The sequence below is a fragment of the Astyanax mexicanus genome, chromosome 18 (genome assembly GCF_023375975.1).
Source record: "Astyanax mexicanus isolate ESR-SI-001 chromosome 18, AstMex3_surface, whole genome shotgun sequence".
Taxonomy (NCBI): Eukaryota; Metazoa; Chordata; class Actinopteri; order Characiformes; family Acestrorhamphidae; genus Astyanax; species Astyanax mexicanus.
In genome coordinates this window covers 26,761,287-26,883,182 of record NC_064425.1, presented here as the reverse complement: position 1 = coordinate 26,883,182, position 121,896 = coordinate 26,761,287, and the positions used below count along the sequence as shown (strand labels likewise).

The 121,896-nt window shown below is 37.2% G+C and overlaps 4 protein-coding genes across 6 annotated transcripts; 3 read left to right on the top strand and 1 right to left on the bottom strand.

Annotated features, from left to right (window-relative positions):
- Positions 1-1,776: 1,776 nt before the first annotated feature.
- On the top strand, positions 1,777-3,033 carry LOC103041320 (gastrula zinc finger protein XlCGF7.1-like). The gene is made up of 2 exons (XM_049467439.1): positions 1,777-2,022; positions 2,503-3,033. Exons 1-2 carry the CDS (start codon positions 1,777-1,779, stop codon positions 3,031-3,033), a joined length of 777 nt encoding a protein of 258 aa, XP_049323396.1.
- A 2,523-nt stretch (positions 3,034-5,556) lies between these two features.
- sh3bp5la (SH3-binding domain protein 5-like, a) lies at positions 5,557-13,302 on the top strand. Of its 2 annotated transcripts, XM_007238803.4 has the most exons (6): positions 5,558-6,286; positions 8,029-8,091; positions 8,314-8,442; positions 8,626-8,784; positions 9,114-9,287; positions 9,973-13,302. In XM_007238803.4, the coding sequence occupies exons 1-6, from the start codon at positions 6,017-6,019 to the stop codon at positions 10,567-10,569; spliced, it is 1,392 nt and encodes a 463-aa protein (XP_007238865.3). In that variant the 5' UTR covers positions 5,558-6,016; the 3' UTR covers positions 10,570-13,302. The 2 variants fall into 2 exon arrangements, with proteins under 2 accessions (XP_049323228.1, XP_007238865.3); XM_049467271.1 differs by lacking the exon at positions 8,029-8,091 and having other exon boundaries at positions 5,557-6,286.
- A 2,849-nt stretch (positions 13,303-16,151) lies between these two features.
- gabbr1a (gamma-aminobutyric acid (GABA) B receptor, 1a) lies at positions 16,152-98,507 on the top strand. 2 transcript variants are annotated; one of them, XM_007238804.4, is made up of 24 exons: positions 16,152-16,527; positions 23,930-24,016; positions 26,658-26,722; positions 26,846-26,984; positions 30,519-30,704; positions 32,855-32,872; positions 45,168-45,328; positions 60,091-60,225; positions 62,198-62,368; positions 65,724-65,825; positions 66,409-66,474; positions 68,423-68,614; positions 69,519-69,764; positions 70,382-70,445; positions 70,946-71,023; positions 80,450-80,600; positions 83,697-83,829; positions 84,019-84,135; positions 87,797-87,904; positions 88,786-88,879; positions 89,879-90,006; positions 92,385-92,513; positions 93,262-93,405; positions 94,307-98,507. In XM_007238804.4, exons 2-24 carry the CDS (start codon positions 23,938-23,940, stop codon positions 94,574-94,576), a joined length of 2,976 nt encoding a protein of 991 aa, XP_007238866.3. In that variant the 5' UTR covers positions 16,152-16,527; positions 23,930-23,937; the 3' UTR covers positions 94,577-98,507. The 2 variants fall into 2 exon arrangements, with proteins under 2 accessions (XP_007238866.3, XP_022534575.2); XM_022678854.2 differs by lacking the exons at positions 16,152-16,527; positions 23,930-24,016; positions 26,658-26,722; positions 26,846-26,984; positions 32,855-32,872 and having other exon boundaries at positions 30,586-30,704.
- A 1,214-nt stretch (positions 98,508-99,721) lies between these two features.
- Positions 99,722-102,752, bottom strand: tnfb (tumor necrosis factor b (TNF superfamily, member 2)). Its single transcript, XM_015602872.3, has 4 exons — positions 102,291-102,752; positions 102,082-102,157; positions 101,783-101,845; positions 99,722-100,712 (listed from the first exon to the last, which is right to left on the bottom strand). The coding sequence occupies exons 1-4, from the start codon at positions 102,462-102,464 to the stop codon at positions 100,282-100,284; spliced, it is 744 nt and encodes a 247-aa protein (XP_015458358.2). The 5' UTR covers positions 102,465-102,752; the 3' UTR covers positions 99,722-100,281.
- Positions 102,753-121,896: the final 19,144 nt, after the last annotated feature.

Below are 121,896 nucleotides of genomic sequence, written 5' to 3'. Positions count from 1 at the left end.
AGTGCTTTTTATAAATGGGTCTGAAATTGATTTGAATGTCTGTCTTAAAGTTCATGCAACAGCTGATCAGGAAGTTAAATAAATCATAATTGCAAACTACTTTTTATATTAAATAATACAGCATAATAGTCTTAGATTTTATTATAGTGTGGTTGATGATGGGGAAGAACAGATTTGCACGCTGTTTTTTCTGCACCAAATTGTAATGTTAGAGAAAACAAGTCATAGTAAAACATGGTAGTACAAACCGCATCCAAAAATAATACTATTTGAAAAATATTTAAATGTTTGGAAAACCTAATTAAATTTGCACAGTGCCCCCCTTTTCCCAAACATGGTAAGTTTTTGAAATCATGTATATGGTTAGAAATCTGCTTCTGTGGTTCAGAAGGGAGTAGATTTGGTCTGTGGAGTATAGGTCTACCTACATGTACTGCATGTGAGTGTAGGCATCTCAGCATTTTGCTGATTAGGAAGTGCAGAGGTTTCTGGTTCCAGCGAATGGTTAAAACATAATCTTCAAAACTGCTGAGAAAATCTCAAGCCATTGATTTTAACTGAACAGATTTTGCCTAAATATATCTTAATTCTAATGTATTACGTCACAAATCAACTATGTATGCGTTTGCATAATCTACAAGTAATACTGTAATTGTAATAAATACAAATGAAAATATAGGTAAAACATAAAATATTATATTAAAATACTTCCAACAAACGTGAAAATAGTGATGATAATTATAATAGCACAACCCATAACACAAGGGACAGCACAGCAACATCGCGGCTATAACTGGCTCTCCGTGTCAGGTGTCCCGGTGGGACCAGCCCTACAGCCCAGACTGACGTTTTAGGGCTGCTGTGTATTCCAGCCATCGTCTAAAAATAATTTTGAAATGTCTGAAGCTACGAAATCATTATACATCAAATTAATCAATATATCTATTAAATTAAAACTTTTGTTAGACTTCTAATTCCATATTCGATTTTTGTACAAGTGATCTTTTAAGAATAACAAAGATTAAATATAAAAGTAAAGTTTGCTTGTATAATAAAAATATAACATTATATTTCAACTTTTACTAATTAAAACATTTAATTTAAATTAAACATTAGTAGTTATTTTAAAGCATTCAATAAAATATTTAACGTGATGTGTTAACTAATATTAAAAAAGTGTACTTGTCCTCTCTATCTATTTTTTTTATCCCTTTCACTTTATTTTTCACGAACATTTTCACAGAGTCGTATGTTTAGATATTTGGCATTAGAATTTTTTTTTCATCCAGTACATTTCCATATGTGAAGAATTAATAAAGTGAGCTGTGAATCAATTGTCAGCTATCTGTCAGTTCCAAATTTTTACTGGTGCATTTCAGTGGGTATCCCTGACCAATATCTTTAAAAGAATGTTGTTCAATGTGTAAAAGCCTTTCTTTTTAACAAATAAAGAGCTGTGTAAGACTGCTAAACTGAAAAAGTCAGGAAACACCAGTATGTAAAGCGATCGTAAAATCTTAGCTCAAGGGATGGCTTGGGAGTACCCGCACCTGTATAAATTGTGAAGTTTCATCTTGTAAGTGAGGTTGAACACAGGCCAGAGTTTAAAGGAGATGGGATATTGTACTTTGCTTTGAAGATTGATTTTAATAATTGATTTTAAATGTCTTCTACTGTTTTTTTTTGTCTTCCAGAAATGAATGTCCTGGTACAAGCCTTATCTTCCTCCTAGACTCCTGCAGGAAGAATGTATTGTAGACATCATATGTGAGAATAATGTCCCAAGAAAGTTCTGGCTCTTCAGAGATGTCCTCCGATGCTCTAAACATTAAGTTGCCTGGTAAACGAGGTCAGAAAAGCTCCAACAAGGAGAGCAGTCACCTGTGCTTGGAGTGCGGGAAAAGCTTTTCCCAAAAGAGCAACCTTGTGGTACACCAGAGGATTCACACGGGAGAGAAGCCATATTCCTGCTTGGAGTGCGGGAAGAGCTTCACTAGGCAGGGTGGTCTGCAGCTACACCAGGTAATTCACACAGGATTGAAGCCGTATTGCTGTTCACACTGTGGGAAGAGTTTCCGAGACAGGGGTAACCTCAAGTCACACCAGCGTGTTCATGCCTAAGAGAAGCCATTTAAGTGCTCAGAGTGTGACAAGTGTTTTAGCCAGCTGTGTTTCCTCCAGTTGCACCAGCACACTCATACTGGAGAGAGGCCATACGTCTGCTCTGAGTGCAGCAAAAGCTTTAAGAACATGAGCACCCTCAAAATACATCAGCGCATTCATACTGGAGAGAAGCCGTACCAGTGTTCGGATTGCGGGAGGTGCTATCGGCATCTGCGTTGCCTCCAGCTGCACCAGCGCACTCACACTGGTGAAAGGCCGTATGTCTGCTCGAACTGCAGCAAGAGCTTTAAGAACATGAGCTCCCTCAAAACACACCAGCGCATTCACACCGGAGAGAAGCTGTATCAGTGCTCAGAGTGCGGAAAGACTTTCTATCAGCTGAGCAATCTCCAGAACCACCGGCGCATCCACACGGGAGAGAAGCCCTACAAATGCCTGGAGTGTGGGAAGACTTTCCACCAGCAAGGCAATCTCCAACACCACATGCGCACCCACACTGGTGAGAGGCCGTACATTTGTTTGGAGTGTGGGAAGACTTACACTCAACAGAGTCACTTTTACATACACCTGCGCAATCATACTGGGGAGAGGCCATACATCTGCCTAGAGTGTGGAATGAGTTTCACTACCCGAAGCACCCTCAACAGTCACAGTATCATCCACACAGGAGAGAGGCCACACTGTTGCTCAGAGTGTGGCAAAAGCTTTACTCGACAGAGCGACCTGAACTTGCACATGCACATTCACACAGGAGAGAAGCCATACCGCTGCTCATACTGTGGACAGGGTTTCCGACAAGGAAGCTCCCTCAAGGCACACCAACGCATTCACACGGGAGAGAAGCCATACTGCTGCCTGGAGTGTGGCAAGAGCTTCAGTCGACCTGGTCCCCTTAAAGTGCACCAATGAATACACTCCTGAGAAAAGCCGTACACCTGCCCGGGGTGTGGAAACAGTTTCAGTCAGCTTGGTCAGCTTAGAGTACATCAGCGTGTTTACACCGGACAGAAGCCGTACTACTGCTCAGAGTGCGGGAAGAGCTTAGGTTTTCCAACGCCTTCAAGAAACATTCTTGCACCATGAGGGCAGCAAAAGCGTTGACTTTGAATGATGTACAGTTGTTAACACACACCCGCTTCCTGAGTGTGTCTTCTGAAATAAATGGTAATGAGAGGTGTTGTTCCTTCTCAGGCATAGGCCACCATGTTGCATAATTAATTCTATATCACAAACACTACCACAAGTCATTCCAAATGTAAACAGCACTGAAGTGCTTCAGTGTTTGGAACACAGAAAGAGCTTCAGGCTTTCTGAAGATGGGATTGTTCTAAGGCGCTCAGTAAATTTCTGCATAGTACTGTGATAGAATGCCACCTGTACAACAAGCCCAGTCATGAAGTTTCCTCACTACTAAATATTCCACAGTCAACTGTCAGTGGTATTATAACAAAGTGGAAGAGACTGGGAACAACATCAACTCTTTCTGTCAATGTAAAATAAGTGTGATCAGCAGATGCTGAGGTGCATAATGTGCAGAGGTTGCCAACTTTCTAGAGTCAATTGTATAGAGCTTCAAACTTCATATGGCCTGTAGATTAGCAATGTAGTGCACTTATATTATGAAGTAAGCAAAAACTTGACCATCAATGGTTCAATTCATCTTTGAAATACAATATAAAAACACTGACTGGTAAAAAAATGTCACACATCCTAATATTTCCTTAACCCACTTTTAGCTTTAATTGTGGCATGCTTTTGCTGTGGCATTGTTTAAATAAGCTTTTTCAATGTCACAAGATTTATTTAAATCCAGTGTTGAATTCATTTTTCACTATGATCTTGTATTGATGATGGTAGAGTCTGACCGCTGCACAAAGTCTTCTTCAGCAGATCCCAAGATTCTCAATGGGGTTAATGTCTGGACTCTGTGGTGAACAATCCATGTGTAAAAATGATGATCTCATGCTCCCTGAATCATTTTTTCACAATTCCAGTCTGATGAATCCTGGCATTAAATTTTGAGGGGTGTGTTCTAGGTGCTCCAGTGGCTACGTCTGGCACTCTGTGTGTCGTGGGTCTGGGCTCTATCGTGCCTATCGTTTTGGTGGCAGTGGTGGCTCAGCCGTTAGAACACTGCCACTGTTTGGCAAGGCCTTAAGCAAGATCTTTAACCTTCTCTGCTCACAAGATGATGGCACATGTCTTCACTATATTACTCACAAGTAAGTAAACAAACATTGAAAGCATTCATGTTTTAATAATGTAACTATGCTGTGTTTCACAATGTGTTTTGTGTTGCACTTCCTGTAATAAAATACTACATTCCTATGTTGTCTTTGTGTAAAGAATGCTTCTATATGCTCTAAAACCAATAACCCTATTTCTTAAAATAGGCCTTGGTGGTAGTTTATGTGGGCCAAAATGTAAGTGCAGATTTTCACTGGAACTGTAAATTTGGCCAAAAAGTGACCAAGCAAATATGTAAATTGATTGACTGCAGTAAATAATTATTTATTGAGAGGTGGCTAGGTACCTCATCTCATTTATCATGAAATTTGTGTAACGCAGAAAACTCATCCACAGTCAAGTTATCATCTTTAGAACATCTTTAAAAGTCATATACTGCCTTGCCAAGGTTTTTAATAACCACTGATAATGTATAATAATACACATAGAGCTCTGGAAAAACATAATAGACCAGTTTCTTTGATTTTACCAAATTGAAAACCTCTGGAATATAATTAAGAGGAAGATAGATGATCACAACCCACCAAACCAAGCTAAACTGCTTGAAGTTTTGTACCAGGAGTGGCATTAAGGTATTCAAAAGCAGCGTGTAAGACTGGTGGAAAAGAACATACCAAGATGCATAAAAACTGGGATTAAAAAACAGGTATTCCACCAAAAATTGATTTCTGAACTCTTTTATGAAGTTTATTAATATAAACTTGTTTTCTTTGCATTATTTGAAGTCTAAAAGCTCTGCATCTTTTTTCGTTATTTCATTCAATTCTCATTTTATGCAAATAAATGCTCTAAACAACAATATTTTTTTTTGGAATTTAGGCAAAATGTCGTCAGTAGAATATAGAATAAAACAACAATGTTTATTTTACTCAAACATATACCTATAAATGGCAAAATCAGAGGAACTGATTTAGAAACTGAAGTGGTCTCTTATAAGATTCCAGAGCTGTATATCGAGTGATCTTGCTTTTGAGATTAAGAGGATAGTCAATAAGGAACAGTTTCGAACAAAGTACATTGTACTATTAATATTTCCAATTTTCTCATACTTTTTTTAATGATTCCCCACATCGCCGCTTTTGGAAATCAAAAAGTCATTCTGCTCTAAAACCCTGATTGGCTGATATATTTAAAAGGGGCGTGTCGAACCGAAAAGTTTCAGTGACGCATGAGGTACGCAACGACTAGCTACAGAAAGCGATATGCTCCTGTATTTACCATAACAGAGCGGTCTGTAGCTTAGCGTACTAGCTGGCTCGCTAGTGTTGGAGTGTTGAGATATTCTAAGAAAACGAGTTAATTATGTATTTATTTTAGTCATTGATAAATAGGGTTTTATGGGTATTTATGGGGAAGAATAAGTTTGACTAGTCGGGTTAGCGTTAGCTAGGTTAGGTTAGCTACAATCCAGTCCCTAACTTAGGCTAACGCTAACAGTTAGCTAATGGAGGCTGTATGGGGGTGAGGGTCTGTTTACAGTAGTGAGAATAAATGTAGTCATTTATTCAGGTGTTTAAGACAGCGGCAGCCGAATAATTCACATAAACACTGTAATTGACTGAGTTAGCTAGCTAGCTAGCCAGCTAGTAAGTTAGATAGCTTTCTAGAAGAGCTAGTTATATAGCTAGTTAATAGTTATCTTTCCATGGCAGCCTGTGAGGACTCTGGGCGGACGGGCTTGCGGGAAAGTCCAGCTGGGTCTGTCGGTCTTGAGAAGCTGGAAATTCGTGAAGGTACCCTCAGGGAAGTTACGAAAAATGGTGAATTTCAGTGTAAAGACAGAGACGTCGATGGTGAATCTGAGAACACTGGGGACAATGAGAATTGTGATGAAGAAGTGGAACAGCAAGAAGAAGATGGTGAGAAAGGGATCCAAAGAAAAGCAGCTGATGAAGAGCTGGATCCTCGGATACAGGTAACCCCAGCTCACCAGGGCTGAAACTAATGACGTTTGGGTAGTCAACTAATTTGATAATCATTTAATCGATTTATCAACAAGTATTTCGCTTTAAAATGAACGAATAAGCCAAATAAGATATGGACTCTTGAATACAGGTAGCGTTAGCCAGTAGGGCTACAGTTAACTTTTATTTTAGTAGTCTCAACTAATCTGATGATTATACTTATTTGCTGGCTTAGTCAACTAATATTTCTGCCATTCCCAGCATAGTAAAATAGTACAATAAAAGGAACAGCTGAATTTAGGATTTAACTGGCCTTTAAATGCTCAGATGTTTAAATGTGAAACGTTTTATATTTAGTATATTAAAGTAGTAAAGATGAGGGGTACCGTACAGTTCATTCATTGTTTTTGATGTTGTATTTTTTCCTACATGGTAAATTATTCCTGTTATCTAGACTATGAGGAAACACATAATGAATCATGTTGTAAACTCAAAATTGTTAAACATACAAAAATACTAATTTAGGTGCTGTTATCTTGTGGTTTTTAAGGCTGATGAACAAAGGTACCTCTTGGTCTTCCTTTCCTGGGGCGGTCCTGATGAGAGCCAGTTTCATTATAAAGTTTTTGGTCGTCTTTGTAACTGCACTTGAAGATACTTTCAAAGTTTACCTTAATTTAGGTGTTTGTAATATTAATAAGTGTAACCACAATATAAATTAAATAAATAATTTAAGCACTTCTTTGCAAGTAGTCTTTAACATGAAAATAGCAGTTATTCAACAATGAATTTTTGAGTTGATAGTTTTTTTTATAACCAGTATTGTCGATTATGATGACTTATCATTGCAGCCTTATAATTATAATCTATTTGGATAATTAGCTATCTAATATGACCGTAAACCGCAAAGCTAGCTAGTTAGCTAACCCTGCTGTCTTTTTTTGTCTATTTAAAATTTTGTGGAATTGCGCTGCTACTATACACCACTGTTTCTCAGTTCTGCTAATTACAGGTCAATATTGAGTTCAAAGTTTGTGTTAAATGTGCATGGCAGAGGACCTTTAGAGTTTACCAGTGAGAAACACTGCTAAACAATATTTTCCCAGTTCCCAGACACACCTTCTTTAGTAAATTAATCTGCTACATGAGTGTCCAATTCACTTTTCTGCTCCAACAGACGTACAAAATCTAGCAAATAACAGGTGATATAAATCATGCATACTTAAGCAGAAAAAGCATCAAAGAGTGCAGAAATCAAACCCTCCCGGACAGCGGTATAGGAGCTTAATTTCAGCCAAAGCCAAACATAAACTATAGGAATGTCAGGTTCCTTAGCATTTTCATCCAGTGCTTTTGGAATAATTTGGATGGACTCATTTAATATCAGTACCTGGCCTCACTAATAATCATTTTATCAAATCTCATATTTGTTCCAGCATTTATTATAAAGTCTTCTCAGAAGTACAGAGAAAATACATAATTCCTTTAGGCACTCGATTTTGGACAAACATCAGTTGATTAAATGGCTATCATTTTTGGACCTGTTTGAAATATAACTAGTTTGCAGAATCAGATTTAGTCTAATAGTTGACTAAAAAGAGTTTCTTTTTGCAGTGAACTTTGGGTTAGTAGTTTATTTTACTGGTCACATTCCGATCTTGCTAAGATTATTTAACAAGCAGAACACTGGAGATCTATCAAGGAGATAAGTTCTTTATTTATGTACGTGACTGAAACTCTTGTGCTCACCCAGGAGGAACTAGAGCACCTGAATGAAGCCAGTGAGGAGATAAACCAGCTTGAGTTGCAACTTGATGTAAGTCAAACATTCCAGTGTGCTAGTTTAAGGAGTATCAAGTGTCATGGACACACACAGTGAATTCATTTTAAAACGTACTGAAGAGATGGTTTAAGCTGCATGTGTGTAATGCACTGTTAGATCCAATACTGTGTCATAAGATTTGTTATCATTTCTTTTAAATGATAAATCACATTCTTTTTTTTTTATTTTTTTATTCTTATTATTTTTCTTCCCTAGGAAGCACGGTCAAGCTACAGGAAAATTCTTACTGATTCAGCCAGAAAGCTAAATACACATAGCTCCCAACTGGGCACCTCCATTGAGAAGGCCAGACCTTATTATGAAGCACGGAGATTAGCTAAAGAGGTATTTATACTATTATGCATGTTCCTTTGCAACAAAATGTTTATAAAGTATAAGGAAGCATTGTATAAGGGTAACCACTATATCATGTTATGTAATGCTTGATCTTGCTATGCCTTAATCTGTAGCCAGCTCCTAGTTGGACCTGTCTTCTAAGTCTTGGTGGTTTTATTTTGCACCTCTTAGGCTCAGCAGGAGACCCAGAAGGCAGCACTTAGCTACGAGAGGGCTGTTTCCATGCACACGGCTGCCCGGGAGATGGTGTACGTGGCCGAGCAGGGCCTTGCAGCAGACAAGACTCTGGATCAGACCTGGCAAGAAATGCTCAATCATGCCACTGCAAAGGTATCTGCCCTATAAACTACTCTACTCTTTTGAGCAACTTAGTGCAGCTTTGTTTAGACATTGATCTTTTTTTTTGTTTTTGTTGCTGTTTTTTTTCTTTGTGGTTTCCAGGCCATCTCCAAATGTATTTTTCTCTTTAAAAAGACTCCTTTAATAGACTGTGAAAAAGAATAGATACATTGCTGAAATATTCCTGGCTTTAAGGCATGTAATGAGCCCTGCTAAACCAAACTGTCCCAGAAAAGTTTGTTGTGTTGGTATTGTTTTCAGATATGCCAGTTGAACATTGAGACAGTAAGATGATACCCTGGTTGTTTTTTCACTGTCAGGTGAACGAGGCAGAGGAGGAGCGACTGCGGAGTGAGCGAGAGCACATGCGTGTCACTCAGCTGTGCCAGGCAGCTGAAGCTCGAGTGCAGACCCTGCAGAAGTCTCTCAAGAGGGCCATTATCAAATCTAAGCCTTATTTTGAGCTCAAGGCTCAGTTCAACTGTATCCTGGAGGTCAGTTTGTTTACATTCAGCTCTATGTGGCATGCATTCAGGCAACAGATGTGCAGTGTGATATGGTGAGATAAGAGAGATAAAATTTTATTGTCTACTGGATTCACAGTGACGTTTGTGTTTTATGTCTATGAAGGCACAGGCTTGTCCTACTTTCTACTTTCTTAAAACCACTTTGTGTAAAGATTAGTTTAAGTGATCTCCTCACTATCACAAACAGGCCAAGTCAGAAAGCCATTAAAACATAAGTTTGTATGTACCATAAAAAAACCCTAACCAAACAGGCAAAAAAAAAATACAATCATTTTACTTCTCACACAAAAGGAAAAGGTTTCATAAATTTCACAACCTCATTCAGGACCTGACATTTTGAGTGCGTTTACATAACTATTTAGATTTCTGTGACACGTTTTGAAATTATTTTTGTCACACATTTTTTGGGTTATTGCTGTTAATACTTTCCCCTATGTGTTTATGTGCTGTCCCCTTACAACATACTACTGCATGTATAGTCATGCGAGTCTTCACTGTCCCTGGAAACAAAAAAAAAACTCAGCACCCTGAGCAGGTCATACTGAGGAAAAATGCTGTGTTCAGTGTTAAATAAAAAAGTTGTCAATTAATTAAGGTAAAACGTTCAGTTAATTATGATATTGATTTCATTGATCTTGTCCAATTTTTGCAGGAGCACAAATTGAAGGTCACTGAGTTAGAAAATCGTGTGACTGAAGTTAAGAAAAGCTACTCGATCACTTTACGCCGCCTGGAGAAAATCAGTGAGGAGATTCATGCCCAGAGGGGAGTGGACTATTCCGAGGAAGGATCTAGAAAAGCATTTGATGCACGAAGTCCTCCTGTTGGAGCAGAAGCTGTCAGTAGTACAAGGTCTGAAGAAAGACTCTGTGTAGTCCACACCAAGTCAAATGATTGGGTGGATGGCAAGGAAGGTGTGACTAATAAGTGGGTGGAGATGCGTAAGGAATCCTGTTGGTGGGAGAGAGACAAGGAATTACCGGCAAGTGGGGAGGTAGCAGGTTCAGACTCCACCTCAGTCGTTAGCTTTAAAACTATTGCCTCTGACTTGGAAAAGTGTGATTCTATTGAGCACCTGGGCCACATGAGCGACACTGTCAGTCTCTCCGGAGAGGAGGAGGAGAAAGGGAAAGCAAGGGATTCAGAGAAGGAGAGAATTAAACAAAGAATGGACAAAAAGCTGGACATTTCAGGGAAGGAGAAACAGGAGCAGTTTCTCAAACAGCATCAGAGGAGTGTGAGTTTGTGAGTGGGAGTTGTCTGTATTGATACTTGTGTTTCAGTTGTGTTGAAGCAGATCACGTTGCCACATTTGCAGCATGATGTCATTCACCCCAGGTCTAAATCCCTGTCTAAGGCTGCTCTGAGTAGTACAGGATACTACGGCACGATTCTTGACTTGAAACTACAGTAGATCAGAATTTACATCAAATTACATTAAAAATGTTAAAGTAGACTTCCAGTACAGCATTTGTTTTTGGTAATTCACAGTAGTTAAGCAGTGGTATCAATCGCTATCACATCCCCACATACGTGATAGTATTAGCATAATATGGGACACAGTTCAGACTGTGATGGAGGACATTGGTTAGGTTGAGAAGATTGGTTTTGTTTTTTATTTAAGCATTTGAGAAGGAATCAAACCCATCACATGTGTAAAGCACAGGAAAATGCTGTAATAATTATGTTAATGAGTTTCAATAATACAGTTCTAAACAATTATTTTAAAGCTTATTCTGAAACCTGTGTTTTTTTTTTATTTTGCAGTTTTATTTCAGTTCAGGTCTATTGTATTGGCATTATAGTAATATTGGGTTGTACAATACAACAATACACTGTTTGACAGGGGTGTAACGGTGTATGCGTTCATACCAAATCACCACAGCAATATTGGACACACAGGGTGCAGTATTAATATTGTAACATGTTCCACAAGTTCAATGACTTTTGGTAAAACTCCCTGTATATTATCACAATGTGTATTACAGAAAAAAATACTTCAATGTCAGTCCAGCCCAGTACTAAAACAACCCTGCTATAAAAAAAAAAACAACAACTCGGGACCAGTAATAATTACACTATATGGTTAAGTACTAAAAGGACAATAAGCAAAAACACAAGGCAAGGTGCATAGACTATAAGTACAATAAACAATAAATACAATGCAGTAAATAACACTGCCATCAGTTAATATACGGAATCTGCTGTTAACTTGAATGTATGGAACTGTTTTCTGGTAATTTGAGCAATATAGAATGCAGACTTTGGGGTGAATGACAGCATCCTTTAGATGGGGTTAAAAGTGATATTTAAAATGATATGCTTGAAATTTGGACAGTGAATTTGTCTTGAATCTCTTTAATCTGACAATTTAATTGAAGAATTTTCATTTATCTGCTGAAGTTGTTTTGAATCATTTATTGAACCAGTGCTTAAATTTACCTTGTTGCCTTTTTACTTGTGTATATTTTATAAATATATTTAAATGTGTGCAAGCTAGCACGTGTACATGAACACATTCACTATATACTCAACTTGCATATATACTGACATATATATTGAAAAAAATATTAATGATAGATTTTAAACTGACTGTGGCAGTCACACTGATTTGCATAAGCTGTATTTTTGTATTAAATTATCAGCTATGTTCTCGTTGATGTGCTAACAGTGCAATTAGGCATGTTTGACATTGAAAAACCTGCAAAATATTATGCTTATGATTGCAAATTAAGATTGACTGGTGTAGGTGAACACTTTCAGTGACAACTCAGTAATTAGCTGCCAGCAAACTCAATTTACACCTCCTTAACCCCAACAAGCTGGGTGTCATATGAGTTGCATGAAGCTGATATTTATGACATGCTTGGTGTTTTAATTGACTTTTTAAGGAAGATCTATTGTTTTCTTATAATGTGTTCATTTTTCATTTCCCATTATTTTGTTAACCCCCTGTTTACGCCCAGTTCATAATTTATGCAATGGAAGCAGACTTGTTTTCACTGACAATGATTAAAAAAAAAGCTTTACAAGCACTAGTATTACACTAGATTTTTGGAATGAAATGCTCAAATCTTAATGCATATTTCTTTTTTTCTGAATTGAAATGAAGGACGTGCCATTTAGAAGCATGAACAAATACATTTTTGTGTGAAAAAAATTGTAATCATGTAGTCATAAATAAATATTCAGACTTTCTCACATTACAGTCATATTCATATTAATGATTATTACTGAATATTATTGCTGGTCTTGCCTGGTTTCAGAACATGCTTCTCTTACTGCTATTACAGTTCTTACAATGTCAGCCTTATGTGATGACTCTCTTATTTGCTCTATTTGCATAAGAATTATTAGAAGATGAACTTTTATTTTTTGGTTTACTGTCAGTGGAGTGTCATAGGCTTAGATTGCAAGCAGAATTGGTACTTGACAGAATTAAGCATGTATTAAGACACCACAGTGTGCATTCATGCGGTCAAGCTCTACATTAGGTGAAAAGCATTGTTTTGGCTGCATTTTCATTATTATTATTATTATTATTATTATTATTATTATTACAGTCACTTGATTTATATCTAATATTTTATTATAGTATTTAGTAGATGATTGTTGTTTTCAGCTGACAAAAAGGCAATGTTGATGTACTTTGCTTTGTACTATTTATATTTGTATATTAATCCTAATTTAAATGCTGTTATGAATTATGAATCAACTGACTATGGAAAATACAGTTTTGATTGGTAAATTCTATAATTAAGCCTGTCATAGTTGTATATTTTGGAACTGACTGTCTATATGCCCGATTTCTGTCCTTGTTTTGTAATGCAATGTTTTTTATACATGTTTTCTTTGCTTTCTTTTATTTAGAAAGCCTTTTTCTCTTTTCTGTAACAGAATTGAAGATTGTTCTTAATGAAGATGTGCATGAATGTTGCTTATGCATTGTCTGATTGAAGAATAAATTACTTGGCTGTGTAAACTGGTGTTTGTTGGTGAACTTTGGTTTGTTTTAATGTTTTAGGGCTAGGGCAGCTTGTTTGCATAGTCATCCTCTTTGGTTTCTGAGATACATTTTGCGTAATGTGCATTGACCTGTCACAAAGATACCTACTGAAAACAGGCTAGGTCCCAAACCACACACTACCACACTAAATAGTGTGTTTAATATTAATAAAGGTTTAAGTAGTTTTTTTGAAACACTTTTTAAAAATGAAGGTTATATGTTTAAGGGTTTTTTTTATCTTTTATCTTTTTGTATCCACCCTTGGTTGAAGCTCAAGCAGCCATCATCGTTGGAGGTACTTACAACCCTGAGCAAAGAACTGTACCTGATATCTTATATTTATCAAAATGGGTGAATTGATTAACACTTATCTTCTTGATCTTCATAGATTATGACCTCTTTGTTTCCTCCTTGTGTCCATTTAGTGCATTAAAGGCATTGACTCTACAAGACATGCCCCTTCAATGATTGGAGGACCGTGATGATGTTCAAGATGAGTCTCCAAAGTTCTCAAATCTCAATCTGATCAAGCAACTGTGGAATGTGTTCGATAAGAGATAGTCCATGAAGGCCTCATCTTTTGAGCTACAGGCCTTAAAGGATGTGCTGTTTATCTCATGGTGCCCGATACAACAGAACACCTTCAGAGGTATTAAGTCCATGCCTTAACAGGTTGGATCTCTTTTTGTGGCATTAGCAGAATCCATGCAATAGTAGGCAAATGGTTTTGATGTTAAGATTGATTGACCTATGCATTGTATCTAGATTAAACTTTGCCACCTTTATCTCTCAGCATGCCTGCCTTTCCAGAAAACCCATTCAGCATTTTTTTATGGCCCACAGCGAGAAATAGAGGCCGCGGTTTGTTTTACGCTGTTAAGACGTCCTGTCCCAGGACTGGCTGTGTATCTGAATGATGAGTACAATGACAAAGCCTCATTTATCTTTCACTTACCACTCCCTCTGTCTCTCTCCAGACTGGAGCTCTTACCATGTATGAGATTAAAGATTAAACTGCGAATGAGAAATCATGCTGAGGCACAAGAAACCTCATACTCCAGATATGTTCTTTGTTCACTGAAAAGAAATGACAATAGAACTTAACCATCTAGAGGGGCATTAAAGGTGCATAAGCAGGTGCAAGCAGTTGGGGAACTTCTGTTTTGAGGTTATAATTAGAAATACTTTATTATAAAATAAATATTTAAGTATTAAATATTGACAGCCTCCAAAATTGTAGGAAACACAAAAAAAATATGATGGCTTTTTAAGAATTAGCAATGTTTTAGGGGGATAGTTTTAGGATATAGTTGAGCAGTAGAAGCAACCAACAACAATACTAATTCAACATTTTGAAACTAATGATTGAAAATACAGTTAACAGTGTAACATTTTAACAGCCACAAATTGTAGAGCTTTTCTAGCTAGTTTTATAGACAATCTATTTTGCTGGCTAAAATGCAGACTAAAAAAACTCAATCATAAGACTAAACACCTATGCAATATGACCTATTGCCTTTTGAATATTAAGTATTATAGTATACTATTTAATATGAAGTGTTATAGTAAAAAATATTAACATTTGCCAGCCCTGAATCGTTGAAATTAATTAAGTGAAGGTAGCGGACATGTTATAAAGCTATTAAAAATTGTTAGGCATAAAAAATAACTTAAGTCACTGTCTTGACATAAGCCATTATCCTAAAGGGGTAGGGTCAAATGATCTGATCAGCTGACAGTGTATTGCAATTTCACCATAGGTGGTCATGCAGCATCGTGAAGAGACAATTTAAGCAAAAAAAAGTAAATTTTGGCAAATATTTTTTATTACAGCATTACAGCAAAAAATAATTTATTTAATCTTGTCAACATCAATATTTTTTACTATTTACTGATTTGGCCTCGCTATTTTAAAACATTTAAAACATTTCTTTTTTGTGTAATTTTGTACACACAAACACATCCACACACGTGCATATTATTTGTATGTATTTAAAATGTATTAGTGGTTGAGTTGAGTTAAGTAGTGTTAGAGAATCCTTGGATACTTTTTTCTTGAAAAAAGGAAACTATTTATTGTGTCCTTGTGATGGTAATGACAAATGCTGATAGTAATTACAGGTTACTTAAGATATATAAAAGAAAAAGTAATAACCCGGGCCTAAATCTTTTTCGGTTGTTTTTTTGGCCAGGAGCTAGTTTAGGAGCTAGCCTCCTCCCAGCATGGGGTATATGTTTTTTTTTCTGTATGTCAAAGCAGGTCTTCAGCTGCATTTTTATTTTTTATCAGGGCAATTAATTAATACACTTTTTTTTTGGCAATTTATTATGCGTGAAATCTGAATGATGTGTATGTAATTCCTAAAACCGCTGGAGTTCCCCTTTAAATGAGTGAGTGAGTTAGGACTTCTCTCACTGACTCAGAGCGAGAAAAACGAGAACAACGTGACACTTCATCAGGAATGAGCTGAATCTTCTACTATCCTCAATTATTCATCAGCCGAGTATAAATAGACGAGGTGCACAGGAGGATGAAGGAGAAGAAGGGAAGGGCGGAGAGTGGAGGGGTGGAGGAGTGGAGGGGAATAAAAAAAAGAGGACCATTCGTCAAAACATGTTTTTTTTTATCCAGGTTATATCTGATATAGCGGAGTTTTTGGGGGGTCATTTCTCTAGCAGACTGAAATAGAAACATTTTCTGTGCGTATTTTCCTTTTATTATTTCAATATATAGCTAGATATTTATTTATATATTTACACACTTTACGTAGTGTACGTTTACGGCCCCTGGCGTGACGTCACCGGCGGGAGCGCGCGCGCAGAAGTAGAGAGGGAGGAGGGAGGAAGAGAGAGGAGGAAGAGGAGCGATGGATGGGGAGTGTAGTGTGGACTGTGTGTGTGTGTTTTCTGTGTAGCGGGTTTGTATCGTAGCTGTGTGTTTAGATGTGTGTGATTGGTGGTGATTTGTGGCCCACAGCAATATGACCTAGCTCCTGTTTATACTGGGGTAAGCCATTCATTTCCTATAGCCGCCTATGCAGCCTGTCTTTGGACTTGCACTAATCTGAACAGCAGGGAGGAGGACGGGCATCAGTGGAGTATGATGTGAAGATCTGCTACCCCGACCTCAGCGTTTTATTTGCCCTCCTGAAGTGGATGGTGAAGGACGTTCCTCCCTCGGGCCCTTTCTTTCCTATATCTGTGAGTAGATCAGTTCGTTGGTGCTCCAGCTGCCCCTGCTGAAGCTGCTGTTGTTGTGTTTATGTGTGTATATGCTATGCTATGCTTCTCTGTGTGTGTGTGTGTGTGTGTGTAGTGTCGGTTGTCCCGTCTGGCAGGTTGGTGTTGGTGCAGCAAAGAAGCAGCTCAGCTCATTTGTTTTGTATCTGGCAACCCACTGAGTTGTTTATGACAGTGGTAAGTGCACATATTGTGTAAAAGGAAAAAAAAGAGTCCACCATCCCTTTAGCAGCAGATCCTGGCTTGACCTGCACTGACCTTAAATCTGGTAATGCTCTTTCTAGAAACTTCACGTAAGGCCTAGTGTCTAGTATTATGTTTCAATATACGGTATTCATGATAATGTAATCTAATATGGTAATTTCTGACTTTATATTATAACTTTATATAATTCTGAGATTATGTAATAGCTTGTCATTTTGGAAATGTTGAGTAGTGTGAGGAGTGCTTATGTGCCAACAACAATATATAGCTACACTACTGTGTAATAACATAGACACGTATCTGTGCAGTGAGTGGTTATTTGCTCTGTAAAATATAAACTTTTTTAGTAGTCCAGTAGCAGTCATATATGGCTCAGATAAATTGCTTTTTTACACTGCCCGGCCAAAGAAATGTCGCCACCTGGATTTAACTAAGTAAATGATCTCGTGATGCTGCAGTCGTCAGGTTTAGGTTCAGCAACAGTATGTGCTGAAAGAATGAGGTCAGCTGACTACCTGAATATACTGAATATAGACCAGGTTATTCCATCAATGGATTTTTTCTTCCCTGAGGGCACGGCCATATTCCAAGATGACAATGCCAGGATTCATTAGGGCTGGAATTGTGAAAGAGTGATTCAGGGAGCGTGAGATCATCATTTTCACACATGGATTGAGAGAGTTCACCACAGAGTCCAAACCTTAATCTCATTGAGAATCTTTGGGATGTGCTGAGAAGGCTTTGCGCAGAGGTCAGACTTTACCGAGATTTTAGTAAAAATTTAATGCAACACTGGACTGAAATATAAAAAGATTTTGTGACATTGCAGAGACTTATCGAAACAATGCCAAAGTGAATGCGAACCACAATTAAGGCTAAAGGTGGTCTAATGAAATATTAGAGTGTGTGACCTTTTTTTTGGACAGGCAGTGTACTTTCTCATCTTTGCAATGACTTTGTTACTGCACTTCACCTGTCAGACATCCCAATCTCATCTTCTCTGCTAAAACTGAAAGACATTGCCGTGTGGGACGGCCAGACCTATTCCTGTACCAGTTTTCCAAGAGGGTTTCGAATGTGTATGTAAACTGATAATAAAGTGTTGCCTCTCTGGACTTGTGAGGTGTTAGCTGGTGTGAGTGAGGTTGAACAGTTGCTAGCATGTTTGTGGCAAGGTGACGTGAAATATCAGAGTTGCAGTGAGGCCTGATAATACCTAGTTATTATAGTGCCAGATGGATGGGACATTTCATTTCTAAAGTTGGTTGCTTTTACTTTTCACTTTTCTGTCGTGTGTTGTGTACACGTCATTAAAGAGTATACATCATTAAAGGCGTTACCACCCACAGGTTTATTCTGTATGAAATTATGGACATAATGTAAAGAATGACTGACTGATCATTTATTATTATTCATCATTATGTCAAAAACCAAAAATGGGGTTAAAAACAATCGAATTACAGTAACAAAAGTCTGACGTGCCAGAGTGGGCTGATTTCTACACTGACAGTACCTCCAATACTAATATTTGTATTTGTGAATAGGTCTTCACTGGAAAAACTCATGAAGACAGGGCAACACGGACAACCACTGTTGGACACAGATGGCGTTTGGCCTCCGCCTTGAACACACATACACACACTAGCGATCACACACACAGTGATATAGTGAGCAAACAACCTCAGAAAGGTTGGCAGACATCGTTAAAGCACCCTGGGAGCAAGCAGTCAGGCATTTGAATAAATAAATATAAAGGATATAAATGATAAAGGCTCAACAGTAGTAGTTTGTGGTACCTGGGTATTAAACCAGCAACCTTTTCATCAGTAGCATGGTGCCAAGCCAGTAAGCACCGATATGACATTATTGTGGATTTAAATTGGCCCATTAATGCAGACACTGTTATCCAGTTATCCAAAATGTGAGTAACTGTTGAAAAGACTGCTGTCTTCTTTTAAGTGAATCTCATTTTAGAAAGCTATGTAATGCAGGCTAAGTTTACTCCATGTTACTTCATGTTACTCCATGTCTCTCCTTGTATCTACCACTTAGCTACATGGGCTCCAAATAGGTTTTAAAGAATCTCTGCAAGATATCTATCTATACAAGCAAACAAAGAAACCTGTAAATGTAGCATTTTTTTGTTAAAATTTACAATATCCAATGTAATGTCTTAGTATAATTATAATAATTTATAAAATTTCCCTTTAAATATCTTAAGTCCACCTTCCAAAGGTCTTAACAATGCCACACATATTTTTTGTGCATTGGATTTCACAGATTTCTCAATTTGCTTTTGGCGACCTTACTGTAGTAGGGAAGCTGTACAAATTGGGGGTTAGATAACCCAAGTTATGCACTGGTTCTTATTTTCAGTGTACAGACACAAACTTACTGTAAAGTCTGTAACCTAATATAGGTATTGTTTTTTTTTTTGCCGTTATATTGTTACAAAAGTTGATATAGTTTTGGCTCTTGTGTTTTGTGGTATTTAAAAGTCTAGATAATATTACCAATCCACTTTAAATGGTGCTGCAGTTACATTCTGTCACCTAATACAGCTGTATGATTTAAGTTGAAACGGGAAAATTCAAACCAGTGAGTTCATTATCACTGTAAAATCATGGTGGACAATAACAAATAAATGTAGGATCAACCCCGTGAGTTGCTGAACTTCTCTGCTATATATAATATATATATTTTTTTAATTTATGCTCTTAAAGGACCTCCCATTTTGTAGGGGGACAAGTCAACCACTTCCTCCATGTTTCAAGGGGAATGATGACATTTGAAAAAAGGGTAGGGACTACAAATGAGAAATAGAATTGAGCTGCAAAACGTGAAGCAAAATTCTACAAAGATGCTAAACAAAAGTCTGCCAATCGTTGTTTTTTCATCATCCTTAAAAGACATATTAACTCTCGGTCCAGTTGGCCCGTCAGGATGTTCTTACTGGAGAATGTTAGTTGATGATGGAAAAAGATCAAAAAGATTGTATCAAATAAATGTGCTGAATGTGTTTTTTCCTCTGCAGTCTCCATCTGCGTCTCACACACAATAAACGAACACACACACACACACAAACTGTGTTGCCCCACGAGGTGCAGTGAATTCCCCAATAAGAGGCCTGTCAGATGCTGGTGTTGTCTCTGTCCATGGTGCTGGGGGAAAAATGCCTTCTCTCTTTACACTGCCTTGCTTTCACCTACAAACAAGATTTTTTAACATTTTTAAATCATTATTTATATCTTTCCTTTTTATCTGTTATTATTTTAATTATTTTATATATGTTTTATATAAGTTTTTTTTTTGCTCTTTAGGACCTGCATTACAGCAACAGGGTTACCTCAGGGAACAGCTTGGGAGCACCCACACCTTTATACATTCTGAGGTGTTATCTTGTGAATAAGGATGAACACTTGCCAGCTTGCTCATGGCAAAGCGACTTAAATTAACAGAGTTGGAGCAAGGCCAGATAATGGGTGCCAGATGGATGAGATGTTCCATTTCTGAAATTGTGCAGGCATTTATTATTCCTTGAGCGTCTTAAAAATATGTCACAAATAGATAGATAGATAGATAGATACTTTATTTATCCCGAAGGAAATTTAGGCATCCAGCAGCAACAACACAATACAATAAGAAACATACTCAGACAAATCAAAACACAAGAATAGAAAATATATAAGGCTATAAAAAAAAAAAAAAAACTAACTATACAAGGTAAGGATCTATCTGTAAACGGAGCAGTGCAGTAGATGTTGCTAATGGTCATAAATAATTAAATAATTAACAGAGTAAAGTGCAATGACATCGATTACAAAAGTGACTGATGTGACATAGAAATATAATATAATATGGAAATACCACCCAGAGTGGACAATAAAGTGAATGGGTGGTAATGATCGTGACTTGCTGCTTCTGGTTAGAATTGTCCATGCGAACAGACCTGCAACTCTGGCATAAATCACATCTATATTGATTGCAGGAGACCCCACATGCATGTCCTACAGGTCATTGCAACATTCTTCAGATTGTATGGGATATGGCAAAAGTTACAGGTACTATACTGATACTATATCAGTGTATTTTTGCTTTGCTTTATTCTTTACTTCACTTCGGTTTTCCCTTCTCACCTGTTCACTTACACAGCAAATTAAATCGCAGCTGGATTTCTGCTTACAAATCACCTACAAGGTTGTAACAGCTTAAATTAATGCAAGTAGCTCGCACTGCTCAGGCACTTTAGGTAAACAGATCTAATAATGGGGCGGTGTTTGTGCCTTAACAAGACAGCTGGAGTGGTTTCCCACAGAGCTGCAGTGTTGTGGACATGGAGCCGCCACAGGATGAGCTTTTTAAACTTTAACCAGTCTCCTGTGATCCTCACCTCAGTGTGTGAATCACCCACTGCTATCCTGGAGTGCTCTAATGTCCTTAATATATCTCTCGCTCTTTCAGTCTCTCACTCTTTTTCTCACTCGTACTCACACACTCGCACTCTCTACCTGTCTCTCTACTACCAGTTTGGCAGGTTGCCTGCTGTCTTTGTATTTATTTTGATCTCAGTGGGGAGAATGTCTCTGCCTGAACAGATGCCAGTAGAGTAAAAATCGTAAAATTGCACTTTTCTTTAATAAAACACTTTATTGGAATATTAAAATGGAATAAAAATATAAATAACATTGATACAAAAATACTGGATTTTTATCTCTTTAATCATTAAAGCATCTCCTAAGCTGTTCTAGTGGGAATCTAGTATTATTTAATAGGGCTGTGTATAAGGCCGCACGATATATCGTTTAAGCATCGTCATCGCGATGTACGCATATGCAATAGTCACATCGCAGGATGTACAATGTCACTCAGGGCAATTAAATCAAACTCGCCATGTTGCAATGTTTTGAATTTTGACACAAGAAGTAGATACACAGCACTGTCTCTGTGTCTGTGTAAGTGACAGGCTGCTGCTGCCTGAGAAGCACGAGGGGGAGGGAGAGCGCAAGAGGAGGGGGGCAGAAAGAAACACAAGGTAGCCCCATGGCCTCCATCCACATGGCTGAACACGTGCTTGTAAACGCACGTGTTGAAAGCTGTGCATGTCAGTCCAGCACAGTTTTGCAGAGATATTTCCAGTAACAGCTAAATTTACGCTTTTAATCCCAGAAAAATGCTTTTATTTACCTTTTAAAAAGCTATTTAAATGGCTGAAACACTGAAAAATAGAATTAATTTACTACAAACTTACTGTAAATGAACATGCATTTGAATTTAAACATGCATCCAGCTTAATTGTGCTTTTCTGCTACAGCTTTGGTTTGTCTTACTGCGTAGACCCAACTAATCGATTATTAATTTAGTTGCCAGTTGTTTTAATTATCAATTTAAATTTATTTAATCGTTTAGTTTTTGCAGCCCTAATGTAAATCTGACAGTCAATGCTCCGAAATGTTTTTACCTTGACTTTCATTAAAAGTTGATTCTTTTGCCTTCCTCTGAAAATACTAGTTTTTGGTTTGACAGTGACAGAATAAATATACATACAGATGAATGTGTGTGTGTCTGTGTGCGTATGTGTGTGCTGGCGCACGTTTAGCCTCACTTTCAGTGTGACGTTAACCCTGTAGCCTGTGCAGTCTATATTTTACCCACAAATGACTGGTAATAGTATATCATTAATGTGCGTAAAGGCTCTTACGGTAGGAAGTGCAGCTCAATTGCCGTTTCCATATCTGTGTGTGTGTTTATGGTTAGGCGTATATGGTACACTTATGTTTGACCTATTCCTAGCAGCTTTCCCTCTATATACAGTTAAGTGGTGGAGAAAGTGCTCATGAAAACTTTACCTTATAGGAGGGGGAGTCGAGCAGATGGGGCGAGGTTAGAGATGACTGGCACGGCCAAATGAATCTTTATGTGGCAATATTAACTGTCAAGACTGTCAAAATTGTCCTGTGTAATTTAGTCAGATTTAATACTATACGTTAATATGCTGGCTCTGTCAATTATATTGTCTTAGTTGTTAAAACTACCGTATTTTTCGCAGTATAAGGAATACCGCATAATAAGGCTCACTATCAATAAACATCTAATTTCTTGTCTTTTTTCATACATAAGGTGCGCCTGAGTATAAAGCACTAGTAAAAAAACAAGGGTGTCACCATGTATTCCCTCTAATTCAGCAGGTCTTGCTGCTATTAAAAAAAATGAATAAATCGAATGAACCCTAGATGTTAATGTATCAGATTTGTGTGAGTAAAGAGCTTCCTTTTATTTTCTGTAAGCTTAGATTTCCAGATTTCCACTATATCTGGGTGCAGCAGTATTATTATTAGCATTATTATTAAACGCTAGCGCTAACTGAGGAACCTTGAGAGGAACCCTGAACGTTCCAGTATGCCAGGGCGATGTTAGCTAGTGGTTTGTCCCACGTAGCTTGTTTTAACACAGTAAAAGCAGCAGGCTACAGGCCGTTATACTGGCCTCTGAACGGGGAAAAATCTACTGCTTAGCACGGTTAGCAGGTAATGCTAATGCTGCTCCAGCAGTGCTAGCCGGAGTTAGCAGCAGAGTTACAGGCCGATAATACTCACCTCTGAATGGCAAAAGAGCTAGTGCTTAGCGCAGTGAGCGGCTAATGGAGAAAAACTTAACTGAAACTCCTGTATAACTCTGTACTTCAGCAGAGTGGCTTTACTGCACCTTACAACCTGACTAGTAAAATTCATATATAATGCGCAGTGGATTATAAGGTGCACTGATGATTTTTTTGGGAAAATTAAAGGATTTTAAGTGTGCCTTATATATAAAATACGGTAGGCTAAAAAAAAAAAAAGGCCTCCACTGTCATTGTGATCCAAGGGTTGCTCATTTGAAGCCCTGATTATGATCCTTCTCCATCAGCAGTCGAGTCCAAGAGAGCAAAAATTATGGAGAAAATGGGATATAATTCTAAATAAAATATATAATAAAAAAGATGTAAAAGTATGTGCATTACAGTGGATTATAAATAGACATTTTTAAACTGAGCAATCATTACGACTGTAGTGTGAAAGAGCTAATGTACTGTAAATTGTTAGTGTGGTGGTATTGTTGATATACTTGACTGAACTGTAATTGTTATTTTTAACCCGCTTTTTTCTCTCTCGTCCTTTATTAGATGCAGAAATGGCGCAGCTGTTGTTTCTTTTAATTTTCAACATGCTTCCCACTCTTGTTGCATCCATACATAATTCAACAACCGGAGGTAATGTGTGTGTCTGTGCATGCGTGAGTGTGTGTATATGCATGCATGCGTATGAGAGAGAGGGAGAGTGAGATGTGATGCAATACCATAGAGAGATGTTCAACAGTATCCTCTTCCTGACATGCAAAGTGGTCGGCCGCAGTCGCTCAGTACGAGTAAAGCGAATGATTGTTTTGCATTCAGAAAGTGCTTTATGCATTACTGCAGTACTGTGTGTTAAGCTAGCACAGAGATGATCATTTTATATTTATGTCTGTATATAACATGCACTTTACATAAAAAAGTCCCATTTAAGTCTCTTATCTTATGTCTCATGTAATGCTTTTTTGTAGCATATTAAATAGCATGTTTATATATAATAAAGGACAAAACAAATCAATTTTAAGTTCTAGTTAATCTAATAATGTATCAGGATCTTGTGCATTTGTCAAGTAGTTGTGGGCCTTTAAACAAGACTGGCAACTGAGTCTAACACTGAATGTAAATCTAAATTTGCCACCATTTAGCTAATAAAAGAAAACCCATAGGGTTAAAGCAGCATTGTGTAGCATAATTTAACTTAAACATCAGTCAGATCGTGAGAGGTTTTGAAAAAGAAAACCATTCAACATAAAGACAGGGCATCAGGTCCGGAGGTTCTAATATGAGGTTTCTGTCCCACCAGCTCCTCCACAGATGCGGGTTGCCAGATTGACACACAGTGGGAAGTGATAACAAGTCTTACTCTGCAGCTGATTAGTTTATATATACATTTCACTGCCAAAAATTCCCGTCTCTTCATCACTGGTGTTGGTGGTAAATCACCTAGCTTTGGTTAGCGACCTTACTGAAGCTCAGTGATTACCTGTTTACCAGAAAAATAGGCAGCTTGCCAGTTTTCCATGTCTTCAGCATACTGTTTGTGTGCTGTTTTCTATACCAGGCAACCTGGGTTGTGGAAATGGGACTGGATTAAATGGCGGTGGGCAGATTTGGAAACTAAATCCAGTGCAGATTTCTGTGATGTACCACACAGTTCAAATAAGAAAATACTGGCTGAAGCTCTGCTGTCAAGAGCTGCCAGTGCATATACTTAGCATGCTTCCTTAATATCTGATGATACATCCTGATCATATTATGAATTACTACATAAAATATAATCCTCAATGATCCTTTAGGAACAGAACAAATAAAAAAAAGCATTTAGCTAATGATATGAGTTAAAGGAAGGCGTTACTATATACCCCTGTATATGATGCTAGATTTGCTAGATAGATGTTGCTTCTGACCCTGAATGACATGCACTTATCTACTAATCATTAACAACAACACAGATAAAATGTATCTGCTTTTACTGTTCTTAGCTGTAAATAACAGTGTATTATAAAGTGTCTGAAACAAAGAGAGAGTTGGAAGCAGGTGTGTGATTACCTCACACGCTGTGAGCTTTTATTAGCTGTTGGATACATTTGCTGTTAATGGTATGCAAAAATAGTGAAATAGTGCATCAAATATATGCTTCAAATATGGTGTCCTGTACATTATTTTAAAATCTTAATTCTGTATTTATCCTTTATAAGCAGTAACAGGGTGCTTTATTTGTTGTCCTTCAAAGAAAACATGACATTTTGTTTTTTAATAATAATTCTCTTAAATAAGGGTGGAACGATTTATTGATATTGCGATATATTGTTTAGTTTTGATCTTATTGTATATTTATTGAAACATAGGCATTCTAAACTTCTCGCCCTCCAATTTGATTTACTAAAGTGACTGCTTCATTAAGAAACATTGTGGTGCTAATCAAATGAATAGGGTAAACCTGTAGTGAATAATATTAGTTGTGAAATTCTGTGAAACTGTCACTAATAAATCAATAATCCTTGGTATTTGCTTATTTAGGAGTATTTTATCTACTTTACTATCACAGATGCTGTGATGTGTGTGTGTGTGTGTGTGTGTGTATCTGTAGTATAGCAGGATTGCAGTATCGTGATGTCATAGTTATCATGGGCAAAGTATTGTACTAATATCGAATTGTGAAATGCCCTGTGATTCCCCACCCCACTTCTTAAATAAATAAGACCACAATAGTAAACATGAAAGATGTAACATCAGAAAACTTGAAAATAAATATATGTGTTAAGGCTGTACATTTTAATGCAGCTTTAAAAAGTGGTATATTAGAAAAAAATTATTATTATTGTTTTGGGGGTTTATATGACCTGATATCGACTGTAGGTCTCATCTGGCACTTCTCCAGTAGATGAAGTATACCTGTGAACACATAATGTATGATTCTGCAGAATTGTGTTGTGTCCCAGGGGAACTAGGCTGACTGTAGGTAGTGTGCTACAGCAGTGTTAATCTCCAGCATTACAACACAGTACATGTACAGCATTACATCGATAATTACTGATAATTATTGAAATTAGATTTTGTTCACTAAATAAAATAGTTTATATAGACAATAGGATACACAGTAAAAATACAAGAATGTTATAATTATAGTTTACAATTTCTAATAACCTTGAGTCTGATAATTCATACACTTTTGGGTTACAAGTGTTCCATTTTATTGTAAAGATTTTGTGTTCACATATTATGTACACATTGTTTTTCTGTTTTTCCTCTGTTTTTTTATTTTGTTATTTTTTTTCAGGCTGTGCCATCATTCGCCCCCCTAGGGATGGCGGGATCCGGTACAGAGGACTGACTCAGGAGCAGGTAGAGTTGGTGCAGTGCATTAGACTGACAGCTCTACGCTGCCGCATTAGCCCGGAGAGCTCATCATTACATAACAAAGAAATCTCTGGCTCTTTTCCCCTCTCTCCCTCTGTTTTTCTGCAGATCCGCAGTGTGCAGATTTTGCCTGTAGACTACGAGATCGAGTACATCTGTCGGGGCAGCAGGGTGATTGTGGGCCCAAAGGTCCGCAAGTGTCTCTCGAACGGCACCTGGACCGATCTGGACCTGCAGAGCCGATGCTGTAAGTTCTCCCTCTGCTCCTTTACTGCCCTCTGCTGATTATAATCATTCAGACTGTTTGACTGGATGTCTTAAGTCTTCCAATCATCAACAGAAATATTTGCACCCTTCACTTCTCTTAGAGCATTGTTTCAGTTACAAATGCTTTGCTTATTAACTTATATCTTTTGTTTGTATAGAAATGAAGTCTGGAAATGAGCTGAACAAAATAAATGGCACTTTATGGACACTATAGAAATATTGGGACACCTACACATTATACTCACAGGAGCTTTTATGACCTTCCATTCTACAGCCCAATTCCAAAAAGGTTGGGATGCAATGATTAGCAAATTTCATAGATTCTCACAAATTTGATTTACTGCATTTTTCGCACTATAAGACACACCTAAAATCCTTCCTTTTTCCCAGAAATACAGAAATGTATTAATTCTTCCAGTCATGTTGTAAGAAGCAGTAAAGCCACTCCGCTGAAGTTCAGCATTATACAGGAGTTTCAGTGAAGTTTCTCCAGCACAGAGGCTGTAGTAGTATTAGCATTAGCCGCTAAGCATTAGCTCTTTTGCCGTTCAGAGGTGAGTATATCCACCTGTAGCCTGTGCATTTACCGTGTTAAAACAAGCTACATGGGATAAACCAATAGCAAATATCGCACTGGCTGACTGGAACACTCAGGGTTTCTCTGTGTAGTGCTGTCGGGTGACATTTACTAGCGCTAATTACGGCTAGGGCTAACCACAGCTGCTAATGCTAATGCTGCTGAACCCAGTTTTAATGGAAATCTGAAAATCTAAGATTACTGAGAAAAACGGAAGCACATTACTCACCCAAATAAACTGTTTTCAGTAGAGAAATCTGTTTCGATTAACATCCAGTGCTCATTTGACTTTAAAAGAAAATTTAGAATTAGTTTTTTTTTTTACTCATATTAGCTTACTTAACCCCCCAAACATCACACAACAGCAAGACCTGCTGAGTTAGAAGGAAAACACTTCTGTTCCTTACTAGTGTTGCATAATGCGCCTTATAATGCGATGCGCCTTATGTATGAAAATAGACCAAAAAATTGACATTCATTGATAGTGCGCCTTAAAATCTAGTGTGAAAAATATGGCACAGTAAAACATAAGTACATATCAGATATCAGTGTGACATTTTACCATTTCATAAAAAAACAGTGTTAACAACATTTAGAAATTAATAGAAAGTAAAAAAGGGCAACAAAAGGCGGGAAAAGAAACACAACAGCTGCAACAGGACAGTTTGCATCTACCTCAGGAACATCTTAAAATGTTTAAACACTTTCAGAAAACTGTTCCTCAATAAAGAATTTCATATACAGTACATAACAGCATCAAAACTGGAGAAATACCTGTGAGCAATGGACAAGACTGACAGTCAGTATTGCTCAGGGTACTGGTGATCTTCTGGCCCTCAGGTGGCACGGCATTATAACAGGCATGATTCTGTACTCAAAACACTTTCAGAATCACTGTCTGTGAACACAGTTGCAGTTGTAACTTCTAAACACTTCCACTTCTACATCATAGTACCACATACAGCTGTAGGGAATACATTTCACCAACTGACTTGTTACAGCAGTGGCATCTTATTGCAGGACCACGCTGGAAATCAGTGAATTAAGTCTGATGATTTCTTTTTTACTAAGTTGTCATTAATCATTTGCCTGAATGCATTTTGCTTACACAGCTGTCTAAGTGTCATCACGCTCAAAATGTAAAACGTATATTTTACTTCAGTATAAAGCCTATATTGCTTGCAAGGCTTGGGTTCTTTGGTAAAGCAGTTATATGATACATTAGACTGATAATGAGTATTGGATCGGATTGGTGTAGGTTCGAAATACAGTTAGACAGTCACAAGTATATAGCCTACCAAAATGTAGATTTCGTTTTTTAATAGGAATAAAACGTTTATGGAGAAGTTGTCTCACCATACTTGCCGTAATATTTCTGAGATTTTAAGTTATTGAAGCTGAAATTTGTGAATAGACTTTGTCAAACATTGGATATAATTTGTCCTGGTACAAAATGTTTAGTCTGCTGGCTGGAACTTTATAAAAGAAACAACTGTTTTTTGTGAGGGCAAGCAGGAGCTGGGTAAAATCTTGCAGGCAGGCTGGGTTGAGAGCAGAGCAAAAATCCATATTTCACATTAATTGATTACAAAACTAAATATGGAAACTGGTGATGTTATCATTACATTATCCTGCATTTAGCTTCGAATAAATATATAGCTCATTTCCTGGCACCATGGAATTCTTGAAAGCTAAAATTAGTAAGAGTATTGGGTCTCAGTTTCAGACATTCTAACTGCAAATGCTTCAGATTTAATCATAGTCAGTAGCTGAAATTGCACCAGAACAAGTGAATGTGGGTGAAAAAAACACAAGCTGTAGTTCTAGGTAAAGCCCTGCCTGAATCTTTCATTTGATGTTACGTAACAGGGATTTGTGCAGTGAAACTGGAGCACTTTGAAGTTTGTTGGTTTGTGCTTTGTGACTGTTATACACATTGTACTTAATGTTCGATACATTGAATTGAACTAATAATCGTAATAAAATCAGCTGAGTACAGAAGTGTATTATTTTATTTATTGTATTGTGAAGAACACTTTACTTATCATTATTACTGGGTAGGTTAATGTTACCTGAAAAAGGGAAACAGTCCTTTTTGTTTTTCATTTTATCAACTGCTTATGAAGCTCTATTAGGGCCAGTTTCCCAAACAGGGATTAAAATAGTCATCATAAGCCATATCCGGACGGAATTAGTTTCTCAGGGGGACGTCTGTGAAAAATATTTCACACTTATCCTCAGTTATAAGACTCTTGCATCCGGACTGCAGTTGAAAAAACGGGAGAACCAGTGAGTTTTTTGGCTTTCTTGGTCACGACATTGTGTTCAGTAGCTCCTCCATTTCCAATCGCTGTTGTGTTTACGTGGATCTCCGTAGAAACATGCCCGAAGTGTAATTACGGTGCGTAGCAGTGAACAAATAGCTATTTTATTAAACGTGAGGTGACGAAACTCAGAGATGTGCGTCCGGATGGCATTAAAATTACCGGAGGACCACGGAGTTCAGCAAAAAATATTATGTAAATCAGCCTGTAATTTTCTCAGAAGACGTCTGAGAGAAAAACACATACATGGTTGTTCCAGACGGGAATAAAATGAACTCAAGACCACCTAAGAAACTTAAGTCTGGATAGGGCTATATAATATTTTTAATTTCAATGTAAAATCCCAATTCAGTATGCTGTGTGTCATCAAAAATTATATCTAATCCCTGTGTGAAAAACTGCCCTTATAGTATTGTCCAGATCAGATTTCATTAGAGCTAGAATAAGGTTTTAAATTAAATACAAAGACAGTGAAAGAGCACTTAGTAATGGGTTAATGACCTGTGAACATGCTGTTAATGTTATATGGAGGGCCTCTGCCAGCTGAACCTGCATAATGCTTCCTTCCTGAACGGCAAAGCGGATGTACTAAAAGCATCTCTGTACTCCACAGTGCTGCTGTGTCCACGAGTCTGGACGTCTTTGGAGAATGGTAGAGTGGCGGTGCTGCCCCCTGGACCTCCAGTGGAGGGCACTATACTGCATTATACCTGTCATGCTGGATTCCTGCTGGAGGGCAGAAACATCTCCCATTGCACCAAACTCGGCAAATGGGACTCACCCAAACCACTGTGTGTCTGTGAGTAATCATGTTTATGCAATAAACACACACACACACACCACACAAACACAAACTCACTAATACACTAAGTTATCAGTCTATTATATATGCCTCTATAACTTGCACCTATGTTTACTGGCATTTTTATCACTTCAGCCTTACATTTAGTTGAACTTCCATAGATTTAGAGTATCTTTATTTTTAATAGTATATTTTATTGCTCAAATAAAAATAATCTGTTTACATTCCAAAGCCACAATATTGGGCCTTCAGCCATGAATAGCATTTCAATACAACAGAATGAACAATTGAACATAAACAAAAAGAACATCTTGGTGGGTGGAGATCTTAGAAAAACTTTTTTCTACAGCTTGGAGGGATAAAAATTACACATATTAACATTATGTATATACAGGTGTTGGACAATGAAACTGAAACACCTGTCATTTTAGTAGTGTGGGAGGTTTCATGGCTAAATTGGAGCAGCCTGGTGGCCAATCTTCATTAATTGCACCAGTAAGAGCAGAGTGTGAAGGTTCAATTAGCAGGGTAAGAGCCCAGTTTTGCTCAAAATATTGCAATGCGCACAACATTATGGGTGACATACCAGAGTTCAAAAGAGGACAAATTGTTGGTGCACGTCTTGCTGGTGCATCTGTGATGTATCAAGAGCCACGGTATCCAGGGTAATGTCAGCATACCACCAAAAAGAACCAACCACATCCAACAGGATTAACTGTGGACGCAAGAGGAAGCTGTCTGAAAGGGATTTCGGGTGCTAACCCGGATTGTATTAAAAAAAACATAAAACCACTGCTGCCCAAATCACGGCAGAATTCAATGTGCACCTCAACTCTCCTGTTTCCACCAGAACTGTCCGTCAGGACAATAAATTATTGTGGTCTAAAACCAGGTGTTTCAGTTTCATTGTCCAGTGCCTGTAGTTACATGTATACATGCCTATGTACATATAGACACGTGTACACGTATACACCTGTCTGCACACGCATAGACACTTATATACATAAATACATATACATAAGCACAAAATAACAGGCTATAATATCAGTTCCAGGTATGTTATCAATGGTTTCCATCGGTGGTTAGGTTTCGCTTTGCTGTTATTTTCTCCATAATATAAACCTTCACCAGTCTTTCTTTCCGTTGATGTACAGTGGGGGGTAAAGGTTATCTTGCCCATTCTTTTCACATTTTTTGGCCTCCTATCACATTAATCTTCAGAATTGTATTATTTTGAGTGGGGGATAATTCTCAGCACACTCTTAATCCCAGTGCGGTGTAGTGTGTGGGTACGAGGTATGTGTATCTAGTTCATAGAACAAGAAAATCATAGCTAGATGCCAGAAAATTCCTGACTGATGTCTCCAGTCAAATTAATACCAAATTAATAACCACTACACTGTCCACTGTGGGTGTTAATGCCTTCTGTGACATCTGGCACCCACTATCAAGTCTCAGCCCAATTCTGGTAGTTCAAGCAGCCGTGCAGTGAGCATGCTAGACAGATGTGGGCATTTCTAAGCCATCCCCTACTCTAACACCTCATGATCAGTTTACATACTGCATCCCATTTTGGCATGTTTGTGCCATAACTCCAGGAATTTACCCAAACTGACAGTTTAGCAAACACTGTTTTTTTTTAAAAAATTTTTTATTCTTATATCTTTATAGGTTGTGATAACATTAATCCTAAACCAAGTCTTATTTCTTTCATTTAATTTTCAAGTATAATGTTGTAATTCCACGTTTTACATAATCAATTGATTTACATTCGGTATCAACAGTTTGCACATTTGACTTTTTCCTTATTGTTTCAATGGTAAATAGCAGCAAAAGGATAAAAAAAAGATAACAATAATAAAACAATTAATTAAATGTCATAACCTGATGCCTCCTCTTGTGGCTTAAAATTTAGAATGTCCGTTCTGTGTCCTAATAATTAATAACCAAATCAACGTCTATTTGTTACACAGTCATACACCTTACAGCTCATAGGAAAATGCTTTGATAAAAAAAAAAGAAAAAGATTTGGATTAATACAGAAAAAGATGAGACAATAGGAGTGATCACTCTCTGTTTCTATGAATTATGCCTTTAGTTCTTAAACTTAAATTATGTTTGCTCTGTTTGCTTCTGCTCTCCATCAGATGACAGGAATTATACAGGTAAGACCTGGGATTTAAAAAAATATATATTACCATCCAGAATGTGGCAGAATTATTATGTATTCCATTTTGGGGTTTTTAAGTACCACGGGAAAATAGATAAATCAGATTTTGAATAGCCAATTTATATTCAGTCTAATCTGTAGTTGGATGTGATTTATATGTTGTTATAATCTTGTGCTGTGTGTGCTGATACAGATACAGGCTACATTAAAAGAGTTGAAGTCATCAAGTTATTCAAGCTTTGAGGCCTTGGTTTTCATATGTGCATGTCATGCTGCTGTTGTCCACAAGAGGGCTGTCTTGTACTATGAATTAGACTAGAATGGGCCTAGAAAAATGCTGGATTTATTTTAGGTTTTATTCATTAAGGATATTTAAACATCTGAACATATTTTTGTCAATGACATAAAATGACCTTGAAAACAACAATTATATATTTTATCACAATACATTCTGTCATAATATATTGTCAAAACATAAATTGCTATTTTAAAAAGATATAGAGTTGAGCCTTCTGTCTGTACTCTGTGCTGATTTTTTTCTGTATCTGTGTGGAAGAAAGCTTAAGAATGCAGCAGGCATTGAGCAGTACCATTGGAAATTCTAGGGGCAGTGTAGCCAATATTTTAAAAGATACTTGATCACTACTAAATGTACACAATAAAAGAAATGCTGGCAGAAAAGAAAACTTATGGTGGAACTTTTAATACAATTTACAGCCTTTTTTACCTTGTTTTTTTGTATCAGTAAGCCATAATTATCACGACCTTCTCCACTTTCGTCTGCTTATTGTTGTTTAAAATAATTCTGAACTGAGTTGGATGTATTGCTTTGTATTTATGTATGTATTGCATGTTTTGCATTCATGCCAGCATAAAGAGCACATAGAAGCATGTGGGCAATGATGGATACATCGTTTAATACAGGTGTATTTATTTTTAGATGAATGAAGTATGGTTTAACATTTACAGTAAATTATTATGGATAATAATGGCAACCCTGGTCTTCAGTATTATTTTTTGTGATATTATTTCAAATTCAGATTAGACAGCTCTAATTTATTTTTCATTAATTTTTGCAAATAGGCCTGCCATGGTAATTACTTTATCAATGTATTGTGTTATCAACAATATATCTATTGTTGTATTAGTGTACACAATGAATACATTTCACTAATATTTTTGCCACAAGGTCACAATGACCTTTGCATTGAAAACAGCACCCACATACACACTGAGTGATTTGTGGTAGGGGCAGAAAAAAGTATACTCTCTCAAACTGTTATCAATTAAAGGTTTATTGTCCTTTATTGTACTACATAGTCTAATTAAAACAGTTATCGTGACAGGCCTATTTATATGTATCTTAAATTGCATTTAAACCATTTAATCATGTGTCATTAGCAGGCCTTTTTTATATGAGGATTTACTGTTTTGAAAAAAAAAGAAAAAAGAAATCACACTTTTGATGGGTGGGAAAATGTGTTGCATACTGATTTAACATGTTCCTTCTATGCAGTCATCAAAATCTTTACAGCCCACTTAAAACGTTTAATGCACACAGGCAATGGAAGTCCTCAGCATCGTCGCCAGAATGCTCCAGAAAGGCCCTTTTGGGCTAATACTTAATCCATCAATCCATTTATCTATCCACCCATCTACATCCAGCCATCCATCCATCTATATCCATCTAAATTTATCCATCCTTCAATCCATCCATCTCCCAGTCTATCAATAAATCCATCCTGTCACTGTACATGCTGTTTTTCCCCTCCTTCCTGACCCCCCACATGCTCATCCCACCATTAACTCACACTGAGGGATCGCTGCATATTTACTGTAGTGCAGTCTCAGCAGGGTGAGGATTAACTCTGTGGCCTGTGTGTGTGTGTGTGTGTGTGTGTGTGTGTGTGTTCATGCAATGTAGGCACACTCATATACATGCTATGCATGCGTGCATACATATATTTCCATGTATGTGTGTTTTGTGTGGCTGTAATTTGTGAATGTGCTAGACCAACCAAACCAACTCTTCAATGCTGCAGTGAGCAGCACACAGGTCGTTGATCATAATCACTGAATATGCCACTGAACAACTGCTGTTACTGCTGAATTTCTGCATTATGGGATGGCCAGAGGCGACACTACACCACAAAAAATAAGTGTGCAGTCAGGGAAGCTTAAAATGTCAAAGGAAATGATCAGGAGATTCGAATTGATTAGATTCGAATCCTGTTCATGTAGCTTTCCATTGGCTACCGGAGCCCTGAGAGAGCACAGTTGGCCTTGCTGGGTGGGTAGATGATGCTCTTTCCCCACATCACTCCAAAGGGTGATGTTGATCAGCACAAGGCGTCTGTGAGCTGCGCTTTCCTCCGAGCGCGCTTTAATGCTACTCAGCAATTCTGCATCAGCAGCAGTTAGAAAAGAGTCGGTGGCTGAATTCAAATGTATCGGAGGAGGCATGTGCTAGTCTTCACCCTCTTGGTGTGTTGGGGCATCACTAGTGATAGGGGGAGTCCTAATGAGTGAGTTGGGTAATTGACAGTGTAAATTGGGGAGAAAATGGGAAAAAAAAGCCCAAAAAAAAGTTAAAGAAACTGATTAACTGATTTAATTGTCTTCTCCCTACATTATGCCCACAATTTTGTGTTTGAAATTAGTTTAACTGGTCTTCCTAAAAGTGTAGTGGTGGAGGGTGAATAATCATATTGTGTAAAATGTTTTCTCTGTGACTCCTCCCCTCCAGTTTGCTCACTGCTTATTCACAGCTGCAGGTCACACAATCCTCTAAAACATGACACCCCCTTAAAAGGAAGGCCTTTGACTATAGACTGCTGATCTTTTGCTGGGATTTAAAATGAGGATCTCATCACGCTTAAAGCTGAGTAAGCAGTTAGACTGTAGGGCCACTCCAGAGTTGTGAAATTACACAAGGACATGAAGCACAGCTCTGAGTACATTAACCTTTATTAGACACAGAAAAGCTCTAGACACAACTGTCTAGGCAAGACTATCTGCATGTTTGTCAAGTGACGGGATTATAAGTGCACTTTCTGTCAACATATAACTCTAGAGTCAGCAGTCTGAGAACAGGAGGGTCCCCCCCCATGTGGAAGGGGGATTTCTGATGTACTGATGGAGAAAAACAGTAAACAATGGGGTGGTTTAAGGGGGGATAGATATTTGTGTTAACGTTTTTTGAGGCTCTATATAAAATGTATTGAGATGTACTGAAATGCATAATTTAAAAATCTGAGGTAACTTAAAAACAATCAGTAATCAGTTACTTTTTATAACAAAATTGTCCTGACTTTGTTTTAGAGTGTATTTCCAATGTATTGTAATCAGTGGTTTTATTTTCAAATAGAGATGCAACTAATGATTATTTTGGTTTTTTTTTTTTTATTAAATTTTGGCAAATTTTTCTGCAATGCACTACATTAATTTAAAATGAAAGAAACAACTAAACATTGGATTCAAATATTTTTTGATTTCTCAAAAGATGTTTAGGCTAGGTTCACATTACCAGGCTGAAGTGACTCAAATTAGATTTTTTTGCTCAATGTGGCTCAGATCTGATTTTTTCATGGCTGTGTGAACGTGTCACTTTTATATGTGGTCCTAAATCGGATACATATCCAATCCTTGGACATGCAACATGAATGTGAATGGTTAAACTGGAATTAATACGTTTTAATACTAACAGATACAGCTCACTTACATTTGTGAATGTGAACCGTCAGGATAGCCAAATCCGATCTGAGCAAAAAATCGGATTCCAGCAATGTGGCTTGTAATGTGAACGTAGTCTAAATGTGGAAAGTACTAAAATTAAGTGAGTAAATAAGTAATTATGTTGTGTTTGAGCACTTTTGGAGACACAGACCAAGTTGAGGTGTAAACTGGGTGAGTGAGCCATTACCCCTCTCCCACTTCGTTTCTGTCCCCATCACTTTATGTAGTGTGTTGCTGTTACAATGAACAGTTAGTTGACTTTTAAATTTGGAGCAGACAGGTTTTCATAATCAATATGGTTGATTTCTTGTTTATCTTCTTTATAAACATCCAGAATTATGTAGAATCAATCTTAAAGCTTGATTTTACACATATGTACATGTGTATACCCTAATTATAACTAGATTCCAGTTTCTGCAAAAACTGCGAGTGTGATTGCAGTGCTGATTCATGGCTGGTTGCTATGATATTGCTAAGGGGTTGCTAAGGTGTTGCTAAGCGGTTGCTAAGGTGTTACTATGGTATCTGTGGTGGTTGCTGTGGTGTTGGTGAGTGGTTGCTAAGGTGTTGCTAAGGTATATATGGTGGTTGCTGTGGTGTTGGTGAGTGGTTGCTAAGGTGTTGCTAAGGTATATATGGTGGATGCTAGGTGGTTGCTAAGGTATCTGTGGTGGTTGCTATGGTGTTGCTAAGTGGTTGCAAAGGTGTTGCTATGGTATCCGTATCTGTTGCTAAGGTGTTTCTAGGTGGTTGCTATGATGTTGCTAGGTGGTTGCTAAGGTGTTGCTATGGCACCTGTAGATGTTGCTATGGTGTTGCTCTGGTGTTGTTAGGTGGTTGCTCTGGTGTTGCTAAGCAGTTGCTAAGTGTTTGCTAATGTTTTAGTAAGTGGTTGCTAGGTAATGTATTTGCATTACTAAGATTAAAATGTGCTGTGCAACACATGGCATGACTATGGCCGCTAGGTTGCTTTGGCCGTGCGGGGTACCCAAACTTCTGAAAAAAAAAAGTTGCTTTATCCAATAGCTGCTCCATACACACACAACACTGGAGCGCTATGAATGCCTGTAGACAAGAACTGCCAAAAGAATAGGACTCTCTTGAGCAGATAAACTTTAACAAACTGTGCATGGGCTTAAGCTGGAATGATGGTGCTCCATTTAACACAGTTAAACACAGTTTAACACAGTTTACATCATTTAACATTCTGACATCACTAAAGCTCTCATCACTGAATGCAGGTAAATCCTCACAGCAGTGCAAATCCAACATCTAATGTAAAGCCTTCAGTGTACAGTAGACACTACTGTCCAGTTACTCCAACAAAAGTGAGATAAAGTCTTATTTAATACCCTTGATCCCGGTAATAAACAGTGAATAAACTGCTATCCCAGTACTTTTGTCCATATAGTGTGTGTATATATATATATATATATATATATAGACTTGTTCCCTGTTTGCTGACAGACATGGAGGTAGTTAAGCTGACACACTCATATGTCTGTAATTATCTCGCCTCATGGTAGGTGTCACCCGGTGATCTTTCATTAAATATCAACTAAAGATCAGGAGTAAATAATTCATGAGTGGCATGTGGAGAGACTGGAATTAAACTCACACTGAGAGTGGGGGAGGGGGGGTGGAGAGAGAGAGAGAGATGGAGAGTTAGAGGGAGAGGTGGAACACCAAATGTCACAGGAAGAGAGAGCATGGGTGTGCTGGAGCTCAGGAAAGGCTCAGGTTGATTTCACAGTGTGCAGGTCTCTGGCAGCCTACTTTGTGCTCAGCCTGTATTGATCAGTAGATGGTAAATAAAGGGACCATATAATGGGCCATATATGTCCAAAGATGTCGCAGATCTTATGATAGCAATATGATGCCTTTTGTATCGCATTTGTATTGCTAAATTTTCTAATCAAATGTACAGTGTTTATTTTTCAGCCTTATTGAGGATAACATCAGTGATTAAGGAACACTGACCCAACTGTACATTTCATTACATTAAATGTAAAAAAAAAAAATCATGTTTATTTAGAAGATGAACAACAGACATTAAATATAAATCACTGTAATATGCATGAAAGAGTATTTAAATTAAGATTTTTACGAAACTGTTATTGCTCACACATGCATACATTTTATTACATTTTATGTATCATATTTCATGGAAATGAAAATGTGTTATTCTTGTTTTTCTGCATTGTAGATTAATACTAAAGTCGTAGAAACTATAAAAAAACATATGCAGTAATTTCGTTAATAAAAAAGTGTTAAACAAACCAGAATATGTTTTATATATTTTATGTTTTAGATTCTTCAGAGTAGCACCGCTTGCTTAGACAGCTTTGAACATCTTCAGTTCATCTTTTAGTTGTCCAAATTATTTATTTGAATTTATTGAATTATTTAATTGAATTTCTTGCCCTTTAAATGTGTTTGAGAGCATAATTTGTAAAGTTGTTAAGAGGTAGAGTTGGTATTAGGGTGTGTCACGATTCTCTAAATCCTCGATTCGATTTTATTTCCAATTTCCAAATCACGATTCGATTCGATTTTTTTTTTTTTACAGCAGAGAGGCCTATGCTAGTTTTAGATTAGTGTGTGGTCAGTCATTGGTTTGATTCATTAAATTTACAATATCTTATTTCAAAAGGTGGGCTTGATATAAGTGATGCAAAGTTATAGAAGTGATCTGTAATACACCACATTAGGCACTAATGGTCAAATTTAAAAAAGTTTAATTAAGATACATATGTAATGCCATCTAGTGCCTTTTTTTGGTAGCAGCAGTGTGCACTATTAAAACAGCAAATGTGCAACACAAAATAAATAATAAAAAATACAGGAACAGTCATGTACAAAATAATAGAACAGTTAGAGCCTTGACAAACTGAACACTATCCTACTATAACAGTTAAACATGAAAAATAAGACTCTGTCTCTGAGAATGACACGTTTCTTTTCTTTAATAAAGATATATTATTACCTTTATCTGAGAGAAAGATGCTCCTTAAGGTACCAAAACTGTTAACATATTTGAGGCTAGACAAAACAACTGTTATTTTTATATTTTTAAAGTTTTTCTTTAAGAAGATGAGAATGTCCACGTTCTTTGGAGAAAGGGCTGCTCTTTGAGCAGTCACAATGTCCGTGGCGTTGGCTACAGTGTGCTGCGCCATTTGCGTAGTGCGCGCATGCTTGCATAGCTTAGAGGGAGGGATTGTCGATCCTCTTTTTGACTTCATGGCTCAAAACCATGACATAATTTCGATCGATTTAGACTAAATATCGAAATCGTGACAAGCCTAGTATGTATACAGTGAATATCCCTTTTTGAGTAATGTTCTAAACTCAACTAAGTAAAGAAAAAATGACTAAGAAATGAAGGTCAGTTAGTCTTTAAAATTTCAAGAACTTTGCAGTCGCAAAGACCATTAAAAACATTATGATGAAACTGGCTCTCATCAGGACTTCCCCAGGGAAAAGTAGACCAAGAGTTATAATACGCAAATAATATAAAGGAGTTCAAATACACAATATATTTTCTGTATATTATGCAGTCTGTGTGCATTGTAGCTCAGAAGGTAAAGGTGTGAAAAAGTGGAGTGTGCAATACGAGTAAAAATGAGAAAATGACAATCACAGTGTGTAATATGAGGGAAAAGACAATATTGTGCAATAATGTGCAATAACAGCTAAAAAGAGACTCAGGTACAACTCAAGTTAGAGTTAAACTGGTGTTTCTAATATGGAGCTACAGCGGTTCCACATCAGCACTTGACCCCTCATTAACGCTCTGGGTTTGAATGCAGTTGTTTTATGACACTCAGTGTAGACTATAATGCCATCACAATAAAAAAAAGCATAATGCAGTGACCTAATGCATGTTATAAATTTCAGGTTTATTTTGACTGTATTAGTTAAGATATATTTACATTAAGCATCTGTGTTATATAAGACATTTAAGAGAAATATGTGAACGTTCCAGTCAACACCTGTTGTGATAAAAGTTTGTAGCTTAATAATGGCATTACACCCTTAGTAATAAAGCATTAAATATAAATATAATAATTGATAATGATAATTAATATTTAGACAAGGGGTGGGCGATATGGCCCTAAAATAGTATCGTGATATTTCATGGTATTTTTGCAATAATATATATATATATTTTTTTTTTCAAGAATACACTACTGCAACAAAATGAAAATGTAATATTATTATTGCATACGATATGATATGGCACACCCCTAACTGAGATATTAAAAAATACAAGAGTTTTATCAGATTTGTAACAGAAGTCAATGATCCAGAATGTCATGATACTAATAATGCACTCCATATATCTCTATATGTCCAGGATTAAATGATTGATGCAGGACAGTAGATATAAGGAAATGAGAACAGTGCACAAAAATAGTACCCTGATGTGATAATTAGGGGTGGGTGATATGGCACGATATTTTAGAGCAGGGGTCAGCAGTAGGCGTCCCACAGGTCAGGTGTGGCCCTCAAGCGTGAAACTTCTGGCCTTGGAATTGGTGTAAACTATAATGAACAATAATTAAAAAAATAAAAATAAAATGCTTCTCTGGCGAGCTTTTGTTTGCTTTCCTCCCCCGTCTCTCTCTGACGCACTCGACATGACTAATTTCGCCTGTTCTCATTTTTCCGCCGGTTCTTGGGCTCACTATATGCCGTTTTTCCACAGTCGTGTCCCAGTTCACTAGCCGTGGCAACAGTAGTGTATTGGAACGTGACCCTAACGACACGGGTTCAATCCAGCGGTGTGTTTATTTATTTAATTTTCCTTAAATTTAAAATTAAATTTTATTTAGTTTACCTGCTTTGAGATCAACTGTTCTGCAGTTGGGTTCAACAACCCTCTGGGCTGGAGAGCTACTAGTCTGTAGCACTCCATCCCATTACACTTCATTTTCCAAAACAGATTTTTTTTTTTTTTGGCCCGCCACGTAATGGCTTGGAAAATATCTGGAACGTGGCCAAATTTAATTACCGACCCCTGTTTTAGGGTATAAAATCATTAAAGATATTCAAAATTGTTGGGAATATTATTGTGTATGATATGATATAGCACACCACTCATTCAGACCTTGTTATTGGACTATAGAAAATGTCTAAATACTAGATACTAATACTAAAATGTATGTCACACTAAAGCTTTAAATTAAGGCTTTGATTACTGTTGGGTTTACTTTGACCCACAAAATTACACCATATATGAAGAAATCAGACTTTATTAGCACAAAAGCAGCTAAAGAATGTAAAGAATAGACTTCAGAAAAAGATATGCCTACAACTTTCTTTTTAAATAGTTCCATAAACACTATAAATGGACATAAAATACTCGATGTTTAGGTATTTAAATTTTATATTAAGAGTTAATAATATATATTAATATATTAATTTCCAATAAAATAGGATTCTCTAAAATCTTGTAGAAAGTCTGGACAGTATAGACAAATATTTTAACAAATGCAGGATACATAAAACATAGCACAAAAAGTAATAAAATTTGTGTAGATTGTTTCTTTTTGAAAATAGAGTGAGCAGCAGAGTTGAGTATGTGGGATGTGCCCATGAAAAATATGCCAAATCCTCTTTGCCAATGCCAAACAGCATATTCTGCCATTGACTCGTTTGGTGTTTCCTGAGGTGTCGTCTTCTTGGGTCTCTGACATCCTCGTAATGTGTAACTTGGCTAAAAAATCCAAATTTGGCGGAATAACCCTGGTTTTAATCACAGTTTTCGTGCATCTCCGCATGTTCTCCTCCACCAGTCTTACACACTGCTTTTGGATAACTTTATGCCACTTCTGGTGCAAAAAATGTTTTGATGGCTTGTGATCGATCATCTTCCTCTTGATTATATTCCAGAGGTTTTCAATTTGGTAAAATCAAAGAAACTCATCATTTTTAAGTGCTCTCTTACTTTTTCCAGAGCTGTAAATTGACTGTGTGTGTGTGTGTATGTATGTAAATGGCTGATGGGAGCCGAGAGGATTGCTTTTGGCCATCAGCTCTACAGTGCTGACAGGTGCTTTAAGTAGGCTACAGCATGTGCTAGCAGTGTGTGTGTGTGTGTGTGTGTGTGGCTGCACCTGCCTCACAGCCCAGTGTAGTGTGTAAAGCAGCAGAAACGGAGCTGCTGGAGCGGTCGGTTCACTGTGTGCCGCAGCACATCCGCTGTGTGCCACAGCGCTCACATTATTCTGCCGTTTTCAGCTATTTGAGAGAGGTCACGTAGGCTACTGCTTGATTTAATGGATTCCAGCTTGGTATGAGGTGCTGGCGATAATGACTGGAGAGGTTGATTGTTGAGCGTGATTGCATGTGGAGGGGGTTGTGTGTGTGTGTGTAAGACAGAGAGAGACAGAGAGAGAGATTGTATTGAAAGCTTAAACCGGTTTGTTTTAATAAAGAAACCCATTCACCTGTTCAAACCCATTCAGTTGACTTGGACATTATTGGACCTGGTTTAATGCAGGACTCAGACCACATTATGTGCTTTAGTCACAACAAGACAAAGTGTGGAAATGCACTGAAATGTGTATCACTTTATATTGTGTAAATGTGCTGGTTCTTTACAGCTTTTAAAGAGAGGAAAACAATTTTTGCAGTAAAAAAGCAACTTATTACTCCATTAATCGTAATGGGGATAATATGATCTCTATTAATGGCACCCTGGGCTCAATATGCCAGGTATGGCACTATGTAACTTTGGTGAAGCAGGTAGGACAACACTTGTGACAGCTACATAATCCCAATCCAGTTCTAAAAATTCAGTTTCCTTTAACCTTGTTGTTTAGAGCACCATCCGGGGACCTCAAGGTGCCATTACTGGACATTATTGTCCAGCCGGCAGCTTTAAAAAGAAATCTCAGATGTTTCAACATTGGAATATTTAACAGTATTAACACACACCACATTTTATGTTACCATTTGTGTTTATTTGTTTTAAACCAGCACGGAAGCACATATTTAGAACGGAATAAAGGCTGAATAAAGAACTGGGAGCTGTACTAAACTCTAAATAAATCTGACTACAATGTCTCATTATAGGAGCACATCTTAGCCAAACTTTCTGTTGCACAGAGATCGTATCAGATTGTTATTGACTAATATACAGTATATACTCACTGTTAAGAGATTCTAATCAAATCGAAGATCAAAATAACCTGTTCATCTCAAAACTCCAGTAATATTACTCTACCAACACAGTCCCCATGCTTGTTTTCACTTTCAGCGCAGGTTCTGCATCTCTCAGCTTGTCCAGAAATGCATGTGTATAATGTGTCCTTTAGGAATGGCTCAAAGCATGTATTATACACTCTGGCTACAGGGGGAGCCCTGGAGCAATTGTTAAGGAATGTTAGAAAAACTGCTTTAATAGAGTGAATTAAATGATGGAGGAGAAAAATGAATGGGAATGCAGACTGATAAACTCCACTCCACTCTCCTCCCCCTTTTCTCTCTCTCTCTCTCTCTCTCTCTCTCTCTTTACCTCTCTCTTTCCCTCCTCCCCCTCTCTCTCACTGTATATAGAGGTGCTGTCTCTCAGCTCTGCTCTCCTCGTGTCTCCTGCTGCTTTGCTCAGCTGCAGTGCACACACACACACACACATACTGCTCCACGCTCTGCGCTTCTCGCTTTTGCCCTCACTTTCGCGTCTCTCTTTCCGTCGGATTAAAGGATTACTTTCCGCAGAATAATTGCTCTTTTTCTCTCTTCCGATCAAATGCTGGATGAGCGTGCCGGAGTGTAGAACTTCATCGTGTCTCATGCAGGCAGCTGTGAGTTTTGGAGTGTGTTGCGTTTGAGCATCTTGGTGCCAATTGCCTTCATTTGCTCTTCTGTCCTGAGCTTCAGAAAGGATGATCTGATTTGAGTCTGATTTGCGAGAAAAAGGACTCATTTTTATGGCAGTGGGAACGAAAAACCTTTTCTTTTGGGTACTGTAGTACAGTCGTGCGCCCTCGCTCTCCTCGTTTGGGTATTTCCGTTTTTAGGGCATTAGAGCAGCAGGGAAGCTCACGTTGGCTTTTCTCCTAGTGAATATTAACAAGTTTAACAAGATTCTGTACGTTGATTTTGTCTTTGTTTGGCTCTTTTTAAAGAAATTATCAGATCATTGAAAAAAAGGCCACATCGTCCATGACAGTGTCTCTGTAAAATGCATCTGTAGTACCTTTGTTATTCCTTTGCACTGAAAACTTTGGACAACTTTATTGGACAATATATTGCACCTTTTTACAGACCTGTAAAATCCTTTAATCACTCTTTTTTGATGCATCAAAAGCACGCTTTCAGGTTCTGGTTCTCTGTCACTGAGCTATATTAGTCTGTTTTATAGTAGTACTGTAGTGCTGACTCAGCCCTGCACATAACCTACTTCACCTGGGACATCAGAGTATCAGAAACTGGGCCGAAAGAAGCGTCCATGGAGAACTTCAGTGACCTGAAGAGACTTTGGATGAGAGTTGGAGTCTTCTGTACTTTGTTGACCCTTCTCTCCTGGCCATGTGCGGTTGCAGGAAAAAAGAAGCTGTACATCGGCGCCCTGTTCCCGATGAGTGGCGGCTGGCCAGGTGGACAAGCGTGCCTGCCCTCTGCTCAGATGGCCCTGGACCTCGTCAACAACCGGAGCGACATCTTACCAGACTACGAACTGGAGCTCATACATTACGACAGTATGGTAAGTGAACAACAAAAAAATAATAATATATATATATATATATATATATATATATATATATATATATTAAACACACTGAAGTTTCTCAATTTTAGAAGTTATACTACTCTCAATTTATACCTTAGCATACACATCTGACCTTCCTGTACTCCATTTATGCACAAATGATCACTTTATACTTTTTTTTAACTATTATTGCAGAAACTTTTGACTTTGAACCTTAACAAAACGTAGCTTACATACAAACACTTGCACATGTACATGCAAATATTGTGTTATGTACTTACTGTCTCCTGTCTCGTATCATGTCCACTTTAAAATAAGGCTCTTTTATAAAGGGTTTATAAATAGTCTATGAGGGAGTTTATAATAAATACTTTACAAACCATTTATAAATCTAAGATCTAAGGTTTAAGGTTTTAAATGAATGTGGAATCACTATTTGGCAAACAGCTGGCCACTGTTGTCCTTTCTGTGTAAGTGTTGTTACTGCTTATTAATGGTTTATTAAGTATTTACAATCTAATTAAAAACATTAACACACTTCTTTATAAACTATTTAAAAGCTTTATGAAGGAGCCTTGTTTTAAAGTGGTACCCCTTACTTATACAGCGTAGTAGACCTAACATAGTATTATTTTTGTTTTATGTTCAACAGGCTAAATATTTGTAGCTGAATAATTTGTCTGTGATTTTAAAAAAGTTGAAGAAATGTAATGTTATCTCCGAGTCGACTTAAAGTCAACCTCTTCACATAACACTATGCAAAGTCCAGCACTGGAATTCCATCCAATTTTTGTCCAAAATCCAGAAGATATCAAGAATAGCTCCCTTGAAAACATTCTCACAAATTACTAATGCACAATACTGCTGCATGTTGCCTACTATAGTTTGTATTTAGTTGCACCAATTGCTCTGGATCTGTGATTTCTAAAATAATGGTGCTCCATCCAGTACTTTGGAAGTTAGAGATGATGTGGGGTGGACATCATTCAACATACTGACCTCTCTAACCTTTTTGTTGTCGTAGATACTGTAGATACTGTAGATACATTTAATGCTTTTTAAATAGCCTTGATTTTAAAAGAAACAATGAATGAGCAGGTGTCCCATCCATCCATCTATCCATTGTCAATACTCTTAATTTATACCTTAGCATACACATCTTTTTATATCATTTTATAATTATAATACGATTGTAGCAAATAGTTAGAGTTCATCTAAACTTCCAGCATGATCAGTAGTGTACGGTGAGCAGCTGGTCTGAGGCAGATATCAGTAGCAGGAGGGTGAGCAGCTGGTCTGACGTGAGTTGTGGGAGCAGGAGAGCCCAGTGGTCAGTCTGTTTGGCAGGGGAGCTGGTCTGACGTGGGCAGCTGTCAGTCTTTTGATCAGTGTCAGGATGAACGAGTGGGCAGTAGGTTACTCAGAAGAGGTAAAGAGATGGAATTAGTTCTGTTTGGATGTGAAGTTTATCATACTTTATTAAAGTGTGGCTATCAGCTGCAGCAGATCTAACAGCCTCATTAAAACAGCAAAGAGCCAGAAGGTAACATAGACATGAATCACCAAAACCCTGGTATCTGTCCCCTTCAGCAGCCCAAAACTTGTTTTCAAGTGTGGTGACGACAACGCCAGCATCTCAGTTTACTATAAAACACAACACACAAATACTATACATGTCCAAATATTTGTGGACAGAGCTTCTAGTGAATAGAGAGTATCAGTTAGACTCTTAAACTAAACGTAACAAAAAAGAAAACACCAAATAGGCTTTAGTTCTGAATCATATTTGAATCAGGATGGAATTTGAAGTACTGCCTGTTTAATGCCAAAGTTCCAGAAATGTTCCACATGTTTCTGGTGGTTGAGGAAGTGGTGGACGAGGGTTTTGGAGTTGGACTGTAGCGCGACTGTGATTGGTGTGCTGCACTCTGCATTGGAATCACACTCAGTGACGGAGAAAGAGCGGAGTGAAAGGAAAGTTGGCATGGCAACAGCCACAAATGAAACCACTGTTCAAACAGAAGTGCATTTCTGTAAATCTTGCAGTGATAAGGAGAGGAGATACTTTAGCAGATTACTGAACGCCGGCACATCCGTTTTCCTGATTGGTTTCTGAATTCTGACTGAATACTGTAAAAGCAAATTTGATTTTCTCTTAACTATTTCCTTTAAGATCTTCTTTAAAGACTTAGCTTTGACCCCAAAATGTTTAAATAGATTTTAAATGAGGAAATATTCTCAAAAAAACAATGTAATCTTAACTGAATCTTTGTTAGAAATAGTTGAAAATAGTTATTAGAAATTTACTCATATATTCATTGGAGCTGTCAACTTTAACCTGTTAATGTATGCGTTTAATGTGCATTCAAGCCCAAACTTCCTGCTGTATTTCATTTTTTAGTCTGATTATGTGTTAGCGTTTTTAAACATGGCGTTACTACTTTTGAGTAGATTACGTTTTATTTATGTTTTTTAAAAATGGATAAAATCTCTTTTCTCTCTCTTTCTTTCTTTCTCTCTCTCTCTCTCTCTCTCTCTCTCTCTCTTTTTCTCTCTTTATCATCTTTCCAAGTTGTTAAATGTGGAATATGGAGCTACACTAGCATTATTTTTATATTTATTAAAGGTTTAAATATTTCTTATGTTTGATGCTAAAGCTACATGTTAAACTGCACATCAAACCATTCAAATTATTTAAGCATCAAAACTGTCTACATTATAATGTAAAGTAAAAAAAAAAGACTTTAGTTTGTGAGGCCACTATTATTATTAATAATATTTATTTATTATTATTAATAATAATTAATTGCTGATTGTTGTTGTGTTAATGCAATACATTTTTTAAGCAGTTGCCACCACTAATATAAATATGATTTAATGTCACCAATCTAATGCCTTTACTTTTTACAATTTAAAGTGTTTTTATTGTGAAAAACTATGAAAATATGTTATCTATAGTTAATACTCACTACTGCTAATATAAGATTCATTGTTTTAGTAATACTAATTATATAATAATTTCAGGCTATCTGAAGATATTATCATATTGTGATACATTTTGTTATTTTAATACAGAATTGAATTGCAACACCAGACATGCAGCAGGCTGTGTATAAGTATAAGTATAATTGTACATATCTAAATACCTGCTAAATTTGTCTTTAACTGCAATGTTTCTTTGGCAAAATTTACACAGATGGAAACCTCTGTAGTAGGTGTGATATTACAATATGTTAATTTTTAATCTTGTATAAAAGAGTTTTTTTATTTTATACATTGTCCAACCCCACTTCTTATTCCTATTTTCTTCATTATAAGTGCTGAAACTTGCTCTATTTAAGGGATCGAATGTTATAACATTCTCTCCTCTACCAATGTCCTTCCTCCTACTTAAGCTCAGAACATTTAGCAGAAAATGAAGTTTGGCAGTATTTGCTATCAAAGCAGATTTTTTGTAAGGTCAGGAGTGTTTCGGACAATTGACATTTCCGTGCTGTTGGGTATTATAATCGTTTGCATTTGATCGGGGAGTGCTGCATACCTGAATGAGATCATAATCTAAATAGCTTTCGGTGCCAGAAAAGTAATTACAAAGGGAGGAAATCAAATTTGATTTGGGTTTGCTTTTAATTATTGTTCAAAGGGCCCGGGCAACGTGGGTTGCTCCGCTTAATCCTTTTCAAACAAGCAATTATCACACCCAGCAGCATTCCCTTAAAAAAATGAAAGTCTCTCTAATTTGCCAATTCCATATGACATTTGATTAATATTTATTTCTTAGATGAGTATTATCAAGCTCCGCCACGCAGTGTTTGCAAAATTAAGAAGTCTTTTATCCAGTTCATTATTTTATGCATTTGAATTAGAAAGTAGGCCTCTCACTTTATCAAAATATTCCTTTCGGATGAACAAATCATAACTTTGGGTGTCCTTCGCATTATAGTGCTAATACTGCAGTGTGCTGATGTCATATAAATTAGGGACCAACCACTGAATTACTGAGTTATTTTCTTTCTACATTCTCCAACACGATTACTCAGCAGTGTATTCAGTAGAAATATGTATGTAGTTTGCATGGAATGTTTAGGAATTATAGGACATTTGAATGTATTTTTTAAATCAATGATTAATTTATTAAAATGACAAATTCTGAATAAAGCATTTAGATATTTCCCTAGCCTAAATTAAACATAATAAAAAGTTAATTTAGTGTATTTACAACAGGGTTGGAATAATTACCCAAAAAAACTGAATCCATTATAATTGCATTATGTAGACTAATTGCATCACTGTACTTTTTTTACTTACTTTTAGTCAAGTCAAGTCAAGTCAAGTCAAGTAGTTTTATTGTCAATGCTGCATATGTACAGGACATACATAGAATTGAAATTACGTTACTCTCCTTCCCAATTTTACAGCAAGTACAGATAATGGATAATAAAGAAAAATAAAGAAAAAGGGGGAGACACTATGTGTACAATACAGCAGCAGGGACACAGACATACATGAGACAGAACAAGGTGCAGTAGTGGTGGGGGTGAAATAGATATATAAATAGAAATAAAAAGAAATAAATATATAATCTAAATCTAAATGAGTGGGAGACACTATATGTACAATACAACAAAAACACAATAGACATTTGTGAGATAGAAGATAATAGTGCAATATTAATGGTGATTAAGATCAAGTGACAATATAAATAGAACCCGTATAACAGTAGTGCAAATGTTGTATCTAGCTTAAGGCTGGTAAAGTTCTTAAAGTTCCCAGTTCTTGGGGAATTAAAGTGTGTATGACAGTGCAGCGTAACAGTAGTGCAGGTATTGGGTGTGTAGTGCAGGTCCTTTTACAAAAGTTACAGTACTGTGTGTGTTCTAGTGCAGAGTTTCAGTACTGTGTTGGTGGGAGGATGTGGGGTCAGGATGATGAGAGTGTGTGTGCTGTGGGCAGGATTGGGATGGGGGGTAGAGCAGGAAGAGAGTTTTACACAAAGCCCTTCTGAGCTTGTTTAATTTAAAAGCTATTGGTTACATATAGAATCTGGACAGCTTGGAGAAACATTTAAATGTGTAAAAAAGTCTTTATCTGGTTAAATAGTTCTTTCATATAATAGAAAACCCTTTAAATATTATTATTGTCTCAGTTTCCACTGTTGTCCTATCTCAGTCCTATCTTAGAACTACTGTATATAGAGTATATATGTTTTTCAATAAGATTCATACTGGCAGGAAAAGCTACTATACAGGTACAGTTTTGTTTCTAAAAGTCCAAAATAAATGACATGTTTCCTCAAAGTTACAGCATGGTGGTTATAGTCCAAATGTGTGTCCTGAAAGTAAACACTCACGTTTCCTGAGGGAACGTGCATATTTTTACATTTTTATAACATAAATGTGTGGTACAGTTTTTGGTCTCTAGCTAAGGGTACTGGAAAAAATTCCCCTGAAGGTTCCACCACAGAGACTGCAAACACACAGTAGCTTTTCTCTTCTGAGAGCGCAAACAAATCAAAACCAACAGGAACTTTAGACTATTTACTGTTCTTGTCTTGTCTGTAGATTAAAGATATGATATTCTGAAAAGGTAATGTATTTCTGATAAAAAGTTATGACTGGCTGATGTTGTTTGAAAAGCTAGGAAATACTGTTCAAAAACAGCTCATCCAAATTAAAATCTTTCTAGCAGAGCCAGGTCTGAACAGAAATGAAGTCAGACCTGTTTAGTTGAGGTTAGGACACTTCGTTCTTAGGCATTAGGAATTTCCTAAGCCATTTTCTCACTAGAATAACTTGAATCTTTGACAGATTTCTTTGAAAGTAAAATTGCTTGAATATTTACCAGTATGTCAGTTTACACAGAATTATTCTTGGGTTATTTCTCTAGCTTCTTTTGGAACACTGAATGTTTTACTGATGTATAAGCTTATAAAAAAAAAATAATCACAGACTTACTCTGCACTGTAAATATTAACTTTAACATGTTAGTAAAATTTAAAGTAAACACCTAAAACAATAATAGAAAGCTAACAAAAATAAGAATCCATTTCTTATTAATATTAAATGCATCAATACACTCAAAATTCTATTGCAGCTTTTTTTAAGTAAGGCGCTTACAAACCTAATACAAACCAAATGCGATGCCATTATACACAACTGGGAGCCGCTGGATCCCATAGGCACAGTGCAGAAATGCCATTTCTCCAATAGTCGGCGCAGACAAAGACACAGTAAAGACAAATAAATATGCCCAGCGAAGTACACAGGACTTTAATCTACACAGATTTCTCTTCTAAAAAACATTTATTTGGTTCAGTAAAGTGCTTCAGTTTATTTACAGTATGTTTAGATTTCCACAATTTTGACTGAAATGGCCGATAATGCAGAGTTTACAGCACGGCTTCAAGCAGAGCAGCTATGAAACTATTTTAACACGCAGAGTTTTTATACTCAAATCGATCAAATTGTCTCATCCTGTTTAACTCAGAGAATCTTTTAATAAACGGTGATAATGGAACTGTGGTATAATCGCAATGATACCCTTTTCTGGAAAAAAAAATGGTGAAACACATTACATTAATACAAACACAAATCTCACAAATAACAGTACTTTTGACTGTAAAAAACATGGTTAGTTTTAACAAATTGTTTTAAAAAGCGACCTTAAGCCTATGACCGTAGCACAGCAGTGCCAATATTACACATTATAGCACTCCCTCTCGTGTGTTAATGCTTAATTATTTTTTACAACATTCAGACTTAACTCATTACTTGACTATTTAAAATGTTTTTAATGCCGCAAGTACTGTTATTTGTGACACTTGTTTTTGTATTAATGTAATGTGTTTCACCTTTTTTTTTTTTTTTTACAAAAAAAAGGGTGTTCGTGCATAATTACTTTGTACTTATTTGAAGGTACAGAGTACTTTTTAAGTTGCACCAAGTGCTGACACAGATGTGCAAATGCACACACACAGACACACTTTCTTTTAGCCCTTTTATCAACATTGAAAGGACTCTGTGTCAGGTATACCCAGGCAGGGAGACGAGGAGGCGGACGCAAGTGCAGGTAGGAACCGAAGATAAATAATTTATTAAATAAATAACAAATAAACAAGGAAACAAGGAATGAGAAACACAAAACAAAGAAACACAAATAACCAATAACAAACGAGCGATGATAATAATAAACAAACAGGGAATATATATATATATAAGGGAAATAAACTATAAACGTGAAAACAAGAAATAAACGAGAAACAAATGACTAAGGTTATATACAGGGAGCTAGGGGACATGGAGCTAAACAAGAAACTAAACTAGACAAGGAGAACTAAACTAAGCAGGGCAAGGGAGAAAACAATGGAAATAAATAGGAAACTAGAAATACACACAAGAGATAAACAGAGGTAAACACAGAGCAAGGACTAGGGCTATGAAACGCGGTGAAGCAACAGAGAGACAAAACAACAGGGGAAGGTGCAAAGACCGACGGAGACAAAGTGGCAGAGGAGGGCTATTTAAAGAAACAGGAAACACACTATAATTAGAAACACCTGGGGAAGGGGCGGAGCTACAAATGAGACACAGGTGGAAAAGTACTGAGAGGGAGACACAGGGGAGCACAGGTCACGTGGGGAAGACACACAGAGACACGAGACGAGGCCAAGACGTGACACTCTGGTTCACCTAATTTTAAACTTTCGAATTTTGCCTGGCGCATTTCCACCAACAAAATTGGTGCAAATCAAGCACCAATGTTCTTATAAGCCTGAACACAACCAGTTCCAGAACAAGAGTTCTTTCAGTCAAAATAGCTCATACATCATCAGCAGTCATACATCAGCAGATGGCAGCAGACAACATGGTTATTATTATTTCTATAAGATTTATTTAGATTAAAAAACTGCTGTAATTGAATTAAAGGTGTCAAATATAACAAATAAAAAAAAAACACTGAGTGAAGAGAAAGTTAGTTATTCAGATTGTGAGAACGGCACTGACTTGTGTATGTGTTGTGTTGGTGATTCACAGGGATGCCGTGCACACATACACACAGTCACGCTCTCCAGATTGTTGGCATGATTATATCAAAGCTCAGGCAGCAAACTTTGATCAATTATTAACTGTGATGGAGGGAGACAGAGGTAGAGGCAGCGAGAGAACTAGGCATGACTTGATGAGGTACTTCTGCTCTCTGCTATTTAATTGGCAGCTGTTGTGTCCAGATTGGAAAGAGTAGGGTATCCGCATGCATGCTTTATTCATATCAGTGTTTCCGAAAGAGAATCATAACACTGAAAGAGCAGACATGTACTTGCAGCCCAAAGGAAAATAAAATGCTCATATGAGATTTCTCGACAGTGATGAAGCTTTTTAATTGTTAAACACCCTGAGCATGATATGGCTCATGTTTCTCTAACCTTGAGTGGAGTAGTTGCAAATATGCAGTTGTAAAATGAACCTTTTTTTATTAATGTTTACGTAGTTTTTGCAATATAATATTTATTATTATAATTTGGTCAGCTGCAAGACCTGCTGAATTAGAAGGAAAACATGGCGACGCCCCTGTTCCTTACTGTTGTCGCTTAAAATACACAATTTAATCCAGTACGCACATTGTATGAAAATAGACCAGAAAATAGACGTTCATTTATAGTGCACCTTATAATACAATGTGCTTTATAGTCTGTATAATATGGTGCATGGGATAGCATTATATACATTTAGCTTTCTTTAGCTTTTATAGGACATGGCAAAATACATATGACTCAATGCTAGCCCCTTTCCCATGACTTTTTGCCTTGTCTGTGTATTCACCCATCTGAGTAGTCTACAGTAATTTAGCTCCACCCATTTGTATCCATCCACACAGATTGCTTTCTAAATCTGCTCATTATGCAGAGCAGCCAATCACAACAGGGGACATTTACATATATTAAAGACAATGTAACAGAAAGTCCCTGTTTATTTGTGTGGGACAATGCTGGAATTAGTACTGTAAAAAAAAAAAAAAGAAAACACTATATATACAGCTCTGAAAAAAAAATACGGATTTTGCTATTTATAGGTATATGCATGTAGAGCATTTATTTGCAGAAAATGAGAAATGGTTGTAATAACAAAAAAAGATGCAGAGCTTTCAGACCTCAAATAATGCAAAGAAAACAAGTTCATATTCATAAAGTTTTAATAAAGAGTTCAGAAATCAATATTTGCTGGAATAACCCTGTTTTTTATCACAGTTTTCATGCATCTTGGCATGTTCTCCTCCACCAGTCTTACACACTGCTTTTGGATAACTTTATGTCACTTCTGGTGCAAAAATTCAAGCAGTTCAGCTTGGTTTGATGGCTTGTGATCATCCATCTTCCTTCTGATTATATTCCAGAGGTTTTTAGATAGATAGATAGATGGATAGATACTTTATTTACCCCGAAAGAAATTTAGGAAATTTTATTTGGTAAAATCACAGAAACTCATAATTTGTAAGTGGTCTCTTATTTTGTTTGAGAGCTGTATATATAAAAATAGGATTGGAACACCTGCTTCTTTATTGTTTCTTCTCAAATATTGCATATTATTAAAACTAATACAAAATTGGTCACAAAAAAAAAAAATATATATATATATTGCATATTAAAAATAGTTAATACTGCTTTAGTTGAAATTACTGGAAGGCTTTTTTCTATATAATTTCTAGAGCTTTCTTATGGGGATTTGATGAAATGTAGTGATAAAAAAACATTAGTGAAGTCTACATGCCCATCTGATCCCAACACTTTCCAACATCGTCCCAAAATTAAACTAGGGTCAAACTTGCACTAGGCATAGTTCAAGAGAGTCCTATTCTATTGGCACTTCTATCTGTGTCAGCAGTGGATGCATTTATTAGGAGGGGTGTCTACAGTTCTGGTTACATATACAAAACACTTGTCTCTGCGTTAAAGTAGGAACATGCTTTTATTTCCAAACACAACCCCGTTCTCAGCCACAGTGACAGAGTGCTACTTTAATGCTGCCAAACTCTGCAGCCTACTTCTTACCACCCTTTCAGAGACCTCTAGAATTTGTCTCTTTCAAATATTTAATTACCGTCTCATTATTAGACTTAACTAATACCTGTCAGCATTACCAACAGGCATTACAAATAGGTGGTGTCAGTGTTTCTGGTGGGTATTTAGTACTGTGGGCCTCGGCTCCAGACAGAACACACTCTGCCTCCTCCTCTGGGATGTCCTCAGTCCCTGGAGGCGGCTGGAGTGACTGTGCTGAGACTGGGCTCTGGATTAAAAGGCAAAAAGTCCAAGAGAGTTTGGGGAAGGCTACAGGAGGAGAAGGATGCCTTACAGTTACTCCTCGGACTAGACTTCAGTACCTGACCGTAGTTTCTCAGTGATGGCATCAGCTGCGCTGTATTAAACTGACATACTCCTCTCATTATCTGGAAACAGTAAGAGCTATATGAGGAAACGTTGTGCTTTTTCTTAAGTATTTATCTTTTTTAATCAATATGTTAATAGTTTTTCTTTTCAACAATTATACCAAAATCACATGTGAAATTTACTTCAATCTAAATCTTATAAAAACTCGCCCACTCCCTCTGACCTACACCATTTAACCCATGCAGTGCAATCAGCTGAGTCCACTGAAGGAGGAAGGACAAACAACGAGCAAAAAAAACGAAACTAAACCACATAGAAGGGCCAGAATAAACATACTTATATATTTCTAATGGGAATATTTGTATATTACTTAAGTGTTTTCTAAAAGGAATATTTGTACTTTTCTTAAATGTTTTCTAATATGAATATTTGTACTTTTTCTTTTTACTGTTAGTATTTTCTAACAGTAATGTTTGTACTTTTACTTAAGTGCTAAGTTTGATGAAGTCATTAAAGAGCTTTATCTCCTTAAAATAGTTTTAAACGCCACATACACCTCTCATTGCCTGGAAACAGTAAGACCTTTTTTATAAATTTTATAAATGTGGATACTTTTAATACTGTATTTCTGTGGAAAATATATATTTTTTATATTTTCATATACATTTTATATATGTTTTAGGTGTTGTTAATATATTGCCATAGTTTTCCATAGTTAACACAGTTACAAATTGAAAGTTTGTACAAAATAAATGTAAAGGCTTCAAAATACTTTTTTATTTTTTTTTAATCCAGTACTTCTTGTGAAAATAATATTTATTAATAAGGAGTATATGTCCCAATACTGTGGTAATAAGAACTGTTTTTTTTCTGTACAAAAATGTTATATTGATCTGACTGATTTTGCGGATGATACTAATGTTCTAGCATACTGGTAAATCATTATTTACACCCAGTGTTTTAATTATGTTCCTCTGTAATTCACTGAACATATATTTTAAAACATTTTAATATATTAAATACAATTCTTAAAATCAAGAAATTAGAAATATATTTTATTTAGGTAAACATATAAAAAAATAAAGATAGAAACTGTACTTGTACCTTACTGTTGTGTTTTTACTTTTACTTTTGCATTTTCTAACTGGAGTATTTGTACTTGTACTCAATTATGGGACTATGCAGAAAGCATTAGTGAGGTCGGGTACTGATGCTGGATGATACTGATGCTTCTGGATTGCCATTGTCACTCTGACTCACCCGTGAGGTATTGGCTGGAGCTCCGTCACCCTAGAGAACACAGTTCCACTGATCCACAGCTCAGTGCTGGGGGCTTCATACCCCCTCAGCTGACACTTGGATTCGAGGATGGTGACCTTAGGCTTATGCTTGGCTCCAGTGTTTTACTGTGGAGATTATAGAGTACACGTTCTGTGTGCACAATTGAACAGCGTTGGGTAGAGTGTACTGAACTGACAGCTTCAGAGCTATGAGATATTTTAGGACATATATTTAGACGTATAATTGTCCCTATTTACTCTTAAAACAACCTTCTCAATGAGGAATCATTTTTCCCAGTATTACCACCATATAATATCAGATGTTCGTTAAAAATTGGCTAAATTCTAGAGTGCATTAGTGGAAAACCATGTTATTACAATTTGGTGTACAAAAGTGTTGGGACTCTTGTGTGTTTGTTGTTTTTATTTTTAAATCAAGAGTTTACTCTGCTTTTGTTGTTGAGTAATTGTCTCTACTGTCCAGGGAAATCTGCTTTTCACTAGACTTTGAAGCACTGAGAGCACAGTTCCGCTGCTCCACAGCTCAATGCTTTTGGGTGCTTTGGGGGCATGCCTGGCATTAGACATGCTGCCTGAAGGTTCATGAGCGTTTATCTGCTTCAGTGAGTTCTATATTCTATTGACAATACTTTTCTTCAGGGACTAGAGAAGCTGTTTGAGTACATTTGCTCATCTCTGTCATCACTCTGTGCAACTTGAAGTAGCAGAATGCATTCATTAGAAAGGGTGTTCACAAACATTTGCACAGATCTATAGTGTTTGTCAGGTATCATGAGAAACTCAAAAGAATGACCTACCTTTGCTTTACTTTTTACATGTTATTTAAGCTGTGATTACACCAATCTGTTAGTAAATGCTAATATATTGTATATTAGAGCTGCACAATATATTGTTTTAGAAGCATCGTTGCAAAGTCACATAAGATCAATTAAAGCAGCTTAATACAAGTGGAAATTCCAACCACTTTGTCCACTTCCTGTCATCTACCAGAGCAGCTCTCTGATCTCTGATACATGGAGTGCATGGTTGTCATTAGAATATATTACAAGATTATAGATTTTATTTTTAACTGGATTATTAATCATTAAAAATCGCAGTAAATAAAGTAGATATTTTGTATTTGTATCAATATTAAATATTAGCAGATATTTGAAACCTGCCATAGTATCAGTATATGAAGGAAAAAGGGATATATATTCATTTAGAGCATTTATTTGCAGAAAATGAAAAATGAAAAAGATGCAGAGCTTTTAAACCTCAAATAATGCACAAAAAACATGTTCATATTTATGAAATTATAAAAAAGAGTTCAGAAATCAATATTTAGTCTTCAATCACAGTTTTCATGCATCTTGGCATGTTCCCCTCCACCAGACTTACACACTGCTTTTGGATAACTTTATGCTGCTTTACTCCTGGTGCAAAAACCAAGCAGTTCAGCTTGGTTTGATGGCTTGTGATCATCCATCTTCCTCTTGATTATATTCCAGAGGTTTTCAATTTAGTAAAATCAAATACACTCAAATTTTTTGAAAGTTTTTTCCCCCCAAAGCTGTATATCAGGACAAAAATGCATTGCAGTGTCAGGTACTTTTTAATATTGTGCAGCCCTGCTATATATGCCATGGATAGGAATTGAACCCACAAATATAGAGTAAAATGTACAGTGTCTCTAAACATGATCAGCATCTCAGTTCAGATATGCAAATGTAGCAAAACAATTTATTTTTTACCTAAATCACAGTCATTTTGTTCTGTTTCTGTGTATCGGAGTGGAACTAATGGAAGCTGATTTTAGACTATTCATAAGATAAACAGGAAAAGAAATGAATAAAGAATGGGGCACTAATGTTTGCACTTTGCTCACTGGAGTGCTTTTCTGTTTGTCACCACTGCAGTGAATCCATACAGTACGTGACATGCTTGGTAACAGTCACCTCATTGTTTAAGAATTATTCCCTGTTTGTTTAGAGCCCAGTGGAGCAGGGCAACATGAAGACTTGCTGCTTAAGAGAGCACACACAGCCTGCTGAAGCTCCTTCAGCACACCAGACTTTTAGGTTTATCTGCTAGGAAGAACGTTTCTGAGATAGTTTAGAGATGTATACAGTTTTGTTGGATGCCTATGGAGTGCCGGGGGTGTGTGTGGGGGGGGGGGGTGTAAATCCCCTGCGGATTAAATATAAGTCCACATTTTCATCAGGATATTACTGTATATGTCAGTCTGTTTACTGCTGCAGCTCTCCATCTGCGAAAAGGCCACATGAAATGTTTTTTAGGTCCTGTTCTTTCCTTTTCTGATGTATTTATGTCTTCTTAATGTAGGCTGTAAGCATAAAAAACTATGCTGTAAAAATAAAATCATCACTCTTTCTTACATTTTTAAATGTTTTATTGTGTAAGAAAATGCATTCATCATGGAATTTTAGACAAAGTGCCAGATATACATTATGTACAGTTCTGTAAAAAAATAAGAAACTACTTCAGTTTCTAAATCAGTTTCTCTGATGTTGTTATTTATAGGTATATATTTGAGTAAAATGAACATTGTTGTTTTATTCTATAAACTACAGACAACATTTCTCCCAAATTCCAAATAAAAATAGTGTCATTTAGAGCATTTATTTGCAGAAAATGAGAAATAGTCAGATTAACAAAAAAGATTTTGAGCATTCAGACCATAAAATAATGCAAAGAAAACAAGTACATATTCATACAGTTTAGAAATCAATATTTGGTGGAATAACCCTGGTTTTTAATCACAGTTTTCATGCTTCTTGGCATGTTCTCCTCCACCAGTCTTACACACTGCTTTTGGATAACTTTTTGCTACTCACTCCTAGTGTAAGAATTCAAGCAGTTCAGCTTGATTTGATGGCTTGTGATCATCCACCTTCCTCTTGATTATATTCCAGAGGTTTTCAGTTTGGTAAAATAAAAAAAAAGTGTAAAAAAGGTATATTTTTGTGCAGTGTTGATTTAATAATGGGTAGATCAACTATTATATACAACTATATATTTATATATGCATTAATTAAGCTTTCTTGTTTTTCTTGCTTTCTTTCTCTCAGTGTGACCCAGGGGAAGCCACTAAGCTCCTGTATGACCTCCTCTATACCGAGCCAATAAAGATCGTGCTGATGCCAGGCTGCAGCTCTGTGTCTACACTAGTGGCAGAAGCAGCTCGCATGTGGAACCTCATAGTGGTAAGCCTGCTTGCTTCTACTTTGCAGATTTTCACTCCCACATTAATCCTTGTCTCTGATATAGGACTTGGCCTGATCTGTATCTGGAGCATACTTCATACTTATGTACAGACTATACATTTGAAAAGTGATAAGGATGTTAATAAAAGATATTAATTCCTTTATTTCTTTATTTTTCTACATCGTAGATTAATATTACATACATCAAAACAATTAACAGACACATATAGAACTACATTGTAAACACAAAAAGTGTTTATCCTCCACAATCCCCAGATCTAAACCTGATGAACTGAGATGGTGATTTGATGTGGTTTGGGATAAGCTGGAGCAATTATTTTTCAGCACCTCCAGAAACTCCTTTAAGATGCGGAGAAAACTATTTCAGACGACTCTCCCTCATGAAGTCACTGAGAAAATACCAAATACATTTAAAATACAAAGAGTGTGCAGATCTGTCATCTAAGCTAATTGTGGCTAATTAGAAGAATTTAAAGTATAAAACATATTCAGGTTTGGTTAACACTTTTTGTCTACATGTATTAAATTTACAATGTAAAATAATCATAAAAAGACAGAAAGAGGCGTGGCCAAAGGTTTGACGGGTACTTTGTACATTGACTTGCAACAGTCAAGCAATAGTAACTAGTATCGTGTCCAATGACTTTTGTCTTCTCTTATGAAAGCTAAAGAACACTGCACTGACCTGCAGAATATGCACGTGGGGTTTTCTGCATTGAATGTGGATTTGATTTCCCTTTTCAGTTCACATGGACAACATGAGGCAGATGCCGCTGGTTACAATCATTACGACACACAAGGTTGTCTGATGTGGGAGATAAAGCCTTCTGTGACACGCATGCGAACATGAAATGCAGACATAATAATGGAATGTCCCACTATCAGACCCTTTTGTGGCCTTGCCATGAGCAAGCTGCCCAGTGTTCAGTCTTACTCGCAAGACAACACTTTACAGCTTATACTGGTGTGGGCATTTCCAGGCTGTCCACTAAGGTAATATGTATTTTTATCATTGAACCGTTCAGTAACTCTGCACTAAGAAAGACTGCTTGTGGGTAAAGTGAAGTGTGGGAAAGAATCTGAGACGCTGACAAATTGCTTATTTCTAAATGGAACAAAGTTGCAAGTGCAGATAGGGGAAATTAGAGCATACATTGGAAAGAAAGAGCGTAAGAAAGAGGATCTGGGAAAGAGATTAACTTCAAATTAATTTCCTTCAGTCTGTTTGCATCCACTGAGGTTTGCAGTATGAAGTAATTTCCAAGTAATTTCCTCAAATCTGCTTTGGTGGCACAGCATAGAAAATGTGGTTTCGCCGCATTGAATTCTCTCATTAACGGTTCACTTCCCTATAGACCTTCAGAAGGCCTTATATACATTGTCTTCAGTCAAAGACTATAGCACAGCCATATGGTTATCTAGAAAAGTGAGAGTGATGTATTATTCAGGCTGTCGGACGGCTCGGGCTGTTATGTTGGAACGGCGACAGCTTTGTGTTACAGTTCCGGTGCTGCCGATACACCGACTCTCGGTTCATTTCTGTCACGAGTCACTGTGGAATACAATTAACGTCAAACCTACATGCTGTGCCAAGTATTGGTGGGCTGTTGATGCCAGAAATTGATGCAGTCACAAAGTGAATTATTTATTGAGGCATGCAGAAACATCTGGTCACACTGGGATGACTTTAAGCTCACCTTACAACTTGATGAAAGTTGGTCGCTGCTAGTTGGAAGTAGTGATACTTCCAAGAGAGTTGACCTGAGGTTGTGTGTGATTTCTCTCACACTGTAACAATGCAGCCCTTTAAACCTGTTAAAAATAACATGCTGCATTTTGCTTTTGCTGACCGTGGCAGTCACAGTGCTGTCCTCACAAACCTACTTTCACACTCTTCCTTTATCAGGTCTCTCTCTCTCTCTCTCTCTCTCTCTCTCTTTTTTTTTTGCAGTTCTCTTACGGCTCAAGCTCCCCGGCTCTGTCCAACCGCCAGCGTTTCCCCACCTTCTTCCGCACACACCCCTCTGCAACGCTGCACAACCCCACCCGTGTGCGGCTCTTCCAGAAGTGGAATTGGTCCAAGATCGCCACCATCCAGCAGACCACAGAAGTCTTCACTTCGGTCAGATTCAAAAAGCACTTTTTATAAACAGTCCAAATCCTGGGTGTAGGCTCTGCACAGCCATGGTTTTAACAGAATTTATGTACAACATGGATTTTTGATTAGAAGACTTCAGCCGTCCTAAAGATACAGAGCCATACATAAGCAGCTCATAATCTGTAGGCTAAACCAGGGATGGCAGATAGATCAGACATCCCCTTAAATGTTATTAGTTCAACCCGCTAAATAAGTTCAGCTGTTTATTAAAAGAAACATGTAGGCATGAATAGGGAGAATCAAATTCAGAGGAGGAACCAATCTGAATCTCTATTTTTGTTGAGGATGGGACAACAAAATGTAAAACTTCATTACAGTTTGGTTGGTAGGAAAGGGTGGGACAACAGAAAGTAGAAAACTAAGGCAGAAGCAACCAGAATCTCCATTTTAGAGAAGGGAGGAACACCAGCGTTGAAAGGCAGAAAACAATCATAATCTCCATTTAAGAGAAGGGAGAGACAATCTCTATTTAAGATAAGGATAGGACAACTGAGAGACCAAATCTGAGGCAGAACCAATCAAAATCTCCATTTTAGAAAAAGATGGGACTACTGAGTGCCAAAAGGCAGAACCAATCAGAATCTCCATTTTAAGGAGGGGTTGAGCAACTGAGAGCCAAACTCTGAGACAAAGCCAATCAGAATCTCCATTTTAGGGATGAGTGGGACAACAGAGAGTAGACTTTTGAGGCAGAACCAATCAGAATCTCCATTTTACTAAGGGAGGAACAACAGTGTTAAACTCTAAGGCAGAACCAATCAGAATCTACATTTTAGGAAAGGGAGGGATAACTGAGAGACAAAATCTGAGAGTTAGAATTTCCATTTTGGAGAAAGGTTGAGACACTGAGAGACAAAATCTGAGGCAGCACCAATCAGAATCTCCTTTTTAGAGAAGGATGGGACAACTGAGGGCCGAACTCTGTGGCAGAGCCAATCAGAATCTCTATTTTTGGGAAGTATGGGACAACAAAGCGTAGAAATATGAGACAGAACTAATCAGAATCTCCATTTTAGCGAAAGATGGGGCAACTGAGAGTCAAAATCTGAGACAGACCCAACCAGAATTCTTATTTTTGGGTAGGGGTGGGACAACAAAATAAAATGTGGATGCAGTACAAATTAGTACCAAATAAACATTGAGTCTAAATAAGTAAATAAAAATATTAATTAAACATTTTGTAGCAGTGTGATTATGTATCCGTTATGTCAGTGTTTTTAATTTAGGGAATATTACTTCTAATATTTCCATAACATTAGTACTAGTAAGACTGGGAGTTTTGTATAGGAAGTGCTGTAGTACTGTTACACAACTATAATTACATTTACATTTTTATATTTTTCAGGAAACTTTTAAAAATATTGGTGAACGCGCCTACAATAGTTCGTTTTTTGGGGGATGGGTCTGACTAAGTTTGATTAAGGTCATTATTTATTTCAAATCCAAAACCAGAGCAGCAAGAAGAGTGTCATTGTCTGATTACTGATAAATGATGCAGTAGTTGTGTACAGTTTCAGCCTTTATCTAGTGCTTCTTCATCTTTATACTGCTCTATGGTTCCAGCCTGTTTGTTTACACGTTTTCCTCTGAAGTTTACATCATAAAGCCACAACCTCAGCTTGACCAGCTCAGCTCAGCAAACTCAGAGAGCTTGAAATCAGAAGACCTGGTTTGGCTCTTACTCTTTTACACTTTTTATCTTTCTCCTTTTAGTTCTTCTGCTTTTCTTCTCTCACCTTCATCTGTGCGCATGTGTTTAGGTTGCTCTGCAGGATAAACATGCAGAGCTTGCTCTGGGGACCTTGCTCTGTAGTTTCTGATCCAAAGAGAGCGAGGGAAAGCCTCACTTCTCGCGGAAGAACTTTGAAGTCATTTGTTAGAATATTGGTTGTGAAGAATATTGACCGGGTCATAAATCTCTCCAGCGTTGGTTCGATATTTCGCCAGTCTGATTCTGCTCTGTAATGATCTCCCCTTTCTCCTGTTCTCATCCCTTTCTAATTTTCCTTTACCTTAACCTTTTCTTTTCCCCTTTTTTTTACCGTGTTGCATCCATTTGCCTTTGTCACTTTGATCTGCTTTCTTAGTTTTTCTACTTTGCCTCTTCCATTTAAGTTTTCTGTTCTTTGCTGGACTTCACTAGTTTTGGCACTTTATTTATCTTTACAAAAAAAAAAGTTTATTGGTAAGAATACACACCAATACAATATACAGTATTAGGTTACAGGGGTTATAATGCAATAAATCACAATACATTGCTGTACTCTAAGCAAGGCAATATATTGTGATGTTTAAATTCAATTTTAGGAAAACTGTCATAGTATAAAAAGCAGATATATTTATAAAATCGGAGCAAAAGAAATGTATACTTTTAATGCAATCAGAACAGTGGGATTTGAAAACCAAGTATAACAAAACACAAAATGAACCACAGTCTGACACCAATCTTTAATCTTCATTTTAGCTAATAATTAAAATGTATTGTACTGTTTTTTTATCGATACACTGTTAAAAAACAAAATATACTTTCAATACTTTTTTTTCAATACTTTCATAGATCAATATTTCCATACACTCTAAGAAATAGAATAAATAATACAAAAATAGAAAAAGCAATTACAAAATTATAACTACACTAAACATTTTATACATCCCAGCAGTCACACATACAAACACATTGTATCTCATCATTAAAAATTATTGTTCAGTATGAATTATTCAGTCCTTTCTCTTAATTTTTACATACTAATGTGATTTTTTTTTGGCCAAATAATTAGGTGACTGAATATTTGGGGCATCCTTACGTTATATTAATACAAATGCTAAAGTTATTCTGCTGAGGAATTACAGAAGGACAGATACCAAATATTCTCGGATTGAAGCATTGGATCAATCTCCTTATATATATCACAGCAAATTTGAAAGATGATACACATTTTTAAAAATCTGGATTTTTTTTGTTGCAATGATGAGATCTAGTTTTTAATTTGACCAAAATAAAATGTATTGCTAGACTCTTGTCTATAACCTTTTTCCATTCTTGTTTTTCCCTTCTGTTTTATTTATTTATTCTTAAATCTCTTTGCCTTTTTGCCTGATGCTTTGGTTTGCTTTTTTCTGTTTCATTTTTCTGCTTACCTCTTCCATTGAAGCCTCCACGTTTCGTGCTCTTCATCCCACCTGCTTCGCTCCTTATTGCCAAGTTACAGAGTTTCTTTTATGCTCATTTGTTTCTTTTTATATCTCTGAAACGCTCACTTGTGTTCTTGATTATTCCTCTTCTTCTTCTTCTCTCTCTCTTTCTCTCTCTGTTTCTCAGACGCTGGATGATTTGGAGCAGAGGGTGAAGGAGGCTCAAATAGAGATAAGCGTGAGACAGAGTTTCCTCACTGATCCCGCCGTGGCTGTCAAGAACCTGAAGGTGCTTTGATGAAAAATTCACCAGCCGCTGCGCTTCCTCAGCTTGCGCCGCGCAGTTCGGCAGGCTGCAGACGGCGGCGCGCATGAAAACGCTATGTGAAATAAATCAACACTCTTAGGATCCGCTCCCTGTCGTCAGATCCAGTGACAGCTCGCGTGTTGTATCTGTGACCAGGGGCTAAACTGACAGTTGATGATGAATAGACATCACTTTTTATTGCTGCATTATTTTACATAACAATCTCCTGAGATTTTCACGCTCACTCCCAGCAAAGTCCGGGCATCCTCCCGCATCTTCTTCAGCCCTGCACATTAAACATTCAGAAGCTCACATAGAAGAGCTGAAGCCCTTTAAGGCCTGCTATCAAACATTAGTGCCAATATGAAAGGAACATAAAGTACTTTTGATGCGCTGGAAATTTATAATCTGCAAATATTATTTAGTGGCACTAAATATTTAGCAGTGACACAATGTTTATACAGGCAGACGTGCTGATGGACTGCTTGTTTTGTCCGTGAGTTTTGGCCCACTTACATAAAACACTCTTTTCTTTTTGCTTTCTTTTTTTTTTTTGGTTCTCCAGCGTCAAGATGCGAGGATCATCGTAGGCCTCTTCTATGAGACTGAAGCAAGGAAAGTCTTTTGTGAGGCAAGTACTGAATCTCTTGGTTGTCAATCCTGTCAAACCCAGTTACATTAAAAGCCCGACAATCTGCGCAATTTCCATCAACACAGCTTGAGTTTAGGGAGACTTGTGCCAAGATGAGGACAGCTATTCCGTTATTTTCAGCTCAGTCTGGCGAAACACTGGTCTGTTACTACAAAGTTATTTACACCTCAAACATGTTCTAAAACTATTACTCGGAGTTACACTGCCTTTTGTAAATATGTAATTGTTTACAGGTCTGATTAGGCATTGCTATTTTAGCTATCGACAGGGGAGCTGTCAATTGCTCACTGCACAGCTTGGCTTTGGGGCATCAATATGTCTTTGCTATCGTAACAATGGGAAAAGTACACCTTGCGTATCTCGAACAAACAAAATATATACACCATAATAAATCATAATTATAAACCAATCAAGTGTCCCTTGCCATTTTCTTTAGTAGGCAGGTGCGCTCTGACTTTGGTGGATTGCTATTTCAAGGGGACAGCTACTCTGGACATGTCCAACAGGCTTCTCAGCAGACGAACCTGTCCTGCTTATTCACACCCGTTCATTCTGTTAATTGTTGATATAAAAGTTTATATTGCTGCCAACAGGCATGTGCTATGGGTTTGTGTTGACGTGCTGCTTATCCATGTGTGCATATCAAGCGTAGCGTACGCGAGTTGGGGACACGCCTGTGTTAATAATAATTTACTGCCAAGATAGCAATAAACGCCTGACTGTTGGCGTCTGCCTAGGTTAATTTCAGTCAGTAGCGCACCTGTGTTTTCCGTTGCCATTGTAGCAATATGCCAGAAATTTACCTGAACCACCACACCATCATTGGTATAAATATATATTCACAAGCACCTTTACTATTTAAACAATGCAGGTGCAAGACCTGAAAATATGCTGTTGGTGGTGGGCAAGATAGCAATATGAGCATCGTATTGTGTCTGGTGCAGACATTTAGAAGGAGCACATCATTGAACTAAGAGAAGCAGGATGTCATTTTTGATGGATTGCCCGCCATCTAGGCTGTTTGTCAGTGAGCCATTGCCTTTGTGGTTTACTGCATCACTGCTTACAACTTAAGTAAAGCAAATACTAAATTATCATTTACAATACATTGAAAGCTTGTTATTTTACGAATTTAAATTTGTTTTTAGGCTATTATCTGTCTGTGGTTGTCCTGTCTGCTTGTTCTGTATGTCTTTTGTCTGCATGTTTTACTTGTTTAGCACTTGTTTGGATGGGATGGTTGGGTGCGTTGGTTGGGTGATTGCTTGTGATTGGCCAAAGTTCTTGTGTGGATTACAGTCTAAAACAGGGTTCCTGCGGGTTCTTAAAATGTCTTAAATTAAAATCCTGGTAATTATGATCTTAAATTTACTGCAAATTTGCTCTAGGTATAAAATTTTCTGATGGTGCGTTTAATGCCGGTGGAAAAACACAGTGGCTCACCGTGAATATCTAATCCAGAGAGAGAACTAACATTAGCGGAGAGCTAGATAACATTAGCGGTGGGCTAGGTACGTTACCGGGGAGATAACTAATGTTAGCGGAGAGCTAGCTAACACTAGCAGCAACTAACTAACATACTGACCTTACCGAGTTAGCTAAGCTACCGGAAAAATAACTAAGGTTAGCAGAGAGCTAGCTAACATACTAACTTTAGCGGCGGGCTAGCTAACATGCTAACATACGAACATTAGCGGCGAGCTAGCTAACTGGAAGGTCTAAATAAGTCTTGACTAAGTCTATAATTTAAATTTTGACTAAATAAATTATGACTACATTTTGGGGTCTTAAATTATATTTATTGAGGTCTTAAAAAGGATCTTTAACACTGGATAAGAAGGTTTGTAATGGGAATGGAAAAACTATTTAATCATTTATTCATAATTGTTTGTAATACAACACTAATCCTATTCTCTTCCTCTGCCAGGTCTACAAGGAGAAACTCTTTGGGAAAAAGTATGTGTGGTTCCTCATTGGGTGGTATGCAGACAACTGGTTCAAAATCAAAGACCCAGCCATTAACTGCACTGTGGAGCAGATGACGGAGGCTGTGGAGGGACACGTCACCACAGAGATCGTCATGCTGAACCCTGAGACTGTTCGAGGAGCCTCCAACCTGGTGGGTGAAACTTTTAAACCCCCCTTTGTTATGTTGACACTAACAAAGTCATTGTTAGCTGTGAAACAGTTATGTCTAGACAGGAAAGATCCTCTGTAGGATTGTGTTCCAGCTCTGCTGTTGGTTTGAGCTAACAAAAGCCGTCCAGGTGGATTGAGCAAAATCCTGGAGAGGAACTTTACTTTCTCAGTTGGAATGTTCCACTATTAAGATAAAGGGGGCCTCCATTCTCCAGGGGTTTCATCTATCATTTTTACACTTTTTTTTTTACACACTTTTGTTTAGACATTTTGTTTACTGTAACCATGTAATGCACATGTCTTTTTAAACTCTTTTACTGCTCTCAACTTTGCTTGTGTTTTCCCAAGTGGTTGATTATTTTCACACGCAAAAATTGGTAATGGAATGGAAATGATTTTTTGTCTGTTACGTATTGGTAAACTGTGACCTTCTAGATCTTAGCAGCAGCAATTTTTAAGAAAAGAGATTATAATTGGTGCTGTTTTACTCATTTCTCACTAATCCCCACCTTCACATGCCTAGATTATTATTTAGTAAAAAAAATTGAATACATTTAAATAAAGGACTTTTCTGCCAGTTAAACCCTTTGATTACTGCATTACTCTCATAACTAACATTCGTTTCACTGACACTAAACTGAGCAAGTTCTTCTTGTTTATTTATTAACTTGTTGCTCCACATCCTAAAAGACTTTAATTATCTGAAGGACTGACTCATCACCCTAGTTTTTCTGTAGGACTGTGCTTTGGTTTAAATGTGTTACTCCAGGGAATAAAAGTAATGACCTTTTTAATGATTGGACCGATGCTCTTGAACATTGAGAAGACCGTTCAAGAGCCTCAAATCTTTCATTTCTATATTTGCTTCTCTCACATCCATTCAGACATCCCAAGAATTCATAGCACAACTTATGTCCCGTCTTGGAGGGAAGAATCCTGAAGAGACCGGAGGGTTCCAGGAGGCTCCTCTGGCCTATGATGCTGTGTGGGCCCTTGCTTTGGCCCTCAACAAGACTGTTGCACCTTTGCGGGCTAAAGGCAGAAGACTGGAGGACTTTAACTACAACAACAAGGACATCACTGCTGAGATATATCGAGCTCTTAATACCAGCTCGTTTGAAGGAGTGTCGGTGAGTGAAAGATGAAACATTACGGAACATAACATAATAAGCGAAATATTTTAGTTTATGAATATTAACCCTAATAAGGCCTGAATAACTTTTATATTATTATTGTTTATAACTAATTAATGCACACATTGCTATGAGCTTTTTGTTTTTGCTAATCTTTCAAAGGTTTGTTAAATCATGTTAAAATGTATTATTGCTACTTAGTATAGTCACTTGTTTATAAGGAATTCATCATAGAACACATTACCACCCACTGTAGACAGCACAGTGTGTGGTAATGATCGTGATGGACAACTTCTGGCTAGAACTGTCCATTTGAGCTGACAAGCAGAATTTACTTATTACAGCCACATTTGATGCAAAAGACCCCACACATATCCTGTAGGTCACTGCAGAGTTTTTAGCTTCCAGGGGTCATGCCAAAAGTATTGGGACACATTGCTATTTTTTCCTATGATTCTTACGGGTGGCATTGCATAAGCATAAATATTTTTGTTATTACTGAAATGGAATCGTTTGTTTGTTTGTAATTACTTGGTGTGTGTGTTTGTGTATGTGTGCCCACATGACAGGTTTTCTCTTTAAAATGTAAATGTTTGCATCTCTGTGCTTTTCAGGGTCATGTAGTCTTTGATGCCCAGGGTTCCAGAATGGCTTGGACGCTCATAGAGCAACTGCAAGGTACTGCCTGTCTATTTATTGTATTTCCATTTAAAAACAACTATATGAACTTTTTCCACAAGAACAACTTCTGTACAACATTTTAGAACAGACTGTTCATGAAATTGTTAAACTGATCATTTATAACAGCATGCTTTAATAGCTAGCATTTAGGAAGCAGAATTTTAATTAGGATTTTAATGGAATTTTGTTTCTTTGCTTCATTACCATAACTGTTTTTTAAATGTGTTTCTAATTGAATCTCTGCTGGAAATTCTGAGACCATTCTGTAACTGTCGGTCCTGTCCTTTTGAGAGTGTTTAGCTGCTGGGATGTTTTTTTATTTTATTTTTTATTGTCTACTTAATTATAGCCTCACATTATACGCTATGATAGGAAGAGCTGAGTCAGACTAAGTAGCAGTTCAGTTTATAGCAGTTTGATGTTGCTCTGTAGGCTACAGTAGTTTGATATTTGACTCTCTTTTACGCTGTTTGAGTGATGGCTGTTTAATTTCGTAGGAGGCAGTTACAAGAAGATTGGATACTATGACAGCTCAAAAGGCAATCTTTCCTGGTACGGAAATGACAAGTGGATAGGTGAGGCAGATTGATTCTTTTCTCCTCCGTCTAGACAGCTGTCCCTGCCGTTGTCCATTCCATTCATTCCACCTCTCACTCCCCCTGTGTTTCACCCTGATTGAGGATTACTGTTATTGATTTTTGTTGTCCTGACAAAGCACCGCTCTAGCATTAATATGTCACAAACACGTAAGTGGCTTTTGAGCCAGCCGGGGCTATACACACTGGGGAAAACTGAAATCCGTGAAAAGGGGTGAAGGCTACATTGCCCTATAGATCTGTCTTCAGTAGATGAATGGAACAATGAATTGGCAGCATTGAACCACAGCCTTGGTTTCTTCAAGGTGACTGTTCCACCTGGCCTATGAGTATTACTTCATTTGGATCAATATTACACTTTATTGTTTACAAAGGAAGTGACTTAATTCCTTCTTTTAAGTAACATAACTACCGTATTTTGTAAACTATAAGACACACCTGATTATAAAGTGCACTATCAATAAATGTATATTTTCTGGTCTATTTTCATACATAAGGCACACTGGAATGTAAGGCGCATTATGCAACACTATTACGAAAAACAGGGGTGTTGGCAGGTGGTGGTGTGGGATGGGAGGGGGAGTAACTTAAGTTAAGTAAAACTAAGCTAAGTAAACAATACTGTAATTCTTAAAAAAAAAAAAAAAATCCAGATTTCCAGATTTCCACTGGTGCAGCAGCATTCGCATTAGTAGTTAACCAATAATGCTGCCTGACAGCGCTAAACTGAGGAACCCTTGGTGTTCCGGTAAGCCGGGGCGATATTTAACATGGTAAACATGAAGGCTACAGGCCGATAATACTTGTCTCTGAACGGCAAAAGAGCTTTCACATAGCACGGCTATTGCTAATACTGCTCCAGTCTTGAGTCTCAGTGCTGGAGAACTAAACTAAAACTCCTGTGTAACGCTGCACTTCAACAGAGTGGCTTTACTGCTCCTTACAACCTGACTGGTAAAATTCATACATAAGGTGCACCGGATTAAAAGGCGCACTGACGATTTTTGGGAAAAATTTAAGGATTTTAATTGCGCCTTTTAATGTGACAAATACAATCCATACATTTTATTTGTGTAATGTAAACCTTGTATCTATGAAAAGAAACTTTTATTTTTGTAGCCTTCTATTTGTATTTGTACCATAAAATCCTAATATAGACTTATTTTTGAGTCGACTCTTTTTGGAGATTGCCAACACTCTTTAGGTTAAAGACAAATTAGCATTAACATTGCTGCTGGCTTGGCTGCTAAGTGTGAACTGATGAAAGCTGTGATCTGAGAACTTAACAAGTTATCATCGAGGTCATGTCAGTAGCTCGACAAATATTTAACAGGTGTAATATCTGAACCTAAATTAGGTTGTGTGAAAAATGTAGTGACAGGATGTAGGAGGACAAAAAATGCAATATGTGATAATGCTAATAGATATCCTGATATCGGTGTAAAACACAAATTTAATTTAAACATCAATTAAGATTCAAAATTAGTTTAAGCTCCTTAAAGGTTTCCGGCACTTGGATTGGCTACACTTAATGTCTCCACGTTAAGAAGTAGTTTGTTTTGAGGTTTACTGAAGAACTCTACCTCACTCAATGTTTCTCATTCTACCTCCTATCTCTTTGTGTCGTGTGAGCACAGTCTGCAGCGTGAAGAGCTCCCACTTTTGCTGCATTCGTAATATTATCATAGATCTTTTGATGTATTTAATGTGAAAACTTACATCCAAATATTACAATAATGATAAAAAAATTAAAAGGTATCTTACGTTCCTAACTAGAAGTAAATGCTGCAACTAGCTACAGCCAATCAGAGCTCAAGACATGGGGTAAGGAGAAAGCAAGGGTGAAGTTGATACAACATCAACAAGCATTTGTCGCATTAGCCCTCGCATGTGTTTTCGTGACAAAGCATGTTTTTTAAAAGCAGAGAGAGACTCATCACATGTTCCTCCTGGTGAGAGATTGTGTAATTTGTGACCTCATGTCATGATAAGTTGCGTCGTGTGAAAACCACAAGCACTACGTAAAAGATTCCCAAACACAAGAAAGCAAGTCATGTAGTATGAAAGGTACAACAATCGGACAACTCTGAAAGTCATGTAATGTGAATGTGGCAAAAAATACAACTGCCAAATTCACCTTGATCTTCACATTGTGTTAAATTTTCATGATGGTCTTCCATTAAGAATTAAAGATGTTTTTTTCCATTCTCCTCTAAGGTTTTGGAGAAATTTTGGAGATGAAAGCAATAATATATACATATAATTGTAAGAAGCAGTGATATCTAATGTAAATACAACAAACAAACTAACCAAATAGTAAATAAGAATGTTTCCACTTTACAATAAAATTTCTATTAAGATATTAATCATGATGTTCTGTCAAATATTTATTAATTGACAATGATTAAGCCTAGTCGTACACTATATTTTCCTCTCAGTGGAGGATCTCCATTCAAAATGCTGAGTAGACCAAGACTGGGCTTAATCTATATCTGGTAAACTGCCCCTAAACCTGAGGTTTTTGTATGAGATTGCCGCCGATATGTAACAATCAAGACATGGTTTTATATGCGACATGTCTTCCCTTCCTCCAGCACAGCCTCCCAGTTACTAAGTACCATGACTGGATCTTCAGCAGAACATTATCAGAGTGAAAGGCCACATTACCGAACATTAAATAAAGATTAAGAGTTGGTAACATTCCAATTAGATCTGAAATGAGCTTGACTGTTGAAAGTGGATTTCTACGCCGCTGTGTGTTTCTGTATATTCCGTATATTCAGGATGCTATTTACCTGCCCGGCCGCCCCTGTGAGTCAGACTTGATTGAAGCACTAATCGATCCTCCATGCTCTGATGCCCATTGAGAGAATAGCTCTGTCTGCATGGCATTAGCGTACTGACACTGCCCAACCACAGACAAGAGACATGACCTGAGAATTCGCTCTGGCTGGTTTTGTTAACCGTCACCAAGGTCCCCATTAAGGATGTCAGAACTGCCAATCGATGGAAGTGTTTAAATATAAATAATTTATATACACTAAATATAATATTATGTAATACTTATTACATATATTGATCTCTTGTGTACTGAGATGCAGCTTATACTGTAAAAAATCAGATGATGTAATGACAATGATGGAATAAATTAGTTTTGCTGAAATATTCTGCATACAGAAAATTGTTAGTGTTAAATTAACACAGAGAGTGTAAAGTTTAACACTAAAAGTGTTGATTTAACACTGCCAAATTTCCTGTGCATGTATACTGATTAATAATAAATACTGCACTAAGCAAAGATCTTATGCATCTGAGAACATGATATATAATATATTGCTCAAAAGCATCTTAGTGTTAAGGTAGATATATAGTAGAGATTGATGATTATGATTAAAAACAGTATCTCTGTTCTCAATTCATTTAATGGGTAGTTTTTAAACATGCCGCTTATTAAAAAGGGTATAACTGAATTAATTATAAAAAAAGATAAGTTACTTAACATTTTTTGTCATGGTGTTGTTTTGACATGCAAAGAGCCTGTGTATAACTTTACAGGAGTAGCAGAAAACCTTCTTAACCTTCAGTGAAAGTCAGTGTAAAAAGAATATATTTCATTTCTATTGGTCTGCAGTGTATGTCCTGTGGTGGTTCAAAAGGCAAATTAAACCTACTGACTGTAGGGGGAGACTAGAAGCAAGAAATGGCACTTCCTAATGCCTAATGCAGCTTTAACCATTGTTAATTGAGAAAGCATAGTGATGGAAATAGTACTTAAAAACTGATAAAAAAAAATGATAACTTTAGGTAGTGAAAATGTTTATTTGTGCAAACAAGTATATCATACTCATAAATCAAAATGCAACACCGTATTTTTGCACTGTAAGGCACACCAGATTATAAGGTGCACCTTTAATAAACGTCTATTTTCTGGTCTGTTTTTTTATACATAAAGGGGGGGGGGCTGTAAAGCTAAGGACCTGTAAAGCTAAGCTAAGTAAACACAACTGTAATTCTTAAAAAAAAAAGTCAAACGAGTGCTGAATGTTAATCTAAACAAATCTCTCTTCTGAAAACGGTTTATTTGGGTGAGTAAAGTGCTTCTGTTAATTTACAGTAAGCTTAGATTTCCAGATTTCCACTAAGGCATTAGGAGCTAACCGCTAGTTCTAGCCAGGGTTAGTGGCTAATGCAGCCTGACAGAGCTACACTGAGGAATCCTGAGTGTTCCGGTAAGCCAGGGTAATATTAGCTAGCGGTTCGTCCCACATAGCTTGTTTTAACACGGTAAACACGCAGGCTACAGTCCGATATTACTCACCTCTGAATAGCAAAAATGTAACGCGGTTAGCGACTAATGCTATTACTGCTGGAGAACTAAACTGAAACTCCTGTATAACCCTGCACTTCCAGCGGTGTGGCTTTACTGCACCTTAAAACCTGACCGGTAAAATTCATATATAAAGTGCGCCAGATTATAAGGCACACGAGGTTTTTTGGTCAAATTAAAGGATTTTAGGCCAAATAATACAGTAATTACTACCCCTTATTATAGTATTCCACTCAGTATTCCACTAAGATATCCTCTCTCTCAGACTGATTGCTAGAAAGGCCTTGAGTTCAGAATAAACTGGTTTTAAAGGTTTAGGGAAATTGCTGTTCTATATAGCAGGTCTAACTTTAGCCAGCGTGCTGCTGCTTGCCAGTTTGTGAAACCCAGTTTTCCTTTTCAGTGCTGGCTAATTCATAAGTATTTGCCTGCCAGTTGTTGCTAATTTCAGTAAACTCTGTTGTGAGTTGTGACCCATTTACTTTCAGCAAACACTTTTCACGCCCACAAAATCACGGACACCAGACCGCGGAATCCGTGACATCGCTTGCCATTTTTGCCCCATGCTTGAAAGACCAGAAACCGGGACACAATCCAAATAACCCAGAATCTCCCGGAGGCCCTTACTCTGTGGAGGCTTGTGAGTTTAAATTAGCATGAAGTTAATGCTGCCGTGCTGAAGCTCGTCTCGCAGGCGCTATAGCTTCTGAGAAGAGTGCTACAGCATTGGACCTCGAATCAAGATTGATGGTTTCAATTCAGTATAAAAAAATTATAGAAAAAAAAATTATGATTAAATACTTAAGTAACACTTTATTTGAATGGTTCAGTATCGATGCCTTATAGATGCTCAACTAACATTCAAATAAATTTCTATTAAAGATGTAACCCAACCATAAAACCCAGCCCTAACCCACACCTTAACTTAAACATTAAATCTAACCCTAAACTGTTAAGATTTGAGTTCGGGTGTATGTCACATGTTTTGAGAAATTCTTGCCCTACAGTGAAACAAAAAGTAAGAAAATAGACAAAAGTATTAAACGGGTTAGAGTTAGGTGTAGAGCTACATTCAATAGAAAATAATTTACTTTCATTTGATAGACATGCAGTTAAATGTAAGTTGAATGTTAGTGGAGCATCTATGAAGCATCTATAATAATGGACCATCCAAATAAAGTGATACCAATACTTCTATATATTTTTGATAAGGAGTCAAAAATAATTGTGTAGTGTGCTATTTCTGGCAAAAAGACTCCAACTTTTTTTTATTATTTGCTTTATTATAATATGTTTGGGTAGCTATGAGAATTAGAATTAAGTCTGTTTTATAGAAATGTAATATTTCTAAACATGACTCAACTGAAACAGTGCAACTCTTTGTTAAGCTTCAACATCTTTTAACAGATAAACTAGTGAATTAATGCAGGTAGTAGAGGAAAGGTGCCAAACTAATGCTTTACAGGAGCAGCAGATGTGTAAGGGGCAAGAACAAGCAGAGAATGGAGGTGCAAGACAGAGGTATTATCTCTGTGTTCACACTAGCAAGCGGTATTCAATCTGTATAGGAAACTCTAAAAGAAAAATGTAAGCATGGAAAAAAAAATAAGAGACAGCAAGGTTAGTTATGAGATTTAATTCATTTTTATTAAAAAAAGAACTCTGAGCAGTATCAATGCTGTGGTTACATTGCTACTGTAATTAAAACCACTAATATGTCACCAGGCTCTGAAAAGTGAGTAAATTACATGAATAGGCATGGGTTTGGCCGGGGCAAAACTTTGTGAAATTAATAAGTTGTGTAAAAAAAATAAAGCTATAACATTTTCAGATGAATCACATGCTTTAAAGCTATAATGTTGACCGCACTCTTCAGAGCACATTAGCTGAACTTTGTGTTGAACTCATTTGCAACCTCTGTACATGTTTTCAGCGTATTGCCTCGCCTCGCTCTCGGCTGCCTTGCGGTAACCCCTGACAACCACTTGAGCACGACTTTTCCTGTCCAAATTGCTTTGGCGCTGGTTGTGAAGCGGCGTCTCCATGGCAACACCCCGTCCTGATTCTTAGATCAAGGACGAAGGAAGGTTTGGTGTGTAAATGCTTCAAGTGACAGTGCTCTCGCACTTGCACCCGCCCACACCTCCCCAAACACGCCGGCACCTTCTCTTAGCAACAGGGCCTCCTGGCACAGGCGAGTGTCAGGATGTCACTTTGGACCCATCTGTGCCCTGACATTATGAAAAAAACAGAGTATCACAACAAACACTGGCTCCGTGACACTGTGCGGCCCCCGGGGCCCGGGCTCTAACGAGGACACATGTCCGTCACACTCTGCACCCGGCCGCCAGTAATGGCCAGCTCGACTGTCGCGGACACACCGCCTCTTCCAATCTCAACAGACTGGCAACAAGACGTCTGTTTGACAGAGAGGATGCCTCCTGCCAACTATCTGTGGACGTCTACCAGGTGCCATGACTGTTATGCTAACTTTAGCACCGCTGGACAGCTAGTTACACTATATGGACAAAAATGCTGGCACACCTGCTCAATCAATTTTCTTCTGAAATCAAGGGTATTTAAAATAAGTTGCTTTCTTTGAAGTAACTGTCTTTACTTGACTGAATTGTACTACTTTAATTATTTTGGAGCATTTCTCTGAGGATTTTATTGCATACAGTGATGAGCATCAGTGATACTTGCAGGACTTGCTGTTTTATTACAGGTAGATAAAATTCTAACTTTTAAATTAGGAAAACATTTGTATATTTGTGTTAAAAATAGCAGCATTACAAGAAATAAATTGTAATTTAACACTTTTGTTAAGTAATTAAGTAGTGCAGAACATCAAAATCAAAATATGTGTGATACAATCAATAATATTGTATTGTTAAATACAGGTAGTCAACTAACTTGGGTAGACATTGTTTAATAAGTGTATTAATTACCTAATCAAAATATTGAATGAAGTAAAAAATTCGTCAAGCAGGTAATATGATCACATTGACTTGCAGTGTCTGAATAGTTTGTTGTTCTTTTAAAGTATTGTGTAAATGCATTGCTATGCTGCTGCATAAAATCAAAAAAATTAAAAAATAATAATGTAATTTCTCACAGCACAACAACAAAAATGTGGCTATCATTACAGGCCTATTATTCCATACATTAGGTCATTACCTAGGTTAACAAAACAATATGCAATTCACACACTGAATAGTTCATAAATAAAGAAAATTAAGGTAGCAAAACATTTTCTTAAATAAAATGTATGTACATTATAAAGTCTTTTATTTTCAAACATTCCAGAACAGTCTGTCTTCTTTTATATGTTGAGTCTCAGACTGCTGTGAGGCCTCACAGAGGAGATGTGCAGTTAGATTCTATTATCGCTCAGGATGTTGGATGTTCACCAGCCCAACTCACCCAAAATAATTGAATGGAGCACCATCAATCCAGAGAACAGAGTTCTTTCACTGCTCCACAGCTCAATACTGGAAGGCTTTTTACTTCTTCAGTATATGCTTGGCATTAAACATGGTGCCTACTATGTTCATGTTTATCTGCTCTAGAGAGTCCTGTTCTGTTGGTGATACTTCTCCGTAGGGACTAGACAAGCTATGTGTGCTTGTGCCTTTGCACATCTGTGTCAGCAAGTGGTGAAACTTATAGAAGCTGTATACATTCATCAGAAGAGGTGAATGAGGTTGGTTTCTCAGCCAGGGGTTAAAGCTACTACACTGTAAACCCTAATAAGTAAAATCTACTCAAATAATTTGAGGTAACTTGTTGTAATTTATAATACTGTATAGAGTTGAACAAATGTTCATCTTTAAGTTTAACAGACAAACCACAAGTACTTAACACTCAACATTTGGTGTACGTGATACTTAACTTTTTAAGTCAAAGTAACTTTTGCACAACCAAAAAATCTAATTTAAATGGGCACCACTAAAAAAATCTAAATAAACAATGACATCAAACTTAAGACTCTTAACAGGATGCAGTAGACAAAGAAGCTTACATAAGTAGTGCTTTCTTAAAATAATTAATTTATATAATTTAGCTGTAGAGTGAACAGTATTGAGAGCACAGCCAACACAGAGTTACTGCCGCTCAGAAAATGATGCTTGTTCTTACAGCCTACAACACAGAGACCAAGCAGTTAAATGCAATATATGTTCTAAAGGTTTACTTAAGGTAGCCTAGGGAGAATGACTACACACTGATGCTGAGTTTTGGAAATGGTGGAAACACCCAGTATGCAAATAAGTTGTGCCAGAAGCCAATGGAAAAGAAGCTGCCAATGGCAACAGACCAAACTTGGTTATTATATGTTGCTTCAACTCAAAGATCTCTGTTTACGTAGTTAAGTAGTTGAGTCATGTTTAGAAATATTACATTTCTATAAAACAGACTTAATTTATTTGAGATTAAACATCATATGTCTTTACACTGTACTGGATTACACTGCAGCAATGTGCATGAAAATGTAGCTCAGGACTAGACTTAATCCCTGTCTGTGAAACCACTTCATACTGTAGTTATATAAAGCACTCATTCACAATACACATACTGTACATCTAACAGCTGTTTCTCATTCAGCAGGTGTGAATAGGGTTTGGCCCTCAGCGCTCGGCGCAATTGTAAAGGACTTACTGTATTTAGTCATCGACATATGCTCGGCTTCATCTTGTTAGCTTCTTTATGTACTGACTTATGATGGAATTTGAAGTGATTCATTTTTCAAGCTGCACAGCCACTTTAAATTCTGTGTTCTGCGAAAGTGCGAATGAAATGAAATGCTGGTGCCAAGTGGCTTTATTTCCTCAGTGATATGCCTTGACTGTAAGTGTACTGACTGGTCTGAGGGCTAAACTCTGATCTCTCAGCTCTCTGAAAGTTTCTCAGGGTCTCAATTTTTTTTTCTACACTTTCGAAGGTTTTTGGTCTTAATTGTATTTCCATGCTCCCTCCTCCTGCTGTTATTCTGTTTATGTGTGTTCTGCTCTGGTCTGCCCACATTTTCTCTAGTCCTCCATTTATTTTTTTCTGCTGACCTATTTCTCATCTCTCTGCAGGCGCTGGCCCTCCTGCGGATCAGACGATGGTGATTGACCAGTATCGCTATCTTTCCCAGAAACTCTTTGTTTCTGTGTCTGTCTTTGCGGGCCTGGGAATTCTACTGGGCATCGTGTGTCTCACCTTCAATATCTACAATAGTAATGTTCGGTCAGTACATTATCAGTTACATCCCTACTCTATTGTACCAAGCAGATTTGTGTTATTGAGTTAGACAGAAGGTTAGAAATGCACCAGTTTGGGATTATGCGAGTATTATTTTGCTGATAATCAGTATTTGTACAAGCAACAGATAATTGATTATTCTTATTGTTGTAAAACAAACTGATACTTGTGGACTTTTATTTTAAAGGGCAATGGCTTAAAGTTTCAGACTTTGTGATTTGTGAGAAATTGTGCTTTGTTTTATTTAAAACTGGAATAAAAAAAAGTAAAGAATGATAAATGAATAGAAAATAATGGAAAATGACACCCGCAGATTTCAGGATTGTTTACCAATAGCTGTTATAAATAATTAAGAACTGATAACAAGAGCATAATATAAATTTGTGCAGTCTGTGGAAGTATTGAACATGGCCCTGCTTTAGACTAGAAAACATAGGGTGCTTTCCCACCTGCCTTGTTTGGTCTGCACAAGGGCTGTTCGATATTAGAAAAATTTGACATTGCAGTGTTTTTTTTTTCTTTCAACGATTCATATCACGATGTTTAACAATGCAGGACCAGTAATGTCACCAGCCCCGCCCCCACACACGTGCTGTCTCGCATCAGAGATCCGGGCTGACCAAGAGCTAAGTCCACGCTTTAGAGTCAGCTGATCACTCAAAATCCAAGGAACACAGCTAAACAACAATAAACAGCCCTTTAATCGGGCATTTAAAAGGCCTTTTAAAAGGTTAATAAGAGCATTTTTCTGAGCGTGATTTTTGCTGTAACTGGAAATATCTGCGCAAAACTGTGCTGAACTGAGGTGCACAGCTTTCGACAGGCTGTCTGCCGTTGCTTTACAAGCACGTGTCCAACCATGTTTACGCCCCTCCCTAATTTGGATCTTCAGACTTCTCAGTTTGGGTCCGAAACCAAAGTAGCAGGTGTAAAGGGGGCAACAAAAACCACAGTCCAGACCAAAGCAACAGAGTTTGATCTGACTAAAAAAAGTGGTCTTGGTCCAGATCTATTGAACCACGGTCTAGTTATTCTGCAGTGTGAAATCATTTTTGCTAGATGGTTCGATCTTTTAGACCAATTAAATGAAGTTGAGGCAGTCTTTAAACAAAGCAGAGGAAAAAAATATTGGTGTTGCCCACACAACTTCAGAAATGGAATCCATCCAGTCTAGTTTACATATTGCTATTTCATGACCACATACAGGGTAACTTTTGGATCCCAGAGTTTTAGAAACTCTCATATCCTACAGCCCAGTTGATATTCAAGGGGCATGCTCCTAAATCTGTGGGCCAGAAACTAATTCAGCCTCTCCCCTTCACGCTCTTCCCTTCTGCAGAGTGTGCACTATAACTGAACTAATCTGCTGTATTTAGCCAAGTTATTCTTATGAAGGGAAGTGAACCTGCCAGAGGGTGTGATTTAACTGGGTATAGCATGTGTATTACATCTTGGGCTGGACAAAAATTCAGTATCAGTATATATCTTGATTATTAACAGTGATATAATATGTAATATTATAACACATTTTTGATGTTTTAATATACATTACCGGTATTTACAGTATCTGTCCCACAATGGGGAAATTACAGTACTACAGCAGTGAAGGCACACGGAAGCAGAGAAGTATTTAAAATATAAACTATAATACATAGTAAATGTGAATAATCAGAAAACTGGAAAATAAACGTAGGGAAATTATTATAGGGCACATTACAAAATTGTCAAGTTTTTAGGTGCAGACATCTACGGGGGCGTTGGTTTGATTTTCTTTGGCTTTTTAATTGTACATATTGATAATAATTGCTGGCTATGTACAGCAACTTTAACAGAAGATAATGAGCTGTCAGTGACTTAGTTAGTTAGCAGAGAACCACCAAACCGACCATAAAAGATTTTTACACATTTCTGTGTATCGTATTGTATTTCCATTGACTGTAAAACCCAGCTACAAGCTACCGAACACTCAGAAAATTCCCAACGTTTATAATTAATGAATTCCACACAGTGCATAGGTTAGCTGACATACCAAAGGGTATGTGTTTGACTCTGTTTGCATGTGACTGAGAAGAAAACACGTGTTAGTTTTCAATCTCCAGACAGGGTGCATGTGATATCGGGGGAGTCCTAGAATTAAGAATTAGAAATGACTAAATTAGGAACTGTGGTTGCGGTTAAACACTCTGATGGCTCACGGAACACTGATCATATAGTGTGCTGATAGTAAAGTGCTGTTTTGTTCTTGCTCACTCTGCCTCCACCACTAGATGTATATAGCTATCAAAAATCCATAACCACCAGTAACATCAGTCACTGTTTAAATTGAACCATTGCAGAATTAAAAAAAAAATAATAATAATAAAACTTGTAGCCACTTGCTATGGTAGTACAATTTTTATTTAAGTCATTAAATGGTTAATTTAGCAGTGTAAAACTATGGGGATTCAATAAACAACATTGTTTGTAATAATGATGTGTAAATGTGAAGATCATTTAAATGCCAAGTAAACTGTATTTCTTAATCTACAATCATTTTTACTCTCATTAACCACGTATAGTATATACTTAGATATTCACACAGTTACCCCTTTTTACGCTACACAGTCCATTACACTCAATTGCTCACAGCGTACAATTGCTCACAGGGTGTTGTGTTATTAGCGAGTCAAGTAGCATACTATCAAGTAGATAAGTCTGGCCCAGCATCTGGCCATGGCATTGTATCTGTCTTCAAGGCAAGCTCTTGAGTTGGCTGCAGTTTGTGGATGAGCACTGGACTGTTACATTTTGAAAAGGTAGGACCACTGGTTGCAGGACATTATTAACTTTATCAAATAAAACGCAAAAATTTTAACTGGAACTGAAATGATTATTGTGTGTGCCATTGCTCAATGAACCATTTATAGTAAAGTAATTTAGCCTTGTATGTACAGTATGTATGTATGTATGTAGTGCGTTTAAATGTAGCACATTCAGTGAGAAGTGTTCTGCTCTTCAGTGCACTGTATAACTGTATAACTGTAATAATATGCTGAACCAGTGGTGGCTCCTCTCATTACAGTTCAGTCTCTCCGTTCACAGGTACATCCAGAACTCTCAGCCGTACTTGAATAACATTACAGCCGTAGGGTGTGTGCTTGCTCTGGCAGCTGTCTTTCCACTGGGCATAGATGGCCATCATGTGCACAGATCACAGTTTCCTGTGGTTTGTCAGGTAACGGAATAAATGCAATACTCTCTCTCACTTTCTTTCACTCTCGATCTATCTCACAGTCTCGCTCTATCATGTCCCTAATGCACCACTATGGCTGCTTGTGGTTGTATCATGGAAATGCACTCTCTCAGCACTTTGCATATTACTCTCTTTTTCTCTCTCCCTCTCTCTCTCTCTCCCCCCCTCTAGTTTCGCCTGTGGCTTCTGGGACTGGGTTTCAGCCTGGCTTATGGCAGCATGTTCACTAAAATTTGGTGGGTTCACACCGTCTTCACCAAGAAAGATGAGAAGAAAGAGAAGAGGAAGGTATGATGTGGCTTTTAGCAGTTAAGAGTGCAGTTTTGGGTCAAAGGCATTGCTTGTAACTCCAGGGGCTACTGGGGACTACACACGGACAAGTGTGTGTATGTGTGTATGTGTCTGTTAGCAAAATACACTGACTTGTTAGTCATCAGACAGCAATATGTACAGTAAGGAAAATAGGCATTTGAACACCCTGCATCTTTGCAAGTTCTCTCACGTAGAAATTATGGAGGGTTCTGAAATGATCATCTTAGGTGCAAGTGCACTGTAAGAGACATAATCTAAAAAAAATAATCCGGAAATCACATTGTATGATTTTTTTATAATTTATTTGTGTGTTACTGCTGCAAATAAGTATTGAAACACCTGTGAAAATCAATGTTAATATTTGGTACAATAGGTTGTTCCCCAAAATCTCACAATACATGGCCTTAATACAGTACAGTCATACTGTCTCATGTGCAGAAAAACACCCCCAAAGGATGATGCTTCCACCCCCATGCTTCACAGTAGGAATGGTATTTTTGGGGCTGGACGTGTGCTGATTTAAGCAGGGGGATTTTTGCTAATTGTCAGGTGTTCAAATAGTTATTTGCATCAGTAACACACAAATAAATTATTACATTGTGATTTTCAGAGTTTTTTTTAGATTTAGATGTCTCCCACAGTGGACATGCACCTAAGATGAACATGTCAGATCCCTTCATGATTTCTAAGTGGGAGAACTTGCAAAGTTGCCGGGTGTTTAAAGACTTATTTTTCTTTACTGTAAATTGTGTAACAGGAAAACTACAGTACATAGAAGGCATTAGCACCCACAGTGGACAGCACAGTGGATGGTTTTCACAGTGACCGGCGGCTTCTGGCTAGAGTTGTCAGTGTGAATAAACAAGCAAACCTGTCAGGAACAATTACATCCATATTCAATGCAGGAGACCCCACACACACACAGACACCGCAGGTCAGTGCAGCATTAGTTAGCTTCCATGGAACATGGCAAAAGTCACGGCACATTATACTAATTCCTGTCTTCTGATTTGTGGCATTTCAATTTAAAGATACAGTAACTGTTATAGAGAAATGTTGTCTTTTTTCAGCTGTAATTGAAACAGTAATGGTAATTACATTTTATTTGTATTAACAAATAATTTAGATCTAGCAGATGTATTGCACACCATGCATAGTGTATATTTTGAAGTAAAGAAATCTAAAAAAAATTCTCATGTCCTTCAACCCAGTTGATATTCAGTGGGCATGATCCTGAATCTGTGGGCAAGGAACTAATTTAACCTCTCTCCTTCACGCTCTTCCCTTTATGCAGCATATGCACTGTGACTGAACTAATCTGCACTACTTGGCCAAGTTAGTTTTATGAGGAGGAAGGAAAATGCAGAGGATGAGATTATCCTAGATTCAGCATGTGGTAATGCATGGAAAAGTTTCTGTGCATACCCCCACAATGTACAGTGACCTCAGTTTGCACTGAGACATGATGTCAGTTTATTCTGTTAAAAACGTGGAAGCCGTGGAAACAGTGGAATAATAAATATAAATATTGAAATGATATGAAAATTAGAACATGCTTTATGGATGTGTCAGAACTGCAGTGTGTTCAGTGCTGCTGAGCTCACTACTGTGTTCAGCATGCTACAAAATCATACAGCCAGTTCTGCACTATATTAAACTATTAAACCAAACTTCCAGCATAAAATAGGATTCAGAGCTTCACCCCCCCCTCGCTCTCTCTCACTCTCTCTCTCTCTCTCTCTTACTCTGTCACTTTTTTCTCTTTTCTCTCTCTATAGGTCTGTACTTCACATCTCTATAGGTCTCTGCATCCTTCATCATCCTTCTGCCTTCATACTATTTTGCTCTTCTTTTCTTCTCTTCCTCCATCTCTTCTTCTTTATTCTTGCCCCTCCATCCATGTCTCTCCCTTTTCTCTTTCTCTCTGTCCTTCCTGTTTCCATTCATTCTTTTTCTTGTTCCTTCTCTTTTACTTTCTCCCACTCTCTTCTTTCGTCAATTCCATCCTTCTCCATCTCTCTCAACCATTTCTCCCTCTTTCACTTCATCCATCTCCTTGTTTCTCTCCATCTATCTCTCCCCATTCCCTTTTCTCTCAGAATTCTCTCACTCTTTCCCTTCTTTCTTTTCTCACTGTCTCCCTCCATCCATCTATCTACCTAATTTTTCTCCTTTTCCCCGATTCTTCTGGCTTTGCTTCCTTCATTTAGCACTTTTTTTTTTTTGTACCTGGGTGTGGACTCTGTCGTGTATGTTTTTTGTGTGTTTTTGTTTTTTTGTGTTTTTTTTGTTGTTGTTATTTGTGTGCTGTTGGACAAATGAATTTCCCGATTGGGGATTAATAAAGTATCTATCTATCTATCTATCTATCTATCTATCTATCTATCTATCTATCTATCTATCTATCTATCTATCTATCTATCTATCTATCTATCTATCTATGGATGAGTATTAAAGTTCTTTGCAGAAATCCGACCTTCGGGGGCTTTATTATTTGAGCCTTCGCACGACGAATTGGGCTGACTTTCAACTCTCTTGATGTCCATGCTGGGGCAATTTGCCAAAGTGCTGTGAGAAGAGCTTGAAGAAAGTCAGATAGACAGGCGGAATGTGGCAGAAATTGGGCTCTCAAGTCATTTCATGCACTTCAAGTAGACGGAGGGAGAGCACTATGTGGAACACAGCTGAGCACTATCCTACTTAACCAGTCGGATGGCCTGGAGGTAGCTAGCAGGGCTGTCTTAATGGAGGGAAATGAAAAAGGAAAAACCCATATTTTGTAGCATTTGATTTTTGTCAAGTGTGTTTCGTCATAGCTCGCGTTCTGCGTTGTGTTCACGGAGGGTGGAGGGGGGATAATTACAGGTTGAATCTAAAAAGCTTCACACCAGTAAAGTAGTTTATTTATCCATCCGTTCTGTATAGCTGTAGTTGCTAATTTAAGAAATTGTACTGCCTGTCAATCATCTTAAACTGCTCTCCATTTTGACATGTTTTGAAAGCTAGTGGTTGTATATATATATATATATATATATATATATATATATATATATATATTGTATTGTATTGTATATCTTTATATATATTCATATTATGGTCAGTATTAAGGAACAGCAGTAATTATCTAACCTGTGTTTACCCATTTTAAAGTATATAAATATATATATATATATAGAGAGTAGATTAAAGTATATATTTTCCATAAATATTTAGCTAATTTAAAATGAATGCATTTAAAACTTCAAACACTTACAGGTGATTTCCAAAAGGCCAGTTAAGACATACTGTATTATAAAATTTTAATACCTAAAAATGTTGTAAACTTTAGATTTAATTTTGTCATGATTAGTAATGTTTTAACTGGAGTCAATTAATAATGAGTTAATACAATCAGTTGTTAGCTTTTTTTTGCCCTTTTTAGGTATGTTATAACTGATTATTAAAGATTTTTAAGGCATTTACAACCTAATTAGTAACCATTAATAAACTAATTGTAATTAACCATTTATATACCCTTTATAAAGGTAGTCTTATTTTAAAGTGGTACCTAACCTTGCACCCAACCCTAGTGTAAACACTTTTTAACCTGCAGAGAATGTTTGTGACATTCTATGCTCACCTTTCCTCTTTCTTACAGCACTTGGATCCTTGGAAACTCTATGCAACTGTCGGTGGGTTACTGGCTATTGACGTCCTGTCTTTAATGATCTGGCAAATTATTGACCCCTTGCACGTTACAGTCGAGGTAAGTTTTATTACCAAACTGAAGTCATGTTTAATTACCAAATTGCTACGGAAATGTGGTTAACACTTTTTATTTAAAGGGTATGTTCAGAGGGGCTTCATGTACTGTGGATCAATAGGAATAGATTGAATTCAGACATAAATAAAACAACACATAAAAAAAAGATGCTGTAAGTGCAAGTTCCAGTGCCTAGTGTAAATAAATGTAATTTTTTTAACAGAATGTTTCCTGTTTAGGTGTAGACTCGTATTCAGGACAAGTGCAGGTTATGATGAATTCAAGGCCTAAACATTTGAGCAGCTCATCAGAAGTTGGTGATCATCCTGGTTAAAACTCCTGCAGTGTTCTGAATAAGTCCAGTTACAGTACATTACATCTGCCAACTGTGCTGGAGATAAAAGCATGAATGAGTATCGCTAGGTCTTGTTGGAAATGAAATATCAAACCAAGCTTAACTGCTTGAATTTTTGCACCAGGAGTGGCATAAAGTTATCCAAAAGCAGTGTGTAAGACTGGTGGAGGAGAACATGTCAAGATGCATGAAGAATATATGAAATGTCCGTAGTTTATAGAATAAAACAAATACCTATAAGTAGCAAAATCAGACAAACTTATTTAGAAACATTTATCTGAATATAGTATTAGTCTGTATGTGAGTATCCTAAAAAATGTGTGATATTTGCTGTAGTGTGTTATTCAGACATTTTGATAAATGTGTAATTTCACTTGTGTGTTATTTCTGCATTTGTTGTTTTGTATGCTGCTTGAGCCTATCTGGGTTTTTAGTCATGTTTGGTAGAAACTAAATTCTCTCTTTTTCTTTTTCTGATTTCTGACTCTCTGATCTTCTCTCTCACTGCACTTTGCCTCTTTTTGAGCAGCAGTTCACTAAAGAAGCTCCTAAAGCAGACCTAGATGTGTTGATTCAGCCGCTGCTGGAACACTGCAGCTCTAAGAAGATGAACACATGGCTCGGTACACCACCAGCACTCCTATTCCTCTCCTCTTTCCCTCTCTCCTCTAGCCTTTCACTTTCCTTTTTACCTCATTCTCTCATTTTTCTCTTCATCATTCCTTCCTGCGTTCCCCTTTCGCCTCTTGGTCTCACTTCCTCTCCAAGCAGCATGGTGTAAAATTCAATCATGTGGGTCAGTGCACGTGTCTTTCACCCGTAGCACGACTCCTTCATACTGTAAAAGAAGATGTCACACTGGTGAGGAGCCCGGTGAGGAGCCTCCAGACAGATTTTAAATTGGACATGGACAAATATTTCAGTCTTTTGATTCAGATGGATGTGCTTGGAGTTCAAGATCATAATAGATCTGTAGACATAGTGTTGCTGTCATTTTAAAACTTTATGACGAAATGGCAATTTTGCTGGAAAAGCAAAAATATGTTTACATTTATATAAAGGGGTTTTAATCCATGTCATTTTGAAGCATTTCTATTGGTCCATTTGTCATGAATTTTAGAAACAATTTGAAGAACAACTGCCACATTTAAAGACTGATTGGCTGGAACTCCAGTACTCCAGTAGTTAGTTTTACTGCTCCACAGCCGAAAGCTTCAGGGCTTTATACCCTTCTATCTTCTGGATGACATTGGGCATGGTGGCTTTAGACACATGTGTGGAAGATCCAGAATATTCTGTTATATTGCCAGTGCTTTTCTATCGCCATTAAACAAGCTGTGCATGTGCCTAAATGCCTAAAGAGATAAGAAAATGCAAGTATTTAAATATACAGTATACATATCATACTTTTCCATTGTTGTTTCCCCACACCATTGGAATCATTGTTCCAAAAATATAGAACCATGATGGTGCAGATAAAGTCATGTGTGTCTACACAGTTTGTATAGCTGTGAAAAATATTAATGTCACAATCCACAAGTCATAGCATTTCATATACTATATTAAAGTGGAGATGAAATCTCTAGGCAGGAGATGATTTAATAATGTTTTTCTTCTGTCAGGTGTGGTGTTTGGCTACAAGGGCCTTCTCCTTCTACTGGGGATCTTCCTGGCATATGAGACCAAGTCCATCTCCACCGAGAAGATTAATGACCACCGTGCCGTAGGAATGGCCATCTACAACGTAGCTGTAAGTGTGGCTGCTGGCGGCTGCTATTTGCAGCACTGCTAATGATTTCCTGTCTGTAGCCTCTAACTACAGCCTATATGGTGGCGTGTTGTCTGCAGATGTTCCCGTCTACATATGTTCTCACGTTGTCCAGTGGTTCTTCGTACTCAATTTGAAACAGCTCTACAAAAAGATGTGGGATTTAAGCCACAGTTTAACTTCAGCTTTTTAAAGCTAAATGATACATTTTTATAAAAATCAAGAAGGGCTGGGAAATTGTTTAGTATCAATAAATATTGCCTCTGTTATTTATTTTCCCCTTTTTTTTAATACTTTAGTAGATTAGGGATTCTTTTTGTTTTTTTATGTTATAGTTTTTCCTTTATGTTCGACTGTTTTTTCCACATGCTGCAATCACGTTAAAGACAGACGCTCGGTCTGTATGTTTTTACTGCAGCTCTGCATTCAGGCTGAGGGAATTTTTACTGGAAAAAGTAACAGCAGTAGTAAATCTGTATTCCACACTGGTATGGTTAAACTTTAGCTATTAATCCGTGGTTCATGTGCTTCCTTAACTTTCGCAGGCGATTTGCATGTACAACTAATAGACAGTGCAGGTTCTAAAAGTACAAGTTAATAAAGTTTTCTGATAATAGACTTCTTTTACATTGTAATTTTGTGCATTTTTTATTTTTATATTAAAAAACTTTTTTCACCGCATTGCAGAAATCATGAGGCCATATAATGGGTCGCAGATTACTTAGATATCATCATTGTTTGAGAAACAATTTGAGACAATGACGATACATGATACTGTTATTTTTTTTTTATATTAATCATTTGTCACACTGAATGCAATATGAATGGGGTCTTTATGGAAATCTGAAATGTTGGAGCTTCTTTCATGGAGATACACTGTATTTTTACAGAGACTGTTTGAACGAAGGCTTGATTACCGCAGCTTCATGCTGTGGACTCGCGCTCTACTGCTTGCAAACAGTTTGATTCCAGTAATAACTGCAAATGCTTTGAAGGATGATTTGCATAATTGCTACCATTTCACAAACCCCCCTCTAAAGCGGGTCTAATGAGAAAACACAGAAACACTTGACTGGAACGTGACACATGGCTTCAGTCTCTACCGCCACCTGCAGCTGTTTTAGACTTGGTCCATGATGCTTTGTCCCAGCTTCATGTCTTAGCATTACATCACAGGGCCATTAGATCTGAGGGAACCAGGAGAACCTAACTCCAGAAGAACTTGTAGATTTGTATGTTTATTAAATGGGCCCAGAGTGCAGAAATTACATTTTTTGAAAATAAAATATATTATTTCAAACATATTTTTATACACAGTGTAAAGGTGTTTGAGAACATATTGTTGACTGCACATTTTTTAGAATTTAGTGATTTAAATCAATTTAGTGTCAGTAAATAAAGGATGCAGATGAATGCACTTTAACCCTTTGAGGCACAATGGTCACAGTGAGAAACCTCTTAGCTTTTTTCCTCACTTCATTTATTTTAAATTTTCAAGTCTGCCACTGTTATTATAGAATCAGAGTAAGTGATATAGTCACAGTGGTTGCTCAAAGAAACCACTTCTGCAAAGGCCTTTAACCCTGTATCTAAAAATCACAACCCAGATCTGGTTTTAGTTTAATGATTTGTAATTTGCCATATTACTGTATTTTCGCACTTAAAATCCTTGAATCTTCCAAAAAATAGTCAGTACGCCTTTTAATCCAGTGCTTATGTATGAATTTTACCAGTCAGGTTGTAAGGAACAGTAAAGCCACTTCGCTGAAGTGCAGAGTTAAACAGGAGTTTCAGTTTAGTTCTAGTTCCAGCACGGAGACTGGAGTAGCTTTAGCATTAGCTGCTAACCGCTATTTCCCCATTCAGAGGTAAGTATTACCAGCCTTTAGCCTGCTGCTAACCCGGCTAGCACTGCTAGAATGGTTAGCTGCTAATGCTAATGCTCCAGCCTAGTGCTGGAGAAATTTGGGAATCTAAGCTTACTGTAAATAAACAGAAGCGCTTTACTCACCCAAATAAATGATTTTCAGGAGAAAAATATGTGTAGATTTAGAAATAAATCGTTTTATGTGCCTGAAACTGTAAACTGAGTAGAAATGTTGTCTGTCTGTTGGATGGGTATTGTGCTGCACTCTTGTGTCTGTCTGGAGGGTCAGTTTTAGAGGTTACTGTAAACAGTAGCTATTTTGCTCTAATGCTCTCCTGAGAAGAGTCCTCCACTCTGTCACATCACATCTCTGTCTGTAACCCTGCCCCCTGGAAGTGTTTCTGCAAAGTGACCTCCCACTATCTCTCTCTCCCTCTCTCTGTCTCTCTCGCTTTGTCTCTCTGTCTTTCTTTCTCTCTCTTTCTCTCTCTAGGTGCTGTGTTTGATCACCGCTCCAGTGACTATGATTTTATCTTCCCAGCAGGACGCCTCTTTTGCCTTTGCCTCACTGGCCATCGTTTTCTCTGTCTATATCACCCTGGTGGTGCTCTTTGTGCCCAAGGTATAAAGAACTTTTTTTTTTTATATAACCCATATACTATGCATTCAAATGTTTGTGGACACACATTGTAATGCATTCAGCTATATTAGGTTGCACCCAGATGTGAAAATAACACACACACACACACACAAACTGTATTGTCACAAGGGTAGGACTCTCTGGGACAGATAAGCATGAACCTCTAGCAGTGTGGGCTTCAGGCCAGTGTGGGCTTCAGTTGCTGTGAAATTCTCACAGCAAAATATTGTAAGAAATCGAATAGAAATCCTTTCATGGATGGTAGAGACAGTTGTTCCAGCAAAGCAGGATCATTTATTTTTTAATACCCTTGGTTTTGAAAGAAACACTGAATAAGCATGTGTCCCATTACTTTTGTCCATATAGTCCATCTGAATGAATATAAAAAAAAGCCTTTTATTTGTTTTGGGCATTCACACTGCACTTGAAAGTGACTGTCACTTTTATGCAAAGCTAAAATGTACTTCAGCTTTATTTAGCTTTACTTATTTACTTTAGCTGCTGTATTTAGGTCTATGTTGGCCGTTATACTTGAAAATGAAAGTGTGTCAGTTGTTAGCGCCCCCTGCTGGGATTTAAGGACAGATTTATGTTCTCTTTTTACATATAAAATGCCTTGGATCTGTTGATGCAGAGACATAGCTCTGTTTGCTATAAAGACATTGAGTTTTTGCATCAAATATCAGTACTGGTTGTTTTGAAGTGTTGTGTTTCCCGTGTGATTGTGTAGATGCGGCGTTTGATCACACGTGGGGAGTGGCAGTCCGAACAGCAGGACACTTTAAAGACCGGCTCTTCTACCAACAACAACGATGAAGAGAAATCACGGCAGCTTGAGCGCGAGAACCGAGAACTCCAGAAGATCATTCAAGAGGCACGGCTAACTTATCTTCTCTTGGCTTTTTGCTCTCAACTTTAAACAAGGGTCTTCGTCAACATTCATTCATAAAACATTCATAACCCAGTTGCGTGTGAGTTCATTCCAGCACAAGAAAGGTGCCAAAATGGGTATTTAGAGTGGCATTAAAGAACTGCTATTGGTTTCCAGCAAAATATGTTAATGGATAATCTTTTAAAGAACCATTGTAGTGAAATGAGGCTTAGGGATGTTGCTACTGGCAACTCTTTACTCCACTTCCTTCATTCTCAGTTTTGTATGCAAACTGAAGGCCAAATACTTCTGTATGCAAACTGAGAATGAGGGAAGAGCAAGGTCAATCTAAGCACTATACGTCCAAGCCAATAACCTTTTAGAAACCTTTATTAGGGTTTAATTTCGTTTTCATTTAAGTTATGTTTCTTATTTTGTATTATTTTAGTATTTTTGCACTATATGTGCAAGTATTTGTCTAATAAATGCATTTAGCTACTTTAAGTGGCACCCACTGCTGACACACATGCGCAGATGCACAAACACAAACCAACAAAGCTTGTCTAATCCCTGAAGAGAAGTAAGCAATTTGCCAATAGAATAGGAACAGATAAACATGAACTCCTTAGCATCATGCCTAATGCCCAGCATGGCCTAGACAAAGTGGTTGAACTGTGTTCTGTGAATAATGGTGCTCCATCCAGTATATTTCGGATGAGCTGGAAAGTTGAGGATAAGATCCTCCTGACCTTAAAAAAGGAACAGAGACAGTAACTTCACAGGAACAGGATAAACTCTGTTTTTAAAACCCTTAAAGATCTGTCCAAATACTTTTTTTTCCCATTTACTGTTCCTCTCTGATATATTTATATTTATTTTATCTAATATTTTTTTTGTGTCACAGAAAGAGGAAAGAGTGACAGAGCTGAGGAGTCAACTGGCAGAGCGACAGGCTCTTCGTTCAAGGAGGCATCAGTCCAGTCAGAACCAGAACCAGAACCACAGCGCCCCCTCGCCACCTTCGTCTCAGGCCGAGCCGCCCAGCTACTCACCAGGCACTGAGCAGCACTCGCTGCCCCCTTCCTTCTCCAACTCCTCCAACCTGTACCAGGGAGAGGGCAAGCTGAGCCGGAACCACTGCCACAACAGCCGCCTGCCTCTGCTCTACAAGTGAGCCTGACAGGACTGACACTAAACGAGTTGTCTGAAGAGAAGGTACGGTTAACGGTACGAAGTGCAAAAACAGCAGCTTTCTTACTTCAGGCATGCTGACTCTCTGACTTTTCTCTTTATTAACCTCTGTTAGTTCCCACCAACGTTTTCCTGTCTCCTGTCATGGCATGTTATATGTCACCCACTGTATCAATATTACTACTGCTGTGCATCATCTAATCTAATATCGTCCCTAGTTGTAAAACTTATCCAGGTGTGCTTTGCTACTGTTGTCACACCAACGCAAGTAAAGGAAGCACTAATGCTATATTAGCCTTTAGCAGAGCACTAAAGTCAAACAGTATAGCGAAACTCACTTCGTCTTGCATCAGGACAAGGTAGTATTGAGTTAAAGCATCCTGTGATTATGCTGGGTTGCAATAATAAATTGCTGTGTGTGTGTGTGTGTATATATATAGCTTTGGAAAAAATAAGAGACCACTTCAGTTGCGACAAAGTTTCTCCCAAATTTCAAATAAAAATATTGTCATTTAAAGCATTTATTTGCAGAAAATGAGTTCAGAAATCGATATTTAGTGGAATAACCCTGATTTTTAGTCACAGATTTTAATGGCATGTTCTCCTCCACCAGTTTTACACTGCTTTTGGATAACTTTATGCCGCTCCTGGTGCAAAAATTCAAGCTTGGTTTGATGTCTAGATTAGCCATGTTCTTCTTATATTCCAGAGGTTTTCAATTTGGTAAAATAAAAAAAAAAACTCTTATTTTTTCCAGAGCTGTATATCAAGGTCGCGCAAAAATCTTATATCAAAAAAACAGCAAGGAACAGAAAACAATCGTTTAAGATCATTTGGGTCATTTTGGAGCACTCCTATTAGTCAGTTCATCGTAAATTTTAAAAACTACTGGCAACAGGGTGCATCATGTACTTAAGTCATTTTTTTTAATAAGTAAAAGTATAAAAGTGTATTTGGTGTTTTTTTTTGTTACAGGTGTTATCATAGTTTAGTTATCATATATTATCATCTACTCCAAATAAAGTAGAAGGAAAAATTATTAAGTAGCAGAAATACTCAAGGGAAGTATAGATACTTCCAAAATCTGCTGAAATTCAGGAATGTAGTACTTGCCACGGCTGACATTCTATTTAAGAAAGAAAGTGAATATTGCCATAAATGGAGGTAAAAGGTTGTTGCGTGACATTATTACACAGATTATACATATAGATTTGAGGAAGTGAGAGATATGAGGAAGCCCAGAACCAAAGGTCACTCTCGCCTCCCTCCCCAACATGATATCTTTTCATGGGGAAACCCTTATAAAGACAGAATCCCTCTCTGAGGGTAGTCCCTGATTGTTTTTGAAGAAGTTCACATTTTCATTATTAGAATACAAGGGGGGGGGGGGGGGGGGGGTCATGTGATCAGTGAAAAAAAAAACACACAGCTGTAATTTGCCTCATGCTGTAGAGCCGTGTTTCCCTATGCTGGCCCTGGAGACAAACTGCTCTGCACAATTTGGTGGTTTCCCTGCTCTGATATACTAAATGCAGTCCTGAAAGCACTTGTCAATTAACCCTTTATCAGAATCCCAATCCAGTGGGCAGGTTTAAAAAAAAAAACACACACTTTACATGTAAACTAATAATAAAAAAATAAAAAATAGATACACTCTTGCAAAATAAAATATTGTATTGATATTCTCTTGCACACCTACTAGAGAATAAAGCAGTAGAAAATTTGTAATTTTACAGGAGAGGGAAAAAACTGGATAATGTTTTAATGGAAGTCAATATAAATCAGTTTTATTATAATAATTTTGGAGTGTTCCTGTTGGTCCATTCATCATAATGATTTTTGATAGAATGTAAAGAACAACTGCCAGATTAATACTACATTACAAAAACGACAAAAATAGAAATACAAGGTTTTTGAGTGACAGTGACAAATTTGTGATATTGGCTGTATCCTCCAGCAGAACAGTAGTTTCCTCCAGAACCAGTGTTTATCTAAAGCGTCCATTTTTTTTCTAGCATGGGGGGGTGTCGTCAGTGCAATATTCTAATGATTGAGAAAAATCAGGTGGTGTGGTTGAAACTGTTGTATGCCCTTAATTGAGTACACACGCACACACACGCACACACGCGCTCGCACACACACACACACACACACACACAGACTGTACTGCTGGTTCTTCACACTTGATCCAAACAAGTCTTCCTGCAAATGTCTGATCCCTACCCACAAACCCTGTTCACATTAGAAGAGGAGAAGTGGACTGAGCAGACCTGAGACTGATTCAGGTTTATTTCTATCTGGGTCAGTGTTTTAATCACTGAAAGCACAGATTTCACCAGTGTGTGCACACTGCCCTGTTCTTTCGTCACTTCCTGCCAGTGCTCCAGTGACTAGCCCATTATGTTTTTTAACCTTAACGCACATGTCAACATTTGGATTACAATGATACGGAATTTATACTTTCTTTTTTCCTTTCTTTCTTTCTTTCTTTCTTTCTTTCTTTCTTTTCATAATTTGAGGCATATGGTAAAAATGGGACAGTTTCTTTTACAAGGTTTATTATGTTTTTGCAGTTTTTAGCTGTGAATCCATAAAATCAAAAGTACTTCATATCCTCATATTTATATTACAGAAGCGAATCCATAATGGCAAGAAAAAACTACCAATCTATCTTCTTCTGTCTTTCTTTCTCACAGCTTTCTATCTGTGCACATGAATTTTACTTTTTTTTTTTTACTTCTTTTTGGAACCAGTATGTTATTTTCAACCTGTGTTTAATTATTTTTTTACTTTTTTAATCTTTTAAACCTCTAAAGGGTTTTAATTTGCAATATTGAAATACATGTGTCTATTGGAAGGATAAGAAATCTAAAATACTTACAGACAACGGACTGTTTAGACACTTGCTTCCTCTGCGAAATATCACCAGTAGCTCTGGCTGAGAGAGTGTTTGATATTATTTAATAATTTGATGTTTAAGGGATTTATCCAAAAACTATATATTTCTTTCTTTTTTATTCCCTCTAACCTATATCAGAAGTCACAGTGTAACAGTATAATATATGTATATGATGTTAATAAAAGGTGAAAACACAGTGCACAACTAAAGGCAAATCTCTTTGTAGGTCTAGCACAACAGATTTTAGCCTTTTTATCCTTTTGATTGAACTGTGCACTTTTCAGATGATTCAGAGACAGTGTGTATCTAGTCTTTTTACATAATAGTATCATTAAATATAATGGAAAAAAAAATTAAATGATCCATGATATATCTCAGTTTATCAGTTTGGGTGGCATTGCATTTTGTATTCAAAGACAATCATTATGAATACTAAAGCGACTGATGTGCAATATTTCAGTCATATGCTTGTTTTACATGACAGGACAATAAGACACACTGAACGTTGTGTTTGAAGAAAATCTCATCATCACAATTATTTATTTACGCTTTAAAAACTGATAAATTGTGACATTACATGATTGTGTTCTCGAAAGCTTGTTCAGAAAATGCAAGAAGTAGGTTTGTTTAGTTGCTTAGCTGAACCTATTTATAATAAACAGAGCACTACCTACTCTGCGTTCCTACAGCATGTAAGCATTATATTCAGTAAATTAGCTCAGGGTATGTAATTATAATATCACTTTCTATTAAAGAAATGTTTATTTATCAGATATGTGCACTGTACTACAACCCATTCCACCCTTAAACCAATAATCAAGTTCCTATGTCATTTTTAAAAATGTATTTGTAATTAATATATGTATTGTAAATATACTATGAAAGTAATCTTTATGCAAACTCTATGGATGTCATGGTTCAATAAAACTCATTATTTTGCACTAACCTTAAAAGTTGTGTAGCAGACTTTGAAAAAAAAAGATTAAATGTTTTACTAGATGGCTGATTATAGGTACACAGTTTTTGTTTTTATTATTTAAATGTGTTTTTTCTTTAATAATTATTAAATCATTATCATTATGAAATTGAAAAAGCTCATTTTGCCGCAAAAACGGAATAAAAGGTAAAAAAAAAAATATATATATATTTCCAAAAGAAATGAACGAGTTTACTAATAATGTATGAGTTTGATACATTTAATTGTTTTATATATTTTTTTATTCTTTTACAGTGTGATTATAAATGTGATATATAAACTGTGGGTTCTGGTTAATACACACACACACACACACACATATGAACTTTGAAAATTTATTTAAAAATAAAGTGTAAATGTATTAGCCCCTCAAAGTAAGTAAATATATTATATTAATATGGTAAACTTCCAATGAATATCTTACACACTAGAAATCCAGGAAGTTAGAAAATATCCTATTGTCTCCTGTAGAGGGCATTATTGTTCTGGTTCAGCTGCAGGACACCAGTCATAATACTGTAGGGGGTATGGGCAACTAAAGCACTTTTTTTTAGAGTGCATTTCCTCCTTTAAGCTGATGTCACTGGCTTTGTTTGATCAGTGCTGACTCACAACCCAGACACACAAGTTAGTTAACTCATCTAATGTAATGCTTAAAAAAAACAAAAATCTAAACAATGCAATGACTTAATTCTTGGATTATCTTAGGAAGTGGCAGGAAGCGAGCGATCTGGTTGTTGTTAGATCCTCAGATCTGACCCCGGGTGTGTATCACTCGCCGGTGGGAAACAGGGGAAGATAAGAGATGAAGCAGGATGTGGGTTCTGGTTCACACAGCAGACACTAACGTTGTTTTTTTTTTTTTTTTTTAATTGTAACTTTTTTTTCAGCTGGTTTTGGTTCGTCTTCAGGAAATGACTCATGATTATGTCTTTTTTATTTTAGGTTTTATTATTTGTCATCAGTTTACATCACATTGGTATAAATATAAAAAAGTAAAAATAAAAATTATCATAAAAAAAAACATTAGAAAACACTTGGATAAAGTCACATTAGTGAGCATATAATGCTCAGTACAGCTTCTTACAAAATCCATCACATGAAGTGAGCATACAGTAAGCACTTTTCAGACCTTGTGTTTTTATATATATTGATTTATACATACACATGTATTGCATTCACACCCTTGTTAAATAAATATACAATATATAACAATAAATAAGCACATTTAAATACACCCATATTTTAAATAACTTTTAAAACCTAAAACAATCTAACAAACACACAAACAAAAAAGTGCATATATTTTTTAACATTTAGGTTCTACAGTACTTTCTGTAGTGAGCTATCTTTAAATATTTCTCAGTATCAATCTACAAGCTTAATTTTAGGCAGGATTCAGAGGAGTAGTGCTCAGCTGTTTCTCAGCTAAGTGGCCTAGTGGTAGAGTAGGTCTACTAGGCATTGCATTCTAATACAATATATACACAAAATAACTTTAGGCAGCAGTTCTGACACATATAATGTGTCATATATACATATAATGTGTATAGGGTGAATTAAGGATAATGGACATACAAACATAAAGTCATATGTCTTTTTTCACTACTGTCTTCCATCAAGAAAGCACAAAAACTGTCCAAATCACCCTTAAGTCACCATTTATATATACACATAACAGTTTTAATATCCCTACTAATGAATACGTTCAAAGTAACCACTTAGGAAAATACAATTCAGATGTTTTAACATAAAACATTTTGTCTTTTGCAAAACTTGTCATCAAGTGACCTGTATCGTCCCACAGTCCCGTTCAGCTGGCGTGTGCCAGCTGAAACACTCCGAAGAACGTTTTGGAGCTCTGCGCATCTATGTATGTACGGTTATTGGTCTCTGCCGACAGTTTGTCCCCTTTATAAAGCCTAAAGACAGCTCCGAGATAGATGACTTCAAACACCGCCTCGTCCTTTTTCACGCTGGCCTGGCAGACAGACTTGACTCCGTTGAGTAGATACTTTCTGTCTGCAGAAGGTGCTGCATTAGAAAACCAGCTAATCTCGTAACTCAGCTCTTGACCTCCCTCGCTCGAGTCGCAGTGCACCTCGTACGAGGCCTGGCCGTAAACAAAGTACAACCCATCGGATGGAATGACGATCTCGTTGTTCTCCAGCTTGAGGCCTCCTATTTCAAAGGACTGGTCCACATCATTCACCCATCGCAGGGAAGAGTCATCATTACCTGAAACTAGAGGAAGAAGGCGGTTTTGAGTGGGCTGTGTGAGTGGGCTGCTCGAGTCGGCAGTGGCTTTCTACCCCCTATCAGTCATGATGAAAATAATGATAAGAAAATCCCCACACAGGTTGATGCAAGTGGGGGATGCTAAATTTTGCTGTGGCAGGACCTTAAGGGCTATTTATGAATGTGAATGAGGGGTACACCTTACAGCTAAAAGGACTGCAAACATAAAACCTGAGAAAAACTTGAAAGTTCTTATTCTTTTAGGGGTTTTGGTCTAATGGAACTGACTGAAGCTGTAATTTTATTCAGAATATAATTTAATTTTATTCAGAATATATCATTATATGTATCATTAAAGGTGCTACAAATAGGTTTTTGAGTTATGCAATAAAACAACCACTTCTTGTTTTAATAAGAACCATGTGTGAGTATAAACATTTCCATTACGAATGTGGCTCTTCAGTGGACGCACTCTAAGATCCATTTGTGGCATCAAATTTTGTTGCATCTTTACATCTAAACTTTAAAATTCAGTATCTTAATGTAAAGAGATTTGGTTTCTAACACAACTTTGGACGATTTCTATTGGTCTGTTCATCATTGTATGATAAATGGACCAATTCAAATGCAGAAATCTTAATAAATATTCTTTAAAATCTTAAATCTTTCAATTTAATGGGTATTTTATCTTTTTTCTTTTGTCTTTACCATTAATTTTAAAAATTTACAACAGCAACAATATTCAACTTCAAGTAAAAGTCAGTAAAACCTTAATTAAAAAATGTAAAGACTACAGAATATACAGAATTACATAAGGTTGGTCACTTGACGTGGTTCCAACATGTGAATCTGTTTTTTCCTCTTAACCATGTTTCTGTCTCGTGAGATCATCCCCCCAACTCATTGCATTGCCTCATCAATAGTCATCAACAAAATGGGAAGCAGCTGTGACTGTTCTGGCTAATGGCCAATAAAAAACAAAACAAATTAACTTTCTCTTTCATAGAAAAAAACCCTGTTGTTACTCAGGGCTACAAAGATAAAATCAGATACAGGTAGAAGGTATTTAAACTTACCATGCAGGTGAATGGCAGCCTTTGTGTTGTTGGCTGTCTGGGCTAGCATATGCTGCGGATGCACTGAGGAGAAAAGAAAAATCAGTATTTTAGATATGTTTATTCCTCATTGAGCCTCAAACAATAAAACGTTCATTTTATGTGTTTTTTGTTCGACTTGTGGTATGGAGACATGTCTTTGGAGATGCTCAATGAACAAATGTGTTGATGCTCTGTATGAATATCAAGCTCATTTATACTGACAGACTGATGTGTAAATATGAAAGTGATTTGATGAATCATCCCGTCTCATTGCTTACCTGGTCCTTGTTCTGAGCTGCTTTGAAGTTCTGCGGCCCTTCCGAGTGCCGAGATGCGTTCTCCTTGTATGTGATTCTGTGGAGGATCATCAAAAATAAAGATACTTAAGTTAGTCATTGTCGTTGCATATCTCACTTTCATACCTACATAATAAACTGTGCAAATAAAACTTCTTTAAAGGTTTCCTGTAAAGTGGCTTCACACTTACCATGAAGTACCATGCAATCCCGACAGACGCCACACTACAGAGTGCAATCAAGAAGATGGCACCCACTATCTTCCACGCCCAGCTTAGTCTAGAAGGCTTCCCGCTTTGCACTGTGGCTTGGTAGACGCCACCCATGCCTGCTTCAAGATCCTCTGTTATATGGTAGTTCTGCATTCTGCCTTAGTTAGTCTAAATATATTTGAATGCGTTTGCTGCTGTTTGTTGTTTGAGCCCCCACACCAGGCTTATGGTCAGTGTACTTGTTCAGAGTTGTGTGTTTGAAGGTTTGTCTTGTACAGAAATGTAGAGTTGTAGAAATATATATATATGATACTAGGGGAAAGTCCGGTGATGTCAGGGGGAGTAGAGGTTGGTTTGAAAAGGGAAAGAACACTTTTGCACACAGGCACACGCACACCGACGCGCTCTCATACACCTCCCCCACACCCACACATTCGCACACACACACACACACACACACACACACACACAGGCTTAGACCTGTGAGCTCGCACAGCTGCCTCATATATATCTGACTATCATAGTAGCTTTTTAAAATACTATAAAACATAAGCAAATGTATTAAGATTTGAATGTAATCACAGTCACAGGCTCTGTTTTGACTGTATTAATTGATTACTCTTAGAAACTAAAAAGTAATGTTTGAAGCAGCACAGATGAAGCTTTAGCTTTGTGGAATTTCCAGGCCACACTTTTCTTTTCCTCAGTGTAATAGAAAGCACAGTCCATATTAAAACCAAATGTAAATCCATGGCAAAGCATTAGACCTGGATAGAAGGCTTCCACTAGTGGGATATAAATCATAATAAAAAGGTATTTGTTCAGTACTCTATTGTGTAAATACTAGTGCTGTCAAGCAATTTAAAAAAATGAATTAATTGCATGCCCTGTTATTTATTCATCTAATTAAATCACATTCATCACATTTTGTTACATTTAATCATTTAAATTTGAAACTGTAAAATTTAAATGATTAAATAATATACCTTATTCAGTTAAACTTATTCAATTTATGAATGAATAATAGTGTAGACTTCAAATATTATTTTATTTTATATTTTATTTACATCAAACATGTCAGAGGTTATTATTAGGAGATTCTAGGCTGCTCAAATATGACATTTGTACAATGATAACTGAAATGTGCTGCTCTGTAATATAAAAAAATACCAGCCCTGCTTGAAATGCTTAAAAATAAGATGCAAATATTAAGAGAATTTAGATATTTGTCCATATTTTTACCAAATGTTTTAGTTTATAAAATACAAAAATAATAATAATAAAAAAAACATATATATATATATATATATATATATATATATATATATATATATATATATATATATATATATATATATATATATATATATTTCTTTTTTTTTTTAACCATACATCTTTGAATTAATATTTAATGGCAGATTTGCCATAATGGCTAAAAGTTACCTGGCGATGCTAGCTGTTTTTGAGCTGAATTAATGGTTGATGCTGAATAACAGATGGATGGCACTGTGCTGGTAAGATTCTGTGGTTTGATATAATTTGTGGATTATGGCTATAGTTAACTTTAGTTCAGTCTGTAGTTATGATCCTCCCAACACCAGAATGCAGCTAGTGGCTCAATGCTAGCTCACAGCCGAACTCAGCAGTAAGCTGTGGGAGGGTGTTAGCTGGATGCTAACTGTTTTCTGAGGTGAATTTTTGTCAGATAGATGTTGTGCTGGTTAGAAAGAGGAAGTTCTGCTGTTTGCTGTTTGGGCACCAAAGAAGGAGAGGAATCAGATTTTTTTTTAAGCACGTTATTATGAATCAAAATTAACGCATTAGTTTGACAGCCCTAAAACATAACCAATTTAGGAAATCTATGCTCCAGATAATGAAATGTCAGTAAAAGCCTGTCTGTAGCCTACTTTTGCCCTGTAATAACCCTAATTAGATAGGGATAAGTTTTACACTTTTTTCCACTTCAGGACATCTGTAAAATTTGACTGATTCGCACATGGTAGAAAATCTCATCATAAACCCTGCTGTCTCCTGCTGTATTTTTTTTTATTTTAAAATATTCATACCTTTAATACAACTACATGTATATAGGCTAAAGGCTACGATATGTAACGATTTGTTTACATAAAGCTGCCAGAAGAATCACACCTCTGAGGAGTCTCTGTTTCTGGATTTGAGTGTTGAGGTTTGAACTATGAAACTTAATATCCACTTAAGAAACATTATACTGTGTATTGCTATACTTTCCTGTAGTTTCCTTTACCAGAATAACATTTATATGACAATTATATTCACCAATAGATGATTTATTTACTTGGCCTTTTATTTTAAAACAGAGAAATCGTAAGATTTATAACCGGTTCAGCAACATTTGCAAATGCGTACACTTCCCATAGAGTAATTAAACTCACAAATGACGTCTTTCGCATTGTCTTGTTTACATTATAAATTCCAGTGGTGAACAAAGTATACAAAGCATGTACTTGAGTTAGAGAGTAAAGATACGCATAATAGAATATTACTCAATTACCTTCCTTTAGACCTCCACTTGAGTAAAATTACAACAATATTTACCTACTACCAAATATATCATAGGTAAAGGTTTTAATTATGGTCATAAAAAGCTTAATGGTCCTAATAGCTTAATAATATAAGGTTCAGGGTAAAGTATTCTATAAAAAAACTATAAAGGTTTACAGGGTTCATTATGTCATTAGGCATAGTACCTCCCAAAATATTTAACTGTTGCACTGATGCTGAGCTTATGATTACATCCATATTTATGACAAATGTATTTATGTTCACATAAATCAAAAGGACATACATATTCCAAACAATATAGTAGATTAAATGTAAGATAAATTAATATGTTTCAAACGTAGTGGAGTAACATGGAAGATATTTGCGTTTGAAATGTAGTATAATTGACATATTTAGGTTTAAAATGTATTTAAAACAGACACCTAAAATAGAAATACTTGTACAGCACAGATACACCAAAAATTGACTTAAGTACACTAACAATTACATTTACATCACTGTTGAATTCCTAGGCCTCATTCAAAATAAACTTGTTTTACTGGCTGTGGACAAGATCTATGAATATAATCCAATAAAACATTAGTAATTATGTACTGAAGGGTATTTTCTAATTGCCTAAACCCAATTCTAACTGTGGTCTGGTATAAGTAAAATATTGTCTGTATTTTTTTTCTTAGTTGTGGACAGTGGTGTTTCAGACTGGGCTCTCTGGAAGTTCGGGAACATTGCGAACATTGCACAGCTGTATTGTTCTGGAAGGGTCAGTCTAACCTGTTGTCTGACCTTTTCCTTTTATGTTTCTTCGTTTCCTTCTTTGCATTGTGTTTGTTCATCAGTTGTCATGGTAAGACATGCATTTACTAAAAACGTGAGATCTCAATGAATTATTTAATTATGATTAATGACTTTTAGATAGTATACTTAAATACTTGACCAACTATACTCACACCTGTCCTGAATTATTATTATTTATATCGGCACCTAGGAACAAATTAGTATATAATATATGTGTATTGTATATACTGATCAAGCAAAACAATATGACCACCACTACACTTTGTAGTTCTATAGTTACAGACTGTAGTCCTGTATTTGTTATGCATACATTCAGGACACTCATACACTCTAGTGAATAAATGATGTGCTGTAAGGGCCTTTTGAAAGAGCCTGACAGTGGCAGCTGGGTGAACATGGAAATACCACAACCATATCACCTCATAATACATCATTACCAGATAATTTATATGTCATTTCAAACTTAGTTCTGGCACAAATCTGATTAATTTTTAAAGACAATTTGTATTTTGTACTTTAAAATACTTTTGTACTTGGTGGAACTAATTCAGCAATGATGCTTTAACCCTTTAAACTTTCTATGTAATCCTATAGCAACAGTGCTGTTGTAATTAACATCATAGTTTCATAGGCCCAAAATTGAAGCCTGTAGGACTCAAATTACTTGTGGGTAATTATATGTTATAGGTAATTATATAATGTTATCAGTTATCGTGTACTGGGAGCTACTGTAACCGAGCACAAAAACCTTGTATGTGTGAACATACTTGGCCAATAAAGCCAGATTCTAATTCTGATTCTGATGTTTGTGCATTGTTGCTACACAGGTCAGTTATAGGTGGAGGCATTATATTATCTGTTACCAGCACAAGTATAATGAATATTACTGTGTTAAAAGAGGAAGATTTCTGGAGGTTTTATGGTCAAATGAGACAATGGAGTTGTTTATTCACTACAACTATGTATTTTTAGAGAAGTATAGATATAGAGACATTCAGATACAAAAACACTGTGCTAAATTTAAAACACAGTGGGGTTGCATCATGCTCTGGGCCAGTGGAATTGATATATTTCACAACTTTCACAAAAATGAGACAAACACCACAAAAATACATCTAACATGTTTGAAAAATATAAATATAAGATTAACTGGGTTATATTAAGAACTGAACTCTTGGAATGGCTACCAAAGCCTTAACCTCAATAACATCTAAACATATCTGCTACTAAAAGATTCCTAACAATGTAAACACATTGATAATCGACTCCAAATGCAGCAATCATGAGTAATAATTCAAGTAATAGTGAACTAGGAAAGAGATTGGTGTCACAAACCATTAACTCATCGATGGCTTTCTGTCAAGTTCTTATGTCTGATGCTTTCCTTAATAATATTCAAAGTAGGCAAAATTTTAAATGTAAATATTCTATAGTTACAAAAGTAAGTTATCACAGCTGTGAGCCAATGTAGTGTTTTTTATTACTTATGGGTGACACATTTCTGCCTTGTGCATTTGGCTCATGGACTATATTCTTACGCCTTATTTTGGTGGGTCTTTTTTTTTTTTTTTTTCCACAGCATTCATTTTAATTTGTATGTTTAATATTTTGGTTCAATAAGTGGAGTCTTATCAAAAAAAGACATTTTTTGTAATGTCCTCAAATGTTAACTAAAAGAAGTTTAATTTCATTTTCAGAATCTGTAACCAAAGGCAACAAATAACCGGTTAGACTAAACATGGAAGCTTTAAAAAATGACTTAAACATGTGTAATTGATAAGAGCGACAGACAAACAGGACACACAAGATTCCATGTCACGCTCAGAGTACTTTAAATAACAAGTCTGCTGCTACGCCTTTCTTCTAAAGTTTTTCACTTTTATCATCAATCAGAGTAGCTACTATTATTAAGGAGATTGAAGACCTCATTATAATTGTATGTAATGCAACAAAAAACGTTTGTGACGAGAGAGATGCTGTGATTCTTTATTATACCAGATACCAGTCCTGTGTAAACTACTCAAGACTAAACTACACCGATTATATGTACTATCAACTGTTCAGGGTGTTTGTAAACTATACAGGATTTGTAAACTACACATACTTTATGGGTTTGTATAATCTTCACAGATAATCACATTCTTCACATACTGTACTTACCCTATTTTTTGCATCAATAAATGTCTATTTTCTGGTCTATTTTCATACATAAGGCGCATCCGATTGTAAGGTGCATTTTATGTGACACTAGTAACTAGTAGTAGGAACAGGGGTGTCACTATGTTTTCCTTTTAAATGCAGCACGTCTAGCCAGTAAAGACCTGTAAAGCTAAGCTAATTTAAGTAAACAAAACTGTAATTCTTTAAAAAAAAAAAACATTTCAAATGAGTCAAATCAGTCAAACAAGTCAAATCAGCATTAGATGTTAATCTACCCAGATTTCTCTCCTGGAAACTGTTTATTTTGGTGAGTAAAGTGCTTTCGTTTATGTACAGTAAGCTTAGATTTACAGATTTCCACTAAAGCTGGAGCATTAGCATGTAGCACTGAAAGAGCTACACTAAGGAACCATGAGAAGTTTTCCCGTAAACCAGTGCAATATTAGCTAGAAGCTTGTTTTAACACAGTAAACGCACAGACTACAGTCTGATATACTCGCTTCTGAAAACCAAAAGAGCTAACGATGTGGTTAGCGGCTGTGAGTAGTTATTGTTTAAAGGTGGAACTGTTTAAGAACTACAGCAACTGGATAACATATTCAGTTACAGAGCGTAGGGTCAGAATGCTGAGAAGCACAGTGCAGAAATCTGTCCAACCTGCGCTCTGCTGACTCAACTGCAAAGCTGCTCACCTGCTCTCAGAGCTGCAAAGGGGGACCGACTCCACACTAATGACTATGGATTAGAGGTTAGATCGGGCCCAAAAAATCTGACCCGACCCAGCCAGAGCCTGTGCACGTTCTGTCCGAGCCCGACCCAACCCGAACCATAAACTGTCATTATGAGCCCGAGCCCGACCCGACCCATAAACTGGTTGTTTTCGGACTGTTTGAATGAGCGAAATATGATCAGAATTATGTCAATTAACACTGTAACATAGAAGCATAGAAATATTATTTAATCAAAATGATTTTTAAGAACAGCTACACACAGTGCTGCAGGTCAAACGCGGAGGAGGGAAAGAGAGACACAGAGAGAGAGAGAGAGAGATTTGCGTGTTCTGGTGTGAGCTACTCACAGGTAAAGGTTCTCTTTTATCTCCTCGTGCTCATATTCTAGTCCCACACATAACTCTGCAGCTCCCTCAGTGTTTTCTGTCGTATTTTGCGGCTAGCGCAAGCGCTTACAACTTACACCGCAGATCGCGAGGTGCTGTCGCGCGGCCGCTGTTGTGCCGAATCCGCTGCTGAATCCGGGACAGAATCGGCACAACACCCCCCCGCTGTACAACTGCGGGAGTGAAAACAGCGCTTATAAATAAGTTAGTTTAGTTTCACTTTCAGTTTTCGTTATTTTGTGCCCGAGGAATGTGGTGGGAAATCTCGCCCACGGGTCAGGTCGGGTTCGAGCAGAGAATCTAAGCCCTACTATGGATTTAGAATGTGATGATATACAAGTTGCTGTAGGTGTAATGTGGAGATGTCCCAGTAATTTCGTCCATATAAGGTAACTAAAAGTCAGGCCTAATTGTGGCCCAAATTACTTTTATGACATTTATGTCATTTCAACAACAATGACCCTGATGTTGCCCTAAAAGGAGTGTAGATGGAGTGTTTCTGACTGATTAGAAATGCAGTGTATGCTTACTGGTCACTTTAGCTGTTACCCTTATGAAGTTGTTAGTAAAGGAAGTACAGCTCATCGTTTATATTTATATTTATCGTCTTAGAATAACATCAGTGCTCATCAGTATCCGACCACAGAACTGTCACAGCTGGTTCATTTTGTTTATCTGGCTTATATCACACAGAGGTCACAGCTAATTTAACTTCTAAAAAATTGTTCAGAAGTAAAAATCATCGCTGTCCAATGAAAAACATGAACCTTTTTAGCTTACTACATAATTTAAACAAAGCAACTGTCCCTTACGTTATGTTAATATTTCTTGATAAACGGACCAATAGAAAGACTCCAAAATTACCTAAAATATTTTTTTTTTTACATTGACTTTCATTGAGATTTTAGATGTTTTTTTGTCTCTCCCGTAAAGTTGCTGTTTTGGAGATACTTTTTTTTATTGGACAGTGACAAAATATTATTATTATAAATGTAGTATTGTAAAATGTATTAGTATATTATTTCTATTTATTCTTATTTAAGTTTTTTATTATTTGTAGATAATAGCAACAGACAGCACCATATAGAGCTATCAAATATGCAATGTGTTATTTCTATTACATTTATAAAAAGAATTAAACTATTAGTATGAAACTCATAAAACTCAGCAAAGGTTTAATATAGCTATTTTATTATTAATAATCTTCAACCCTACAGGAAGCTTTTTATATTGAACAGTTGTAAAAATAGCCTTGACATTTATGAAATATATGTTTCAGTTAAGAAAAAGTGCAAGATGTGAAATGACTGCCACATAAAGGTGTTCTTTACTGTGTACTTGACAAATCTTAGTTTATCAACTAAGATCACCATCTGGCAGGTTATACTGATTATATACGATTATCCCAATTAGAAAAGTTATTAAAACAGTATTCAGTCCTCTCAGCCTTAGTTAACACCAATTTTTCACTCTTGCTGTATATGTCATCATACAGTTTATCTAAAGTTGACATCATGCAGAAAGTGAAAAAAAAAAAAAAAACCCAGCAACATTATAATGGCTCAAAGCCAACACAGACATTTGAATTTGCTTCAAGGCCGTCCTCTCCACCCAGGCAAATTCCCATTGCACATGGAGATTCCCTGTCAACAACTACCTGCTGGCCTTTTGCCAAGCTATGCAAAAGATAAGTGAGATAACAAAAGACGTGTAAAAATTCACACAAGATATATGGTGTGTAAACCTCTGGACCTACAGCCAGGCTTAACCTGACCAGCCGGTCTGAGCAGAGCAGACGAGTATTAAATCATCAGAAATCAAACTGCAACGTTTTCTCAGTTTATGATGTAACATCTGCTCTTGTGCTAACAAGTGTCAACAGAGACAGTCTAGTGACCGGAATCCCCATCCTGTCTTTCATTTTTGAAGACGGTGCAGTCAGAGCTGTCGCAGAATATTTGTGTACTTTTTCTTTGTTTTAGTTTCTATCTCCCCCCTTTCCTTTTCTCTCTCTCTTTCCTTTTCTCTCTCTCTTTTCTTCTCTCTCTCTCTCTCTCTCTCTCTCCCTCTCTCTCGATCAGGGTTGATTTATTGTACATAACAGCTGGATGACCATAATGTTAAAAACCAGCAACCTCAGTGACTCTTAGTACATTTTGATGATGCATGGAGTATACAGCCCTTTAGCGGGGCTGCCACGTTCAGCAGCTGCTGGGGTTGGCAAAGACAACTAGATCACCACATCTGAAACCCTATACCCGCACACACACCCGCACACACACAGATTGCATCATCATGAGAAGCAGAAGCATAATGGCTGCTCCTGTTTTGTGTCAGAAAGCCAGAAAGCCCTGCAGCTGTTTGATAGTGAGGGTAAATGTTTCGACCTGTTACATCATAAAACCTCAAACTACTGAACTGACAGGTTTGGCATTTTCATTCAGGGGCCTGGTACACTGCTCCACAGTGTTTACCACAGTGATTTGAGTATTGATTACATTGTAATGTTCCTTGTAAACCCTTAATCCCTCATCTAAACACACTTCCTATAACAACAATAGTGTCGTAATAATATCAGGTTCATAGGCTTTAAAAATGGAACCGTGTGGGACACCACAAGATAAAATAAGTGAAATGATTAGCAGGTTATTCACATTCGGGTTAATAACTGTAGAATAACCATTGAGTTTTAAATCTTATTAAATAAATCTACAGTTACTCGAAAATTGTCATGGTGGTAAATTTACATAGTGATTAATATGTTAATATTTTAAAATGCTGTTCTTTCCCCAGTCTGATTCGCTTATTGATAGTCCCCATGTTAAATATCACTGATTTGAATGCTGGGTTATGATAAAGAAAACTAAACTTGCTTGAATGATGCTGCCTCGGAATGACCTTAAAACAGAACACCTACACATGTAAAAACAAAATTTCCTGGTGCTTCTAGGAAAAACAGTCAGTAAGTATTTTTTTCCCAGGTGGAATTTCTTTCATAGTGTTGCTGCTGCAAAGATCAGTTTTATAACCTTTGTTTTTGTATCTGATGGGAGGTTATTTATCTCTGGATTTTTACAAGATGATAAGACCTGTTTTGTAGGCTGATCACTGTGCCCTGATTTGACATACACTAAAAGGGATATGTTTGTGAAGGTGTTCCAAATCGATGAGGTTGGAACATAAATTCTTGATAACTGCTAATAACAAGATATAACTAAAAACCTATCCAATACAGTATCTATATCGGGGACGATATTGACGTAATTTAACGTATTGGATATCGAGTGACCATGGCCAAATCACTTACTGATCCATATTCCAGTCCGTGGATTACTGATCCAAATTCCAGTTCCACAGTTTACCGTGAACCCCCAGCATCTTCAGTCTGTGGCTGACTGTTTTTTAGCTGGTTTTCTACAAAAAAATGTCAATTGTCTGAAGAGTTTTCACTTTGGAAACACCGAACAGCAGAACAGCCTAGCTAGCATTGTGCCAACAGCATTCTAGTGTTGTAAAGGTATTAACTACAGACTGTAGTAAACTATAGTCATAATCCACGTATCCTATAAAACCACAGGCTCTACAAACAATAACCAGCATAAACCAGCATATCAGCAGTTTTATATCAGTTTTATATCGGAATTGGATTGGAGCTAAAAAAAGGGGATTGTCCCATCACGACTAATAACTGAAAATATTTGGGCACCTGCTCATTTATTGTTCCCTATTTCTTCTGAAATTTAGACTTTAAACGTATGTGTTTATTCTGCTTCTACTGTCTAGGGAATGCTTTCTACTGGGTTGTAGAGCATCACAGTGAGGATTTGATGAGCATCATCATTCCAGTAAACACGGTTCTAATGCTCCACAGATCAGTGTTGGGGGATTTATTCCTCTGTAACCCATGCATGTCATTAGGCATGGTGCCAATAGATGTATGGTTATCTATTCCAGAGAGAAATACTTCTAGACAAGCTGACAAGGACTAGACAAGCTGAGTGCCTTCATCAGAAGGGGCTGTCCACAAATATTTAGATATCTAGTATACGTGTACAGTGCCGTGCGAAGGCCTTGGACAGCTATTCTGTAAAATGAACGTGTTGAGTTTACTTGTTGGCAAACCCTCACTCACTCCTTGTTAGTAATTTAACAGATTATTAAACTCCAGAGACCACCAAGACCTGCCTATGACTATACTCCAGCCCCCTCCAGGTCTGCCCCTTTCTAGCATCTACTGGATGCTGTTGGCTGGATATTTCTGACACTGAGGTGTTTAAAAAAGAAAGGGCCCAAATATAAACAGCACTTCTGTGTATAGTTTTTTGTAGCACATTTCCTACCTAATAACTCTATGTATAGGCCAGTAGGCAGCATTAGCATTAATACATTTAGTTGAGATTCACATGGGATTTAAACCCCCAATCATTTGGTTGCTGGTCTGTTAAACTCACCACTAAGCTAACACCATCATAGGCTTCATAGTAAGTGAAGAGGAGGTGTTCACACAGTTCTGACAGTTCATGGTCAAATGTAAAGGGCTACCTCTGTTGTGGTTGTGTGGGAGCTGTACAGTAATCCCTGTGATTCTGTAGAAGGATTTCATCATAAGTAAAAAAGTGTTTTATCTTATGAGGGTCTTTGAACTCTAACCTATTAGCATTAGCTTAAAGATAATATTTCCCAGAGAGACAAATTATGACTGCTAAAACTATAAATGTGAAATGCTTTAAATTTTTTTTTATTGAATCACTTTAATACTTTGTTGCTGAAATTAGTTTCATGCCTTTACACTAAAAAAAAGTATTTGTTGACTCAACTCAATCAAGGCATCATTTAGCTTTGAGTTCAGTTAAGTTAGTTTTGACAACTTTATATAAAAATTGTGGTTTATTTAAAATATTTTTTTCAGTTTTCTATTCAGATTTCACTTAACCTCGCTCATTGTCCAATGTATTAAGTAAATACTGGCTTGCAGAAACAATCAAGCCATATTTATACACATTTATTAACTAATCACATATCCCTGTGTGTTTTTAGGGTTTTTAATATTTTATCTGACTAAAACACACAATCACTGTGGATGAGTTAAAGTAATTCACAGTGAGGAGGGTGATTTTGTGATGATGTGCATTCATTGTTTGGTGTTCGTCAAAACACAGAATCTGGTCTAATGGCTGAAAAGCCCCATTTTGGTATCGTCAGATCAAAGAACCTTCTTCCAGTTGAGCTTGAAGTCTCCCACACATTTTGGTTAAACTGTAGTTCATATTTTATTTATTTTGCCACTGTAATACAAAGCTTTGACTGAAGAATAAGAGTGTTTTCCATCCCCGCTTCTTTAGAATAGTCAGAATAATCTGCTTTTGTTAACACATGAGCCATATTCCGTCCTGAACTCTAGGGATTTTTTGTATTTATTCTCTTTAATAAGGTTTGCTTGGAGTTGTGTGAGTGTTGCTTGGGCATTATGGTGTATTTGTCGCTATTTATTCCGATTAACCAGAGACTGGATGCTTTCAGACAGGTGTGTTTAGACTTCACTCAGCTGATTTTTATTTCCTGAACTTCTGTTGAATTATTGGTAAAACCCTAAAAAAAAAGGGTACATTCATTAACAGTACTTCTGAGACATCACAACTAATTTTACATGTTACTTATTATACAAGACATTATTATTCAGTACACATTTCTTAACTAATGTCTAATTATTTTTTACAACATACCGTATTTGTTGAAAAGACCATGCCCAAGCCGGACGAGCAGGTGTTGTGCCTGACTGCAGTGGATGTGAGGAACACTCTGCGCAGAGTCAACCCACGAAAAGCTGCAGGACCAGACAACATCCCCGGCAGAGTGCTCAGGGAGTGCGCAGACCAGCTGACAGATGTTCTCACGGACATCTTCAACATCTCCCTGTGCAGCGCCACTGTCCCAACGTGCCTCAAGTCCACCACCATCGTCCCCGTGCCGAAGAAGTCCACAGTGTCCTGCCTCAATGACTACTGTCCCGTTGCACTTACACCCATCATCATGAAGTGCTTCGAGAGGCTAGTCATGAGGAACATCAAGACACAACTGCCCTCTTCACTGGACCCCCTGCAGTTTGCGTATCGTCCCAATCGCTCCACGGACGATGCCATCACCACCACCCTTCATCTCTCCCTCACCCACCTGGAGAAGAAGGACACTTACGTCAGAATGCTGTTTATAGACTTCAGTTCAGCATTCAACACCATCATCCCACAGAACCTCACCAGAAAGCTAAGCTCGCTCGGCCTCAACACCCCCCTCTGCAACTGGATCCTGGACTTTCTGACGGGGAGACCCCAGTCAGTCCGGTTCAGGGGCAGCACCTCCAGCACCATCACACTGAACACTGGGGCCCCCAGGGCAGTGTCCTGAGTCCTCTGCTGTTCACCCTGCTGACTCATGACTGTGCTGCAAAACACAGTTCTAACAGCTTTATCAAGTTCGCCGATGATACAACCGTGCTGGGTCTCATCACCAAAGGCGACGAGTCAGCATACAGAGAGGAGGTGCAGCGGCTGACAGACTGGTGTACAGTCAACAACCTTCACCTGAATGTGGACAAGACAAAGGAAATGGTTGTTGACTTCAGGAGAGCACAACACACCCACTCTCCACTCAACATCGACGGGTCCTCTGTGGAGATTGTTAAGAGCACCAAGTTCCTTGGTGTCCACTTAGCAGATAACCTCACCTGGACCCTGAACACCAGCTCTACAGCCAAGAAAGCCCAGCAGCGTCTCTACTTCCTCCGGAAGCTGAGGAAAGCCCATCTCCCTCCACCCATCCTCACACTCTTCTATAGAGGGACCATTGAGAGCATCCTAAGCAGCTGCATCACTGCCTGGTTTGGGACCTGCACCGTCTCTGACCGCAAGACCCTCCAGCGTATTGTGAGGACAGCTGAGAGGATCATCGGCGTCTCTCTCCCCTCCATCACGGACATTTACACCACCCGCAGCATCCGCAAAGCAACCAGCATTGTGAATGACCCCACTCATCCCTCACACAAACTGTTCTCCCTCCTGCCTTCGGGAAGAAGGTACCGCAGCATCCGGTCCAGCACGACCAGATTCTGCAACAGCTTCTACCCCCAAGCCATCAGACTCCTTAACTGCAGAGACTGAACTGATGTTTTTTCTGTACATGCACATACACTCTTACCCCACTTACCCCAGAAAATGGAAAGCACTAAAACCCTACTACCTCACTGGACTCTATTGCACACTGTGTAATAGAGGTAATTACTACCTCACCTGGTCTTTTTTGCACACTGCAAAATTTGCACACTGTCTTGTTATTTATTATTCTTTGTCTGTATGGTGTTGTATTGTCTGTCTGCACTTTTGTACTGTTGCACTATTGTTCTGTCTACACTGTGTTTATGTGCACCATGGTCCTTGGAGGAACGTTGTTTCGTTTCACTGTGTACTCTGTATATAGCTGAAATGACAATAAAAACCACTTTGACTTTGACTTATTTATCGGACTTTAAGGTTGAGCTCTAGCTTTGGTAAGCAGCAACCTCGGTTAGCATAGCTAGCTAGCCTTAGGTAGCAGTGCTACTCAGCTCTGGTTAGCAGCATAGCCAGCCCCTGTTAGCACCGCTACTCAGCTCTGGTTAGCAGTGCTACCCAGCCAAGATTAGCAACATAGCCAGTCTTGGTTTGCAGCGCTACTCAGCTCTGGTTAGCAGCATAGCCAACCTCGGTTTGCATCGCTACTCAGCTCTGGTTAGCAGCATAGCCAACCTCGGTTTGCATTGCTAGCTAGCCTTAGTTAGAAGTGCTATTTAGCTCTTGTTAGCAGCATAGCCAGCCTTGGTTAGCAATGCTACTCAGCTCTGGTTAGCAGTGCTATTTAGCTCTTGTTAGCAGCATAGCCAGCTTCGGTTAGCAGTGCTGCTCAGCTGCGGTTAGGAGAGCTAACCAGCCAAGGAGCACTAACCAGCCAAGGTTAGCAGTGCTAACTCCCTTATACTCTTCACTTCATCAGAGTGGCATTTCTGCTCCTTACAACCTGACTGTTGGAAATCATACATAAGGCAAACTGGATTATAAGGCACATTGGTGATTTTTAAAGATTTTAGGTGCGCCTTATTGTCCAAAAAATACAGTACTTAAACATTACATTTAGTAATGTTTAATAATGTTGTAACTAGTATCAATTAATAGTTGGGACATTACTTAATTATGTAACACTGTTTATTACTGTCGTAAGTCCTGTTATATGTGACCCTTATTAAAGTAAAGTGTTATCATTCTAGAAGTGACTACTTGTCCTAGGCATTGTAAGTATAAATTCTGGCCTTACTTGAGGAGAAGTTTAAAATAATTAACACATTCACAAAAACGTTACCTGATCACTACTGCAAGATTTATCCCCTTTAAAACTCCTTTTGGCCTTTATGGACTTAAAAGCCACCCATCATTTTCTGATGCTGTGACATAGTCAGATACTGGTCAAAGCAGCACTTTCATGCTGATCTAAGACCAGTATATCGAGTATATGGAAACTTTAAGGATAGAATTTGACAAAAGAGGAACCGATCTGTCACGGTGGAGAAATGACATGACGCTGAAAAACATAACAAGTATGGTGTGAGTTTCAGGTAAAGGTGGGATGTGAGGAGTTCCTATTTTTCCTATGTTTTATTACTTTCTTACAAAGAAATTAGTAATTTTGTTACCCTTTTACCAAGAATAAACCGATAAAAACAACAACAAAAACTGGGAATTCTAAGAACTGAGAATTCATATGCCACTAAATGATGTACTGACAAGGCCTGCTCTCACTTGGAAACTCGGATTACTTATTATGGAAAGATTGTGTGTCAAAATTTAATATAACATTATTAGCATCACTTCTGCTTTTTGGGAGAGTCCTTTGATTCTGTTTGTGAATAACCCTGGCAGCTCCAAAAAGGTAAAAAAACATGGGACGTCACATGGTGTTTTTTCCAATCACTGAAACTTGTTTTAAGTCGTTTCCAATGAATAACCATATATCAGCTATTTCTTCCTTTCAGGAGAATTATTCTTTTTTTTTTTTAAGTGGACGTATAAAACAAATAAATTACAAAGAATAGTGAAGAAAATGACTGATGTCTCACAAAAAGGATAAATGATTGAATTGGTTAACGGTTATTAACCCTAATTTAAACACAAATGTGAATGATTTCCTAACCATTCACTTCATCATATCTTGTGGATTCCAACAAGGTTAAATGTGGGCAGCTATGAACCTGATGTCAATAACAGCTGCATTGTTGTTATGGGAAGTGTGGGGCTTACATTAAGGATTTAAGGAATTAAGCTGACCACATCAGTTAGATTCATTTTCAGAAATTTGACATTTGAGTTTGTTGTGATGACGTCTTAAAGCTTTAGACTCAACAATCTAAACCATGACCGTGAAACATTAAGATAGAGCGTAAACATACAGAACAGAAACCAAAGACACAAACTAAGAGCTGTGAAACAGGGAGAAAAAAACACGGTGCTAAAAGCAGGTCGTTAACAGGAAGAGGTAGAGAAAAGTAGCTCACGAAGAGGCCGATTAGAAAGGCAGTAAAAGAGAACATTTAAAAGATTTGAAGTCTTTGTTTGAAATCTATGATTGTTAAATATCTGTGCTGAAAAACAAAATGACTACAAATGGTAGCTGAACTAACCATTTAGAGGAAGATGAAGCATAAAGAATCAGCCTGAGCTTGGCTGATGATTGGCAGCATTTGCTGTGACTCTGCATATGGCAGTGGAATTGGGACAAATGTAGTTTATACTCAGCAACCGGGGTCTTGGCACACACAGCACTGGACCGTCACCATATTATACTCTGAAAATGGGGTATTAGCAGTGGCGTGCAGTTAATATAGTGGGTTCCCCTTCTGTAACCACACTTACCAGTCAGGCGGCATATTATTGTGAATTAGTTTCACGTTTAAGGGCATCCTTTAAAAAGTCTTTTTAATATTATATAACACAATATCTGTCTCATTTTCAGTCACAATTCCATTATAGTTAGCTAACTACTGAACTAATCCAGCATTCGCTCTGTTTTACTAACCAGTGCGTAGCCCCTTCATCAGAACGCTGAGAAGGGGTTAGACAGCCAGTGAAAATCATGAATCTGATTGGTTAGACTGTCCTTCGACCTTACTAACAGACTCCTTACTACACCCTTCACAAAATCAAGAGAAGGGTCCATGCAGACACGGGGACAGAAGCCATTTTAAAAAGCAGTTTTGATTGGTGAGTACTGCTGTCAGTCATATAAGAGTCCTATAGCAACTGGAAAACACAGACTAATGCTTTGAATTAGTTGCTGTTTTTTATTTTAGTTAATTTATCAAATAAATGCTTACACTTACAATAACTATGATATATATTTCCTGATTAAAAATGATGTAATTATTTACATGCACTTGTTGTCTAAGGGTTAGAAGGGCCTTACTGCACACCACTGGGTATTAGTATTAGGCCAGCTCATTTAGGCAGAAATTGGGCCAAGTTTTAATGCTATCAGGGCAGCCCGGTCAGCTAAGTTGGTTAGCTTTCTTGATCAGTATAGGGTATATGTTTATGTTGGAATTTGATGACTGAATGATGCAATGAACAATCTGACCAGGCTATAAGGCCAGTTTTACCAGCATGACCAGGCTGGTTGAGCAGCATGACTGTCAGCATCTATTGTAACTGTGCTAGACAACCAGTGTGATCAGGATCACATGAAACATAATCTGTGCTGGTTTTAAAAAGTCTGCCAATCTGACCATTAAATACCAGCATAGTCTAAAGTCTGATAAATATGAAGAATAGTCAAAATAATTAAACATCAGTCATAAACAAAGCCATATATGAGGGAAAAAAGTGCCAAAAATAGGCATTCCTCTACTCTTGTGTTATATAAAAATTCCAGAAGGTTGTTTGCTGTCTTGTGGGGGGGTTGACTTTCCTTTGTGGTCAGTACATTATCACTTCTATCTGAGAGTTTTCTTGGCCTTTCAGATCTTGCCTTGATTGCCACAGTTCCCCTTAACTACTGTTTCTTATTGACAAGTCAGAAAGTGGAAATTACAATCTAGCGTTGTTTTGAAATCTTTATATAGACTTCTCATGAGCAGACTGTGTTAGCAAAAGGTTTGAGGACTATTATGTAACCTACTAATCTATTGTGTACATTCATGCCTAAAGATAATTAGCAATAGATTTAACTGTCTTGATAAGTTAATTATAGTTAAAAGAATTCTTCAACCTAATTCTGGTCAAACCTAATATTTTATAAAAAAACAACAAAAAAAATGTTAATACACTGTACTGGTCAACAGTTTGTTAACTTGCGGTTTCAGAGGCTGGGAACTCTGATTAACCTATCCTGTGTAACTCTTGGTCTTTGTTTCCCTGATAGTACTGATGAGAGCCAGTTTCATCGTAACATTTTTGATTGTCTTTGGGAGTGCACTTGTAGTTTCAACGCTCTTTCAAAGCTTAATTGTTTTGGATTGATTTACCTTCATTTCTTAAAGCATTTTTTTCTTTACACAGTTGAAATACCTGAAATAAGTGAGCAGTGTTTAACACGGCACTCGCATCTCCATATTGCGACACGATATGTAAAAATAAAAACTGCAGCCTAAAGGTTTTATGTGATGTTAACATCATATTTATTTACTTGTTGCAAAGCAAAAAAACTGATTATTGCCTTACTATATATTCTACGTTTTCCCGTTATCTGTTGAGGTTTGCTGCCAAACTCTGATGCTCTTCAGATATCAAATTAGAAGTGAATGTAAATGTGCTCACTGTTTTTTAACCCTGGTCCTGCACATGTTTCCTGCTTTAACACACACACACACACACACACTGCAATCTGACAGGATTTGTTTATGAGCTGATTAGTTGGATCAGGTGAACTGGGGGCAGAGATAACACTGGACCAGGGTCTCCAGGTCCAGGCATGAGAAACACTATTTTAATCCACAAAAACATTAAGTTCAGATCACCTGCTTTCCGTGATGCAGGTCTCTGCTGTCTAGGGTATATCTGTCTCATTTGACTATGATTTGACTACAATTTCCATCTAACACATGTTTTTACAGGTAGCACAGCTCAGCTTTAGTAGTGTTATGATAGTAAGCAATAATCAATTAAATAAATTCAGTGTTTAACATTAGGCTTTCACAAATTAGTATATTTGGTTTAAATTATTAACATTTAACAAATGTTGTTACCTAATGTATTTCATGTAGATCATTTTTTCTCTGTATTTTAGGAACTGATTGCTAAATATGTTCCTGCTAATCCATTAAAATATGAACTAATTGACCAGACACTTCTTAGTTTGGACATTCACTGTCCATTTTATCAGCTCCACTGATCACATAGAAGCACATTGTACTTTTCTAATTACAAATTACAATTACAGACTGTAGTCTTTTATCTGTTTCTTTGAATACTTTATTATCCTCCTTTCACCCTGTTCTTCTCTCTCAGGTGGCAGAGCAGGCTGCAGTGACATTCGCATAGTGGTGGTGGTGTTCAGGTAGAGTGTGTTGTGGTGGAGTAGAGAATAAGCCGCTGGAGTTTTTAAACATGTGTCCACTTACTGTCCATTCTATTAGACACTGCTACCTAGCTGCTCCACCCTGGTTTACCCTGGTCCAGCATCCACAAGATGCTGTATTTTAACCCAGTTAGCTACCCAACCCACTCGCCAATTACCCAGCCCACTTGTTAGGACTAATGATGCCCCAACACCAGGAGGGTGAAGACTAGCACATGCACGCTCTGTTACATGTGAAGTCAGCCACCACCTCTTTTCTAACTGCTGCTGATGCAGCATTGCCGAGTAGCATCACAGCGCTCTTGGAGGAAAGTGCAGCAACTCGGTTCTGATACATCAGCGCACAGACGCCTTGTGCTGATCGACATCACCCTTTGGAGT

Excerpts from the sequence above, each read along its gene's own strand:
- LOC103041320 (XM_049467439.1), top strand. The coding sequence starts at position 1,777 with ATGTCCCAAGAAAGTTCTGGCTCTTCAGAGATGTCCTCCGATGCTCTA. Across the intron at positions 2,023-2,502 it reads GTGGTCTGCAGCTACACCAG|CTGAGCAATCTCCAGAACCA; the intron begins GTAATTCACACA and ends ACTTTCTATCAG.
- sh3bp5la (XM_007238803.4), top strand. The coding sequence starts at position 6,017 with ATGGCAGCCTGTGAGGACTCTGGGCGGACGGGCTTGCGGGAAAGTCCA. Across the intron at positions 6,287-8,028 it reads AGCTGGATCCTCGGATACAG|GAGGAACTAGAGCACCTGAA; the intron begins GTAACCCCAGCT and ends GTGCTCACCCAG. Across the intron at positions 8,443-8,625 it reads CACGGAGATTAGCTAAAGAG|GCTCAGCAGGAGACCCAGAA; the intron begins GTATTTATACTA and ends TGCACCTCTTAG.
- gabbr1a (XM_007238804.4), top strand. The coding sequence starts at position 23,938 with ATGGCGCAGCTGTTGTTTCTTTTAATTTTCAACATGCTTCCCACTCTT. Across the intron at positions 84,136-87,796 it reads AGAAGAAAGAGAAGAGGAAG|CACTTGGATCCTTGGAAACT; the intron begins GTATGATGTGGC and ends TCTTTCTTACAG. Across the intron at positions 87,905-88,785 it reads CCTTGCACGTTACAGTCGAG|CAGTTCACTAAAGAAGCTCC; the intron begins GTAAGTTTTATT and ends CTTTTTGAGCAG.
- tnfb (XM_015602872.3), bottom strand. The coding sequence starts at position 102,464 with ATGCAGAACTACCATATAACAGAGGATCTTGAAGCAGGCATGGGTGGC. Across the intron at positions 102,158-102,290 it reads GGATTGCATGGTACTTCATG|AATCACATACAAGGAGAACG; the intron begins GTAAGTGTGAAG and ends GATCCTCCACAG. Across the intron at positions 100,713-101,782 it reads GGCTGCCATTCACCTGCATG|TTTCAGGTAATGATGACTCT; the intron begins GTAAGTTTAAAT and ends TTCTTCCTCTAG.